Raw genomic sequence first — 144179 nt, forward strand, 5'->3', positions numbered from 1 at the left:
TAAAAACACAGATGGAAAAATTCTAAACAAAATATCAACAAATAAAATTCAGAAATATATGAAAGAGAAATAATAAAGTATGAGAAAACTTATTCAGGGAATATAAATCAATTTAATATTTTAAATCTATCAATACATCACATTAATAGGTAAAGGAGAAAAATCATATGATTACCTCAGTGGATACAGAAAAAAATCACTTGATAAAATTCAGCACACACAATTGTTAGCAGACTGAAAACAGAAGGGAACTTTCAGAAAGTATTTTAAAATTTACAATAAACATTATACTTAATGGAAAATTATTTAAAACTTTTCTTCAGTGATCAAGAATAAAACAAGAATGCCTGCTTATACTATTTCATTTCAGTGTTTTACTGCAGGTTCTAAGCAGTGGAATAAAGCAAGGAAAAAATGCACAGTAATTGGAAGGGATGAAATAAGAGGTCTTTTTAAAAAAATGACAATGGGGCTTCCCTGGTCGCTCAGTGTAAAGAATCCACCTGCCAGTGCAGGAGACACAGTTTTGATCCCTGATCTGGGAGGATCCCACATGCCTCAGAGTAACTAAGCCTGTGTGCCACAGCTATTGAGCCTGTGCTCTACAGCCAGGGAGTAGCTCAGCTACCTAAGCCAGACTGCCCTGGAGCCCATGCTCTGCAAGGAGAGAAGCCACCACAATAAGAAGCCCACTCTCTGCAATTAGAGAGTAGCCCCTGACTGAGGCAACTAGGGAAAGTCCTCGCAGCAATGAAGACCCAGAACAACTAAAACTAAATACATAAATATGATTATTTTTTTAAATGACATGATTGTATACATTAAAAGTCATAAAGAATCCACAGACTGTTAGGATTAATAAATGAAGTTAATAATGCCACTGGATATAAGGTCTACATGCAAATAATAATTGTATTCCTATATAGCAATAAAACCCAGAAAATGAAGAATTCCAAGTTATCACTTACAAGTTTCAGAAATATCAAACTTCTAGAAACAAACCTAACAGAATATCCATAAAACTTATACACTGAAAAATATAAAATATTACTGAGAAAAGTTAAGTACCTGAATAAACAGACGGATATATAATGTTCCAATACTGGAAGACTCAATGCTGGGAATATGTCAATTCTTCCCAGTCAACCTATAAATGCAATAAAATCCTAAACAAAACTTTAGCATGTTTCTTTGTGAAAGGTAACAAGATGAATCTAAAGTTTATATGGAGACTTCCCTGGTGGTCCAGTGGAGAAGGCACCATGCTCCCAATGCATGGGGCCTGAGTTCAATCCCTGGCCAGGGAACTATTAATAGACCCCACATGCTGCAACTAAAACCAGGCACAGCCAAATAAATAAAAATATTAAAAAGATAATAAAGTTTATGAAAGTGAAAGTGAAGTCACTCAGTCGTGTCCGACTCTTTGCAACCCCATGGACTGTAGCCTACCAGGCTCTTCTGTCCATGGGATTTTCCAGGCAAGAGTACTGGAGTGGATTGCCATTTCCTTCTCCAGGGGATCTTCCCGACCCAGGGATCAAACCCGGGTCTCCCGCATTGTAGACAGATGCTTAACCATCTGAGCCACCAGGGGAGTCAATAAAATTTATAGGGAAATACAAAGGGACAATAATAACTAAAACAATTTTAAAGCAAAGAGTAAAACTGGAAGACTTACCAATCAGATAATAAAACCTATTATGAAGTATAGTAATTAAGAAGACAATATGGTACACCCAGGACTGTACACCCAGGACTGTACACCCAAGACAATATGGTACACCCAAGTCCTGTACACCCAGGACTTCCCTGGGTGGTACAGTGGATAAGACTCCCATGCCAAATCAGGGGCCATGGGTTCGATCCCTGGTCAGGGAAGATTCTGCATGCTGTGGAGTAACTCGACTACCATAACTACTGACTCCATGCTCCAGAGCCCATAAGCCTCAACTACTGAGCCCACGTGCTGCAATTACTGAAGCCCATGCACCTAGAGCCTGTGCTCTGCAACAAGAGAAGCCACTGCAATCAGAAGCCCGTGCACAGCAACAAAGAGTAGCCCCCACTCCCCCCAACTTGAGAAAAGCCTGCATGCAGCGACAAAGACCCAGTGCAACCAGAAAGTAATTAATTAAAAAACTGGTATATCTGTATAATGAATTATTACTTAAAAAGCAATATGGTATTACAGGATAAACAAAGAGAATAATGGGGGAAAAAGACTTGTACAGAACTATGGACCCCTGATTTATGAAAAAATGGATACATCAGAAAATAATTGGAAATGCAGCTTCTTTTCAATAGGCAGTGTGGTCATTTGGATATTTATATGAAAAAAAGCAATTTGACTCTAACCTCATTAACATGAAAAAATTAATTTCAGGAGGATTACAGCTCTAAATGTGAAAAGTAAAGTGATTTTTCAGAAGCACCACACAACGATACTTTCATGACTTTGGCACATGCAAAGATTTAAAGAAAATACAAAAAGTTCAAACCATAAATTAAAAATATTGGAAAATTAGACTAAAAGTTAAGTTTTGTTTTTCAAAGATATCTCAAGAGAGTTGAAATGCTAGCCATAGAATGGGAGAGAATATTTGCAATACATACTTCTAAAAAAGTACTTATGCCAAGAATATATAAGGAACTTCTAAAGATCAATCAGAAAAAGGGCAAATACCTTAAATAGAAAAACAGACAAAAGACTTATGCAATTCACAAGGATATACCCTAATAAAAATAACCATGTGAAAAATGTGCTTATTTAAGGAATCATCAGGGAACACTAATTAAAATTACAGTGACATAAAATAAAAATAAAATTACAATATAACATCACATACTCATCAGAGTGTTTAAAATTAAAAGATAATATCAAATGTTGACAAGGATATGGAGCAACTGGAACTCTCACTCTTTGCTAGTTTTTGTAAAACCAGAGTTGAAAACTATTTTGCAATATCTATTAAAACTAAAACAAAAATATAAATATGTGTGCATATCTTAAGGCACAGCAGTCTAACTCCTAGGAATATTAAATATAAATGAACACACAGACACCAAAAGACAAGAATGTTTATAGCAAGACTACTCAATATATACACAAACTGAAAAACCCTAAGGTCCATCAACTGGAGAATAAATAAAAAATGGTGGTACAATAGAATAACAAAGCAATGAGAATAAAACAATATGTAACATGAATTTTACAAAGGTAAGATTGAGTGAAAGAAGGCAAACATAACACACTCTATAACTCCATTTGTGTAAGTTAAAAAAAAAAAAGACAGAAACCATGATACTATGACACACACATGATACTATAACTCAGAAGAGTGCTTACCTTTATCTAGCAGGGGAAGAGTAGTGACCAGACAATAACAAGAGGGGGCTTCTATAGTTTTTGTTAACATTTCAATTTTACTTTACATTTAGCATATGAATGTGTTCACTTCCTGAACTTTTTTGAGTTGTACACTCATGATTATGTCCTTTCCTAATATATTTTAAAATTTTATAATACTGTAAGATTCTAAACATCTATTATTACTTATTTCTTAATCAATTAAGGATCCAATAAGGGAAAAGTTTCTTTGTGTGCTCAAAATGCACTTTCTGAGGAATACTAGGGTTTTAGTTTGCTCTGAAAAGTATTCTTTCACTGAAGTTAACCCAGCACATGTTTTTTAAGAACGTCCAATAACTAAGAACTGGAGATACAATTGGGAACAATTCTGTGACTTCAAATATATTGACTGCATATATATGAAATGAAACAGCAAATACTATATGCAATAGTATTTAGAAGTATGAATGGAGAGATTAGTGACTGCCTGGGAAGCCATGAAATTAAAAGACGCTTACTCCTTGGAAGGAAAGTTATGACCTAGGTTGGTCATATTGCATTTCAATATTGCCATATTGAAAAGCAGAGACATTACTTTGCCAACAAAGGTCCATCTAGTCAAGGCATGGTTTTTCCAGTATTCATGTATGGATGTGAGAGTTGGACTGTGAAGAAAGCTGAGCACCGAAGAATTGATACTTTTAAACTGTGGTGTTGGGGAAGACTCTTGAGAGTCCCTTGGACTGCAAGGAGATTCAACCAGTCCATTCTGAAGGAGATCAGCCCTGGGTGTTCTTTGGAAGGAATGATGCTAAAGCTGAAACTCCAGTACTTTGGCCACCTGATGCGAAGAGTTGACTCATTGGAAAAGACTCTGATGTTGGGAGGGATTGGGGGCAGGAGAAGGGGACGACAGAGGATGAGATGGCTGGTTCGCATCACCGACTCGATGGACGTGAGTTTGAGTGAACTCCGGGAGTTGGTGATGGACAGGGAGGCCTGGCGTGCTGCGATTCATGGGGTCGCAAAGAGTTGGACACGACTGAGTGACTGAACTGAAATGAACTGAACTTAACTGGGAAGCCATTAAACTGGGAATTAGAGCTCCCAGTGCTTTCTAAAAGAAGGAAGCATTTTACGTAAGATCTAGGCGTAGAGGACTCCAAAAAAGGGCATTGGCCTAGTGCAAGGCAGTCAGAGAGATTTAACGCAAGCTTATTTAACCAGATCACCTGGGTTGATTGTATATCGGGAGTTGAAGAAACTGCACCTTCTTGAACTGGGTTTGGACTTACGGAGACCGCACCAGCAAAAACGCTTCAGAAAAGGCAACTTCTCTTTCTTGCTATATTGTTCCTCTTGTGGGAGGCTGGCTCTGAAGAAATTAGGTATTCCATGACAGAAGAAACAGAAAGTGGGTTTTTGTGGCCAACTTGGCAAAAGACCTGGGTCTCAGGGTGGGGGAACTAGCCACGCGGGGTGCCCGCATCGATTACAAACGAAACAAACAGCTCTTGCAGCTGGATTTAAAGACCGGGAATTTGCTGCTGCATAAAAAACCAGACCAGGAAGTGCTGTGCGGGGCGACAAATCCTTGTATACTGCATTTCCAACTATTACTGGAAAACCCGGTACAGATTATTCAAGCTGATCTTCATCGCACAGATATAAATGACCATTCCCCAGAGTTCCTAGAGAGAGAAATGCTCCTAAAAATCCCCGAGAGCGTCCAGACAGGGACTGTGTTTCCTTTGAATATAGCTCAGAACTTTGACATAGGTAGTAACACGGTTCAAAACTACACAATCAGCCCTAACTTCCATTTTCCTGTTGTCACTCATCATCGTGGAGATGGCAGAAAATACCCAGAGCTGGTGCTGGACAAAGCACTGGATCGGGAGAAACAGCCTGAGCTCAGTTTAACCCTCACCGCGCTGGATGGGGGGGCTCCGCCCAGGTCTGGGACCACTACAGTCCGCATCGAAGTCGTGGACATTAATGACAATGCCCCAGAATTTTTACAGTCCGTCTATGAGGTCCAGATTCCAGAGAACAGCCCCCTAAACTCCTTAGTTGTCGCTGTCTCTGCCTGAGATTTAGATGCAGGAACATATGGGAAAGTAGCCTATGCACTATTCCAAAGAGATGAAGTTACTCAACCATTTGTAATAGACGAAATAACAGGAGAAATTGGTCTGAAAAGGGCATTGGATTTCGAGGCAACTCGATTTTATAACGTGGGGATTGTAGCCAAAGATGGTGGGAGGCTTTCGGGGAAATGCACTGTAGCTATAGAGGTGGTGGATGGGAACGACGACGCCCGCAAGCTGACCATGTCGAGACTCATAAGCTCTATCCCAGAAAACTCCCCAGAGACTGTGGTAGCTGTTTTCAGTGTTTCTGATCCAGATTCCGGGGAAAACGGTAAGATGATTTCCTCCATTCAGAATGATCTCCCCTTTCTCTTGAAACCCACGTTCAAAAACTGTCACACTCTGGTGAGAGAGACCGCTAGACGGAGAGGAAAGAGCCAGGTACATCACCATCACAGTCAATGACACGGGAACCCCAAGACTGAAAACCGAGCACAACATAACCGTGCTGGTGTCCGACGTCAACGACAACGCCCCCAGCTTCACCCAGACCTCCTACACCCTGTGGGTCCGCGAGAACAACAGCCCCGTCCTGCACATCGGCAGCGTCAGCGCCACAGACACAGACGCGGACGCCAACGCCCAGGTCACCTACTCGCTGCTGCCGCCCCCCGACCCGCTCGTGCCCCTCGCCTCCCTCGTGTCCATCAACCCCGACAATGGCCACCTCTTCGCCCTCACGTCCCTGGACTACGAGGCCCTAAGAGCCTTCGAGTTCCACGTGGGCGCCACCGACCGCGGCTCGCCCGCGCTCAGCAGCCAGGCGCTGGTGCGCGTGCTCGTGGCGGACGCCAACGACAACGCGCCCTTCGTGCTCTACCCGCTGCAGAACGCCTCGGCGCCCTGCACCGAGCTGGTGCCCAGGGCGGCCGAGCCGGGCTACCTGGTGACCAAGGTGGTGGCGGTGGACGGCGACGCGGGCCAGAACGCCTGGCTGTCGTACCAGCTGCTCAAGGCCACGGAGCCCGGGCTGTTCGGCGTGTGGGCGCACAACGGCGAGGTGCGCACGGCGCGGCTGCTGAGCGAGCGCGACGCGCCCAAGCAGCGGCTGGTGGTGCTGGTCAAGGACAACGGCGAGCCGCCGCTGTCGGCCAGCGTCACGCTGCACGTGCTGCTGGTGGACGGCTTCTCGCAGCCCTACCTGCCGGCCCCGGAAGCGGAAGCGGCGGCCGCAGTGCCCGCCGACCCGCTCACCGTCTACCTGGTGGTGGCCTTGGCGTCGGTGTCGTCGCTCTTCCTCTTCTCGGTGCTGGTGTTCGTGGCGGTGCGGCTGTGCAGGAAGGGCGGGGCGCTGCCCGGTGGCCGAGGGCCACTTCCCGGGCCACCTGGTGGACGTCAGCGGCACAGGGACCCTGTCCCAGAGCTATCTGTAGGAGGTGTGCTTGACGTTATGCTCGGGATTAAATGAGTTTAAATTCTTAAAGCCGATTCTCCCCAACCTCCCGTTGAATAGAGGAAAATGCCAACTTTCGGAATAGCTCTGGATTCAATTAGGGATCTCATCATGATGCAAGGTATTTGTCATTTATCTGTAATTCCCCAGATGAAAAATTTGAGAACCTCATGGAGAAAAATCTCACATTCAGGTATAGCATTGATTTCCCTTTTACAATGAACTTGTCTAATTTTGGAAAACTCCATTCGATTCTTGCTGTTTTTGTTTTAGCGTGCCATTCCAAATCTTTGCATGCTGTTGATTTTCCTGAAATTTTTGCTTTCTTTTCGTAATTTTTACAACAATAAAATATTGTTTTCTCTACATTCATTCTGCTTCATCACACTCTAAAAGTTTATTTGATGCTAAATAACAAAAATTTAAAATGTTTACATAATATTTGGTTTTTAAAGGAATATATGCATAGAAATATGTAAGAAAGCATTATGAAAACCAACACTCTTCTGTTTACACTCCCTAGCTCTCATCCTACTGGAAAATAATTTTTAATGAATATTTTCATGGAATTATTACATACAGAAAAATGGACAAATCCTTAATACAGCTCACTGTATTTTCAGAAAATGAACATATGTGATATCAGCATCTTGAAGAAATGAGTTATTAGCATCCCAAGTGCCACACAAATTACCCTTTAAAATCCCTGCCAGTTCAAACATAACAGATAACTCAATAACCAATGCTACAGCTGTTTTGCCTGTTTTGAATTTATATAAATGAAATAGTAGAGTGTGAACTGTTTTGCATCTGGTGTCTTTAACTCAGCAATATGTTTATGACATTTATCCATAAATACTATTTTTAATTTTAGTTGTTCATTCTTGTTACTATATAGTATTCCACTGTGAATATTTCACAATTTATAACCCATTCTACTGTATATGGATATTTGGGTTCGTGTAAGGTTTGGCTGTTTGAATAATACTGCTATAAACATTCTCATACATATCCTTCAACAAACACGTATATGCATTTCTGTTCTGTGTGTACCTAGGGTTGATTTGTTGCTCGTTCAGTAAGTGCATGTCCACTTTTAGTAAATATTTCCAAATAGTTTTTCAAAGTGGTTGTACCCATTTACACTGACTGCTATCAGCAGCATATGGATGTACCAGTTCCTCAACATTCTTGCCAACATCTGATATTATCTGTTTTTTATTTTATCCCTCTGGAAGCACTTTTAAACCTTTATCTTCTAGCTTTTTAAATACTTTCTTCTCACTAAGAATATGCTTGTAACTTTTTCATAAACTTCAATTTCACTCTATTGTTGTTGGTATCCTATACACTTTAACTTTCCCTCATCCATATAGTTATCTCATTATTTTCTCTGCTCAAATGAAACCTCCACTTATTATTCCACTAACAACCATTTATTATTTTCTTGTATGAAAGAAACTAATAGAATTCTTATTTTTCCTTTTGTTTCTCCCTTACACTTTCAAACCTCTCAAAAATGAGTTTTTACTTCTATATAGTCAGCATTAATGGTACTTTTTACTCTTTGACTATAGTTAAGAGTTCCTTGTATTGTTTATAGATGTTTTAAAACCTAAAAAGCAGTATTAAAATTTTATCTTTAATGACCATATAAATTATGAATGCTCTTCAGCTAAAAATCACCAGGAACACATTATATCAGAACAAAGTTGGGTTTACTGACTTATAATGAGGGAGATCGGAGAAGGCAATGGCACCCCACTCCAGTACTCCTGCCTGGAAAATCCCATGGATGGGGGAGCCTGGTAGGCTGCAGTCCATGGAATCACTGAGGGTCGGACACGACTGAGCGACTTCGCTTTCACTTTTCACTTTCGTGCATTGGAGAAGGAAATGGCAACCCACTCCAGTATTCTTGCCTGGGGAATCCCAGGGACTGGGGAGCCTGGTGAGCTGCCGTCTATGGGGTCACACAGAGTCGGACACGACTGAAGTGACTGAGCAGCAGCAGCAATGAGGGAGACTGCACACCATGGAGAACCATTGATCCATGCACATAATAGCACCCTACCAAGGAGTTAGAGGATCTGGGCTTATGTTAGGTGATTTTGGGTAGGGTTCAAGGAAATCTCCTTTCCTTTTTTTTAAATTCCATCTCTTTGCTACAGTATATACCCTCAAGTGGCTTTTTAAGAGAAGGTACACAAATACAGACTTTTTGTATCTCTGCATGTCTGAAAATGCAGTTTTCGATTCTGCTTCATTGCATACATATATATTCAATACACTTTCTAACAATTCATGCCTTGTCATATCTGAAATTATTTCATCTCTAATATTATTTCCTTAATAGTTGTATTCCTAGCTTATTTTTTCTGAAGCTTGAGCTTGTTGGATATTGAACAATTTAAATCATTTCTCTGTTTCTTATATTTCTCCTATATATCTTTGGTTTTCCCTCTATATCCTCATTTAACATCTTTCAGTCACTTTGAGTATGTTTATTAAATTTTCAATTTTAATGGAGTATTTAAATCCCTAGATGTTTTCTTATTATCTGATGTGTCTTTTCCATAGTAGCACTTGGAATTTTCAAAGTTCATTTTATTTCCTAAATGATCTGTTTCCTGGAGTTCCCATTTCTTTTTTGTGTGTTTCTGTGTAATTTTGGTTTTCATGTCTGGTGAGAGATGTGTTCATATGTAAGAAAAAGAATTTGAGTATCTGGTATGTAGCAATTGCTGTTTTGCTAGGTCTTATCAGCTTTTATGTGATAAGGTCGTCTGCACCCAAGTTTCTGTCCTGAGTGGATTTTCTGACAAGGTGCTCCACATGAGGCAGTGCAGAGCCAGGTTTATAAAATATCAGACTTTAAGGAGCATTGTGATGAATGGGCAAAGAACTCTTTTCAGGATGTGGCCCTGCAAGTGTTAGGATACAAAACTTTTATGCTGGAATTCCTGTTCTTTACCAAAATGTTCTAGTGTTCTCCAAAAAAATTCCTTTTGATTTCTTAAGAAATGAGACTTTTTTTTTGAAAGAAGGTCTGGAGGAAGACTGCTGCTGCTGCTGCTGCGTCTCTTCAGTCGTGTCTGATTCTGTGCAGAGGAAGGCTAGTTATTAAAATTATATGTTACATATATTTTTCATATTACATACTATCTATGTACTTTACTGTTTTCTAAATTCTGTACACATATCTCATTTACTCGTTTAAATAATGGTACAACTGGTAAGCCAAGTTTAGAGATGAACAAACGGAACAGAGTTAAAGTAACTTGCCCAAGGCTACCTAGCTAATAAGTAGTGGAATCAGGATTTGACTCCAGGCAGCCTGACCCCAAAGATATCGCTTTTTTGTCTTTACTTTTTAAATTCTGAAATCCATTAAACATTCCAAAAAGTGTACACAATGTATATGTGCAATTTAAAAATAATAAAATGTTCATCATCTACTTAAGAATTAGAACAATGCCAAGACGTTGGAAATCCTTGTGTGCCTCCACCATAACATCTTCCACTTGCATTAAAATCAACCACTATCCTGAATTTTTATTAATTACTCGTTATTCTTTGTAGTTGTATTGGAAATACATATATTGCTAAATAATACATTGTTTGATCTTGTCTGTCTTTGCAATTTATATAAATGGATTGACATAGTATGGACATCTATGGGCTTGCTTTTCTCAGTCATTATGGTATTGAACTCATCAGTGTTAAATGCAGTTCATTCGATTACACCGCTCTGCAGTATCCCATTAAATAAATACACCCTCACCTTTAAATTCATTTTATTGTAGATTTTTGGGTTGCTCCAGGAATTTGGTTATCATAACAATACTGATATAAGCATTCTAGAATATATCTCCTCATGCACTTGGGCAAGAGTTCCTTTTGGGTACAGGCACATCTAGGAAGGTGCTACCCGGGTCATAGCAAGAACTGGAATGATATCAAACTAAGTAAAATAGACTATTAAAAGATGCCAACACTGAGATGAAAGAGATGTTGGAGATATCTGACAAAGATTTTTAAATTGACGATGAAAAACGCCTCAATAAGCAATATTAAACATGCTTGAAATAAAAGAAAAAATATTCTCAGAAAAGAAACATAAAATTGTAACAAGGAAATAAAAGATGTAAAGAACTACCAATGAAAATTTTAGAGATTAAAAATACAATTATTGAAGAACTTGGTGGACAAGCTTAACAACAGGAAGACAAAGAGTCAATGAACTAGAAGATAACAACAAAGCATTTACCCAATTTTAGCAAAAGAGAAAAAACAGACTAAAAATTTAACAGAGCCTCAGAGACCTGTTGGACAATAACAAGAGATCTAACATTTGTGTCATTGGAATCCCAGAAGGAGAGAAGACCTTCCAAATTTGGCAAAAGATAGAGATCCAGAGATTTAGAAAGCCAAACAAATCCAAAACAAGATAAACAAAAAAATATACTGAAAAGATATAGTCAAATTTCCGAAAACTGAACAGAAGGAAAAAGTCTGAAAAGCAGTGACAGATAAATGACACATTACACATAGAGCAATGACAATCTGAATAAGAGTTGATTTCTCATCAGAAACCATGGAAGTCAGAAGAAAATGGCACAGTATTTTCCAACTGATGAACAATTAACCCAGAATTCTACATGCAGTGAAAATACCCTCCTGGAAGAAAATTTGTTGCCATAAGGCCTACTCTTTTAAACATGGCTAAAGGGAGCTCTCCAAACAGAAAGGAATCAATAATAAAAGGAATCTTGGAACATCAGGAAAGAATGAACACAGTAAACAAAAATATGTGTAAACACCATAGATTTTCCTTCTCTTTAGAGTTTAGTTTTCTAAATTATGTTTGATGGTTGAATCCAAAATTATAACACTGTCTATGTTCAAAATTTCTATAGAGGAAATATTTAAGACAATTATAAATGGGGAAGGGTAAAGGTATGTAACGGTACTTAAGTTTTCCACCCTTGCATATGCAAAATGACAACCAGTAAACCCTGAAGGAAATGGCAACCCACTCCAGTATTCTTGCCTGGAAAATCGCATGGACAGAGGAGCATGGTAGGCTACAGTCCATGGGGTCGCAAAGAGTCGGACACAACTGAGCGACTTCATTTCACTTCAAACCCTAACAAGTTATGTGTGGGCCAACTACTATAAAAGCTATACAAAAGGACACACTAAAACCCACTATACATAAAGTAGAACTCTAAAAACTGTTCTAATAACCCACAGGAAGGCAGGAAAACTAAAATGGAGACAGAAAAGACAGACAAATAGAAAACAAAAAAAAAAACTATAGAATTAAGCTTTAATATATCAGTAATTACATTAAATGTAAATATTTTGAACACACCAATTAAAACAGATGACCAGAATGGGTTTTCAAAAATGGACCAACCATATGCTAGCTATAGGAAACTTCACTCCAGATATAATGACACAGGCAGATTGAAAGTAAAAAGAAAAATATGCAAGGAAAATGACCAGAGAAAGTAGAACATTATATAATGATAAAGACAATCCTAAATATATACATATCAAACAACAGAGATGAATAATATGTTAAGCAAAAACTGACAGAACTGCAAGGAGAAATAGATCCACAATTAAACTTGGAGATTTAAACACCCTCTTTGAACCCTATTTCAACTCATGGAACAACTAGACAGAAAATCAACAAGAGTACAGAAGAGTTCAGCCAACAACCAACATATTTATAGAACACCCAACAATTCCAGAATATACATTCTTTTCAAATGCTCAGAGATCATATACAACACGGACCACATAAATAAGCCTAATACAAACTCAACCAATTTTTAAAACTGAAATCATACAGCATGGGTTCTCCAACTACAATGGAATCAAACTAAAAATAACAGGAAAATCTTCAAACACTTGGAGACTAAACAATACACTTCTAATTAATCCATGGGTTGATGACAAAGTCACAAGGGAAATTTTTCAAATATATTGAAGTGAACTGGAAATGTAAAAACAATGTATCAAAATTTATAAGACATAGTTAAAGTGGTGCAGAGAGGGAATTTTATAGCACAAAATGCATATATTAGAACAGAGGAAAAGTCTCAATCCTCTAAGCTCCTACCTCAAGCATGCAGGAAAAGAAGGGGAAAATAAACCCACAGCAAGCAGGAGGTAGGAATATATATATATATTAAAAAATAAATGAAATTCAAAACAAAATTAGTGAAATGAGCTGTTTTTTAATAAAATTGATAAAATTGGCAAATATATAGCAATGCTGGCAAAAAACTTTTTTCAATGATTTCAGTTTTCAAATGCGTTTAGCATCAAATTGTTTATATTCTCAAACTTTTCTGCAGCAGGTATCCCATCCCATCAGATGAAAGGTTTCCCTAAGTTATTGGCTTATATATCATCTCTATATTTTCCCTGAATACTGTGTTTTCCTTACATGTAACTAAATTTAGAAATATTTCCAAGAGTTTCAATTCATCCTTGAAGCTTAGTCTTTAACTTTCATTTTTAATAAACTTGAAGACTTTTTAAATTTTATAACAGAATGAAAGAAAGACAAATGTGTGGCATATAAATGGAAATCAGCAATGCAATGGTTATAAGTTAACTAAATAAAATTAACATACTTGACAATGTTTCATCAGTTAAATTATTATTTCAATTCACTGGTAATAATCCAGCTAAATTAATCTTGAAAGGTAACTTCCAAGTAGCACGCATGAGCAAAAAGAGCATGGCACATGGTGATTTTTTACATTGTTTAGCTTCCCCTGTCCAGAGGAGACCAAGATTGTGCCATCTAGTTATTAAAATTAATCTGAAAAATACTGATATAATTAATACAGTTCCCAGTGGATCACAGAAATGTTCTTTATTTTGAGAGAGATGTGGGTTACACAGATGGATCCATTTGTTAAAAATGCTACAGTTAAGATTGGTGCCTTTCAATTTGTGTAAACATCACCGTAAGAAAAGAACTATGCAAAACTGAACATTGACTGGGAGGCATAAAATGGAGGAAAAGGTATAGATGAAACAAGACAGAATGTTGTGAAGTTGGGAGGTGTGTACATGGAAGTTTATGCTGTTTACTTTGCATATGTTGAACTTTGTCCATAATAAAAATTTTTTAAATGAATAGTCCTTGTGAGATGGGTTTATAAAAGCAAAGTCAATTCAACTCTACTTTAGCAAATCTGAGCAACTGAGAAGCATTTTCCTGAAGGAATCTAACGCAATCCACTTTCCAAAAAGGGAGTTTCTTCACATACCCAACTGACCTCTCTTTGGGTTACATTAAGACATTACTTTCTTTCTATAGCAACCAATGTTCTCACAGACACTTCAATGATCTAACTTGATTTTTATATATACTGTACTACTAATAAATGAAATGTTTTAAAATGAAAATAATTTAATAAGCTGTATTTGAGGATGCCTTCAGGCAAAGACAGTGAATAAAGAACTGTGGATGCCAGAGACGGCATTAAGTTGGAATCAGAACTCAGAATGTCCACTGAAAAGAGGAAGCATTTAGGACTGAGCTACAAATAATTTTGTTTCAGAGAAGAAGCTAAATCCATCCAAGATGTTTCTGATTGTTGGTTTTACTTTATCAGTGTATTTCATTATTCATATCCTCAGGGGAGTCTGTTTTCAGCAACATTTACCAAGTGAACAATGGAGGCTGGTGACAGTGATCTTAATTTTATCCTTCTGGGTATATAGAGTTGCTTTTCAACTATAAAATGATTTCGTCAGCTCAGAATTTAGATTTTATTTAGCTTTATTTTAGCTAGAGTTGAAGTATTTTGAAAAATATCCTCATTTTTAACCTTCCATCATTCACTCCTTACCTGAAGTGAATTTTGCTTGAATTCAAATCATTTCACCTCTCCACAAATACAAAATCATTCTGAAGTAAATTATGTTTGGTATTTTTGTATGCTTAGATATGCACTGACCCATTTATTGCATTCTCAGGAAATTTAGAGATATATTTCCCAGTTTATCTGAGCAGAAATTGGTGAGATAGGAATGAACATAGTCATAATGAACTATCACTGAATTTCAGGGTATCCACTCAAATATAATCCACCTTTCACACTACGTTATTTGGTCTGTATTTATAGGACCAAGTGTTATCCTTATTGTGAAAGAATGGCAGAGGTGATTCTTGAATGTTCGTTTTCTACATTGCATTATGCCCTTATAACAGGGTAATACATTTGGACTTTGATTAATTAATACACACAGCAGGGAAATTTGACCAAAAAGTTACAATAAAATGAACAACCCTAATAAAATCATGGCCATTTCTACCAATACAAAAATGAAATGGATTCCTAAAATGCTTACTTACGATACATACCAGATTATTCCTGGCCTCTCTTTTAAATAATTTGATTTGATACTTCTATAATACCTATTTCTTGGCCTCAATTTTCCTAATAGCCTAATTGTTCCCTTTATTGTGCAGGTGTGACCACAAAACAACGGTAAGTATGTTGTTCATTCCATTTTATTAGTCATAAAGTTTAGAGAAATAAGTGTTTAAGATTGATCTTGCTAACCAACTTTTACTTTTGTATAGAGTGTCCGTGGGACAATTAAATAGTATACTTCTCAGATTCAGAAATTACACTGCTCCTCAGAGATAAACTGCAAAGAGTGGGACACGACTGAGCAACTGAACTGAACTGAACCAATGAATGAAAGTTGGTTATAGGAAGTTTATATTACCTGAGGGAATGACTCTTAAATGTGTTAGTATGTATCAGAATTCTTCAAGAGAAAGACTGACTTACAGATTAGTTAGTACAGCCAGAAGGCTAGAAAATTCAAGTTCTGAAAAAGAAAAAAAAAAACACACAAGATTCCCAGATAAGTCTTTATGCATGTGGTTCACTCACTGCAGTCTGAGAAACTCAGCGTTTTCCTTAAAACGTTTATAATGTTTACATTTTGGATGTGGTGTTGACCTGCAGCACCCCCACGAAGTTACTCATTTCAACGCATGGTGGCAGTGCAGGCTAAGAGTGGATATAAGCTCTGCAGACTCGGTGGACTCCATTTCAGAGAAGCCCAAGAGAAAAATATAGAGCTCATTTACAGGTTAAGCTAAGACAGAAGTGTTCAGGGAGCAGTCGCTGCCAGACAAGTTATAGGAACGAATTTGAAATTCCGGAGCAGACATTTTGAAGGGTCAACAGTGGACGTAGTGATTGGGATTGGAAAAAGATTTTTCTTCTGGAACCAGACATAACAATGGAAATGGTGCAAAGGAAACTACATCAGAAGAAAAGGCAAGTGATGATCTTCATTACATTGATTCTTTCGTGGGAGGCAGGTTCAGAAACGATTCGGTACTCTGTACTGGAAGAGACAGAAAGTGGCACGTTTGTGGCCAACCTGACAAAAGACCTGGGACTCAGGATGGGAGAGCTGGCTGCCCGGGGCGCCCGAGTTGTTTTTAAGGGGAATAGACAGCATTTGCGGCTTGATCCAGGCACCTGTGATTTGCTGCTGAATGATAAACTGGACCGGGAGGAGCTGTGCGGCTCCACTGAGCCCTGCGTGCTACCCTTCCAAGTGTTACTGGAAAATCCCTTTCAGTTATTTCAGGCTGCCTTGGTAATTAGAGATGTAAATGACCACGCTCCAGAGTTCCCTGCTAGAGAAATGCAACTAAAAATATCAGAAATTACTATACCAGGTAAGGTATTTCCTTTGAAAATGGCACAAGATTTAGATGCTGGTAGCAACGGCCTTCAGAGCTACATAATCAGCTCCAACCCTCACTTCCACATTCTCACTAGAAACCGCAAGGACGGGAGGAAGTCCCCGGAGCTGGTACTGGACAAAGCGTTGGATCGTGAGGAGCAGCCCGAGCTCAGGCTAACCCTCACAGCGCTGGATGGCGGGTCTCCGCCTCTGTCTGGGACCACAGAGATTCAGATCCTGGTCTTGGATAGCAATGACAACGCCCCCGAGTTTGCTCAGGAGTTCTATGAGGCGCAAGTCCCTGAAAATAGCTCCCTGGGCTCTCTGGTTATCACTGTCTCAGCGAGAGATTTAGATGCAGGATCATTTGGAGAGGTATCTTACGCCCTATTTCAAGTCGATGACGTTAACGAACCTTTCGAAATTAACGCAAATACAGGAGAAATTCGACTAAAAAAGAAATTGGATTTTGAAGAATTTCAATCGTATCAGGTGGATATCGAGGCTACAGATGGTGGGGGACTATCAGGAAAATGCTCTGTAGTCATCAAGGTCCTGGATGTGAATGACAATGCTCCCCAATTGACTATGTCCTCACTGACTAGCCCCATCCCTGAAAACCTGCCAGAGATCCTAGTGGCAGTTTTCAGTGTATCAGATGCTGATTCTGGACATAACCAACAGGTTATCTGTTCTATACATGACAATCTCCCCTTTGTTTTAAGACCGTCCGTTGAGAATTTCTACACATTGGTAACAGAAGGGGCACTGGACCGAGAGGAAAGAGCCGAGTACAACATCACTATCACGGTCACTGACATGGGAACCCCCAGACTGAAAACCGAGCACAACATAACAGTGCTGGTGTCCGACGTCAACGACAACGCCCCCACCTTCACTCAGACCTCCTACACCCTGTGGGTCCGAGAGAACAACAGCCCCGTCCTGCACATCGGCAGCGTCAGCGCCACAGACACAGACGCGGGCGCCAACGCCCAGGTCACCTACTCGCTGCTGCCGCCCCCCGACCCGCTCGTGCCCCTCGCCTCCCTCGTGTCCATCAACCCCGACAACGGCCACCTCTTCGCCCTCACGTCCCTGGACTACGAGGCCCTAAGAGCCTTCGAGTTCCACGTGGGCGCCACCGACCGCGGCTCGCCCGCGCTCAGCAGCCAGGCGCTGGTGCGCGTGCTCGTGGCGGACGCCAACGACAACGCGCCCTTCGTGCTCTACCCGCTGCAGAACGCCTCGGCGCCCTGCACCGAGCTGGTGCCCAGGGCGGCCGAGCCGGGCTACCTGGTGACCAAGGTGGTGGCGGTGGACGGCGACGCGGGCCAGAACGCCTGGCTGTCGTACCAGCTGCTCAAGGCCACGGAGCCCGGGCTGTTCGGCGTGTGGGCGCACAACGGCGAGGTGCGCACGGCGCGGCTGCTGAGCGAGCGCGACGCACCCAAGCAGCGGCTGGTGGTGCTGGTCAAGGACAACGGCGAGCCGCCGCTGTCGGCCAGCGTCACGCTGCACGTGCTGCTGGTGGACGGCTTCTCGCAGCCCTACCTGCCGGCCCCGGAAGCGGAAGCGGCGGCCGCGGCGCCGGCCGACCCGCTCACCGTCTACCTGGTGGTGGCCTTGGCGTCGGTGTCGTCGCTCTTCCTCTTCTCGGTGCTGGTGTTCGTGGCGGTGCGGCTGTGCAGGAGGGGCGGGGCGGCCTCGGCGGGTCGCTGCCCGGTGGCCGAGGGCCACTTCCCGGGCCACCTGGTGGACGTCAGCGGCACGGGGACCCTGTCCCAGAGCTACCAGTACGAGGTGTGTCTGATGGGAGGTACTGGGTCCGGCGAATTCAAGTTTCTCAAACCTATTGTCCCCAGCCTCATGAGTGAAGGAGCTGGTATGGACACCGCGGAAAATGCTAACTTTATAAATCGTTTGGGGTTCAATTAGGAATCTCACTTGACAAGAGATGATCAATGATCATATTCACTAATATATTAATTTCCAACTCTTTCATTAACATGAGCTTACATATTCACACGTTCATTAAGTGTTGTCCTATTTATAGTTTGAAGTGTTTTACATTCCGAATCTCTAGGTGGTTTTTATTGTTGCTCTTTTGTCGATTTTTATAAGCCCTTAACATTTTGCATGGGAGATCAAACATTTAGCAGAGAAATGGTGTTTCTCAAGTTTTGGAGGATCAGATTTTTCTAAGTCATAAGTGTTTTCAGGTTCCTGATAGTTGAGCTTGTTCGTTGATAACTTGTTATAACTAAGAGAATTGTGTTTTACGATTATTATTGCATGTCTGACTTGTAAATGATGGCTTTTAGTTTTAAAATTTTTCACTTATGCAAAAAATTTTGTGACCTTGTAAACTGCTGGAGTTCTGTACTGTTGTTTCAAGAACACTATTGTCTTTCCTCAAATGAACTAATATTTTATCTGAATGCTTTCTGAGTATTTTCTTTCAAAATTGGTATCGTTTAATTAGACCATCTACTATAATTTAAAGGATATAATCCCAGTTAAGTAGAAAAAAGTTGGTAGAGTTATGGTTTCTTTTTCATAATAAATGGCTTTTAGTATGAAAATGATTCTTTTAAAATAACATATTTTAACATTTAATAAGAATAAAAAGGAAAGCATAACATTCTCCCACTCAAATAATTTTCAACATCATCCTAAAACATTTCCATGATGCTTATAGTAGATGAAAATAATATAAAATGGATCTGTAATAAATTCCTATCTTTATAATTAAAACTATCAGATTTTACTTGAATAAAAACAATATGAACCTACAGAACTTGCTTATGCTTAGATAAATAAGCCCTACAAGGTTAACAAACAAGAGTGTGATGCATATTAAAATATTAGCATCACTTAACTGCCCTCTTATGAGTGAGCAAATAGGGACTTCCCTGGTGACCCACTGGCTAAGTCTCCAGGCTCCCAAAGCGGGCACTCTGGGTTCAGTCCCTAGCCAGGGAACTAGATCCCTCATCCTGGCATCCCATCATTCCACATGCTGCAACTAAGACACAGGTAGGAGTCTGCATGTAGCTAAATAAGTGAGCAAATAAACTTAAGAAGATAGCAACTATATAGAGTTGTCAATGTTTATAACATTTACAATGTGTTTTTTTCCCCTTTGAGATTCTGATTTTGTTTCCTTTGGATATATAACCAGAAGTGGGATTGCTGGATCATATGGTTCTGTTTACTTTTATTTTTTAAAATTAGTGTTTTTTCCAAGTGCTGTGGACTCAGTTGTGTCTTCCCAAGATCATACATTGAAGCCCTAGCCCTCAAAGTAATGGAAATTGGAGCTGGGCCTTTGGGGTATAATTAGGTTTGGATACCGTCAGGAGGGCAGGGGTCTTCATGAGATTAATGCCTTCCTAAGAGACACCAGAGAATTTGCTCTTTCTCTCATGTGAGGGCACATTGAGGTGGGCATCTGCAAGCCAGGAAGAAAGATCTCATCAGAATCTAACCTGCTAACACCCAGAGCTCAGACTTCCAGCCTCCAGAACTGTAAGAAATAAGCTTCTGTTGCTTAATCCACACAGTCTATGGTATTTTTTATGGCAGGTTGAAAGCTGCCCAAGCCCTGTAAGGGACCTAAGTCAAGGAATTTGTTGTTGTTTTAGTTGCTAAGTCATGTCCCACTCTTTTGTGACCCCACTGGACTATAGCCCACCAGGTTCCTTTGTCCATGGCATGTCCAAGGCAAGAATACTGGAGTGAGTTGCCATTTCCTTCTCCATACAATGTGTTTTTAAAAGATGATGTTTATCATTGTTTAGACATTTTATGTTTTAAATATTTAATTTGTCATACAACGCTTCAATTTTTCCAAGTGTACTCATGTCTGAGTGCCCAGAGATGATAACTTCTGAGCCTTTTATCTGTTTTTTTCCCCATAGTATTTACTTCCATGTTTCTAAATAATATGCTGAAAAAATCCTTTTTCTTAATTTAAGTTTTAGATATTATCCATTTACTTCTAAGGAGCACACACACAAACTTGAACACTTCTACCCCATCCTCTCTGATAACAATGTCATAATCTGTTTAAGTAGTATTTAAATAATTACATAAATATCACTTATACCTGAACCTCATGTTGCTGATATTTTTCCTTTCTTAAGTTTATGATTGTCTCACTTTCCACTTTACTTTTCTAGGTATATACTTTTAAGTTATCCCCATACTTTGTAAAGTCTAAAGCACCTCATTATATTAAGTGCTTAAAAAAACCTCTCAGTTCCATTTTTTCCCATGGAGCCATCCTGGATCCACCCAGGCTTGTGCTCAGTTATACACTATTTGTTCTCTAGTCCTACTCCGTGGCTGGGCAGTTTGGGACTTGTGCTATACTTTTTGTCCTAGGAAATACTTTTCTGTCTCTCCTGAGTTTGATTTCATTTTCTGCATTTTTATGACTTCCTCTTTATTGGTTTATTTCCCTACATTCCTGAAAAACATTTGGTGATAAACTTACTGAGAACTTGAACATCTGAAAATTTTAGATGCAGTAAAATCAAATGATTTACTGATTTCAGTGAATGTGGAATTACAGGTTAGGAATTATTTGCTGCTAGCATTTTGAAGGCATTCCTTTGTTTTCTAATCTCCTGTGTTGAGGAATTCAACATCTTCATTACCTATTTTTTTCTAAGATCTATTTTTTCTAGATCCCTGGTTCTCAGCTGGGGCAATTTTGCCACCCAGCAACATTTGATAATATATGGAACCATTTTGATTGGCATAATTGGTGGAGATGGTGCTACTGGCATCTAGTTGGGCCAGGGATGTTGCTAAACATTCTGCAATGCATGGGACAGCCCCCTGCACATAAGGAATTATATGGCCCCCAAAGGCCAATCGTACTGAGGCTAAGAAAGCTTGTTAAAAATGAAATTAGGTCATTATATATTACCTCCATTTTTATAGAATTTAACTATGTAGTGTCATAGTGTAAGAATTTTGTCATTTATTGTGATAATTCTTCAGTGAGATCTGTCAATCTTGTGACATATATTCTTTAGACTAGGACAGGATTTGGGATGTGTGTGTGTGTGTAATTTAAAAAATTATTTACTCAGTGTCCTTGTTTACTGGTTCTCTAACTCCTTTTAGTTATATAGTGACCTCCTTGGCTGATATTCAATTTTTCTTAACGTTTCTCTATTTACTGCCTTTTATCTTCATTTCCCTGGATTCTAAGAATTGTCTCAACCTATATTTTTATTCAGTTTTTTAAAATTTATTTTAATTGAAAGCTAATTACTTTACAATATTGTGGTGGTTTTTTCCATACATTGACATGAATCAGCCACGGGTGTACATGTGTGCCCCATCCTGAACCCCCCTCCCACCTGCTTCCCCATCCCATCCCTCAGGGTTGTCCCAGTGCACTGGCTTTGAGTGCCCTGTTTCATGCATCCAGTGTGGACTGGTGATCTATATCACATATGGTAATATACATGTTTCAAAGCTATTCTCTCAAATCACCCCACCCTTGCCTTCTCCCACAGAGTCCAAAAGTCTGTTTTTTATATGTCTCTTTTGCTGTCTCACATATAGGGTCATTGTAACCATCTTTCTAAATTCCATATATATGTGTTAATATACTGTATTGATGTTTTTCTTTCTGACTTACTTTATTCTGTATAATAGGCTTCAGTTTCATCCACCTCATTAGAACTGATTCAAATGTGTTCTTTTTAATAGCTGAGTAATACTCCATTGTGTATATGTACCACAGCTTTCTTATCCATTCGTCTGCCGATGGACATTTACATTGCTTCTGTGTCCTGGCTATTGTAAACACTGCTGCAGTGAACACTGGGGTACATGTGTCTCTTTCAATTCTGATTTCCTCAGTGTGTATGCCCAGCAGTGGGATTGCTGGGTCATATGGCAGTTCTATTTCCAGTTTTTTAAGGAATCTCCACACTGTTTTCCATAGTGGCTATACTAGTTTCCGTTTCCACCAACAGTGTAAGAGGGTTCCCTTTTCTCCACCCCTTCTCCAGCATTTATTGTTTGTAGAGTTTTTGATACCAGCCATTCTGAGAAGCATCTCAACCTATTTTTTAAACCTTCAGATTGAGTTTTGTTGTTTTTGTTCAGTCACTCAGGACTGCCCGACTCTTTGCAATGCTAAGGACTGCAGCATTCAAGGCTTCCCTGTCCTTCACTATCTCCCAGAGCTTGCTCAAATTCATACCCATTGAGTTGGTAATGCCATCCAACAATCTCATCCTCTGTCACCCCTTCTCTTCTTGCCTTCAATTTTTCACAGCATCAGGGTCTTTTCCAGTGAGTCAGCTCTTTGCATAAGGTAGCCAGCCAAAGTATTGGAGCTTCAGCATTAGTCCTTCCAATGATTATTCAGGGTTGACTCCCTTTAGGATTGACAGGTTTGATCTCCTTGAAGTCCAAGGGACTCTCAAGAGTCTTCTCTGACACCACAGTTCAAAAGCATCAATTCTTTGGTGATCAGTCTTCTTTATGGTACAAATCTTACATCAATAGAGGAGTACTGGAAAAACCATAGCTTTGACTAGACGGATCTTTGGTGGCAAAGTAACGTCTCTGCTTTTTAAATATGCTGTCTAGGTTGGTTACTCATAGTTTTTCTTCCAAGGAGCAAGCATCTTATAATTTCATGGCTGCAGTCACCATCTTCAGTGATTTTGGAGCCCAATAAAATAAAATCTGTCACGGTTTCCATCATTTCCCCATCTATTTGCCATGAAATGATGGGACCAGATGCCATGATCTTTGTTTTTAGAATGCTGAGTTATAAGCCAGGTTTTTCACTCTCCTCTTTCACTTTTATCAAGAGGCTCTTTAGTTCCTCTTCACTTTCTGCCATATGGGTGATATCCTCTGCATGTCTGAGTTTATTGATATTTCTCCCAGCAATCTGGTATCCAGCTTGTGGTTCATCCAGCCTGGCATTTCACATGATGTACTCTGCATATAAGTTAAATAAGCAGGGTGATAATATACAGCCTTGACATACTCCTTTCCCAATTTGGAGCTAGTCTGTTGTTCCATGTCCCATTCTAACTGTTGTTTCTCAACCTGCACACAGATTTCTCAGGAGGCAGTAAAGGGGATCTGGTTTTCCCATCTCTTTAAGAATTTTCCAGAGTTTGCTGTGATCCACACAGTCAAAGGCTTTAGCATAGTCAATAAAGCAGAAATAGATGTTTTTCTGAAACTCTCTTGCTTTTCCTATGATCCAACGGATGTTGGCAATTTGATTTCTGGTCCATCTGCCTTCTCTAAATCCAGCTTGAACATCTGGAAGTTCTCGGTTCACATACTGTTGAAGCCTTGCTTGGAGAATTTTGAGCATTACTTTGCTAGTGTGTGAGTTGAGTGCAACTGTGCAGTAGTTGGAACATTTTTGGCACTGTCTTTCTTTGGGATTGGAATGAAAACTGACCTCTTCCAGTCCTGTAGCCACTGTGGAGTTTTCCAAATTTGCTGGCATATTCAGTGCAGCACTTTCACAGCATCCTTTTTCAGGATTTGAAATTTCTCAACTGGAATTCCATAACCTCCACTAGCTTTGTTTATAGTGATGCTTCCTAAGGCCCACTTGACTTCACACTCTAGGATGTCTGACTGTAGGTTAGTGATCACACCATCATTATCTGGGTCATTAAGATCTTTTTGTATAGCTCTTCTGTGTATTCTTGCCACCTCTTCTTAGTATCTTCTGCTTCTGTTAGGTCCATACCATTCCTTTATTGTGCCCATCTTTGCATGAAATGTTTCCTTGGTATCTCTTATTTTCTTGAAGAGATCTCTAGTCTTTCCCATTCTATTATTTTCCTCTATTTCTTTGCATTGATCACTTAGGAAGGCTGTCTTATCTCTCCTTGCTATTCTTTGGAACTCTGCATTCAGATGGGTATATCTTTCCATTTCTCCTTTGCCTTTCACTTCTCTTCTTTTCTAAGCTATTTGTAAGGCATCCTCAGACAACCATTTTGCCTTTTTGCATTTCTTTTTCTTGGGGAGGTCTTGATCACTGCCTCCTGTACTGTGTCACGAACCTCCGTCCATAGTTCTTCAGGTACTCTGTCTATGAGATCTAATCCCTTGAAGTTATTTGTCACTTCCACTGTATAATCATAAGGGATTTGATTTAGGTCATACTTGAATGGTCTAGTGGTTTTCCCTTCTTTATTCAATTTAAGTCTGAATTTGGCAATAAGGAGTTCATGATCTGAGCCACAGTCAGCTCTCAGTCTTGTTTTTGCTTACTGTATAGAGCTTCTCCATCTTCAGCTGCAAAGAATATAGTCAGTGTGATTTCAGTATTGACCATCTTGGTGATGTCCATGTGTAGAGTCATCTCTTGTGTTTTAGAAGAGGGTGTTTGCTATGATCAATGCATTCTCTTGGCAAAACTCTGTTAGCCTTTGCCCTGCTTCATTTTGTACTCCAAAGCCAAACTTCCCTGTTACTCCAGGTATCTCTGGACTTCCTACTTTTGCATTCCAGTCCCCAATGACGAAAAGGGCATCTTTTTCTTGGTGTTAGTTCTAGAAGGTCTTGTAGGTCTTATACAATCGTTCAGTTCAGTTCAGTTCAGTCACTCAGTCCTGTCCGACTCTTTGCGACGCCATGAACCACAGCACGCCAGGCCTCCCTGTCCATCACCATCTCCCGGAGTTCACTCAAACTCAAGTCCATTGAGTTGGTGATGCCATCCAGCCATCTCATCCCCTGTCATCCCCTTTTCCTCCTGCCCCCAATCCCTCCCAGCATCAGAGTCTTTTCCAATGAGTCAACTCTTCGCATGAGGTGTCCAAAGTACTGGAGTTTCAGCTTTAGCATCATTCCTTCCAAAGAACACCCAGGGCTGATCTCCTTCAGAATGGACTGGTTGGATCTCCTTGCAGTCCAAGGGACTCTCAAGAGTCTTCTTCAACACCACAGTTCAAAAGCGTAAATTCTTCTGTGCTCAGCTTTCTTTATAGTCCAACTCTCACATCCATACATTATCACTGGAAAAACCATAGCCTTGACTAGACAGACCTTTGTTGGCAAAGTAATGTCTCTGCTTTTCAATATGCTATCTAGGTTGGTCATAACTTTTCTTCCAAGCAGTAAGCGTCTTTTAATTTCACGGCTTCAGTCACCATCTTCAGTGATTTTGGAGCCCCCCAAAATAAAGTCTGACACTTTCCACTGTTTCCCCATCTATTTGCCATGAAGTGATGGGACCAGATGCCATGATCTTCGTTTTCTGAATGTTGACCTTTAAGCCAACTTTTTCCACTCTCCTCTTTCACTTTAATCAAGAGGCTTTTTCGTTCCTCTTCACTTTCTGCCATAAGGGTGGTGTCATCTGCATATCTGAGGTTATTGATATTTCTCTTGGCAATCTTGATTCCAGCTTGTGCTTCTTCCAGCCCAGCATTTCTCATGATGTACTCTGCATATAAGTTAAATAATCAGGGTGATAATATACAGCCTTGATGTACTCCTTGTCCTATTTGGAACCAGTCTGTCTAACTGCAGAACATTTTCACATTTTCATCACCCTGAAAAGAAGCCTGGTACCCATTAGCAGTACCCTCTTGCTCTTCAACTGCTAATCAACTTTTTGTCTCTATGGATTCTTCTATTCTAGATATTTCATATAAACTGAATCATATAATATGTAGCCATTTAGATCTGTCTTCCCTCAATTTGCATAATGTTTCCATGTTGTGGCATATATTGGTATTTCATTCCTTTTTATGGCCAAATAATCTATATTAACATTGTATTGATGTACCACATTTTACCAGCTTGTGGACAGTGGGGTTTGTTTCCACATTAGTGCTATTATGAATATCACTTCTATGAACATTCATGTTCAAGTTTTTTGTGGACATATGTTTTGATCCTCTTGAGTATATACCTTGGAGAAGGCAATGCACCACACTTCAGTACTCTTGCCTGGAAAATCCCATGGATGGAGGAGCCTGGTAGGCTACAGTCCATGGGGTCGCTAGGAGTCGGACACAACTGAGCGATTTCACTTTCACTTTTCACTTTCATGCACTGGAGAAGGAAATGGCAACCCACTCCAGTGTTCTCACCTAGAGAATCCCAAGGACGGGGGAGCCTGGTGGGCTGCTGTCTCTGGGGTCACACAGAGTTGGACACGACTTAAGTGACTTAGCAAAGTATATACCTAGAATTAGAATTGCTAGGTCATACATACAGCAACTGTTTAACTTTTTAAGGAATTGCCAAACTGCTTTCCAAGGTAGCTGTACCACTTTTCATTCCCAGTGATAGTGTAGGAGGATTCCAGTTTCTCCTCACCAACACTTGTTATTTTCTGTTTGATTATAGCCATCCTGGATGGTATGAAGTATATCTCATTGTGGTTTGATTTGCATGTCCCAGATAGCTAATTATGTTGAGCATCTTTTCATTTGATTATTTGACCATTTGAGTATCTTCCTGGAGAAATACCTACTCAAATTCTTTTTACATTTTTTTTCTTTTTATTATTTTTTTAAAATTATTTTATTTTATTTTTAAACTTTACAATATCGTATTAGTTTTGCCAAATATCGAAATGAATCCACCACAGGTATACATGTGTTCCCCATCCTGAACCCTCTTCCCTCCTCCCTCCCCATACCATCCCTCTGGGTCGTCCCAGTGCACCAGCCCCAAGCATCCAGTATCGTGCATCGAACCTGGACTGGCAACTCGTTTCATACATGATATTATACATGTTTCAATGCCATTCTCCCAAATCTTCCCACCTTTTCCCTCTCCAACAGAGTCCATAAGACTGTTCTATACATGGATTTTTATCTTTCTATTGTTGAGTTGGAATAGTTATTCTGGATACTACACCCTTATCAGACATATGATTTACAAATATTTTCTCCCATTATGTGATTTGTCTTTTAAACGTATTGACAGTGTACTTTGAAGTACAAGAGTTTTTAAAAAATTTTAATGAACCGAAATTTATTTATTTTTCCTTTGGTTGCTTATGTTTTTGGTATCATGCCTAAGAAATCATTGCCTAATCTAAGGTCATGAAGGTTTACACCTGTGTTTTCTTATAAGAGAATTATAGTTTTAGCCCTTACATTTAGGCCTTTATCCATCAATGGCAGCGACTTCATCTTTTTATTGTATCACACTGACTTGGTCTTTTTTTATATCTCTGAAGATATTAATTTTAGGTTTTAAAAATTTTATCTTCTGATCCTAGCATTTCATTTTTCTTTAGAATTATTAATACTTTTATCTTCTTTGTCTTTGGTCTCTAGCCTCATTTTAGAGACTCTCCTTTTTATGTGTTATGCTGTGCAGCTGTTTGTTTTTTTTTTCATGAGACACTAAAAAGCTGATTAAGCATGGCATGTTTGGGTGGGACTAATTGAGTGGTTGATCTCACCTTAGGATAATGAAATAGAAAACAACATTTGGCTTGGGGACCAAAAGTTAGTATTTGTAAATCTCTTTTCTTGGGCCTATGTTATTTTCCACAGAAAAATTCAACAAGAATGGGGGTAGTGGTGGAAGGTGTTATAAAGATAGCACTCAGCACTAAGAACTCCTTGGTTGGAACTGGGGTCCTAATCAGTATGTAGAATTTCTTTAATTCTCTTCTTAATAATGCCCTACCCTTAGTATGCTAGCATCCCTTGGTCCAGCCAAGCCTGTATAACATCTACAAATAGTATACCTCCCATTTTCTGCCACTAGAGAAAAAGGAAGGCACCTTTCTTCAGTGATTGGAGAAGGAATCTCAGATACAGGTAGTCTTATACAGATTTTCAGCCACTGTTGTTTTCAGCCTCTCCTTGGACCCTCAATATGAATCATTACATGGATTTGATTTTCTTCTTACAAATCCTACCCACCTGCAGCTGTACCCCCACTTTGTACTCTTATTTGGCAATAGTAAAAAAGTGAAATCTGTCCATAACCAATTGTCTGTATACTTGGCATCTTCCAAAAATTTTAGTGACTTTTCTCCCCTGCTCTTTACTCTTTTCCTATACTTTTTGTCTTCGTATGTTCATTTATGTTAAACCTTTGCTCTCTATTGCTTAAATGAAGTTTCAAGGGTGAATTGAGATAAACTGGTATGTTCAAACTGGAATGAAATGCAGTACTTACTGTCAGTTATTTTAGCCAGCTTCCTCAGTCCTGAATTATTTATGTTCAGCTCTTGCTGAACATATTTATGCATCAGATCTTGATTTGCTGGATTTCATCAGGTATAATCCTTTAAAGAAGAGTTTATAGGTGCTGTATTTCTTGAATTATCATATGCTTGAGAAGTATTATTTAGCTGGGTATAAAATTAAATCCCAAAGAAAGGCAATGCCAAACATGTTCAAACTACTGCATAATTGCACTCATCTCACACACTAGCAAAGTAATGCTCAAAGTTCTCCAAGTGAGGCTTCAACAGTATGTGAACTGAGAACTTCTAGATGTTGAAGCTGGATTTAGAGATGGCAGGGGAACCAGAGATCAAATTGCCAACATCCATGTGATCATAAGAAAAGCAAGAGAGTTCCAGGAAAACATCTATTTCTGCTTCATTGACAATGCCAAAGCCTTTGACTGTGTGGATCACAGCAAACTCTGGAAAGTTCTTAAAGAGATGGGAAAACCAGATCTCCTTTCCTGCCTCCTGAGAAATCTGTATGCAGGTCAAGAAACAACAGTTAAAACAGGACATGGAACAATGGACTGGTTCCAAATTGGGAAAGGAGTATGTCAAGGCTGTATATAATCACCCTGCTTATTTAATTTATATGCAGAGTACATCATGCAAAATGCCAGGTTGGATGAAGCACAAGCTGGAATCCAGATTGTTGGGAGAAATATCAATAACCTCAGACAGGCAGAGGATACCACCCTTATGGCAGAAAGTGAAGAGGAACTAAAGAGCCTCCTGATGAAAGTGAAAGAGGAGAGTGAAAAAGCTGGCCTAAAACTCAACATTCAGAAAACAAAGATCATGGCATCTGGTCCCATCATTTCATGGCAAATAGATGGGGGGAAACAATGGAAACAGTGAGAAACTTTATTTTCTTGGGCTCCAAAATCACTGGAGATGGTGACTGAAGCCATGCTCCTTGGAAGAAAAGCTATGACAACCAACCTAGACAGCATATTAAAAAGCAGAGACACTACTTTGCTGACAAAGGTCCATCTAATCAATGGTTTTTCCAGTAGTCATGTATGGATGTGAAAGTTGGACCATAAAGAAATCTGGGTGCTGAAGAATTGATGCTTTTGAACTGTAGTATTGTAGAAGACTCTTGGGAGTCCCTTGTATTACAAGGAGATCAAACCAGTCAATCCTAAAGGAAATCAGTCCTGAATATTCATTTGAAAAGACCCTGATGCTGGGTAAGATTAAAGGCAGGAGGAGAAGGGGATGACAGAGGATGGGATGGTTGGATGGCATCACCAACTCGATGGACAGGAGTTTGAGCAAGCTCTGGGAATTGGTGATGGACAGGAATGCCTGGCGTACTTGCAGTCCATGGGCTCACAAAGAGTCAGATATGACTGAGCAAGTGAAAACTGAACTGAGCTGAGTATTCTTCAGTCAACTTTCTTTTCTTCAGAGATTTCTCGATGCCAAATATTACATTAACCCTATCAAAGTTTCTCAGTCCATCTGTAAATTGACTGAATTTCATCTTTAAGTAGTTTTTTTTTGGTAAGTAGTCATGAATGTTAATGCAATCTTTTAGAAATTCTTTCCTGTTTTCCACATTGTTATCTTTGTACTAGAACAGCTTGGGTAGGTATAACATTCAGTTCAGTTCGGTCCCTCAGTCGTGTCTGACTCTTTGCGACCCCATGAATTGCAGCACGCCAGGCCTCCCTGTCCATCACCATCTCCCGGAGTTCACTCAAACTCACGTCCATCGAGTCGGTGATGCCAACCAGCCATCTCAACCTCTGTCGTCCCTTCTCCTCCTGCCCCCAATCCCTTCCAACATCAGAGTCTTTTCCAATAAGTCAACTCTTCGCATCAGGTGGCCAAAGTACTGGAGTTTCAGCTTTAGCATCATTCCTTCTAAAGAACAACCAGTACTGATCTCCTTCAGAATGGACTAATTGGATCTCCTTGCAGTCCAAGGGACTCTCAAGAGTCTTCTCCAACACCACAGTTCAAAAGTATCAATTCTTTGGCACTCAGCTTTCTTCACAGTCCAACTCTCACATCCATACATGACCACTGGAAAAACCATAGCCTTGACTAGACAGACCTTTGTTGGCAAAGTAATGTCTTTGCTTTCAATATGCTATCTAGGTTGGTCATAACTTTCCTTCCAAGGAGTAAGCATCTTTTAATTTCATGGCTGCAATCACCATCTGCAGTGATTTTGGAGCCACTGTTTCCACTGTTTCCCCATCTATTTCCCATAAAGTGATGGGACCAGATGCCATGATTTTAGTTTTCGGAATGTTGAACTTTAAGCCAACTTTTTCACTCTCCTCCTTCACTTTCATCAAGAGGCTTTTTAGTTCCTCTTCACTTTCTGCCATAAGGGTGGTGTCATCTGCATATCTGAGGTTATTGATATTTCTCTTGGCAATCTTGATTCCAGCTTGTGCTTCTTCCAGCCCAGCGTTTCTCATGATGTACTCTGTATATAAGTTAAATAAGCAGGGTGACAATATACAGCCTTGACGTACTCCTTGTCCTATTTGGAACCAGTCTGTTGTTCCATGTCCGGTTCTACATTATTGAGCCATAATTTATTTCTCTCGGAAGCCTCCAGACATTTCCATCATGTTCTGGTATAAATGTTGATGAGGAGTCTGAAGGCTATTGATAAGTTGCTTTCTATCCTTGAAATTAATTATATTGATCAGATTATATCCTAATTTGGATAATTTTTGTACTACCTTCCCTGAAACTCAGGGACCCTTTCAATCTGTTTCAAACTGTTCTGTGCAGGTTCTTCGTTTGTGTGAATTATATGGTTGGCTGCCACTGAAAATTTATTTGTAGGGTAGTCCTCAAAGTGTTGTTTGCATGTTCCATCTTTCAAAATTAATTTTCATTTGTTCTAGCCAGGATGCTGCTGCTGCTAAGTCGCTTCAGTCGTGTCCGACTCTGTGCGACCCCATAGATGGCAGCCCACCAGGCTCCCCGGTCCCTGGGATCCTCCAGGCAAGAACACTGGAGTAGGTTGCCACTTCCTTCTCCAATGCAAGAAAGTGAAAAGTGAAAGTGAAGTTGCTCAGTTGTCTCTGACTCTTAGCGACCCCATGGACTGCAGCACACCAGGCTCCTCCATCCATGGATTTTCCAGGCAAGAGTACTGGAGTGGGTTGCCATTGCCTTCTCTGCTAGCCAGGATAGAAACACTATAAATAAGGGACTATCACAAACCAAGTTATATCTTAATGTTTCTTGCAACTCAACCTACACAGATTTAAAATACAAATACAACGAGGCCCAATTTGTAGCTACAATTTCCAGGCATGTTTTCTTTTTTCTTCCACTCTACTTAACACCAGAGAGCCAACAGAGGAAGCAGGTTTAGATTTTTTTGGCATTTACACTGTGTTTATATTGTGGACCTGTGAGGTCACTTGAAATACAAAATATGCTGCACATTTGGCTGGCCCTGAGACTTGATTTATATTTCTTTGATATTACATTGCTTCAAATCAAAGCCCAAAGGAAAATGTTTTCAAATGCCCTGAGAGAATAATAAGTTTTGGTATATTGTTTACAGGTGCCTCTATTACATGTGTCCATCACAAATGACTGTTTTCACCTCTTTAATATTTTAAGTGAATTTTTAAAAAATTTTTTGGCCAGACTGTGTGGTTTGCAGGATCTTAGTTCCCTGACCAGGGATCCAACCTTAGGCCTTCAGCAGTGGATGCAGAGGGTCCTAACCACTGGACCACCAGGGCATTTCCTAAAGTACTTTTTTAAAAGTCTTGCCCATCACTTTTTATTGTTTTCCACAGGAGGGTCATCTGAATTATCTACACCATCAGTTTCAGGAATAAAAAGCTCTGCCTAATGTCTTTTCAATTTGAAGATTCAATTTTTCCATCATTTCAATGACATATTAGGCTATTTTTATTTTGATTCCATTGTATCCAGTGCTCTATTGATTGCATATTCTGCCCAGTCAAATCAATGATCTCCCTTCCCCACTAAATTATAATCTCCTCATGGAGAGAGCTCTTTTTCTATTGTGTTTAGAAAAATACATACTGAAGTAAATATGGATGAATAAGTATTGAATAAATTAGTGAATAAATTTCAATCTATTTTATCATCTGACTTTATAAATTTTAAAACTATAACAAAATATTATATTTCTTTTTATAAAATGCTTATTACTATTTGCACTATTTGATGCTTACATCATTCACCTAACTATATATCATTTAGAATATATGAGCTGGGGACTTCCCTGGCTACCTAGTATTTAAGACTTTGTCCTTCCACTACAGAGGGTGTGGGTTCCATCTGTGGTCAGGGAACTAAGATCCCATATGCCATGCAGGGCAGTCAAAAAAATGTGAGCCAATTATCTTTTTAAATGTATGTGATGTTGAGTCTTATTTATTCACAGATAATGAAACTTTAAAACTAATTTTTATCTGTTGTGTTGCATGTGAGGGAAGAAAGTGTTTTATAATTCACTTTTAGACCATGCTCTGTTTTGTAGAAATATAGACATTAAATATATTAAACACTTTCATCCCTAGTCTCTCAGGAGTGCACTCATACTTTTTAATTCTTCCCTATTAAACCAAGACGTATTAGGTTTAGAGAATAGTGCCATAACTGGTTAATGAGTTTATATTTTGCATCTTTTCCTTTACAAACTGATTAAGAAGCTCCTATCCCTTATAATTTGAGTGAAGGTATAAAACTGAATTATTCCAAGTTCAAAACAAAAACAAAACAAAAAATCAGAAACCACTCTATGTACATCTAACTAAAGTAAAAAAATATATTTGATATATGGATTAGTTGCTTACAAAATCCGAACTGGACAAGCAGAAGCGAAAGTCAGCACTGAATTCCTGGTTTTGAAGGCATACTACCATTACTGCCTAAGTGCTGCTATTGCTACTATTCAAACTGTTACTCCCACAAAGGCCTCTCCTCTCCCACCTCCAAAATTGGTGACTACACAGTGGAACATGTCTGGCTGCCACAGTGGCCTCCAGTTCCCCATGAAACTGATGGCTGGGCAAAGAAACACTGACTTGGCTGCAAGCACTCATATCTTTCTGATCTGTTGGCTAGCAGCAATGACTGGGAAGATGACTTTTGCCTGTCTTCAAAGCTCATGTGAAGGCATTTCACTGGTAAATCCTAGTATACATCCAGAATAATAATTCAAATGAGTCTGTGAAATGGAGGTTTAAGCTTTGCAGACCCTAAATTTTTGTTTACGTAAATAAAAGGAAGTAGGGATGGATGACAGGTGCCAATAACACAGGAGGGGAACATCATTGGTTCAAAGGATCTTCTCCCAGAAATTGAATTTATTACTTCATTGCTACAGGGGCTAAGCTTTCAGGGGAACAAGAACTTTTTTGGCTACAAAAACACACCACCAATATGGAGGATTACAATCAAATGCTCCTCCAAAAACCAAGCCAATCAGGCAATTTATTTGACTCTGTCTCCTCCTAGTGGGTAGTGGGGGCTACAGGTGTGGTCTGAGTGGGTGTGACAGACTACTAATTTCACCCAAATATGTGTTCTCCTATTATCAATAGATGTCTCATTTTTAGCTGCCCATGAGGACATGTGGGCTATACATTATACTTGCCAACTTCTGTTGTGACCGGGGATGGTCTTGTAACCAAGTTATGGCCAGTGAGACATGAGCACAAGTGCTATGGAATACTTCACAGAAGTAGTTTAAAAAAAAAAAAAGACACAGCTTTCCCTTTCTCCTATTGGCAAGTTTGAATAGCAGTGTAATAGCTGGATATCTATCTTGGACTGTGAGTTAAAGGTCATGTCCTAAAGATGGCAAAGCAACAAAATGGAATGGGCCAGGGTCCCAGATATCATGGAGTGCATTTAAGCCACTAGCCTTATTTCCTGAGAGAAAAATAAAATTCTGTTTTGTGTAAACAATTGTTATTATGGGTTTTTCTATTTTTTCAGGCAAAAATTATATGGAATACCTATATATAGAAATTATTTAGCACATAATTCTAGTTGGTACAGTAAGCTTTTAAAATAAAGTGATATTTAAGGTAAGAACCAAAGAATGAATAGAGAAAACTGTGAGGTATGCATTTCTTAGAAATCAAGGTTTATTGGGAAGAAATAGGCAAAGCAAACAACTCAGAATTCAAGAATAACAATTAAAAAATAAAGAAAATAAATGGTATTTATTAATATAAAAGCAAATTAAGTAGAATAAAAACCACATAAGATTTAATCAATTAAACACAAGTCTACGTCTCTGAAAAATTCAAGGGATTTTGAGATAAACTGGTAGATTGGATATGTACCTTTAATTTGGCTTTCTCTAAAAATCCAGCTGAGCTACTTAAAAATCCTATAAGATGACGTTTTCAAACTGTGGTGCTGGAAAAGACTCTTGAGAGTCCCTTAGACAGCAAGGAGATCAAACCAATCTATCTAAAGGAAATCAACCCTGAATATTCACTGGAAGGACGGATTTGGCCACCTGACGCAAAGAACCGACTCACTGGAAAAGACCCTGATGCTGGGGAAGATTGAGGGCAGGAGGAGAAGGGGGTGACAGAGAATGAGATGGCTGGATAGCATCACTGACTCAATGGACATGAGTTTGAGGAAACTCCAGGAGATGGTTAAGGATCGGCAAGCCTGGCATGCTACAGTCCATGGGGTCGCAGAGTCAAATACAACTTAGTGAATGACAAAAATGCACTAACACAAAAGTGAAGAGATATTTTCAAAAATATAAACCTACAGGTATGCAGCGAATAAGACAGAAGACAGCAGAAAAAAATCTTAGCTGGAAAGCAGATGGATAACTTAGTAGAAGTGATAAACCAACTACCAGTCTTGAAGTGGGAAAAGCTAAGAACCAATTGTGTTTATACTACAGGATTTTCAGAAGTATCAAAACTGTCAGCCCTAGATACTCTGGAAATGATGACAGGGTTCCAAATAAGGAGAAGTGTGTTAAAATTGCCTGAGGATTATTTAAATCTCTAGTGGTCAGATCACTTTCTCCTACTCTAGTCACTAAGTAACCTGCTTTCCTGTCCCTACCATAAGTCTGGAGTCTTGTTTCCCACTTTAGGAAAAGAGAGTCACTATATTAGAGGGTCCATGGTCAAAACTGAGAGCAGGGGTAATATGGATAGTGGAAATAGGTGACCATCTAAACAGTGATGATGATTGATAAAAATGCTATTTTAGTCACTGGGACCACTTATAAATTTTTCAGTTCTCCTCTCAGACACATGGTAGAATTTCAATTCTATTCTACATAGACATACATGTCTATGTAATTTCATTTGGCCAATAAATTGGGAGAAGTGACATACATTACTTTTGGGCTGGAGCTTTTGGAGACAGTCTAACGCATGGTCTAACACATTTATTTTGCCCACTATAGTGATCATGAAAGCCTTTGTAAAGACAGGAGTCTCCAGAAGCCTGGGTCCCTTACTGACAGCTGTGAGGAGGATCCCATGCTAAACTGTATGGGATGTGTAGTGTGAGAAAGAAATCAACCTTAATTGTGTTAAACCATTGAGATTTGCAGTAACTGTTTAGTACTGAAGCATAACTAACCTATCCTGAATAATGTAGACTTACATTCCTCTTTCCCATTCAATCTTTTACTTTTTCAATCCATACCTTTTTCTCCTGAGTAGGAGATTTTTAAAGATTTGGGGACTCTGACTAGTCCAAGTGGAAAGACCTAATTACACTGACTAAAGACCTAAAAACACTGTTGTGGATTTCTCCAACAATTCCTAATTCATCTTAGAGTAATAATCAAAATGCACAAGCCCTGGTAACATGTGCTCAAAGCTATTATTGAGCTCTTTAATCTCCCACACTAAATTAAGAACAGACACCTGAAGGAAACTCCCAAAGAAAGTTTCCTAAAAGAAATACAAAAATAAAAGCAGTATGGCATAAGGAACAGATCTTAATTTTATCTATTTCTAAATAGTTGTATACTTGATTAAAAAAAGACCTACCATTACTCCTTGGAAGAAAAGTTATGACCAACCTAGATAGCATATTGAAAAGCAGAGACATTACTTTGCCAACAAAGGTCTGTCTAGTCAAGGCTACGGTTTTTCCAGTGGTCATGTATGGATGCGAGAGTTGAACTGTGAAGAAGGCTGAGCGCCGAAGAATTGATGCTTTTGAACTGTGGTGTTGAAGAAGACTCTTGAGAGTCCCTTGGACTGCAAGGAGATCCAACCAGTCCATCCTAAAGGAGATCAGCCCTGGGTGTTCTTTGGAAGGAATGATGCTAAAGCTGAAACTCCAGTACTTTGGCCACCTCATGCGAAGAGTTGACTCATTGGAAAAGACTCTGATGCTGGGAGGGATTGGGGGCAGGAGGAAAAGGGGACAACAGAGGATGAGATGGCTGGATGGCATCACCAGCTCGAAGGACGTGAGTTTGAGTGAACTCTGGGAGTTGGTGATGGACAGGGAGGCCTGGCGTGCTGCAATTCATGGGGTCCAAAGAGTCAGACACGACATGAGCGACTGAAGTGAACTGAACTGAACCATATGTGAAACAGATGACCTGTCCCAAGTTTGATGCATGAAACAGGGTACTCAAAGCCAGTGCACTGGGACAACCCAGAGGGACGGGATGGTGGAGAGGGGGTTCAGGATGGGGTGGAGGGGTGTTTGTGGGTTGGGGGGGGGCATGTACACCTGTGGCTGATTCATGTCAATGTACGGCAAAAACCACCATATTGTAAAGTAATTAGCCTCCAATTAAAATAAATAGATTAATTTAAAAAAACCCTTTATTAAAACTTTTTTTCAATGGGAAACCAAAGCAAAGCAAAAAAAAAAAAAACATAAATTGGAGAAAATAGCAAGTTTCTAAAAGCTGGAGGAAATTAAGTTTCATCAACTGTCCTGTATAGTGGATAAAAATAAGCTCAAGCCAAGATACATCAGCATTTAATTTAAAAAGCTTGGGACAGCTCTTTAAGGAAGACGCGGTCGCCGCTGAAGCGGAGCTCCGTGCCGCCGGCTTCTGCTCCTGACTCACCGCTGTTCACTCTCGCCGAGGAACAGGCCGGTCAGGAAGCCGCGCCGCAGCCATGGCCTTTAAAGACACCGGCAAGACTCCGGTGGGGCCAGAGGTGGCCATTCACCGGATTAGGATCACCCTCATCAGACACAACGTGAAGTCTCTGGAGAAGGTGTGTGCTGACCTGATTAGAGGCGCGAAGGAAAAGAATCTCAAAGCCAAAGGACCAGTTCGGATGCCTACCAAGACTCTGAGAGTAACTACAAGGGAAACTCCTTGTGGTGAAGGTTCTAAGACTTGGGATCGATTCCAAATGAGGATCCACATGCGACTTATTGACCTGCACAGCCCTTCTGAAATTGTCAAGCAGATCACTTCCATCAGTATTGAGCCAGGAGTCGAGGTGGAAGTCACCATTGCCAATGCCTAAATCAACCTTTTTAATCTATAATCAGTTGTTACAAAAAATAAAAAGCTTGGGACAATGAAATAATGCTACATTAAGAACTAAAAATATAGGTCTCATATAGAAAATATAAAATTCACTTTAGACTTCTTAACAAACACATTGGGATAGGGAGCTCATGGACAAAATATTTCAAAATTCTGAATAAAAATTATTTTCAACCTAAAACTCTATAATCAGTCAATTTTACACTCAAGTTTGAGAGTAAAATAAAGATAATTTAATACATTCAAGGTCACAATAAAATTTAACTTTCATACACTGTTCTCTGGAAACTACTGGAAGGTAAATATTTTAGAGAGAGGAAGTCAGAAGAAAGAGAAAAGATATGATCCAAAGCAGAACAAGTGAAATGAGTCTCCATATAATGTTGAAGGATGATCCTAGGATGACTCTCGTCTCCAGTATAGTGAACAACTAGTCCAGTTTAGGGAGAAGGCAATGGCACCCCACTCCAGTACTCTTGCCTGGAAAATCCCATGGACGGAGGAGCCTGGTAGGCTGCAGTCCATGGGGTCGCTAAGAGTCGGACACGACTGACCAACTTCACTTTCACTTTCCACTTTCATGCATTGGAGAAGGAAATGGCAACCCACTCCAGTATTCTTGCCTGGAGAATCCCAGGATGGGGCAGCCTGGTGGGCTGCCGTCTATGGGGTCGCACAGAGTTGGACACGACTGAAGTGACTTAGCAGCAGCAGCAACAGTCCAGTTTAGAGCTCAAGAGGCAGACGTGTCACAGGATATCATCAGGAAGTCCCCTGACATACCTTCAATCAGATGAAACAATTGGAGGATATGATCTCTTAAAGCTAGAGAATAAACCAAAAAAGAGGAAGAATAAAATCCTTGAAATAGGAAACCCAATCAGAAAAAAAGGAAAACAAAATCCCAAGAATGACAGCAAAGGAAAGTTTCAGGATGAGAGCTGTGCAGCAAATGTAGAGAAAAATCACTCAATTTGAAGGAAAATTGATAGCTCAGGAGATAAGGCAATGACCACATGGAAAATTAAACTGAGAGGCAACCAGAAGTGTGAGAAGAATAGATGACATATCTAAAGAAAACCAAATAAATGAAAACACAAGGTAGTCTTTAACTTCAAGGAATAAAAAGTAAAATAAAAAGATACAATGAGTACACAATGCTCCCAATGATGCTGCAAATGAAAGAAAGCATGAAAGGGCCTCGGAGATGTACAAGAGATAAAATCTAATCCAACATAAAAAGGAGTCAACTGATAATGTCTAAAACCAATTCATCTAAGTATAGTAGAATATAAATTAAAGGCACAAGAGACAAAGAGTCGAAAATGGCTGCTTATTGCTATAGTAATCAAAACAGTATCTTATTGGCAGAAAAACAGACACACAGATCAATGGAAAAAATTGAGAGTCCAGAAATAAACTCACACATATATTAACAATTAATCTGAGACAAAGGGGCAAAGAACATACAGTGGAGAAAGGACAGTCTCGTCAATAAGTGGTGTTGGTAAAACTGGATAGCCAAATGCAAAATGATGAAACTAGACCACTATCTTATACCATATATAAATATCAACTCAAAATGGATTAAAGGCTTAAGTATAAGACCTGAAGCCATAAAAACTCTCACTAGAAAATATAGGCGATATGCTTTTCAATACTGTCTTACTAATTTCTTTCTGAATATGTCTCTTAAGGGAAACAAAAGCAAAAATAAACAAATGGTACTACTTCAAACTAAAACGCTTCTGCACAGCAAAGGAAACCACCAATAAAAGGACAATCTATAGAATGGGAGAAGATATTTGCAATCATATATCCAATAATGGTTTAACGCCAATATATATATAAAGAACTCATACAACTCAACAAAAACAAAGCAACTTAATTTAAAAATGAATGGAGGGGACCTACTGTATAGCCTGTGGAACTCTGCTCAGTATTATGCAGCAGTCTAGATGGGAGGGGAGTTTGGAGAATGGATACGTATGTATGGCTGAGTCCCTTCGCTAGTCACTGGCAACTATCACAACATTGTTAATTGGATATACCCCAATACAATTTTAAAAATATAAAGAAATGAACAGAGGGGGATTCCCTGGTGGTACAGTGGCTAAGACTCTGAACTCCCAATATAGGGGGCCCAGGTTTGATCCCTGGTCAGGAAACTAGATCCCACATGCTGTAATTGGGGGTTCACATGCCATAGTTAAGAGTCTGTATGCCACCACTGAAAGACCCCACATGCCACAACTAAAGATTCTGCATGCTACAACTAAGAGCTGATAAAGCCAAATAAATAAATAAAAGTAAAATGAACATAGCATCTGAACATTTTTCCAAAGACGACAAAAAGATGGTTAACAGCCATATGAAAAGATATTCAAGCATCACTAATTTTTAGAAAATGCAAATAAAAACCACAATGAGATATTACCTCACACCCATTAGAATGGCTATTATCAAAAAAGTCAAGAAATAACAAATTCTGGAGAGGATGTGGACAAAAGGGAATCATACACTGTTCATGGGAATGTAAATTCTGGAGCCACTATAGAAAATAATAGGAAGATTCCTCAAAAAAACTAAGAATAGAACTACCATATGATCCAGCTATTTCACTTCTGGATATTTACCTGAAGAAAATGAAAACAGCAATTTATAAAGATATATGTACCCTAAATTCATTGTAGCATTACTCAAAATAGCAAAGATACGGAAATTACCTAAATGCCCATCGACAAACAAATGGACAAAGAAGATATGATACACACACACACAATGGAATGCTACTCAGCATAAAAAGATGAAATCGTTCTATGTGCTACAACAGACCTTGAGGACATTACCCTAAGTGAAATAAGTCAGGGGTAGAAAGACAGATACTCTATGATTTCACTCATATGTGAAACATAAAAAAAAAAGACAAAATAAACAAACAAACACATAGCTATAGAGAACAGATGAGAAGAATGGTCTTTTCCTCTAATGGTCATCAGAGGAAAAGAAGTGTAGGGGCAGGGCATAATGTGTAAGAGGGGTCACCTGTGTAAGCGAAAACTAAACTTGTGGTGATCACACCATAGTGTACACAGAAGTCAAAATACAGTGTACACATGAAACATGAAACAATAAGGTTATAAACAAATATTAATTCAAAAAAAGTCTCCTTATTGGGAAATGAACTAGGAAAATGAGAGAAAGTACAGAAAACTACTGTGTTTTCGTCTAAACCTTTTAGTACTATTGATTTTGAATCAAGGTCATAGATTATTTTTAAAAGAGTGGATTTTAAAAGATAAGTAAAATAGAGTTCTTGCAAGTATCCTAAATAATAAAAAGGAAATAAAATACTAAATATAACTAATAAGAGCACATATATAACTAAACATAAATTATGCAATGAAAATATAATACTAAAATACTTGCAAATCCAGATAAAATAAATGGTTTTTAAAAATAAAATACAAATTACTTTAAACAGAAACAAAACTCATAGATTAATAACCAAAAGTAAAATGGAAAGATAGTCATAAATTTACCACCCAAATCCAAACCATTTAAAAGGCAAGTCATAATAAAGCATGTAGAAACAGATGATACTATCATTATAAAAACAATTCTGTTGCATAAAAATAGAAAGCTTCCTAATCCATACTACAAAGCCAGAAAAGTTTACTATCAAAGCCATATAAGCTAAACACACACATATATGCACACAAACAGAACAGCATCAGCCAGAAAAAATCCTAAAACGATGTTGGCTCATCAAATCTACCTGTGCATTAAAACAATATATAATGGTTAAATATCATTTATATCAAGAATTCAGTAATTAAAAAGCTAAAGGATAAAAGCACAATTTCACAAATGTCAAAAATTAAAATATGAAAGAATATGGAAAAATAAAACGTTTTTCATCCAAAAAATGGAGCATTTACCCCAAGTTGACATCAACCATCATAGTTAAAGATGAAATACTAGGAGCACTTCCACAGACAAGAGTGACACCTGAATGCTATTATTAATTTTAAGAGCATTCATCGCATACTCTTAGAATGCCTGTTACGTGAACACATACATAAATCAGGTGAAGGGTAGAGGATGGGGTGGTAGACAGTGTTCCGAAAAATATTGTGGGAAAAGAGCAAAGACCTTGAAACTGGAAGGGTTATTTAATTAACAAGAAACTGAAAAAAGGCGTTACTCTGCAGGGTGGACAGCATTATTGTTAAGCAGTTTGCAAATAAAAGGTCCTCAACCGATATTTGACTTTGGGATGGAGACTTCATTGTCTTATATATTCTTTACTATAAATCTTAAAAACAAGAGATTTTCTTAGGATTAACTCCTGTATGGGAACCATATGTATGGGTTCCCATACAGGAGTTATAATTTACGTACACAATAAATTATAGCCAGTGTAGATGGGAGGGGAGTTCGGTGCCATTTCAAATGCCATTGATGCCATTTCTGAGTTGCTTAAGAACGAGAGAAAGTGTTTTTGAAAGACTGGTTAAACGAAGAATGGACGCCACAGTGGAATTTTGTGTACATAAATTATAAGAAAACAGCTGATTTAATTTTGTGTACATAAATTATAAGAAAACAGCTGATTTATTTTTCTGCGAGTGCACTCACAGAGAGGGAAACGATGTAAGAACTTACTAGGCGTACGATGGCTAGTTGAGAAAAAAAAAAATGAAATAAAACAGCAAAGAAACTTGGGGGTAAAAAATCACTCCTACTTCAGTTCCTTTAATCCGCCATCTTTTTGCTCTATTCTTAAAATCGGGAATAACACCCACAAAACGCAAGGTGGCGCTGCAGGCTAAAAAGAGAAAAAAATATTCGCATCAAGGATGTTGCGGATGCCAGCGTTTAGAGGAAAGCTGGCCACACTATAACAATAGAGGAAAGGAAACCGTGGTAAGAAGAGTTGGGTAAAATGGGAATTCCTCCCTACAAGTATTGCTGTTATCCACTTCATTTCTAAGGATTCGATTGATGCCATTTCTGAGTTGCTTAAGAACGAGAGAAAGTGTTTTTGAAAGACTGGTTAAACGAAGAATGGACGCCAGAGTGGAATGTGCTGTGCAGCAAAGGCAAGTCCTCTTTCTTTGTGTATTTCTGGGAATGTCCTGGGCTGCTGAGGAACCGCTAGTGTATTTTGTGGAGGAGGAAGCTGAGAGAGGCACCCTTCTGGCGAACCTAGCACATGACCTGGGGTTGGGGATGGAGGAACTATCAGCCCGGGAGCCTAGAGTCATTTCAGACCAAAAAATAGGATTTTTACTACTCGATCCGCTTACTGGTGATGTATCTCTAAATGAGAAATTAGACCGAGAGGAACTGTGCGGCCCCAAAGAGCCTTGTGTGCTACCGTTCCAGTTGTTAATGGAAAAGCCTTTTGAGATTTTCCGTGCTAAATTATGGGTTAGAGATATCAATGATCATTCTCCAGTATTTCTGGATAGAGAGATTCTCTTGAAAATATTAGAAAGTACCACCCCAGGGGCGGCATTTCTTCTACAAAGTGCACAGGATTCAGATATTGGAACCAATAATGTGAGAAACTATACCATCAGCCCCAATGCCTATTTCCACATTAGTGTTCATAATGGTGCAGATGGGATTATCTATCCTGAATTGGTCCTGGATAGACCCCTGGATCGAGAAGAGGTGCCTGAACTCAGTTTAATCCTCACCGCCTTGGATGGTGGCTCTCCGCCCAGATCAGGGACTACCCTGGTGCGCATCCTGGTTTTGGACATAAATGACAACGCGCCTGAATTTGTACAGCCTCTCTACAAGGTGCAGTTGTGTGAGGACAGCCCTGTGGGCTCTCTGGTTGTCACTGTCTCAGCTAGAGATTTAGATACGGGAAGTAATGGGGAAATAGTTTATGCATTTTTTTATGCTACTGAAAGAATTCTCAACACATTTCAAATCAATCCAACATCCGGCAGTGTTTATCTCAAAGCTGAATTGAACTATGAGGTAATTCAAACTTACACATTAACTATTCAGGCCAAAGATGGCGGAGGACTATCTGGAAAATGTACGGTGGTGATTCAGGTAACAGATATAAACGACAATCCACCAGAACTGCTCATGTCATCACTTACTAGCCCAATTCAAGAAAATTCACTTGAAACAGTCGTAGCTGTTTTTAGGATTCGAGACAGAGATTCGGGGAACAATGCAAAGATGGTGTGTTCTATCCAAGACGATCTCCCCTTCGTCCTGAAGCCATCTGTAGAGAACTACTACACCTTGGTAACGGACAGTCCACTGGACAGAGAGGAAAGAGCCGAGTATAACATCACCATCACGGTCACTGACATGGGAACCCCAAGACTGAAAACCGAGCACAACATAACCGTGCTGGTGTCCGACGTCAACGACAACGCCCCCACCTTCACTCAGACCTCCTACACCCTGTGGGTCCGCGAGAACAACAGCCCCGCCCTGCACATCGGCAGCGTCAGCGCCACAGACACAGACGCGGGCGCCAACGCCCAGGTCACCTACTCGCTGCTGCCGCCCCCCGACCCGCTCGTGCCCCTCGCCTCCCTCGTGTCCATCAACACCGACAATGGCCACCTCTTCGCCCTCACGTCCCTGGACTACGAGGCCCTAAGAGCCTTCGAGTTCCACGTGGGCGCCACCGACCGCGGCTCGCCCGCGCTCAGCAGCCAGGCGCTGGTGCGCGTGCTCGTGGCGGACGCCAACGACAACGCGCCCTTCGTGCTCTACCCGCTGCAGAACGCCTCGGCGCCCTGCACCGAGCTGGTGCCCAGGGCGGCCGAGCCGGGCTACCTGGTGACCAAGGTGGTGGCGGTGGACGGCGACGCGGGCCAGAACGCCTGGCTGTCGTACCAGCTGCTCAAGGCCACGGAGCCCGGGCTGTTCGGCGTGTGGGCGCACAACGGCGAGGTGCGCACGGCGCGGCTGCTGAGCGAGCGCGACGCACCCAAGCAGCGGCTGGTGGTGCTGGTCAAGGACAACGGCGAGCCGCCGCTGTCGGCCAGCGTCACGCTGCACGTGCTGCTGGTGGACGGCTTCTCGCAGCCCTACCTGCCGGCCCCGGAAGCGGAAGCGGCGGCCGCGGCGCCGGCCGACCCGCTCACCGTCTACCTGGTGGTGGCCTTGGCGTCGGTGTCGTCGCTCTTTCTCTTCTCGGTGCTGGTGTTCGTGGCGGTGCGGCTGTGCAGGAGGGGCGGGGCGGCCTCGGCGGGTCGCTGCCCGGTGGCCGAGGGCCACTTCCCAGGCCACCTGGTGGACGTCAGCGGCACGGGGACCCTGTCCCAGAGCTACCAGTGCGAGGTGGGTCTGATGGGAGGCTCTGGTACTGGCGAGTTCAAATTCCTGAAGCCGATTCTCCCCAATCTCGCATTCCAGAGCATAGGCAGGGAAGTGGAAGAATATCCCTCATATCGGAATGATTTGGGTTTGTGGTAAAAATGAAAAATACCGTTACTATATCTGTGAATATATTCCTGTTAAGAAATTTATCTCAATTTACTTGTAGAGGAATGCTTTCACATCATTTCCGGTATTCCTAAGGTCAAAGAATGAATTTCTTCACGCAGAAAAGGATTCACCTTTGGCCCTAAGAACACAAAGCATGGATTGTGTATTGTCATCTTTTGCTTCAATTATGCTTTGTGTGCAGGCTATTACATGACAAATCTTGTTTGAGACGTTTTAAATTGGAATTCACTGTCTTCAAATATTATTGCTACTTTTATTTTCTTAGTGAATTAGAGTGCTGTGCAAGTACCTAAATTAAAAAAAAAAAACTATGCAATATATACTTAGACATTTTCAATTTTACAAACCTATGATGGGAGGTATTTTAAAAACGAGCAAACATATGTTCATAGAGCTTCTTTGAGTTCACGAAGGTCACCAAGTGAAAAATGGTAGAACTAAGCATCTCTTAAATCTGATTCTGGGGCCTTATTGTGATGCTATACTCTTTTCTCTTGTTAGATATCACCTGGCAAGTTTCTGCCTAATTAAAGAGAAATGTTTTTCTCATATCTCTGTACAGTCTTTTCTGTATTTGTAAAGAATAAGATGTGTATTGTGGTTTTATTTTCTTATAAACTAACAATACAGTTTTTGTGGATAATAATTCAAGTATTATTTTTAAAGCTCTGACCTAACCAAATCTCAAAAACAATTGAAAGATCTATCTGTGGCTTCTTGTTATCTAAACCCATGACCTGCATTTCATAGAAAAGATTAATGACCATGAATAGAAATATTATACAATTATTAATTTTAATCACTTATTATTTCCCTCCCATTGCAGTAATTTTCCTACATTAGCCCCTATCTGCTCTTTTTAACACATTTTTTCCTTTAAATTGAAAGTTTATTTTTAAAGTTATATTCAATAGACTTCAGTGCTGCATCAGGAAAAGGGGAGGAACAGAATTTTACACAATGATAGAAATTAAGACATACTATCTAAATATAATGGATGGTGGATCTTGTTTGAATTTTGATTCAATCAATACAACTTAGAAATAATTAGAAAAGTCTGACTATAAACTGATATTAAACAATATTAACAATTTCTTAGGTGTGGTAAGGTCACTGTAGTGTTTTTAAAAAACTGAAAGTTAGAGATGTATAATAAAATTTTTACCAGTGAAAATTTAGTTTGGGATGTGAAAATGTTGGGGATATAGGGTAAACAATTATGGCAAAATACTGATACCTGTTCTAACTCGCTATGAGTACCTGGGAGTTTGTCATACTACTCTCCTTCATTATGGGGTTTGAAATTTTTCAAAATAAAAGATTTTTTTAAATGGACACTGTAAGGATTTTTGGACACAGTAGGGGAAGTAAAGAGTGGGATGATTTGAGAGGAATAGCATTGAAACATATATATATTATCATATGTAAAATAGATAGCCAGTGGGAAATTCTCTATGTATGGCATAGAGAACAAGTCAGTGCTCTGTGACAACCCAGAGTGTTGCGAAGGGGAGGGAGGTAGGAGGGACATTCAAGAAAAAGGGCACATATGTATACCTAATGTTAATTCATGTTGATGGCAAAAAAAAAAAAAATCACAATATTGTAATTATCCCCTAACTTTAAAAAAGATGGAAAAAACTGACACTGTAAGAAGTGGAATGAAAACTAGAACACTTCTGAGATACAGACTCATCGATATGATCCGATTATACCTCTACTAAACAAACTCTCCAGCCTTTGTGTTTCATCATTTGATATGATAACATCTATCTGAAATAATGCTGCTCATGAATTCTTCTGCCATGTGAATCTTGTTTTTCTAGTCATGGCAATGGACTAATGCAAACTGAGCTACCTGATGGCATCAAAAAACATGCCTGGTGTATGTGTGTATAAGGTTAATTTCTTTCTGCCTCAGTTTCCTCATCTTTAAGTGGGGAACTCACAGCATCCCAATGGGTAAATACCTTTAATATTGTCACCTTAGACAGATGAGGAAACGGAGACACTGGTTAAATAATGTGTCCAAGGTTTATAGCTACTAATTATTCCCATAGTTCATGGCAGTAAAATTGTCCAATTCTCAAAGTTTTCTGTTACCATATACATTTAAATTTCTGCATAGTCTTTCTTATCAGACTGTCACATATTTTCTTTTGCTCCAAACTCAATTAGCATTATTGAAAGTAGTCAGTCTACTATCATTTCTCCTGTATGGCCCTCAGACAGTTGTCTGAACCTTAGGGTGGGAAATAGTAAAAACAGTATTCTAAGAGACGCCTGGCGTGCTGCAGTCCATTGGGTCGAAGAGTCGGACATGACTGAGTGACTGAACTGAACTGAACCTTAGATATGTCGGTGATACATAATACTGTCAAGAGTTGGGAACACTGGGGAGTTCCCTGGTGGTCTAGTAGTTACAATTCCTTGCTTTCACTGAAGTGACATGGGTTCAGTCCATGGTCAGGGAACGCAGATCCCAGAAGCAACGCAGCGCGGCCAAAATTAAAAAAAAAAAAAAAAAAGCTGGGAACACTGCATCCATTTCAACCCGGAAAATACAAGTTCCTCTGAGGACGCGTGGTGGCGCTGCAGGATAAGAAGGTACATACCTAAACCGCAGCTGCGGTTCTATTAAAGGCAGAACTTGTAAGCAGAGCCTGGAAGCCCACGGGAAGCTTGGGTGTCACAGTACGACTAGGTCTTCCGTCAAGGGCTACTCACGGAAATATTTCTGAGGTAAACCACAAGATATTGAGGCCTTTACAGCTCAGCGGAACCATCCTCGCCAGAGGCTATACCGGGCAAGAATAATGGAGGCCAGCAGGAAGCTTGTTTGCAGACAAAGGCAAGTCCTTTTCTTCTTTCTCTTCTTACACTTAGCTCTGGCGGGCTTTGAATCTAGGCGTTATTCTGTCGTGGAGGAAGCTGAGGGGAGCTCTTTTGTAACCAATTTAGCAAAAGACCTGGGTCTGGGGCAGGGGGAACTCTCCAGTCGGGGAGCAAGGGTCATTTCCAAAGGGAACAAACTGTATTTGCAGCTGGATCAGGAGTCTGGGGATTTACTGCTAAATAAGAAACTGGACCGCGAGGAACTGTGTGGTCAGACAGAGCCATGTGTGCTGCGTTTCCAGGTTTTACTAGAGAATCCCTTAGAGTTTTTTCAAGCTGAGCTACAGGTAACAGACATAAATGACCATACTCCAGTGTTCAGGGATGGAGATATGTTGTTAAAAATATCAGAGAACAGTCTTCCTGGCACTACATTTCCTCTAAAGAATGCTCAGGACATGGATGTAGGCCAAAATAATATTGAAAATTATATAATCAGTCCCAACTCCTATTTTCGGGTCCTCACTCGCAAACGCAGCGATGGCAGAAAATATCCAGAACTTGTGCTGGACAAAGTACTGGATCGCGAGGAGGAAGCTGAGTTCAGGTTAACCCTCACTGCTCAGGATGGTGGTTCTCCACCACGGTCTGGCACCGCTCACATCTACATAGAAGTCGTGGACATCAATGATAACGCCCCTGAATTTGAACAGCCTTTCTACAGAGTAAAGATCCCTGAGGACAGCCCCAAAGGCTTCCTTGTTGTCAAAGTCTCTGCTACCGATGTAGACACAGGAGTCAATGGAGAGATTTCCTATTCACTTTCCCAGGCTTCAGAAGACATTAGCAAAACCTTTGAGATCAATGCCATGACTGGAGAAATTCGGCTGAAAAAACAACTTGATTTCGAAACAACTCAGTCCTATGAGGTCAATATCGAGGCCATCGATACTGGAAGCCTTTCTGGAAAATGCACCGTTCTGATTCAAGTCGTGGATGTGAACGACAATGCCCCAGAAGTCACCATGTCTGCACTCACTGGACAGATCCCTGAGAACTCGCCTGAGACTGTGGTTGCAGTTTTCAGTGTTTCAGATCTTGACTCTGAAGAGAATGGGAAAGTAAGTTGCTCCGTTCAGTACGATCTACCGTTTTTGCTGAAATCTTCCATGGAAAATTTTTACACCCTAGTAACAGAGCGACCGCTAGACAGAGAGACCAGAGCCGAATACAACATCATCATCGCTGTCACGGACTTGGGGACACCCAGACTGAAAACCGAGCACAACATAACCGTGCTGGTGTCCGACGTCAACGACAACGCCCCCACCTTCACCCAGACCTCCTACACCCTGTGGGTCCGCGAGAACAACAGCCCCGCCCTGCACATCGGCAGCGTCAGCGCCACAGACACAGACGCGGGCGCCAACGCCCAGGTCACCTACTCGCTGCTGCCGCCGCCCGACCCGCTCGTGCCCCTCGCCTCCCTCGTGTCCATCAACCCCGACAATGGCCACCTCTTCGCCCTCACGTCCCTGGACTACGAGGCCCTAAGAGCCTTCGAGTTCCACGTGGGCGCCACCGACCGCGGCTCGCCCGCGCTCAGCAGCCAGGCGCTGGTGCGCGTGCTCGTGGCGGACGCCAACGACAACGCGCCCTTCGTGCTCTACCCGCTGCAGAACGCCTCGGCGCCCTGCACCGAGCTGGTGCCCAGGGCGGCCGAGCCGGGCTACCTGGTGACCAAGGTGGTGGCGGTGGACGGCGACGGGGGCCAGAACGCCTGGCTGTCGTACCAGCTGCTCAAGGCCACGGAGCCCGGGCTGTTCGGCGTGTGGGCGCACAACGGCGAAGTGCGCACGGCGCGGCTGCTGAGCGAGCGCGACACGCCCAAGCAGCGGCTGGTGGTGCTGGTCAAGGACAACGGCGAGCCGCCGCTGTCGGCCAGCGTCACGCTGCACGTGCTGCTGGTGGACGGCTTCTCGCAGCCCTACCTGCCGGCCCCGGAAGCGGAGGCGGCGGCCGCGGCGCCGGCCGACCCGCTCACCGTCTACCTGGTGGTGGCCTTGGCGTCGGTGTCGTCGCTCTTTCTCTTCTCGGTGCTGGTGTTCGTGGCGGTGCGGCTGTGCAGGAGGGGAGGGGCGGCCTCGGCGGGTCGCTGCCCGCTGGCCGAGGGCCACTTCCCGGGCCACCTGGTGGACGTCAGCGGCACGGGGACCCTGTCGCAGAGCTACCAGTACGAGGTGTGCCTGATGGGAGGTACCGGGACCGGCGAGTTCAAATTCCTAAAGCCAGTTGTACCCAAGTTTCAGAGCCATTTCCCGGGGCCAGAAATAAATCCCCAATTTTAGGGAAGACTTTAGTTTCAGTATTCAGTGACAATAGTTGTTTTTAATATAACAAATATTTTAAATTGATGACGGTTAAAGGTTTTTCTGGCAACTTACCATGAACCTTTAAAACACTAAACTTACTTGCAAAATTTGTTTTTAAAAATGGTATCTTTTTCTCATTACTATAACAAGATTAATGGTCCTAAATGTTGCCTGAAAACAATGATGAAGTCAATAGCTGTACAAACCCTTGTTCTGGCATAGCTTAGATCTATATGAGGAAAAAACAATGGGAAATTATTATCAGTTGTATTCGCTTAACTTTTTCTGCATAGTTTAACAAGTAAATATGTAAGAGCACTACCGTACTAACACACTGAGCCATGACTAATATGAAAGGAGAGAGAACTGATACAGTGAGAATCTGGTTCTTGCTTTATTCTGCTGTCATAGCACTTTGATCATATTTTCTCTTAAAATGTTATACTAATTGTGTTTCATTAATATACCAATGTTAGTTTTAATATAATTGTTTTAATTGCTTTTCATTTAGTTTCATTGGTGTTAAAAAGGGAGAAAAAGCTACACTGTTTATTTAGTGAGATGAAAGGGCATAGTAGGAAACTGGCTTTTCCCACTTGAGAAACATTGATCATCTATGACAGAGTATGCAGTAGCCACTTAAACTCCATTCATCTTTTCTTCTTTAGTAACAGATCCCCAAATTTCATTTAGAACATTAGTGTACTTAGTTAAAAGAAAACATTTTCCCAACCTTCTTGGCAGCTATAATAAAACATTTGACTAGGTTACTGTCAAAGAAATGTATATGAGAATGTTCTAAGAGAGTTTCAGAAAGGCCTTTAAAAGCAAGGTGATTCATCTAGGAAGTGGCTGGGGGGTCCCTTTTGTCTTTCTCTAACTGCCTTTGCTGCTTGGAATGTGTGAGTAACCTTTGGAATATAATGTCATATTGAGCCATAAAGCAAAACTAAAGATGGAAATAATGGTTCAAGACAGTCAGTGTAGCATAAACTCTAAAGATATGAGGATCCCTGATAATCGGAGTCATCATGTCATCCCTGAATTGCCTACTTCTGAACTTTTTTTACTTGGGAAATAAAGGGATTTCTATCTCATTTAAGCCTCTATTGTTTTAGTTTTGTGCTACCTCCAGCAGAATCCAATCCTAATGCTCTCACAGTAAGATAGTGTGTTAAAATATTATATAATACAGTAGAATGCACAACTCTTAAGTGTAAGAGAATTCGATGTAACTGATCTTTGTCATTTTTTCTTGATCACTAATTTAGAGTGAGGAGTGCTTTACGTTCATTATTTTTATAATCTTCTGCCAAACCCTAAGGAAGTTGACATATTATCTCCTCTTTTACTTGCACACAATTTGGAAGTAATAAATGGAAAAAAATGTGAAATATATTCTAAGTCTATTTGAATTGAGTACCCCAGTTCTTAACCCAGATGCTATGCCAGCAAGCACTAACTGGTAGCACTGTCTTCAAAACTGAGAAAGTGAAATTCTTTTTCACAAACTGAACTCACATGTAGAAATGTAACTTTTAGTCTATTCCTTGATTTTGGTTCTGTACCAAAGATCACACTGCTCTGAACCAATGAACCCAAAGTTCTTATAGCAGCATTGACCTAAGTAAGCTGGGTCAGATACCACAGTTGATCTTCATCATAATCCAATCAGTCTGATTATATTCCTGTACCTTCTCAACATATCACATTCATTACTGAAGAAATGAATGCTCTGAATAGAGAGTAGAATTAACCCTATGGTTGTATTTTTGTACTATTTCTTCAGTCTTTTTCTGTCAATCCTAATATACATATTCTTTTTTTTGAAAGTTTATTATACACAATTTGTAAGTTCCTTACTCAGATTAAAATACTATATTCACATTAGCCCACTATTTGTTTTGAAGCAGTAGCTATTCTAGTATTCTGAATGAAATAACTAATTTCAGAAAAGTATGAGCAATTATGTGGCAGAATTTTTATCACTAAACAATTTAGAGATTCTGGAATGTTAATAGAGCCAATAGGCTCCAGTAATTTTCTGTTAAAATTAACCATATGGCTTTGACAACATCTCTTTAAAAAATTATACTGAAAAAAGATTTAGAGAGTCATAAATGACTATTTTGAAAAAATGGATCACAAGAGCTGAATCAGACATTCTTAAGCATTTGCTCTGATAATGCTGTCCTTGTAGAGTGATGAATTTTTGCTGACTTGGATGCTGGGTGCATGAAAATTCATGTTTATGTGTATTAGTTTTGTATTGCTGCTATTAAAAATTACCACAAACATAGTTTCTCAAAACAATAAAAATGTGCTACTATATAGTTCTGTAGGTGTGATGTCTGACATGAGTCTGGGCTAAATTCAGGATGTTAGCAGGGATGCATTTCTTTCTGGTGGCTCTAGAGGAGAATTAATTTCTTGGTCTTTTCCAGCTTTTAGATGCTGCCTATATTACTTGACTCATGGTCTCTTTAATCTACATTCAAAGCCAGCAACACTCTGTCCCTTACTCCAGTTCTTCTGTAATCATATCTCCCTTGATCATAGCCAGGAAAGGTTCTGTCCCTCCCAGATAATCCAAGATAACCTCTCCTTCACAGGGTCCTCAATTTAATTACATTTATGAATTCTCTTTTGACATGTAAGAACATTATTACAGACTTTGGGAATTAGGGCATGAGTATCTTTGGGTAGGTGGCCATTATTCTGCTTACTGTTGGCTGCTTGAAAGAAAATTATCCAGTCTGGCAGTACCACCTATGGCCAAAGAAAGGCATACAAAGACCTTTGTGACAGGAGTTTAGACCTTATTGATTAGATGCTTTAACCCTAGACAAAGTATTAGACAAACTTCTAAATATAGTTAAACAAAAACACTGAGTTTATAAATATATTATGAATCTTTACCAAAATTCAATTTCAATTATAAAACTGGAAAATCTGAACTAAAGGGTATGGGTTTGAGGTAGAAAATGTTCTAAAATTGACTGTGGTTGTGGATGTGAATATACTAAAAGCCACTGAATTATACATTTTGAATGTATAATTTTATGGTATGTGAACTACATCTCATTAAAGCTGTTTTTTAAAAAAAAGGAATAAAACAAGTATACTAACGCATATATATGGAATTTAGAAAGATGGTAACGATAACCCTGTATACGAGACAGCAAAAGAGACACTGATGTATAGAACAGGCTTATGGACTCTGTGGGAGAGGGAGAGGGTGGGAAGATTTGGGAGAATGGCATTGAAACATGTGAAATGTCATGTATGAAACAAACAAACAAAAAAAAAGGCAGATCTAATCACTTAATTATTTTGTCATAGAAAGTATAAACCTGCTTTGAGCAAGCCCATTCATTCACTCTAACACTACCCACTGCATATGAATAGTGTAAACAGTGTTACATGACAGCTCTTCATACTCTTGAACTCTGGTACTTTGACGCCCTCTTTTCTTTATTTAAAATTCCTATGGATACACTCTGACTTATCAATGTACTTTAAATGTGATATCCCAAAATGAACACAATATCCCAATATTTCAGGCTAGGTTTTAGTAAATAAAATAAATTGTAAGCCTTTTTAATTCACATTTTACACCGTAGATAGTGTGGTGGTGGTTTAGTCGCTAAGTCATGTCCTCCTCTTGCCACCCATAGACTGTAGTCCACCAGGCTCCTCTGTCCATAGGATTTCCCAGGCAAGAAAACTGGATTGGGTTGCCATTTCCTTCTCAAGGGGATCTTTAAAAAAAAAAAAAGGAATAAAACAAATCATTCTCATGATTTTTTTTTTAAATCCAAAAACATGGCAGGCCTAATAACTATTAGACTCCCGTTTGGGGAAGTTTTGGAACATGAAACTTTTGGAAAGCCATGAAACATGAAAGTTTTGGAAACTCACTGTCCTCAGACTTAGGTGTTGGAATGAAGAAGTAATATTCTTTAATAAGGCATTGGTAAAATACTCTCTTTAGAAACATAATTGATTGCAATTTTGCAGTGTCTACTCATTTATAATTCTATAATATTTACCGTGAAAATGATATACTAAAGTGTATATTCTTTTTAACTTAAATGATAATTAAATTATTTTAATCATTAACTCTGAACATTAACATAAATGAAATTTTGCTCTTTGTACTTCTGTGCAACAACACAGCTCTTCCTGAACTCATAAAAGCCATATGGAAATAGAACTTAGTGTTTTAAATTAATGAACACAGTTGACAACCTATCTGGTACATTTAGGATAACTGCATTCAGTTTTGCATTCAGTGAAACCAGTAAAGATGAGACAGAACGCATGGTGGCGCTGCAGGTTAAGGTGATAAAAAAAAAGACTTGCCTTAAAAACAGTAGCTCCAGTATCCAGCTAGTTTCACACTGCCTGGAAACTGCCTGAAGAATAGCTTTCTCAGCCACAGCGAAAGTGAGTGTGAAACCTCTCTAAAACTTTATTTAGTGACAAAGCTTTGACCTGCTAGGGCTACCAGGATCTTGGGCATTTATGAAGCTCCTGTGAACCTAGTTGTCAGGAAACAGCAATGGAGACTGGACGGATGCACAATCACAGACAAAGGCAAGTCCTAGTTTTCTTTGTTTGCCTGAGCATGTCTTGGGGGAGCGCTGATTTGGGGCCCTATTCAGTAGTAGAAGAAACAGAGAGAGGCTCCTTTGTGGCAAATTTAGCAAAAGATCTGGAGTTGGGGTTGGCAGAGATGGCTACTCGAGCGGTCCGGATCATTTCCCAGGGGAACAAAGAGCATTTGCAGCTCAAGGTTCAGACGGGGGATTTGCTCCTAAATGAGAAGCTAGATCGAGAGGAGCTATGCGGTCCAACTGAGCCTTGCATACTACATTTCCAAGTATTAATGGAAAAACCTTTAGAGATATTCCAGGCAGAACTGAGGGTGAAGGACATCAATGACCATTCCCCCGTGTTCAATGAAAGAGAAATTATTCTAAAAATACCGGAAAACAGTCCTACAGGAACTGCATTCCCTCTGAGTAATGCTCTGGACTTGGATGTAGGCAGCAACAATATTCAGAACTATACAATTAGCCCCAACTTCCATTTCCGGGTTATAACCCACAAGCGCAGTGATGGCAGAAAATACCCTGAGCTGGTGTTGGACAAAGAGCTGGATCGGGAGGAGGAGCCCGAAATCTCATTAACGCTGACAGCGCTGGATGGCGGCTCTCCACCAAGGTATGGGACAGCCCAGGTTCGCATTGAAGTGGTGGACATCAACGATAACGCCCCTCAGTTTCAGCAGTTGCTCTACAAGGTGCATATTCCTGAAAACAGCCCCGTAGGCTCCCTGGTTGTCACTGTTTCTGCCAGCGATGTAGACAGTGGACTCTATGGGAAAATATCATACACATTCTTTCAGCCTTCTGAAGATATTAGTAAAACTTTGGAGGTAAATCCAAAAACAGGAGAAATTCGACTGAGAAAACAAGTAGATTTTGAAACAGTTCTCTCTTATGAAGTGGACGTCAAGGCCACCGATGGGGGCGGCCTCTCAGGAAAATGCACTCTTCTCCTGCAGGTAGTGGATGTGAATGACAATCCTCCGGAAGTGACAGTATCTGCACTTACCAGCCCCATCCCAGAGAACTCCCCTGAAATTGTAGTTGCTGTTTTCAGTGTTTCAGATCCTGACTCTGGGGATAATGGGAAAACAACTTGCTCCATCCAAGATGACCTTCCTTTTCTTCTAAAACCCTCAGTCAAGAACTTCTACACCTTAGTAACGGAGAGAACACTGGACAGAGAGGAAAGAGCAGAGTACAACATCACCATCACGGTCACTGACATGGGAACCCCAAGACTGAAAACCGAGCACAACATAACCGTGCTGGTGTCCGACGTCAACGACAACGCCCCCGCCTTCACCCAGACCTCCTACACCCTGTGGGTCCGCGAGAACAACAGCCCCGCCCTGCACATCGGCAGCGTCAGCGCCATAGACACAGACGCGGGAGCCAACGCCCAGGTCACCTACTCGCTGCTGCCGACCCCCGACCCGCTCGTGCCCCTCGCCTCCCTCGTGTCCATCAACCCCGACAACGGCCACCTCTTCGCCCTCACGTCCCTGGACTACGAGGCCCTAAGAGCCTTCGAGTTCCGCGTGGGCGCCACCGACCGCGGCTCGCCCGCGCTCAGCAGCCAGGCGCTGGTGCGCGTGCTCGTGGCGGACGCCAACGACAACGCGCCCTTCGTGCTCTACCCGCTGCAGAACGCCTCGGCGCCCTGCACCGAGCTGGTGCCCAGGGCGGCCGAGCCGGGCTACCTGGTGACCAAGGTGGTGGCGGTGGACGGCGACGCGGGCCAGAACGCCTGGCTGTCGTACCAGCTGCTCAAGGCCACGGAGCCCGGGCTGTTCGGCGTGTGGGCGCACAACGGCGAGGTGCGCACGGCGCGGCTGCTGAGCGAGCGCGACGCGCCCAAGCAGCGGCTGGTGGTGCTGGTCAAGGACAACGGCGAGCCGCCGCTGTCGGCCAGCGTCACGCTGCACGTGCTGCTGGTGGACGGCTTCTCGCAGCCCTACCTGCCGGCCCCGGAAGCGGAAGCGGCGGCCGCGGCGCCGGCCGACCCGCTCACCGTCTACCTGGTGGTGGCCTTGGCGTCGGTGTCGTCGCTCTTCCTCTTCTCGGTGCTGGTGTTCGTGGCGGTGCGACTGTGCAGGAGGGGCGGGGCGGCCTCGGCGGGTCGCTGCCCGGTGGCCGAGGGCCACTTCCCAGGCCACCTGGTGGACGTCAGCGGCACGGGGACCCTGTCCCAGAGCTACCAGTACGAGCTGTGTCTAACAAGAGAAACTGGGACGAATGAGTTCAAGGTCCTAAAGCCAATTCTCCCCAATCTTTCATCCAAGAGCATAGGCAGGGAAGTCGAAGAAAACCCCTCGTTTCAGGGTAGCGTTGGAATTTAATAATTGATAAGTGGAAGTGAAGTCGCTCAGTCGTGTCCGACTCTCTGCGACCCCATGGACTATAGCTTACCAGGCTGCTCTGTCCATGGGATTTTCCAGGCAATAGTACTGGAGTGGATTGCCATTTGCTTCTCCAGGGGATCTTCCCGACCCAGGGATCGAACCCGCGTCTCCCGCATTTTAGACAGACGCTTTACCGTCTGAGCCACCAGGGAAGTCCCCTAATAGGAACTTATTTAATAAAGACATTTTCTTCCTCTATTTTTTCTTTAAAATATTACGACCACCAATAAGGTAGTATTTAATTTTCTGTGTTTTGTTTATCCTCAATTTCCAACTTTGTTCAACTTCACAAGTTTCCTTAGATTCATAGTTCAGTTCAGTGAAGCATTTCTCACCAGAATCCCAACAAGTGAAATAGGCTTTATCGTCAAAGTTGGTATTACCACATTTTCTCCACTTATGTATCTTTACTGACTTTGTGTTTACATTTTAAATGTCAGTTCTTAATACTTATTCAGTTACTAAGATAATCTGCTGCATGCTATCTGTATGTGTACTATTTGATATTTCATTTTTTTTCAAAACCGGTATTTTGGGTGATTTGTCAGTCTAGATTTTCATTACAGCAATTTTCTTAAACTATGTTACTTTTTAAAACATTCTCTCTGTATTGGCATTTACTTATTTAAAATATAGTATTTCCATTGTGTGATGTCTCTTATCTGAAAATAAGAAACATGATTTTAGGATACCGAGGGTGCATATATATGTATGTTTGCAGACAAAAAAAGCAAAAGTATCATTATTCTATTTAAACATAGAAATGTTTAATAGTTTGTTGCTTTTAACTTTGTCAGAAAAAAATCAGATATTCCTGTTAAATTTTGGGGGGCTAACAATGCAGTCCCATTCAGTTGAAAAACAGAAGTCATCAAGCAGCGGTTTATACCCTATGGCTTTTATATTAAACAATTTGAGTGTTTTGAACAGTATCTATCCCTTTCCTTGTACCATAGTTCTCAGTTTAATCTGTATATCTTGCTTACTGTTGAGGAAAAGAGAGATTTCCCCCTAGATATTAGGGCCTTGGACAAAATTCTCTGTGAGGCAGAGTTTATAATGCTGTTCTTATTTTCAGTAGATAGGACAGGCATTAGTGTGGTCTACTTTTTATTTTGTGCATGAAATTAGATCCCACTTGAATTAAGAAGGACCTTAAAAAAGAGGTCAGTCCCTGCTTTAATTCTGCATATATTTTAAAACTGATGTAAGAAAAACAAAGACATGTGAAAGAAAGGGAACAAATTGCAAAGAATGAGTGAAAGAATACAATTTTTCAAATGGTAAGGCCCTAAAATATTTCATGTCCTACTCACTAGAGTTTATTTATGCATGCCTTAATACAGTAAGCATTTAGTGATTGTCTGATGTGGCAATCAATGATGATTAAGACATAGTTTCCATATTGAAGTTCCATTCGTTAACCAGGTCACATATTGAAGAAGGGACACATTATTGGAAACAATATTTACAAGGCAATTACACAGGTTTTTATTGGAGCACAGAGAAGATACAGCCTTAAATGCTTCTTTCTAGATTATACAATGATGATTCTATTTCGGCAATGTAATTAAGTTTGGAAGAAATTTGTTAAAGAAGGTGTGAAATTTTTCTTTTCTCAGTTTTTGGTGTTCCTATGCTCAAGTTTTGGAAAGGTAAAATCTGTTCCTTTGGTGATCTTTGAGGTCACTAGTTTTCCTTTGGATTCCTTGTATTGCTTGGGAGAAGTGTCAGCAGTGCAAGGCTTAGAACTAAAATCTAGCACAATGGACAGATTCAACTGCTAGACACATTATTTTTTCAACTGATGAATTTTTAACTTTCACCATAAGCAGTGAAAAATTTCAACAAAGTGAACAGTTCTCTATTTTAACATTATTTTTAATGATACAAACAAAAGAAAAACGAAATATTTAAATAACAAAGACATACAAGCGCACAAATTGGGTACAGCGATTTGAGTCTGTTGGAGGCCACGCGGTGGCGCTGCAGGCTAAAGAGACAGGGGTAAAAATCTGAACTGAGAGTGCTGCGGTAAGTCACTGACATAAGAAAGATAGCGGCAGGTAGACCAGGGAGAAAAGCTGTAGCAACCCAAGATTAGAAAAGGGGGTTATAAAACATAACCCATACCTTTGCTACTACACGGTGTAGATCTGCGGTTTGTGACTGCTGTTTATTTACACTGGGATCTGTGATTGTTACCAATATTAAAGACGTATTCAGAAGCAGCTATGGAGGCTAGACGATTTCCCTGCTCAAGACAAAGGCAAGTCCTGTTTCTTTTTCTGTTTGGGGGAGTATCCTTGGCAGGCTCTGGGTTTGGACGTTACTCGGTGACAGAGGAAACAGAGAGAGGATCCTTTGTAGTCAATATAGCTAAGGATCTGGGGCTGGGGGACAAGGAGTTGCTTGCAAGGGGAGCGCGGGTGGTCTCTGATGATAATAAACAACACTTGCTCCTGGACTCTCAAACTGGGGATTTGCTTACAAATGAAAAACTGGACCGGGAGAAGCTGTGTGGCTCCAGAGAACCCTGTATGCTGTATTTTCAAATTTTAATGGATAATCCCTTTCAGATTTACCGGATTGAGCTGAGGGTGAGGGACATAAATGATCATTCACCAGTTTTTCGAGACAAAGAGACAGTCTTAAAAATATTAGAAAATACAGCTGAAGGGACCTCATTTCAACTAGAAAGAGCACAAGATTCAGATGGAGGACTTAATGGTATCCAAAACTATACTATCAACCCCAACTCTTTTTTCCATATTAAAATTAGTGGCAGTGATGAAGGCATAATATATCCAGAGCTAGTACTGGACAGGACGCTGGATCGGGAGAAACAGCAAGAGTTCAGCTTAACACTCACAGCGCTGGATGGTGGGTTGCCACCCAGGTCTGGAGCCACTAATATACACATTGTGATCCTGGATGTCAATGACAATGCCCCTCAGTTTTCTCAGGCAATCTATGTGACCCAGACTCCGGAGAACAGCCCAGTAGGGTCCTTTATTGCTAAAGTCTCTGCAGAAGATGCAGACTCTGGAATCTATGCAGACATATCCTATTCATTTTTTGATGCTTCTGAAGATATTCTAACAACCTTTCATATCAATCCTTTTTCTGGAGAAATCATACTCAGACTGTTGCTTGATTATGAGCTAGTAAAGTCTTACAAAATAAATATACAGGCAATCGATGGTGGGGGCCTTTCTTCAAAATGCACAGTTTTGGTCGAGGTATTAGACACCAACGACAATGCCCCTGAACTGATCATATCATCACTTTCCAACCATGTTGTGGAGAACTCTCCTGAGACAGCATTGGCTGTTTTTAGGATTAAAGACAGAGACTCTGGAGAAAATGGAAAGACAGTGTGCTTCATCCCAGACCATCTGCCGTTTCTTCTGAAACCCTCTGTGGAGAATTTTTACATCCTAATGACAGAAGGGGCACTGGACAGAGAAAGCCAAGCGGAGTACAACATCACTATCACGGTCACTGACATGGGAACCCCAAGACTGAAAACCGAGCACAACATAACCGTGCTGGTGTCCGACGTCAACGACAACGCCCCCGCCTTCACCCAGACCTCCTACACCCTGTGGGTCCGCGAGAACAACAGCCCCGCCCTGCACATCGGCAGCGTCAGCGCCATAGACACAGACGCGGGAGCCAACGCCCAGGTCACCTACTCGCTGCTGCCGACCCCCGACCCGCTCGTGCCCCTCGCCTCCCTCGTGTCCATCAACCCCGACAACGGCCACCTCTTCGCCCTCACGTCCCTGGACTACGAGGCCCTAAGAGCCTTCGAGTTCCGCGTGGGCGCCACCGACCGCGGCTCGCCCGCGCTCAGCAGCCAGGCGCTGGTGCGCGTGCTCGTGGCGGACGCCAACGACAACGCGCCCTTCGTGCTCTACCCGCTGCAGAACGCCTCGGCGCCCTGCACCGAGCTGGTGCCCAGGGCGGCCGAGCCGGGCTACCTGGTGACCAAGGTGGTGGCGGTGGACGGCGACGGGGGCCAGAACGCCTGGCTGTCGTACCAGCTGCTCAAGGCCACGGAGCCCGGGCTGTTCGGCGTGTGGGCGCACAACGGCGAGGTGCGCACGGCGCGGCTGCTGAGCGAGCGCGACGCACCCAAGCAGCGGCTGGTGGTGCTGGTCAAGGACAACGGCGAGCCGCCGCTGTCGGCCAGCGTCACGCTGCACGTGCTGCTGGTGGACGGCTTCTCGCAGCCCTACCTGCCGGCCCCGGAAGCGGAAGCGGCGGCCGCGGCGCCGGCCGACCCGCTCACCGTCTACCTGGTGGTGGCCTTGGCGTCGGTGTCGTCGCTCTTCCTCTTCTCGGTGCTGGTGTTCGTGGCGGTGCGGCTGTGCAGGAGGGCTGGGGCGGCCTCGGCGGGTCGCTGCCCGGTGGCCGAGGGCCACTTCCCAGGCCACCTGGTGGACGTCAGCGGCACGGGGACCCTGTCCCAAAGCTACCAGTATGAGGTGTGCCTGACGGGAGGTACTGGGACGAATGAGTTCAAATTCTTGAAGCCGATTCTCCCCACTGTTCAGGCACAAGATCCTGGGAGAAATAGTGACGAAAATCCCACATTTCGAAATAGCCTTGGATTTAATTTTCAGTAAAATTCTTTCTATATGTTCACGTATTTTTGAAGTGTTATGAAACTATATCAATATTAGTTTAGTTTTATTACTCCAAGTTAAATTATTTTGCAACTTAAAGCCTTATTTTAAAGTACTATATGATTTTACAATGTTATTTCATCCTTTTTTTCCCATTAAACAGGTTAGTTGTAATCAGTACTCCATCTAAATATTAGTTTGTATGTTTAGGTCCTTCAAAATGTACAAGAGTTTAGTACCATTTTCATTCTGGAAAACAGGTTGATTTTTTTCCCTAGTACATTTCATAGACTGAATCTCATTATCTTATACACCTACAGTACTTCCTTTACCTAAGAAGATATACCTGCATGTCTTGACCTTACTAAAACATTTAATCATGATAAGAAACTATCATCTAGCTCTAAATGATATTTTAAAAGAAATATTTCTCTATTATTCTGCTCATGATAAAATGAAACATCATTGGTAGGATTCCCTCGTGGTCCAGTGGTAAGGACCTAGAGTTTTCACTGTCTCCACCTGGGTTCTTCACTGGTCAGGGAATTAAGATTTGGCAAGCTGCCTGTGTAGCCAAAAACATCCCAACCAACTTAAACAAACCAAAACCATGAAGCATCATTTTGTAAGCAACATTATAATATCCTTGTGTTCACATTAGAAGATTTAGCTTAGGGACCAGGGGACTCCCTGGTGGCTCAGACGGTAAAGAGTCTGCCTACAATGCAGGAGCCTCGGTCGGGAAGATCTCCTGGAGAAGAAAATGGCAACCCACTCCAGTATTCTTGCCTGGAAAATCCCATGTACGAAGGAGCCTAGTAGGCTACGTGGGGTCGCAAAGAGCAACTTCACTCACTCACTGTGTTCATATAATTTCATTTTCTTTAAATATGCTACTCTTTGTTAATATTTTCTAATGTTCATTTTTGCTGATATAGAAACCAGACTATGTCTTATAATTCAAAATATAACCTGCATGAAAATGAATATAAATAAAAACATTTTGAGGGTCTGTATAAAGCTATTAGTGGACTGTTGCAAAGCTTTTCACTTTTCATTTTGTAAATATATTTTAATTATCTATAATTTTTAAATAAAGATGAACTAAAAATCATAAGGAATGACAACAGATTCATCTCTAGCTCTCTTCTCTGTTTTCTGTAGATCTACATTTTCTGTTATGTGTTTATACTGCTTTGACATTCAATTTTATACTTTAATAACTTCTTCCTGTAATAAAGCACTTAACCTTCTTACCTTTTTATTTCTTAATTGCTTGGCCTCCTTTCTTTTCTTATTGAAATATAGTTGATTGCAATATTATGTTAGTTTCAGGTGTACCACGTAGTGATTTGACATTTGCATACATTGCAAAATGATTACCACAAGTCTAATAACCAACTGTACCCATACAAGTTATTATAATATATTCCTTATGCTGTATATTACATTTTCATGTTTTTTGTAATTTTATAATTGTTTAAGTCTGTGCCTTTTAATCCCCATCACCTATTTCGTGCCCTCCTTGCCTTCCAATTAACAAACACACAAACATTGCACATTCCCTTTCTTCTATTCTCCCTGTCTTAGGTTTTCTTCTTCTCCTGCTTCTGCTTCCTCTCTCCCTCTCCTCCTCCTTTTGGTTAAACTAATAGTTTTGGTTTATTTGCTAAGATTACTTCAAAGTACACATTCAGTTCAGTTCAGTTCAGTCCGACTCTTTACAACCCCATGAATAGCAGCACACCAGGCCTCCCTGTCCATCACCAACTCCCAGAGTTCACTCAGACTCACGTCCATTGAGTCAGTGATGCCATCCAGCCATTTCATCCTCTGTCATCCCCTTCTCCTCTTGCCCCTAATCCCTCCCAGCATCAGAGTCTTTTGCAATGAGTCAATTCTTCGAATGAGGTAGCCAAAGTACTGGAGTTTCACCATAGTATGATTACATTCCCTTTCTTGAAAATATCTTTCCTAGAGTTGATAATTATTTTTATTGGCACAACTTTCTATTTAATTCTATTGATTTTTCACATTATTTCTCCCTGAATATCATTATTTTCCCTTAAATTTTAAAAAAAATCTCAGAAGCCTATCAGTTATACTTATTTTCTGGAGATCTTTCACACAAATTCCCTCCTATCTCTCGCCTTCATTTATACTATTTGCTCTATAGTTAGGACTTTAACATTTTCCTATGTTGGTCCCCTTTGATAAGAAACAGTATATAGTGGATCCTTGAGCAACAGGGTTTTGAACTTTGTGTCCACATATATGAGGATTTTTCTAATACATATAGTGTATGCACTGACTGCACATCTGATGAGTCAACGCACTGCAGAATGCAAACTTAATACACCATCTTAGCTTGGCTGAATCCTCGGATGTGCAACCCTTGGATGGGGAGGGCCAACTATGGGATTTGGGCATCTGGGGAATTTGATATCTGTGGGTCTTAGAACCAACCCTTCACAAATTCTAAGAGGCCACTTATTTAGCTGACACAGATCTCTCAATATCTTCATAAAAATAGATGCAGAGGACATAAAATTTTTGAGAACTTGCCTTGTGAAGGTATCTTGCTTTCATTTGATTGATAGTTTGGATATAAAATTCTAGGCTGAAAATAATTTTCCCTCATATCTTAAAAACAGTATTCCTTTTAGTGATTGCATATAGAGTTGCTATTCAGAAGACTTTGCATTCTAATTCCTATCTCTTTTAACGTCACATTTTTGCATGGTGGAAACATTGGAAACTGTTTCTCCTATTCTGAAGATACATCAGTGTCAGCTATTTATCTAGTCACATGGGTGTACTCTGTTAACATTTAAACTCTCACTTTTAGCTCTAAGAAATTTCCTTGTTCTATTTTCATCGTAATTTCTCCTTTGAATTTTGTATCTTCTCACCATAATTTCATTAGTTAAATACTGGATATCCTGAATTGATAGATTGTCTCCCTCTAATTTTTTTCCACTTCTTATTTTCTTTTTGCCTCTTGTTCTACTTTTTGGACAAAATATTTTATCATCCAAGCTTTGTACTTTTAATATTTGGCTGACAAATATTTATTTTTTAAAAGCTCTTTTTAATTCTCTTGAATGTTTTTCATAGCATCTGTTTTAGATTTATAAATGTAGGATCTTTTGTCATTTAGATGACCAGTAGGCACATGAAAAGATGCTCAACATCACTAATTATTAGAGAACTGCAAATCAAAACTGAGGCACCACCTAACACTGGTCAAAATGGCCATCATTAAAAAGTCTACAAAAAACAAGTGCTGGAGAAGGTATGGAGAAAAGGGAACTCTCCTACACTGTTGGTAGGAAGGTAAGTGGGTACAAACAGTATGGAAGTTCCTCAGAAAACCAAAAATAGAATTACCACTTGATCCAGCAATCCCACTCCTGGGAATTTACCCAGACAAAACTAAAATTCAGAAAGATACATGCACCCCCATGTACACAGCAGCACTATTCACAATAGCCAAAACATGGAAGCAACCTAAATGTCCATCAACATATGAATGAATAAATAGGAACTTAGTACATATATACAATGGAGTACCACTCTGCCATAAAAATGAACAAAATAATGCCATTTGCAGCAACATGGATGGAACTAGAGAGTATCATACTAAGTGAAGTAAGTCAGAAAGTACAAATATCATATGAAATCACTTATATGTGGAATCTAAAATATGGCACAAATGAACCTACCAACAAAACAAACAGACTCATAAGACATAGAGAACAGACTTCTGGTTGCCAACAGGGAGAAGGGGAGAGGGAGAGGGATGGACTGGGAATTTGGGGTTGGTAGATGCAAAGTATTACTTTTAGAACGAATAAACAACAAGCTCCTAATGTATAGCAGAGGGAACTACATTCAATATCCTGTGATAGACCATAATGGAAAAGAACATTTTAAAAGTGTGTGTGTATATATATATGTGTGTGTGTGTTTGTATAACTGAATTACTTTGCTGTACACCAGAGACTGGCACAACATTGTAAATCAACTATAATAAAAAAAATTATTCTGTCATCTACAATTCTTTTAAATTATTAAATTCATTGCAAAAAGTATTATAACTACTTTTAAAATGAGAGTGAGTCATAGAGAAATTAAGAACTTGCCCAAGATTATGTATCTAGGAAGTAGCACTAAGCCCTAATCCATTCTTTATCTTACAAAAGAATACATACTTCATATGATTACTATTGCAATTAAATATGTAAACACATATGTGGCACTAGAATAATAGGCAGCACAGAATAAATACTCAATAAATATTAGCTCTTACTAGATTTTACTACTCTGAGGATATTAATCAGATTTTTTACATTGAAATATAGTTGATTTACATTGCTCTGTTAATTTCTGCTATCCAGCAAGTTAATCAAACATTTTAAAACACTTTCTTCTGTTTTCTCTATTTCTGTATCTGTTTCCTCCTGCGACCCTCTTTTTTGGTGGTGGTGGTGGTTTTGGCATTAATACTTCCTCATGTCTTGTGGTCCATGGCTATCTTCTCATATTTAAGAATGATGAGAGATCAAGGCGCTGACAGCTCTTTGTGTATGTGATAATGAGGTTATTGATGGCAGGACCTCACTCTAATGTAATCATTGTAAGATAAGAGTTATTAGCTTAGGAGATCCTCAAATACCAGTATGTTTAAGTTTCTGTTTGAGCCTTTCATATGCTCCAGGTTAGGATTCTGCAATATTGTTAAGAGATGCCCACCCTGCGTACTTCAACTGGAGACAACTGCGTGAAAAGGGACTAGAAATCTCACCACTCAGGATGCAAAGTTTTGTTTGATTTCCCTATTTTTGGCTTCACCCCTCACACTTGCACTTAGCTCTTCCCAGGGTCTCCAAAGTTAAAGATGTTGTTTGGTAGCTAAGTTGTGTCCGACTCCTTTCCAACCCCATGGACTGTAGCCCACCAGGATCCCCTGTCCATGGAACTTCCCAGGCAAGAATACTGGAGTGGGTTGCCATTTCCTTTTTGGCCCTCAATGAACTTCAGTCTTTTTTCTTTTGGACTTCAGTCTTATACACTTCGTTCCTCTAAATCCTGTATCCAAATGGGATTATGTTGGACAAACAGGAACTTTTCTTTAGACATTTCTTGGAACTGATAACTGCTCTTTGATCTGATTTCTGTCATCAAAATTATGTATATACATTCTTGGTCTCTGTAAGTTCATATAATTTTTATTAACTATCATTTATTGGGCATTTTAAAAGGAGTGAGCTGTGCAAAATCAAAGAATTACATGAAAGTACTGGATCACAATAAACTGTGAAAACCCTGTATACGAGACAGCAAAAGAGACACTGATGTATAGAACAGTCTTTTGGACTCTGGGAGAGGGAGAGGGTGGGATGATTTGGGAGAATGGCATTGAAATACATATAATATCATATATGGAACGAGTCGCCAGTCCAGGTTCGATGCAACAATACTGGATGCTTGGGGCTGGTGAACTGGGACGACCCAGAGGGACGGTATGGGGAGGGAGGAGGGAGGAGGGTTCAGGATGGGGAACACATGTATACCTGTGGCGGAGTCATTTCAATATTTGGCAAAACCAATACAATATTGTGAAGTTTAAAAATAAAATAAAAAAAAAGAAATTGTTATCCTTAAAAAAAAAAAAGAAATTTTTATCCTTAAAAAAAAAGAGAGATGGGAATACCAGACCACCTGACCTCTCTTGAGAAACCTGTATGCAGGTCAGGAAGCAACAGTTAGAACTGGACATGGAACAACAGACTGGTTCCAAATAGGAAAAGGAGTACGTCAAGGCTGTACATTGTCACCCTGCTTATTTAACTTATATGCAGAGTACATCATGAGAAATGCTGGGCTGGAAGAAGCACAAGCTGGAATCAAGATTGCCAGGAGAAATATCAATAACCTCAGATATGCAGATGACACCACCCTTATGGCAGAAAGTGAAGAGGAACGAAAAAGCCTCTTGATGAAAGTGAAGGAGGAGAATGAAAAAGTTGGCTTAAAGCTCAGCATTCAGAAAACTAAGATCATGGCATCTGGTCCCATCACTTTATGGGAAATAGATGGGGAAACAGTGGAAACAGTGTCAGACTTTATTTTGGGGGGCTCCAAAATCACTGCAGATGGTGATTGAAGCCATGAAATTAAAAGATGCTTTCCTTGGAAGGAAAGTTATGACCAACCTAGATAGCATATTTAAAAGCAGAGACATTACTTTGCCAACAAAAGTCTGTCTAGTCAAGGCTATGGTTTTTCCAGTAGTCATGTATGGATGTGAGAGTTGGACTATAAAGAAAGCTGAGTGCTGAAGAATTGATGCTTTTGAACAGTGGTGTTGGAGAAGACTCAAGGGAGTCCCCTGGACTGCAAGGAGATCCAACCAGTCCATCCTAAAGGAGATCAGTCCTGGGTGTTCATTGGAAGGACTGATGCTGAAGCTGAAGCTCCAATACTTTGGCCACCTCATGCGAAGAGTTGACTCACTGGAAAAAGACCCTGATGCTGGGAGGGATTGGGGGCAGGAGGAGAAGGGGACGACAGAGGATGAGATGGCTGGATGGCATCACTGACTCGATGCACATTAAGTTTGGGTGAACTCTGGGAGTTGGTGATGGACAGGGAGGCCTGGCGAGCTGCGATTCACGGGGTCGCAAAGAGTTGGACATGACTGAGCGACTGAACTGACTGTAATATTGCTCTTCGAAATTTGGAAGGAATCAAACATGAGGGTATTCTGTCTTCTCTGAACATAATAAATCTCACTCTAAATTCAAAAATAAAAGGAGTGAGGATAACTGTGTGTAGTAAATCCATCTACTTTTCAATTTCTGCCCTTTTGTAGTGATTTATTTTTCAACCATGTGTTTAGCTTACATTTTTAAGAATATAATTGAACTTAACATTTTAAAAATGAAAACTTCTTAGATCCCTCCTCCATCAATTTTTGAGGACACTCTTGAGACCTTCTATACTGGACATCACAGGTGAATTCTGTTCCAAACAATCTCGCTCACCATGTAGCAACCATGTACTCTGGCTAAAACTGAAACCATCAAAAGCTTAAGAGGTGACCCCAGAGAGGATTAAAGCAAAACAGAGGACAAAGATGAGTTCAGATTCTGAAACTAAAATCTCCACCTACAGTTCTATTGTGGGCTTCCCTGGTGGATCAGCTGGTAAGAATTCTGCCTGCAATGCGGGAGACCTGGGTTAGATCCCTGGGTTGGGAAGATCCCCTGGAGAAGGGAACGGCTAGCCACTCCAATTCTATTCTGGCCTGTATAGAATTTCATGATAGTCCATGGGGTCGCAGAGAGTTGGACATAACTGAGTGACTCACTTTCACTTTCTTAATTCTATACCCCTGAAACAATGATCGCCTCAGCAGCAGGTACATGATCTTGGTTAGTCTGATCAGAGTAAAACTAAGTTTTTGTCCTACAACTGGGAAAGAGAATCTCTTTCACTCTCTCTTCCTGTGCTGAAAAAGACAGCAGATGACCATAACTGTAGCTGGAATAAATCTTGGGAAACTGAGGGAAGCCAGTTTTAGGAGTAAGCCTGTGTTAAATGAAACTAACATGTTTGTGTATTTGTTCTTTTTTTTTTTTTTTGGTAAATTATGAGAAACTAGAATGGCAACCCACTCCAGTGTTCTTGCCTGGAGAATCCCAGGGACAGGGGAGCCTGGTGGGCTGCTGTCTATGGGGTCGCACAGAGTCGGACACGACTGATGCAACTTAGCAGCAGCAGCAGCAGCAGAACTAAATTACGGATTTCCACAATATGTTCCACCCCAGTATCTTACTTCATTTTTCTCTTAGTTCACAGTTCACTGCTATCAAGGAAATCTACAGACGGCCTTCTAGTGCTATAAGAACTATCTATATATAGTTCTCTTTGTTCTACCTCATGGTTAATTCAGTTTCATATTCTTTGAGAGGACTTCTGAAATGACTTGTGTACACTTTCCCTTTCCCTTACCACTTAAGGAAGGCCAAATAGTGCTGGAATTTTGTTCAGTGAAACAGTCACTTATACTCTCCTTGTTTCTGGTGCTCAGTTTTCTCAGAAAGATTACAAGCTCCTGGAGGCCAGGAATCACATATTTCTGTATTCACCACAATTGTGTGGAGAGTGGAGAAGGATGCTTAAATGCTTTTTAAAATACTAATAACATAAAAAACTATAAACAGTATAGAATACCTCTTATGGATGATAGACGATATCTGTAATCACTTGAACACAATATATAAAAGAATATTTGCTTCTGGAGGATATTTATGTGAATGGAATTTAGGTAGCTTTCATCAAACTCTGAAAATCTGTGGAAACGCATGGTGGCGCTGCAGGATAACATCGCTGGGGGAGAAAAAACATTCTATGCTGGATGATGTTCTGGACATTGTTACCCAGTGCAAAAAGAGCACTAGGAAGACAAAAAGAACAAGGCTTCAAGTGGCAAACTAGAAGTTATTCAACAAGGTTAAAATCCTTAAGCCTCGGAAGATTCGGTGGACATATCAGAGGCACCTTACCCAGAAGTGGGAAGGGTGAAGCGATTCTGCAGGAAGACTTTGGGAAAGGAGCTATGGAGATTGGAGGCGCAGGCGTTCTGCAGATAAGGCAAGTCCTGCTTTTCTTTGTTTTGCTGGGGATGTCTCAAGCGGGCTCTGACTTTGGGCGCTTCTCAGTGGCAGAGGAAATGCAGAGTGGGAGCATTGTAGGCAATCTGGCAAAAGACCTGGGGCTGGAAGTGGGTGAGCTATCCTTCAGAGGGGCTCGTGTGGTCTCTAATGATAACAAACAGCGATTGCAGCTGGACATAAATACAGGGGATTTGCTCTTAAGTGAAGCACTAGACCGGGAGGAGCTCTGTAGCTTCACCGAGCCTTGTGTGCTGCATTTCCAGATATTAATGAAAAGCCCCTTGCAGTTTTTAAGGATTGAGCTCCAGGTCAAGGATATAAATGATAACTCTCCTGCCTTCTTAGAAAAAGAAATGCTCTTAGAAATCCCAGAGAACAGTCCTGTCGGTGCTGTGTTCTTACTAGAAAGTGCAAAGGATTTGGATGTAGGAATCAACGCTCTAAAAAACTACACAATAAGCCCCAACTCGCATTTCCATATTAAAATGAGAGTCAATCCGGATAATAGGAAATACCCAGAGTTAGTTCTAGATAAGGCGCTGGATTATGAAGAGCAGTCTGAACTCAGTTTCATCCTCACCGCTCTGGATGGCGGGTCTCCGCCTAAGTCCGGGAGTGCCTTGGTCCGGGTGCTGGTCGTGGACATTAATGACAACTCCCCTGAGTTTGAGCAGCCATTTTATGAGGTGAAGATTTCAGAAGATAGCACACTAGGCTCACCAGTTGTCACCGTCTCAGCTTGGGATTTAGATTCCGGGAAAAACGGGGAAATATCATATATGTTTTCCCATGCCTCAGAAGATATTCGCAAGACATTTGAAATTAACCAAAAGTCTGGAGAAGTGAGTTTAACTTCACCCCTGGATTTTGAAACAACTGAATCATATTCCATAATCATTCAAGCCACAGATGGGGGAGGCCTTTTTGGAAAATCAACACTCAGAATTGAGGTGATGGATGTGAATGACAATGCTCCTGAAGTGACTGTGTCATCAATTACCAGCCCAATCCCAGAAAATTCTCCGGAGACTGTGGTTATGGTTTTTAGTATCCGAGATAGAGACTCTGGGGAGAATGGGAGGATGATTTGTTCTGTTTCAGAAAACCTCCCGTTCGTGCTAAAATCTTCAGTTGAGAATTACTACACGTTGCAAACGGAAAGAATGCTGGACAGAGAAAGCCAAGCTGAGTACAACATCACCATCACGGTCACTGACATGGGAACCCCAAGACTGAAAACCGAGCACAACATAACCGTGCTGGTGTCCGACGTCAACGACAACGCCCCCGCCTTCACCCAGACCTCCTACACCCTGTGGGTCCGCGAGAACAACAGCCCCGCCCTGCACATCGGCAGCGTCAGCGCCACAGACACAGACGCGGGAGCCAACGCCCAGGTCACCTACTCGCTGCTGCCGCCCCCCGACCCGCTCGTGCCCCTCGCCTCCCTCGTGTCCATCAACCCCGACAACGGCCACCTCTTCGCCCTCACGTCCCTGGACTACGAGGCCCTAAGAGCCTTCGAGTTCCGCGTGGGCGCCACCGACCGCGGCTCGCCCGCGCTCAGCAGCCAGGCGCTGGTGCGCGTGCTCGTGGCGGACGCCAACGACAACGCGCCCTTCGTGCTCTACCCGCTGCAGAACGCCTCGGCGCCCTGCACCGAGCTGGTGCCCAGGGCGGCCGAGCCGGGCTACCTGGTGACCAAGGTGGTGGCGGTGGACGGCGACGCGGGCCAGAACGCCTGGCTGTCGTACCAGCTGCTCAAGGCCACGGAGCCCGGGCTGTTCGGCGTGTGGGCGCACAACGGCGAGGTGCGCACGGCGCGGCTGCTGAGCGAGCGCGACGCGCCCAAGCAGCGGCTGGTGGTGCTGGTCAAGGACAACGGCGAGCCGCCGCTGTCGGCCAGCGTCACGCTGCACGTGCTGCTGGTGGACGGCTTCTCGCAGCCCTACCTGCCGGCCCCGGAAGCGGAAGCGGCGGCCGCGGCGCCGGCCGACCCGCTCACCGTCTACCTGGTGGTGGCCTTGGCGTCGGTGTCGTCGTTCTTCCTCTTCTCGGTGCTGGTGTTCGTGGCGGTGCGGCTGTGCAGGAGGGGCGGGGCGGCCTCGGCGGGTCGCTGCCCGGTGGCCGAGGGCCACTTCCCGGGCCACCTGGTGGACGTCAGCGGCACGGGGACCCTGTCCCAGAGCTACCAGTATGAGGTGTGTCTGATGGGAGGTACTGGGACGAATGAGTTCAAATTCTTGAAGCCGATTCTCCCCAATCTCCCGACCCAACGCACCGGGAAAGAAATAGAGGAAAATCATACTTCCTACAATAGCCTTGGGTTCAATATTCAGTGACCATAATTAAGTTTTATATCTAATATACATGTTGTTTTGTGCTGCTTCCACACCATCGTTGTGTTTGAAATTGCACTGTTACTTTTGAAATATATGTTTGAAATTGCACTGTTACTTTATATCTTTGCATGTTGTACCCATCTTCTTTTAAGTCAATGCTTATTTTTTGTGGTTGTAATTATTACAAATAGTAACTTATTCTCTAACCAAGGAGGTCTTAATTCATAATTAATTAACTTGCCTTACACCAAGTAACTTTTTTCACATGGCTCCTTCTTCAGTTGAACTTTCACTCACAATTATGCTTTTGATAAAATAAAGCAGACCACTTTCAAAGTATTTCAAGTGTTCAAGCATGTCTTCATTTTTTGCAGTTTTTCTTGTGGTTTAATATTGGTTGCTATTCAGAAATGTCATTTTTCTTTCTTTAAATTCACCACTCTTTAATTAACTTTTTAAAACGTTTAATTACTGCTGAAAATATACCTGAAAATAATGTCCTTTGATAAACATAATCACCTTGTTAGAAAGGGCTAGAAGGCAATTTTCCTAGTGTCTCTTCCTTATTGATCCTGGAGGGTTATTGTGAAGACATATTAATATTGTGACCACCCACATAATCTTGGAATTTAAAGTTTTTATTTTCCAGATATCTGACTAATGTTACAAAGGTATAATGCAATCTAGTAGAATGCAGGCTCCTGAACCATAATTTGTTTATTGTAGAGTGGACTTATGTGCTAAAGTGTATAATCTTTTGCCTCCTGTGCTCTCCCAGAATATATATACACTGGGCACTAATTTTCAAATTTTGAAATAGCCAATAGAAAAATTATATAACATATAAACATAATAGAAATGTTTTGTAAACTACTTAGCTTTTTGTGATGCAATTTGAAATTGCCTATATTATTCCATTCAATTTAATTTTCAATTTAATTTTCAAATGTCATGATCCACTAAATTGATTTCATGACTTACTAATGGGTAGCAATCCAAAGTTTCAAAACCACGTTTCTCAGATATTTGTAGAGTACTGAAAAGTAGGAAAAGATAGTCCTTTAACATTCTAATTTTAAAACTTTTTTCAAGCCATTGTAGGAGGAAGTTTTGTTTCATGCTGTACAAGCTCTAACCAACCACTTTTGCTTTGAATGACCTGACTATATCATAGAAGAGAAAGCCTTCATTGTTGGGGGAGGATATTTCCAAGAATTTCATCAAAAAGTCTTAAAGTCTATATGTCGTGGAAGGAAAGTATAGATGAGCAAAATGAGTAGGGGTATACAGGGAAAGGAAATATGTTCACAAGAGAGAGAGTAGGTATGAGAAAGAGGACATGCATGATGGTAAAATGATTGTTTTTATTCCTGAGGTGGGGCCACAGACTAGAGTCAATGCCAGGAACTGCCTCTTGAAGATATTCTAATCTTAACATTGTAGAGAGGCTGGGTATTAGTTAATAATGCCTGTAAGTACAATCTCTCGCTCTAGCATATCCAAAATAACCTAATGTTTACACTTCTTGAATGCTAAAATTTCACTGCCAGTTCTTTTGAACTGTATGAACTGATTGATTACTCTTTGAATTTAAGAAAAATGGAGGGAACAAAAGTTTCTCCATGCAGGCTAACTAAATTCTAATTTTCTGTTTTCAGAAGTGGAACTAGAAATAAATGAAAGCTTAAAATAAATGTAAGCTTCTTTACATAGAGAACAAAAACTCATATTAATAAATCAAAGTATTAAGGTTACCTCCTATCTTTACCGTACTTAGTGGGGAAAAGATGGATGACCACTAGCATAAAGAGATATATGATGGGATAGCTGTCAAAAATGAAGGTGGGAGTGTTCTAGTAGCTTGTTTTTCCCAGTAAGCTTGGCCTCTCACATTTATAATAGGGGAAGGGGAAAGAGCAGTTTAAACAACTCAGGCAGAAAATTTAACAGGTCCAACAGCAGAGAAAAGCCTGTTGCTTCAGGTTTTTCCACCTATCTGAACAGGAAGACTTGTCTATTTATGGAAAGAACTGTTTCCTGACTCTAATGGAGAATGGTGAGGCCTTTGGAGCTCAGATACAAGTAAACCAACCAATTCTCTTCAAATGTATTGTTAAAAACAAATTTTGCTCTTATGCATCAAATAATTTACAGTTAAATTTAAACCAGTGCATAGGAATTCAACTGTATCAGCCAATTTTATATTAAAGGACTATAGGTTGTCAATGGGAAGAGGTCACTTACAAAACGGAGATGTAAGAAACTGTTCAGCTTCCCAGAGTTGATTTTCTTGAAAACCCTTGCTAATAAGAACAAAACAACAGTTTAGGTTGGAATTTGCCAAGAGTATGGGAAAAAAAGGGGCTTCCCAGGTGGCTCAGTGGTGAAGAATCCACCTGCCAATGCAGGAGCTGCAGGAGCCCCAAGAGATGTGGGTTCCATCCCTGGGTCAGGAATATCCCCTGGAGAAGGTAATGGCAACCCACTCCATATTCTTGCTGGAATAATCCCATGGACAGAGAAGCCTGGTGGGCTACAGTCCATGAAGTTGAAGAGTTGGACGTGACTGAGCACGCATCCACTGGTTAATCTAGCATGGCCTCTCAGTACCTTGGCCGCATGCTGTACTTTCTCACTACCCAGGATTATTCTATGAAATATGATTTCAGATCTCTCCCTCTAAGAATACCTTCTATGAGAACCTTCTGTGCCTTTAGCCCTCTGATTCTATCACATCTTGTCTTTGACCTTGTCAAGACCTCCATCCCATGATGCTGCTATTACCTATCAACCCCCTCCTGTTTTAATTTCCTTCCCATCAGCTGACTCCGATTTTACCATTTCCAACCATGTTCATGCTCATATTCTCAATTCTCTGTTTCAATTTTCCTTCACTCTAGGATTTCCTTTACCTCCTGATGAAACACATTAGATAAATATTTTTATCTAGTTAAATTATTCAATAAAAATTATCTTTTCTCTTACACCTAGGATGCCACACTTTATAAAACAAAGCTTAGAAAATAATCAGTACTATCACCACTAAGGTTATCACATTCAAAATTAATTGGGCTTTCAAGATCAAGAAATCTTTTTATATTTTCCTAAGTAGCATTCTCTTTTACTCTTCAATAACAACTTCATACCTACTTATCTTAAACTTCTTACCCTACTACTTACATACCGCTTTTTGGCAGATGAACTTACTTAATATCTTAAAGAGAAAACAAAATCCATCAGATGGGAATTATCTTAATTTCCTATCCCCAAATTTATACTCTTGATAGCATATGTACTTGTAATTTCCTCTGCTGAGTTCCCTTCCACTTAAGTCCAACTCATTCATATTTGCTGAATCCTGTCTTTGACAACCTTCTAGGGGCTTAACACTGATAATATCCTTTCTTGTATATTTTAATTTTCTCCTTCTTTACTCAGTACTGCAAATCAGCATTTTAAAAACATTTCTCTAGGCTTAAAAAACCCTCTTGAGTCTAAATTCCTCTCCAGATACAAATCTACTTTTTTCTTTTGCAGCTAAATTTCTCAAAAGGATTTCCATTTTTACTTCCTTATCCCTCTTGCTTTTCAACCCAGTGCAGTCCATATTGAAAACTGCTATTGTAAAGCTGATCAAAGATTTCTGTGTAAGTTTTTAAGATTACACTGCTGAAATAGAGTAGTACAATTATGCAATGGCTTGTAAAATATGTCTCTTTCCTCTAACAGCCACAATGGGTAAATGATTGCATAGACAGGGCAGCTTTGCTCTTCATGGTCCTTCTGGAACCAAAATTTGTTCCAAGTAATTCCTCTTGCATCCCCTATTGCAATGTCATAATCTACATGACTGTAGCTGGGTCACTGCTACATCTGGGTTCTAGTTGACTAGGAGGGAAAAGAGAATCCAGATGTGGCAGACCCAGGAGTGGCAAATGAAAGTTCTATTCACAATGTGTGAGAACTTAGCCACACCTAACTACAGGCAAGATGGAGACACTATGTGCTTGGATACAGTTCTATCTCTATAAAGAAAAAGGGAACAGATTTTGGCAGACATCTAACAGAATCCTGCACAATGACCATCTCCTTAAATCCAATGGACCATTTTAATATTTATTTTTCTTGAGTTTTCTGAAGCATTTGCTACTGTCAATCTTCCTCATAGTTTTGAAATGCTATATGCTTTTGGTTTCATAATTCTGAACTCTGGGCCTTCCTCATCTTTTTAAAAAAATACTTTCTTACCTCATCTCTAAATGAAGATATTTCTCAGAATTCTATGCTAAACCTCTTCTATTCTCGTTTGACACATTTTTGCTTGGTTTACATGGAGATCTCATGGTTTCAAACACAGGCGTACCTCATTTTATTGCACTTTGCAGAGATTGTGTATTTTTACAAATATAAAGTTTGTGGCAACCCTGCAACAAGCATACCTATCGACACCATTTTTCCAACAGCATTTGCTCACTTTATATCTCTGTGTAACATTTTGGTAATTCACTATTTCAAACTTTTCATTTTAACTATATTTGTTATAATAAAACAAAATATAATGGTGATCTGTGATCAGTGATCTTTTTTTTTTTTTTGATCAGTGACCTTTGATGTTACTGTTGTAATCATTTGGGGGAGCACCATGAACTGTACCCATATAAGACAGTGAACTCAACAGATAAATGTTCTGACTGCTCTACCAACTGGCTGTTCCCCATCTTTCTCCCTCTCCTTGGACCTCCCTATTCCCTGAGACACAACAATACTGAAAATAGGCCAATTAATAATCCTACAATTTGCCTTAAGTGTTCAAATGAAAGCAAGAGTCACATATGTCATTTTAAATCAAAAGTTATAAATTATTAAACTTGGTGAAAAAGGCATGCTGCAAGACAAGAAAGGCTAAAAGGCCTCTTGCACCAAAGACCCAGGTGTGAATGCAAAGGCCAAGTTCTCTCTACTTATTTCTCTTTTTTAAAATTAACTTATTTGGCTGCTCCAGGTCTTAGTTGCAGCATGAGGGATCTTCCATCTTTGTTGCAGCAAGTGAACTCAGTTGTGGCATGTGGGATCTAGCTCCCTGACCAAGGATCAAACCCATGCCCCTGCATTGCGAGTACAGAGTCTTAGCCACTGTACCACCAGGGAAATCCTCCAGGGATAAGTTCTTGAAGGAAATTAAAAGTGCTAATCCAGAGAATACACAAATAATAAGAAAGTGATAGTCTCATTGCTGATGTGGAGAAAGTTTTAGTGGCCTGCACAGAAGATCAAACCAGATATATAACATTGCTTTAAGCCAAAGTTTAATACAGAATAAGGCTTCAACTCTTCAATTCTATAAAAGCTGAGAGAAATGAGTAAGTAACAGAAGAAAAATTTGAAGCTAGCAGAGGTTGGTTTGTGAGATTTAAGGAAAGAAGCTGTCTCTAGGACATGAAAGTGCAAGGTGAAGCAGAAAGTTCTGATGCAGAAGTTGCAGCAAGTTATCCAAAAGATCTAGCTAAGATAATTCATGAAGCTGACTACACCATCACAGCTTTTCAGTGTCGATGACATAGTCTTACATTGGAAGGAGAAGTCATATAGGATTTTCATAGCTAGAGAGAAGTAATGCCTCACTTCAAAGTTTTAAAGGACAGGCTGATTCTTTTGTAATGGTCTAACACAGCTGGTAACTTTTAAGTTGAAACCAATGTTTATTTACCATTCCAAAGACCCTAGGACTCTTAAGAATTATGCAAAACCTATTCTGCCTGTGCTCTTTAAATGGAACAACAAAGCCTGGATAACAGCACACCTGTTTACAGCATGTTTTACTGAGTATTTTAAACCCACTGGTGAGACCTAGTGCTGGAGATGTACAACCAGAATAGTGTTGTTTTTATGCCCGCACACAACATCTGTTCTGCACCCCATGAATCAAGGAGTCATTTTGACTTTCAAGTCTTAACTATTTAAGAAATACATTTCATAAATCTTTGGCTGCCACAGATGGTGATTTCTCTAATGGATCTGGGCAAAGGAAATTGAAAACCTTTTGAAAAAGATTCACCATTCTGGATGCCATCAGAAATACATTGATTCATGGGGAGCAATCAAAATATCAATATTAACAGGAGTTTGGAAGAAGTTTATTTCAACCCTTGTGACTCAGGGGTTCAAACTTCAGTGGAGGAAGAAACTTCAGATATGGTGGAAATAGCAAAAGAACTAGAATTAGAAATGGACCCTGAAGATGTGACTGAACTGCTGAAATCTCATGATGAAACTTTCTCATGGATGAGGAGTTGCTTCTTATGGATATGCAAAGAAAGTGATTTCTTGAGATGGAATCTACAGGTGAAAATGCTGTGAAGGTTACTGAAATGACAACAAAGGGTTTAGAATATGACATAAACTTAGTTGATAGAGTAGCAGCAGGGTTTAAGAGAATCAACTCCAATTTTCAAAGAAGTTCTGTTATGGGTAAAATGCTCTCAAACAGCATTGTGGGCTACAGAGAAACTTCATGAAACGAAGACTCCATTGATGCAGCAAACTTCATTGTTGCCTTAAGAAATTTCCACAGCTACTCCAACATGTAGCAATCATTCTGATCAGTCAGCAGCCATATAACTGGAGTGTAACTGCTTTACGGTGTTGTGTTAATTTTGCATGAATCAGCTATATGTATACACATATGCCCTCTCTCTTGAGCATCCCTGCTACCTCTCCCCCTCCCTCCTCTCTAGGTCATTACAGAGCACTGAGCCGAGCTTCCTGTGCTATACAGCACCTTCCCACTAGCTATGTATTTCACACGTGGTAGCATATATATGCTATCATAATTTCATGCAGCCATGAAATTAAAAGATGCTTACTCCTTGGAACAAAAGCTATTACCAACCTAGATAGCGTATTAAAAAGCCTAGACATTACTTTGCCAACAAAAGTCCGTCTAGTCAAAGCTATGGTTTTTCCAGTAGTCATGTATGGATGTGAGAGATGGACCATAAAGATAAGCACCAAAGAATTGATGCTTTTGAACTGTGGTGTTGGAGAAGACTCTTGAGAGTCCCTTGGACTGCAAGGAGATCAAACCAGTCAATCCTAAAGGAAATCAGTCCTGAATATTCATTGGAAGGATTGATGCTGAAGCTGAAGCTCCAATACTTTGGCCACCTGATGTGAAGAACTGACTCATTGGAAAAGACTCTGATGCTGGGAAAGATTGAAGGCAGGAGGAGAAGGGGATGACAGAGGATGAGGTGGTTGGATGGCATCACTGATTTGATAGACATGAGTTTGAGCAAGCTCTGGGAGTTGGTGATGGACAGGGAAGCCTGGTATGCTGCAGTCCATGGGGTTGCAAAGAGTCGGGCATGACTGAGCAACTGAACTGAACTGAACAAGCACTTACCAGCCACTTTGTAAATATTAAACCATTAGATTCCTATAATAATCATCCTAGAAGGTAAACATTAATATTACCCCTATTTTACAGGTAAGGAAGCAGAGGTACATAATTTGCCCATGACTGTAGACAGTGAGTAGCAGAACTAGGATTCTAACGTAGATACTGTGATTCCAGAATCCATGTTCATAACCACTATGCAGTGCTATCTCCTGGGTATAAGATGTCCCTTCTAGGTATTTACATATTACTATTTACCTATGCAAACATTTTGGCATATTTTGATTATTTATGCCAAATAATATGCCATTTGATTACTTTGGCATATTGTGATTACCAAATTTTCTAGCCTTTGAGCCCCATAAAGACAATGTCATGTCCTTAATATGTAGTTTTTAAAAATATACAAGTGAAAAAGTAATGACAATATTAACCATAACTGACTGAAATCTATAAGTGTTTACAAGACTGGAGAGGAGAATACATTTGCAATAACTCAAGAAATGGCCTGAATAAAACATAATTTTTTTCAGTTCAGGATATTTTAATGGTTCTTCTTGTCAAGCATTCAAAACAGTGATAATTCAATGAATTTCATGAATTTTGTTTAAATACTGATTTAAAAGAAAATGGGGAAATGCAAACACAGATCGAATATAAAATGTATTAAGGTTCTATCACTAAATTTGTGGTCCTTATCTGTTAGAGATACTTAGTGAAGTATTTAGATGTAAAAATACATGATGTCTGGGATTGCTTTAAAATACTCCAGATGAGTTTATGAGTTACTTGTTCAAAGAGAAAAATTTTTTTACTGAAAAAAAATCAGAGAGACACATGGTGGCGCTGCAGTATAAGACAAAAACAGTGCTTCTACAACACAGGGCTCCATTATTCATGAGAACAGAGAACATCCAACCCACTGAAAAGAGAGGTATTAAGGCGCTTCGCCTACAGACTTGGAGATTTATATAGCCTTCAGAAGTTTCCAACTTAAAAAAAAAGATCAGAGCCTCAGTTTGCAAAATTAGGGATGAACTAAGAAATTTCCACAAAAAAGGTTTCTTCAAAGAACCATGGAGATCAGAGGGGCACTCGTTCTGCGGAAAAGGCAAGTCCTGATTCTCTTTGTTTTACTGGGATTGTCTCAGGCGCGTCCCGAGTCTGTGCCCTATTCTGTGGCAGAGGAAACAGAAATCGGTTCTTCGGTGGCTAATCTGGCAAGGGATCTGGGGCTTGGTGTGGAGGAGCTCTCTTCACGGGAGGCTCGGGTAGTATGTGATGATAATGAAAAGCATTTGCACCTCGATTTGCTGACTGGGGATTTGCTGATAAACGATAAACTGGACCGGGAAGAGATGTGTGGCTCCACGGAGCCCTGTGTGATGCATTTTCAGATGGTATTGGAAAACCCTTTACAGTTTTTTCAGGCTGAGCTGCACATCAAAGATATAAATGATCACTCCCCTACATTTCTTGACAATGAAATAGTTATTAAAATATCAGAAAGTACCACTATTGGAACTACATTCCTAATGGAGAGTGCCCAAGATTTGGATGTAGGAAGCAACAGTCTTCAAAACTACACAGTTAGCCCCAATTCTCACTTCTACATTAAAATTCAAGACAGCGACGATGGAAAGATATACCCAGAACTGGTCCTGCACAGAGCGTTAGATCATGAGGAGGAGCCTGAGCTCAGATTAACACTTGTAGCACTGGATGGTGGAAATCCCCCCAGGTCTGGGACAACTTTGGTCCTCATCAAGGTCTTAGACATCAACGACAATGCCCCGCAATTTCCTCAGAGGCTCTATGAGGTGCAGGTCCTGGAAAACGCACCGGTTGGCTCTTGGATTATCACCGTCTCTGCTAAGGATCTGGATGCAGGAAATTATGGGAAAATACTTTATACGTTTTTTCATGCATCGGAAGATATTCGTAAAACATTTGAAATCAATCCAATATCTGGGGAAGTTCATTTGAGATCACAACTGGATTTTGAAGTAGTACAATCCTACACTATAAATATTCAGGCAACAGACGGTGGGGGTCTTTCCGAAGAATGCACTCTTTTGGTGAAAGTAATAGATACAAATGACAATCCGCCAGAAGTGATCATCTCATCAATTACAAAGATAATTCCAGAGAACGCCGCAGAGACGCTTGTGGCTCTTTTTAGTGTCCGAGACCAAGACTCTGGAGAAAATGGAAGGATTATTTGCTCTATCCAAGATGACCTCCCATTTTTTCTGAAACCGACCTTCAAGAACTTTTTCACCCTAGTTTCAGATAAAGCACTGGACAGAGAGGAAAGAGCAGAGTACAATATCACCATCACGGTCACTGACATGGGAACCCCAAGACTGAAAACCGAGCACAACATAACCGTGCTGGTTTCCGACGTCAACGACAACGCCCCCGCCTTCACCCAGACCTCCTACACCCTGTGGGTCCGCGAGAACAACAGCCCCGCCCTGCATATCGGCAGCGTCAGCGCCACAGACACAGACGCGGGCGCCAACGCCCAGGTCACCTACTCGCTGCTGCCGCCGCCCGACCCGCTCGTGCCCCTCGCCTCCCTCGTGTCCATCAACCCCGACAACGGCCACCTCTTCGCCCTCACGTCCCTGGACTACGAGGCCCTAAGAGCCTTCGAGTTCCGCGTGGGCGCCACCGACCGCGGCTCGCCCGCGCTCAGCAGCCAGGCGCTGGTGCGCGTGCTCGTGGCGGACGCCAACGACAACGCGCCCTTCGTGCTCTACCCGCTGCAGAACGCCTCGGCGCCCTGCACCGAGCTGGTGCCCAGGGCGGCCGAGCCGGGCTACCTGGTGACCAAGGTGGTGGCGGTGGACGGCGACGCGGGCCAGAACGCCTGGCTGTCGTACCAGCTGCTCAAGGCCACGGAGCCCGGGCTGTTCGGCGTGTGGGCGCACAACGGCGAGGTGCGCACGGCGCGGCTGCTGAGCGAGCGCGACGCGCCCAAGCAGCGGCTGGTGGTGCTGGTCAAGGACAACGGCGAGCCGCCGCTGTCGGCCAGCGTCACGCTGCACGTGCTGCTGGTGGACGGCTTCTCGCAGCCCTACCTGCCGGCCCCGGAAGCGGAAGCGGCGGCCGCGGCGCCGGCCGACCCGCTCACCGTCTACCTGGTGGTGGCCTTGGCGTCGGTGTCGTCGCTCTTCCTCTTCTCGGTGCTGGTGTTCGTGGCGGTGCGGCTGTGCAGGAGGGGCGGGGCGGCCTCGGCGGGTCGCTGCCCGGTGGCCGAGGGCCACTTCCCAGGCCACCTGGTGGACGTCAGCGGCACGGGAACCCTGTCCCAGAGCTACCAGTATGAGGTGTGTCTGATGGGAGGTCCTGGGACGAATGAATTTAAATTTCTGAAGCCGATTATCCCTAATCTTCCAGTCCAAGACACTGGTAGGCATATAGGGGAAAATGAGAACTTTAGAAATAGCTTTGGACTCAACCTTCAGTAAAATAATTTAAACTTCTGATGTTTTGTTATTCTTGGCAAACTGTAGACACCCCCTTTTTTTTGTAGGCCCCTTTTTGCCAATCTGTAATATATTTTATGTTGGATGGTAGTTGCATGTATTATCATTTCTTATGCTCTCCTCGCAGTTGCTTTAAAAAGCTTTAGTGGCTTTAAAATTAGTGGCTATAATGTCATGGAAAAATAGTTTTGATTTTTTTGTCATTTGGTCTAAATGTCATAGTAATGGAGTTATTGCTAATTTTTTGTTGTGATAATGGTGTTATGCAAGACGACATTATTATTTGAAGGTGTAAATTCTAAAGTATTAGGGAATGTCACTATATATGTAATTTACTTCTAGATATTTCATCAAAGCATAGATAGATACTTCAAAAATTAAAAGTCCTGTTGACTGGGTGGAAAGTATATTGGATCTTACTGCACTCTTCCCTTTGAAATTTTTCATCATAAAGGGTAAAAGTGCTACCTGTCCATATTCAATAGTAGGGTACCTTATTTGTTTTGGTTATTGTTATATCGAGTTTTTCATGAATTTATGACAAAACTGACCACATTGAAAATTAGTGATTTCTTAAGTAATTTTCCTCTTTTCTCATTGTCGTTGATGCTGTTTTGAGGGGAGTTCTGCTATTTTACATTGCTTTGTTTTCTCTCAATATGCCACATTTGCCAGTTTAAATTTGTATTATAGTGTTCATTACATAGCTCGATTGTTTATGGTGTCATCTTAAGTAAAATACTCTTCCACTAGAAGAATAAAGATAAAAACTTCTTAAGAATTAAGATGAAAATTCAAACTGTTAAAGAAATGAACTCAGTTCACTTTTCTCTTAATTTTTAAAAGTAAATATTAAAAATCCTTAATATTTATGCTCTTTCTCAGATGTTCACAAAGGATGGGTCTATATTAATGGCTTATAGATGCCTCATGGTGTTCCAAATCATAATGTCTCCAATCTGTAAGTGTACAGTTCAGTGGAGATTTTGGTAACTAGAATGTAGTGTGGCTAATAAAGCTACTATGCATATACATTTCTGTGATTTCTCTTATAAAATTAAATATTATAGACTAGATGATGTAGTAAAATGCAATTTTGCTTGACGTTGTGAAATGGGTAAAACAAATTCCAATTTTCTTAGGAAATTTTTCTTTGCTTCATGAAGCTTTTACTGGTCTTATTTTGCATTGCAACAGATACTTACCAGTTGTGAGAATTTTATTAACTAGACATTTAAGCAGTACTGCTGCTGCTAAGTCACTTCAGTTGTGTCCGACTCTGCGACCCCATAGATGACAGTCCACCAGGCTCCCCCGTCCCTGGGATTCTCCAGGCAAGAACACTGGACTGGGTTGCCATTTCCTTTTCCAGTGCGTGAAAAGTGAAAGTGAAGTTGCTCAGTCATGTCTGACTCTTAGCAACCCCATGGACTGCAGCCTACCAGGCTCTTCTGTACACGGGATTTTCCAGGCGAGAGTACTGGAGTCGGGTGCCATTATACAGTCCTGAAAAAAAAAATGTTTGGACCCTCTTTACCTCTCAGAGGCATAAGAAGCAAATCTTACTTTTCTTATGCATAAGAGTAAGAATAGACAAGAACAAAATACTCTACTTGAATAATTCATAAACAAGCTTGTACACTGCCAGATAGAATGAAATTCAAGGTCAGATCCTTTTATATAGGAAAATTTAGTCATGACCGAAGAGATGTCAAAATTACCGGGGGGAGGGAGAGACTGATTACTTTTCCAGTAAAATTGGCTGGAAAATTCACTATATAAAGAAAATATCTAAGTAAAAATCTCTTTACAACCTTACTGTTGGTTTCACTTTCTTAAACAAGGTTTTTAAAGTGCAAACAGGAGGTGGAAGGAGGTTCAGGAGGGAAAATGTGTATACCTATGGCTGATTCATGTTGATGTACGGTAGAAACTAACACAATATTGTAAAGCAATTATCCTTCAATTTAAAAGTAATAAATTTTGAAAAGCGCAAACAATAAAGATAAAAATTGACAAACATTACTACCTTAAAACTAGAGGATAGCTCAGATAAACTAGCAGATGGGATGCAGGGAGAAGCTACTTGCAACATTTTAACTCAGAAGGATTAATATTTAGGTTATTCAGATAACTCCTGTAGATCAGCAAAAGTCAGAAAATCAAGGGAGCCAATAGAATGTTTTTTAAAGGACGAAAGAGAAAAGTAATTCAAAAGAGGGGAAAACAAAGTCTGAAAAGAACACGAAGTTACACACAACCTCATTAGTTGATGATATACATGATAAAATAATTTTACACCCATAGATGAGAAATTTGGGTAACATCATATGGAACCATAGATGTATATGCATAGAAAATTGCATATACCCCCATTTTGAGGGAATTTCAATAGTATTTAATGAAATTTAGTATGTATGTAAATTTAGTATTACTAAAAATATAAAAATATACACAGTTTATGATCTAGCATTTCTACTTTGGGGCATATAGCCAGAAAATTCTAACACAGCTTTACAAAGTGATGTGCATAAGAATGTTTATCTTGGGAAAGCAAATAATGGGAGTCTGTCTACATATTCATCAGTAAAGAAGTTGATAAATGTGAAACATATTTGTGAAGGAGCACTATGCATTATTCAAAAGGAGTGAACTTACTCTGCCTACAATCCTACAATCTGCAGGAAACCTGGGTTGGATTCCTGGGTCAGGAAGATCCCCTGGAGAAGGGAATGGCAACCCACTCCTGTATGTTTGCCTGAAGAATTCCATGGACAGAGGAGCCTGGTGAGCTATAGTCCCCCGGGTGGCAAAGAGTTGGACATGACTGAGCGACTAACATTTCCCTTCACTTTACTATGCAGTGTTGAAAAGGAATGAACTAGGTGTACAATCACATGGATAAATTCCAAATGTTTTAAAAGGAAGGAAAAAGGAAAAAAGAGACTGAGATTTATAGTACAGTACCAATATATCCATATAATACATAATATCTTATACTTGTAAAAATATACAAATATATAAACATATTGGAAGAAAAGAAGAAGGAACAGATGTAGGAAAGAAGATGTGTATTTTACATATAGGGTGAAGATGGAAGTGTGAGCTATACCAATATCAATGACAAAAAAAAAAACTATTTCTTCAAAGACATTGCTTAAATTGATTGCAGCATCATAGTTGATTTAGTATTGATCAGATCAAGTTGGTTAAAATATATATACTATTTCTCTATCCTCTCAATAAGATCAATTCTCCACACTCCATGAGAACAAAGTATTTGCTTCTCATTTTGAGATATAACAATATCCTTGAGATTTTATATTTTTAGTAAGGGTGGTATAGATTATGTATACCAACACTCCTACTGGAAAAAAATAGTTTAATAAAACACTAATACATTGTCAGGTCACAGTTAATGTTAAAAGGTAATTCAGAAAGATAAAGCAACACCCAATCAATTTTTTTCCCTGGGATTTGGAATTCTGGGAAATGTGAACCTCTATTTTGATGGTGTATATGGGGGAGAAAATCAAAGCCTAACATACTGAGAAGCTGATAGAAGACCTTCACTTCAATAAATTCAGATTCCTAAGAACTACCACCTTTATGATAATAAACTGGAAATTGATGAGCCCTTGTGTACAATTTTAGCCTTGAACTTTATTTTTAACGTTGCACTTAATTTAAGGTGGTAGTTGACAAGTAGTCATCCCAGATCTTGATAGAACCAAATGGAGACCTTCTATGAAAGAAGGTTTATTCATCTTATGCCTAGAATTATTTATATAAATAATTTTTATGTTAACTTGAATATAAAGAAAACTGGATGCACAAGGAAATATGACACCATGAGTGAAACCCAACAAAACATGAAACAAAAAAATAAACTTGCAAATGGGCTTCCCTGGTGGCTCAGACAGTAAAGAATCGGCCTGCAATGCAGGAGACCAGGGAATCCTTGGGTGGGGAAGATCCCCTAAAGGAGAAAATGGCTACCTACTCCAGTATTCTTGCCTGGAGAATTCCATAGACAGAGGAAGTCTGGTGGGCTATGGTGCATGGGGCCGCAAAGAGCTGAGCGCCTAACAGTTTCACTTTTCAAATTTGCAAACACTTCAGATGTTTCAGTTTATCAGACACACTCTATAATAAACTAACAACTTCAATTGAAATAAAATATATAAAATGAACAGGGAACAAGAAACAATAAAATGTGAAAGATTAGGAAAGAATCAAATAGAACTCCTATAATTGAAAAATGTGATACAATTTTAAACTGCATAAAAGGTTTAATAGAAAACTAAATGCAAAAAATAATGTGTGGAGCGAAGATAGAGCAGAAAATAACTTATCCCACATGCAGCTCATAGGGTTAATAAGATAGAAAATATGGGGGAGATGGTTAGAAAAGGATAATAGAGTAAACAAGTTTAACATATTTATCCAGAATTCTAGGAGAGATGAGAAAGACTGATCAGAGGCAATATTTGGAAAACTAATGACTGGGGGACTTCCCTGGTGGTCCAGTGGTTAAGAATCCACCTTGCAAAGCAGGAGACATAGGTTGGATCCCTGATCTAAGAACTAGGATCTTACATGCTGCTAGAGGGAACTACTGAAGCCCCTGCGCCCTAGAGCTGGTGCTCAACAGGAGAAGCCACCAAAATGGGAAGTCCAAGCACCACAACTAGAGAGTAGCCCCTGCTTGCTGCAATTAGAGAAAGCCTGCATGCAGCAATGAAGACCCTGGTGCAGCCAACAAATCAATCTTAAAAAAAAAAAAAATGGCTGGGAATTCTTCAGAATTAATGAAAACATAAGTGCACAGATTCAAGAGACCCAAATAAGCCTAACAGGATAACAAAAGATAACCATACCTGGAAACATCATAGTGAAATTTGAAAAAAGCAGAATTTTTTTAAAAGAAAAGTCATAGGCAAAAGACTTTTCGTATTTAAACACATGATAGACTGAAAGCTGTGTTCCATGTTGACAATTTCTCAACAGTAGCAATGGAAATTTTTAAAAAGTAAACTACCTTCAAAGTGCTAAAAGAAATTAGCAAACCTTCCTGCCTAAATAGTCTTTGCTTGTCATCAAATAAGGGAATCAAGTTAACTGGATGTCAGTTGATTTAAAATTAATCAAGATCATGGGAGAGAAGTGGGGTAAAGCTAGTTTTCAAATACACTTTCTTATACTTTTCCTCTGTCCCTCCCTTACTACAGTCCTAAGTCCAGGAATTTGACTTACTGTCTATCTTCATCTCAAGTGACATCCAATTCTTCCCTAGTCTAGTAGATCTATATGACCATGACCACTTCTAAATAGAGTAGTCTTTTAGAGCTGCATCTCTAAAATCACAAATTCAAACATACTTCTCTTAATTTACAACTTACATTATTTCTCTAAGGGCTTCAGTCACCATTCAGATCAGTAAGTCCCAAATTTTCTCTGCAGCCCAAACCTCCTTCCTCACTTTATATAATGTAAGATTATTTATGTAATAATTTATATGGATGCTCTATGGACACCTCAAACTCAACATGTTTTACATCAAAATTTTCCCTTCATCAAAACTAAATGTTTTCTCTAGCTCTATACGTATGCCTTCTGGTCTTCCTGTGTTCACTCTATCAGTTAACAGAACTAACACTCACCCAGTTCCCTAAGCCTGAAAAAAAAAAAAGTACATTTACTCATTCTTATCCTACTCTGTTTAATCACCACATACTGCATATTTTATCTTTATTATCCTAATACAACTCTACAACTGCATTTGTAGATGAGAGCAGTATCACCTAACTGTATTAATGCAACAACTACTAATCTGTCCCTTGCCTTTAGTCTTACTCCTCTGTGATTTATCATCAACCCTGAAACAAGATGATCTTTTAAAAAATAAAACTGGGTCATGTCACTTTTCTACTTACAACCTTTCAATAATCTCACATTTCTATTTATGTAGAGTCCAAATACCTTGGCATGTGTTACAAAATTATTTGTTGATCTTTCCAATCTCACCATTTCTCTCTTCTTGCTCTATGGCTCAGCCACACTGATCCTATTTCAGTTCTTCCAAAACACTTCTTTCATTTTGGATCTGTACGACCATGTTTTTAGTTTGTTGGAAATTTTAGCCCATGTCCAATTTTTATTTGGATTACTCATACTCATTTTTCATGTATCAAACCAGAATTTACTTTTTCCAGAAAAGTCTTTCCTGTATTCCAAATTTTGGTTAGGTGACCCTCATCTATGCTCTTATACAAGCATGAACTTTTGCTTATCATGGCATTCATTATGCTCTATTTTAAATGTGTGATCACTTTTCTGCCTCCATCTTTCAGGACAGAAACTATGTCTGTCTGTTTCCCATTCTACCCCAACACTAATCACCATGCCTAGCACAAAGTATATGCTCAATAAATATTTGCCAAACAAATTAATGAATGGAGGAATAAAATATGTAGAATTATGTCTCTGAAAGGCTTGGGTGTACAAAACAGAATTAAGTTCCACAACTAAACTGGGCTCCAGTTCGTTCAACTTTTTAAAAATGTTGACAGAAACTGGACATATCTTATGTTATTCAATACTGATGAGCATTTACTTTCTACTAATGCCAGGTAGGTCACTTATGGAGTATTCCTAAATAAACAGTACCATTTACCCAGCCAGTATTGTTCAGCTTCCCCTGAACAACTGTTTTCATATAGCAGGTTCAGTTTCCAGTGCATGCCTTTATCCTTATCATTTTTTGAAGTGTATTTGCCGATACCTAGAGAAGACTAAGTTCTCTGGTCCCATTTCCAATTTTCCTTGGAAGCTCTTGCTCACTAAGTCAATTACATAAAAGAGTCCTCTTAACTATTTTTAGTTGTTTTATATATTGTCTTCAGAGGGAGCATAACTTAGCTTGGGATGATACCTTAAATACGCTTTTTATATCCACCACAGCTCTAGAGATTGTAGTCTATTGTGTTAAAGACGTAAAAGTAACAGCATCACATACCACAAAGAAGAAACTCAGAAAAGAAATATAGGAGAAATATAGGAAAACAGGAGAAAATACCTTTTGCATCATCAACAAATAGGATAAATTAATATTTTGTCTCAAACTTACTTAACTATATTTAAAACCTGAGAATCTGCAGAGTCGCGTGGTGGCGCTGCAGGATAACATTGGGAAATATTTGTACCATCAGACGCTCTGGTTTCCGTGAACCTTTAGAACTGGGAGTGCCGGAGAACCAGTGATTAAAAGAGGCTTTCAAGAGAAAGCTAGGGAGCCAGAAACTCCTTTGCCACAAAACTGCAAGTCTTCAGGCTCCCAAAGGTTCATGCTGATAGATGAGAGAAGCTGTTTGAGATTGCATTGAAATGTTTCCGCAGAAAGGCATTTGACTAGGGAGCCATGGAGCTAGGAAAAGGAAACCCTCAGCAGATAAGGCAAGTGCTGCTTTTCTTTGTTTTCCTGGGAGGGTCTTTGGTGTGTTCAGAGACCTGGCGGTATTCTGTAGCAGAGGAAACGGAGATCGGCTCCTTTATAGGCAATGTGGTGAAAGACATAGGTTTGGGTGTGGAAGACCTGGCTGCACGAGGGGCCAGAGTCATCTTTGACGATTATAAACCACACTTGCGGTTGGATCTGCAGACTGGCAACTTGCTCTTAAATGAGCAACCGGACCGGGAGGCACTTTGCGATCTTACCGAGCCATGTATATTGCATTTCCAGGTATTACTTGAAAATCCTTTGCAATTTTTTCGGGCTGAGCTTTGGGTTGAAGACATAAATGATCACACTCCCACGTTCACAAACAAACATATACTTCTGAAAATCTCAGAAAGCACTGCTCCAGGAACCTCGTTCCAAATGGATAGCGCTCAGGACTTAGATGTAGGAAAGAATGGTGTCCAAAACTACACGTTAAATCCCAATCTTCATTTCCACCTTAAACTGCAAGACAGTGAGGACGGTAGAAAATACCCAGAGCTGTTACTGGACCAACCTCTGGATCGAGAAAAGGAGCCTGAGCTTAGATTAACGCTTACAGCCCTGGATGGAGGGTCTCCAGCGAGGTCTGGAACTGCACTGGTGCGTGTGTTGGTCTTAGATATCAATGACAATGCCCCACAGTTTGAGAGGTCCGTCTATGAGGTTCCGATACCAGAAAACAGCCCTCTGGACTTCTTGGTCGTCAGGGTGTCTGCTACAGATTTAGATGCAGGAATAAATGGAGAACTATCTTACTCATTTTCCCACGTTTCCAGAGACATACAGAAGACATTTGAAATCCATCCAATTTTTGGTGAAGTCCGTTTAAAAGCGTTTCTGGATTTCGAATTACTTCAGTCTTACACAATAAATATTCAGGCCACTGACGGTGGGGGCCTTTCAGGAAAATCAGTAATTTTAGTTAGTGTTGTAGATGTAAATGACAACCCGCCAGAAGTAGTCGTAACATCTCTTACCAGCCCCATACCAGAAAATTCATCGCCGGAAATGGTGGTCGCGGTTTTTAGCCTCAGAGACCAAGACTCTGGAGACAACGGGAGGATGGTTTGCTCAATTCAGGACAACCTTCCATTTCTCTTGAAGCCTAATTTCAAGAATTTCTACACCTTGGAAACAGAGAGCCCACTGGACAGAGAGAGTAAAGCTGAGTACATCATAACCATCACGGTCACTGACATGGGAACCCCAAGACTGAAAACCGAGCACAACATAACCGTGCTGGTGTCCGACGTCAACGACAACGCCCCCACCTTCACCCAGACCTCCTACACCCTGTGGGTCCGCGAGAACAACAGCCCCGCCCTGCACATCGGCAGCGTCAGCGCCACAGACACAGACGCGGGCGCCAACGCCCAGGTCACCTACTCGCTGCTGCCGCCGCCCGACCCGCTCGTGCCCCTCGCCTCCCTCGTGTCCATCAACCCCGACAACGGCCACCTCTTCGCCCTCACGTCCCTGGACTACGAGGCCCTAAGAGCCTTCGAGTTCCACGTGGGCGCCACCGACCGCGGCTCGCCCGCGCTCAGCAGCCAGGCGCTGGTGCGCGTGCTCGTGGCGGACGCCAACGACAACGCGCCCTTCGTGCTCTACCCGCTGCAGAACGCCTCGGCGCCCTGCACCGAGCTGGTGCCCAGGGCGGCCGAGCCGGGCTACCTGGTGACCAAGGTGGTGGCGGTGGACGGCGACGCGGGCCAGAACGCCTGGCTGTCGTACCAGCTGCTCAAGGCCACGGAGCCCGGGCTGTTCGGCGTGTGGGCGCACAACGGCGAGGTGCGCACGGCGCGGCTGCTGAGCGAGCGCGACGCGCCCAAGCAGCGGCTGGTGGTGCTGGTCAAGGACAACGGCGAGCCGCCGCTGTCGGCCAGCGTCACGCTGCACGTGCTGCTGGTGGACGGCTTCTCGCAGCCCTACCTGCCGGCCCCGGAAGCGGAAGCGGCGGCCGCGGCGCCGGCCGACCCGCTCACCGTCTACCTGGTGGTGGCCTTGGCGTCGGTGTCGTCGCTCTTCCTCTTCTCGGTGCTGGTGTTCGTGGCGGTGCGGCTGTGCAGGAGGGCTGGGGCGACCTCGGCGGGTCGCTGCCCGGTGCTCGAGGGCCACTTCCCTGGCCATCTGGTGGACGTCAGCGGCACGGGGACCCTGTCCCAGAGCTACCAGTACGAAGTGTGTCTGACCGGAGGAACTGGGACCAGAGAGTTCAAGGTTCTAAAGTCTGTTGCCTCCAATCACCGGGGGTCCATGATTAATGTAGAAGAAAACTCAGACTTTCTGAATGGTTTTGGATTCAATTAGGAATTTATTAGTTTATTGGAGTTGGAAATTCTTTCAAAATACAGTTTCCATTTGCTTTTAGATTCATATAGAATTTTTTTTGCTGACTTCATTTTCCTAGTTAAGGTTAGCAATTTTTCTTGAGTATATAGTCATATATATGCTCTTTATTCTATTTTGATGGAAAGATCATTCAACTTCATTATTGCAGTCACAAACATTTAATTTTTCAACTTTTTGTCATCAAACACTATTGATATGAAGATGACCCAAGACGCATTCTGTTTGATTGTTGTTCAGAAACCGCTTCCTAATTTTTTGATACTGTGGTTACTTGGGAGATGAGCATCATAAAATATAATGAATTATTATTATATCTTCTATTGAATCATATTATGCCTACCTGTCTTAAATTTTTTAATGGAGAAATGTCTGCAAAATGCATGTTTTTGTTTCACAATTGTATTAAATGGAAAAGACTACAATTTCTCCTATACTTAGACTTTTGCTCTCTTTACATCAACCTTCTGTATATAATATATATGAATGTTACTGAAATATTATTTCAAAATATTTAAATAATAGGTCCCTTTTGTAGTGTCTATCTATCCCACCCTACCTTTTTCAGAAAACTTCTCTCTTCAGTAATAGTATATTGTTGCAACCATGTTTATTTTTATGACTTATCTCCCTCTGTGATTTCAGATAATCAGACAAAGTGGTAGACATTACTGATACAAGCTTGACCAATCTCATTTTCTCTGCTTTAAAAAATGGCTTTATAAACTAGTATAAAATAGCCCATTACTTAACAAGAAAACTATATCATGATGGCTAAATACATGAAAAAAGCACCGAAATTCAATCTACTTAGATAAGTGAAAAGTGAAAGTGAAGTCACTTAGTCGTGTCCAACTCTTTGTGACCCCATGGACTGTAGCCTACCAGGTTCCTCCATTCATGGGATTTTCCAGGCAAGAATACTGGAGTGGGTTGCCATTAAAGGAGATGCCTAAAGAGTAACCTTGTTGTGGATTTTCTGATCTCTTTCAAGTAAGATTTCTCTATTGAGTTTTTGGAAACAAATATGCTATATTTTAATAAATTTCCCTCTAAATAAGATAGGCAAATTGTTTTTTCCCCTTGTCAAAAGCACTTTTAGGTAGTCTTGCATGGTTTGGACCTTACTATTGGTTTGAGATGTTAAAAAATAATGGTTTTCATATTAATGTACTATGTAGGATCAAAGATTGTAGAATATTAGTAGTCTTTGAGGGTCTATAAAGAATTGATGGATATTTCCAAACTGAATGGTATTTGGAGTGTTAAACAGAAGTTAGAAATTCCTAGAAAAATTCTTTCTTACCTAGTAGAATAATAGGTCCCACAGTAGAATTTTCTGCAACCCTATGGACTGTAGCCCACCAGGTTCCTCTGTCTATCGGATTTTCCAGGCAAGAATACTAGAGTGGGTTGCCATGCCCTTCTCCAGGGGATCTTCCCAATCCAGGGATCGAACCTGCATCTCTTCTGTCTCCTGCATTGGCAAGCAGGTTCTTTACCACTAGTGCCACCTGGGAAGAAGCCCATTATGACATTAATTATATTCAAAAACACTGACAATGTAAAATATGTTCTTAAAAGATGTATGACTTATTTGTAGATTCACTAGAGCTTTGCTATTATGTTCTTTATTATAATATATTCCTTTACTTATAGGAACCAGGGCATTTTGCTATTTAATGAAAAAACATTTTATGCCATTCTGAATTATTTCAAATTACTATTCATAAGAGCATAGAAAAAAAGCCATTTGAGAACATGCTGCCTTGTTTATACAGCTCCTATAATGAAGTAGGATGTCAGCAAAGCTGGCAGCTTCTATATTAGGAGGAGAATCCATCCACCAGAATTTTAAAATTAATTGTGACTTATTCATTGATCTAGTCAACAAATACTCATTGAGCATCTACAGGAATGCTCTGCCAGTAACTGTTCTCAATGTTAGTGGGTGTAAAGGTGAACAAAACAAAGTTCTCAAACTCAATGATGTCACAAAAAAGAAACAAATATGTACATACCTGCTTTATAAGACAATGACCAATGCTAAGGAAAAGAGAAGGGTAAGAGAGATGGGAAGTGCCCTCATATGCATTTTCGCATACTTTGTAAAGTTTCATAAAATCCTAATGCTCTGACCTTATGTATAATAGGTATTATAAACTGGACTTAAATGGTAGCTTTTTCCTCTATGCGATTCCAACAACGGAAACCACAATTCTGGCACATAGGGTACATAGAATTTAAAAGCATATGTAGAGGAATTCCTTCTGTTTCATGGAGAGACTTTTAATAAATCACATGGGCTTTTATTGTTATTTTTAAAAGACGAACATGACTGATCATCATTAAGTGTCCTTTCACTTCTAAGTTCTCCTCAAAGCACCTCACCTAGACAGCAGGTTCTAGAAGGTAGGGACAATGTCTGGATTGTTTATTGATGTATTTCAGAAACTAGTACATATATATCAATCATATTTCCTTGAATGGTGTATGAATAATTATGATTGCCTGGTTTTCTGATTATATACTCTTCCCCCAAACATTTTCAAGCTTCTAATAGCCTTTTAGATTATTATATAGAGAGAATACAATTGTAGCAATTATTTTCGAAGACAACGCATGGTGGCGCTCCAGGCTAAGGCGTCGAAAAAATATGCCCAGGAAATGCTACCAATTTTACATCAGATCTCCAGCGGAAGCGAAAAGACTGTAATGTAAGCAAAGCTCACAAGTCTCCAGAAAATGCTACTCACAGACATTTCCGGACAGGTTACCAACTGGGAGAACCATCACGTTCTCAGTCACATCGCTCCCTAAAATAGAGCTGGCCCTTGATCCTGGAAAGGCATTTGTGGAAGTAAAGATGGAGGCTGGAGGGGAGCGTTTTCATCAACAAAGGCAAGTCCTGATTCTCTTTCTTTTGCTGGGAGTGACTTTTGCCGGCTGGGAATCCCGTCGCTATTCCGTGATGGAGGAAATAGAGAGCGGCTCGTTTGTGGCCAACCTTGTCAAGGACTTGGGGCTCGGAGTGGGGGAGCTAGCTGCGCGGGAAGCCCGGGTGGTCTCTGAGGATAACGAAGCCGGGTTGCAGCTCGATCTGCAGACTGGGAAGTTGACATTAAATGAGAAACTGGACCGGGAGGAGATGTGCGGCCCTACAGATCCATGTGTAATGCATTTTCAAGTATTACTGAAAAAACCATTGGGAGTATTTCGAGCTGAGCTACTGGTGAGAGACATAAACGATCATGCTCCTGAGTTTCCTGAAAGAGAAATGACTTTGAAAATCCCAGAGAACAGCCCTCCTGGGACAGTGTTTCCTCTGAAAAAAGCTCAGGATTTGGACGTGGGCAACAACAACATCCAAAACTACAGTATCAGTCCCAATTCTTATTTCCATGTTTCCACCCGCAATCGGGGGGATGGTAGGAAATACCCAGAGCTGGTGCTGGACCGAGAGCTTGATCGGGAGAAGCAGGCCTTGCTCAGATTAACCCTCACAGCGCTGGATGGCGGCTCTCCGCCTCGATCTGGTACCACCCAGGTCAGAATCTTGGTCTTGGATATCAATGACAACGCCCCTGAGTTTGCCCAGGCCCACTACCAGGTGCAGGTCCTGGAGAACAGCCCCGTAGGTGCCCTCGTTGTCAAAGTTTCTGCTAGAGATTTAGACACTGGGACAAATGGAGAGGTATCATATTCTCTTTTTTATAGTTCTCAGGAGATGAGCCCAACTTTTGAGCTAAACAGCCTTTCGGGAGAAGTTCGCCTAATTAAAAAACTCGATTTTGAGACAGTATCCTCATATGATCTAGATATAGATGCATTTGATGGCGGGGGACTTTCTGGAAAATGCTCTGTTTCCATTGAGGTGGTAGATGTTAACGATAATGCCCCAGAACTAACTATTTCATCACTTACCAGCCCCATTCCTGAAAACTCCCCCGAAACAGAAGTGGCCCTGTTTAGGATTCGAGACCGAGACTCAGGGGAGAACGGAAAGATGACTTGCTCCATCCAGGATGATCTCCCCTTTATTCTGAAACCATCTGAAGAGAATTTCTACACGCTGGTAACAAATGGGCCGCTAGACAGAGAAAGCAAAGCTGAGTATAATGTCACCATTACTGTCACCGACTTGGGGACACCGAGGTTGAAAACGGAGCACAACATAACCGTGCTGGTGTCCGACGTCAACGACAACGCCCCCACCTTCACCCAGACCTCCTACACCCTGTGGGTCCGCGAGAACAACAGCCCCGCCCTGCACATCGGCAGCGTCAGCGCCACAGACACAGACGCGGGCGCCAACGCCCAGGTCACCTACTCGCTGCTGCCGCCGCCCGACCCGCTCGTGCCCCTCGCCTCCCTCGTGTCCATCAACCCCGACAACGGCCACCTCTTCGCCCTCACGTCCCTGGACTACGAGGCCCTAAGAGCCTTCGAGTTCCACGTGGGCGCCACCGACCGCGGCTCGCCCGCGCTCAGCAGCCAGGCGCTGGTGCGCGTGCTCGTGGCGGACGCCAACGACAACGCGCCCTTCGTGCTCTACCCGCTGCAGAACGCCTCGGCGCCCTGCACCGAGCTGGTGCCCAGGGCGGCCGAGCCGGGCTACCTGGTGACCAAGGTGGTGGCGGTGGACGGCGACGCGGGCCAGAACGCCTGGCTGTCGTACCAGCTGCTCAAGGCCACGGAGCCCGGGCTGTTCGGCGTGTGGGCGCACAACGGCGAGGTGCGCACGGCGCGGCTGCTGAGCGAGCGCGACGCGCCCAAGCAGCGGCTGGTGGTGCTGGTCAAGGACAACGGCGAGCCGCCGCTGTCGGCCAGCGTCACGCTGCACGTGCTGCTGGTGGACGGCTTCTCGCAGCCCTACCTGCCGGCCCCGGAAGCGGAAGCGGCGGCCGCGGCGCCGGCCGACCCGCTCACCGTCTACCTGGTGGTGGCCTTGGCGTCGGTGTCGTCGCTCTTCCTCTTCTCGGTGCTGGTGTTCGTGGCGGTGCGGCTGTGCAGGAGGGGCGGGGCGGCCTCGGCGGGTCGCTGCCCGGTGGCCGAGGGCCACTTCCCAGGCCACCTGGTGGACGTCAGCGGCACGGGGACCCTGTCCCAGAGCTACCAGTATGAGGTGTGTCTGACTGGAGGTACTGGGACGAATGAGTTCAAATTCTCGAAGCCTGTCTTACCCAGTATTCTAGAATCAAACTTTGAAAGGAAATCAGAAGGAAGTCCAACCCTCCAGAATCGTTTAGGCATCTGAAACTTCTCCAACTTCGTACGTTAGTTTTATCTCCTACACTTTTCCCTTTTTTAAAAGTGAAAGTGAAGTCGCTCAGTCGTCTCCGACTCTTTGCGACCCCATGGACTGTAACCTACCAGGCTCCTCTGTCCATGGGATTCTCCAGGCAAGAGTACTGGCGTGGGTTGCCATTTCCTTTCTTTGCGACCCCATGGACTGTAACCTACCAGGCTCCTCCGTCCATGGGATTCTCCAGGCAAGAGTACTGGCGTGGGTTGCCATTTCCTTCTCCAAGGGATCTTCGCGACATAGGGATCGAACCCCGGTCTCCCGCATTCCAGGCAGACGCTTTAACCGCTGAGCCACCAGGGAAGCCCCATCCCTTTTTTAACCTGGTAGTAATAATTCTATTTGTCTTTCTTCTTTTCAAAGTTTTTCATAGTAATGCTAATCTTCGTTTTGTTGGCCTGTTTGCTCTATAATTAGTTTTCCAATTATTGTTAGTAAAATTTTGTATCAGGAAAGTTCATACTACTGGTTAAATTTTTAGTATTTATTTCTAAATGATAATATGAAAGCCTGTCAGAATAAAAGTAATTCTAACTTTATAAAAAATTCTTTTCTCACTGTATATAACACTATGTAAAAATGTCTGACTCATTTTATATTTCATTTATTACTGGAAGGTTTTAAGTTTTTGTTATTTACACAACTATGACTTTTCTATAACGCCTCTTCTGTTTGGAATGGAATCAATTTATATTTGTGTGCTGTGCTGTGTGCTGTACTAAGTCGCTTCAGTCATGTTCCACTCGTCGTGACCCTATGGACTATACCTTCCAGGTTCTTCTGTTACTTGTCTCCAATTTTTTCCAAGCTCTGTTTGGATTTTTGTTTTATCAGTAGATAGCCACATGTATAACTTCCTATTTATTTCAAAATCACTCTTGTAATCATTGGACTTTCACTTTAAAATACATGTTATCTCATGAACGTTTATCTTTTTCATCTATTCTGTTCTAATTTAATGTTGAAGACTTTTAAGTTCTTCCTTATATCTAACTGAAGTCATGATCCTGTTAAGAGTTTAATGATACCCACAATGACTAATGAGTTCTCTTTTTTTAAAAAAATTATTCTTAACTAGAGGATAATTGGAGAAGGCAATGGCACCCCACTCCAGTACTCTTGCCTGGAAAATCCCATGGAGAGAGGAGCCTGGTAGCCTGCAGTCCATGAGGTCACTAAGAGTCGGACACTACTGAGCGACTTCACTTTGACTTTTCACTTTCATGCACTGGAGAAGGAGATGGCAACCCACTCCAGTGTTCTTGCCTAGAGAACCCCAGGGATGGGGGAGCCTGGTGGGCTGCCGTCTATGGGGTCGCACAGAGTTGGACACAACTGAAGCGACTTAGCAGTAGCAGCAGCAGACATGACCAAGCAATACATTGTCTGCCGCTGTCCCGTACTATTACAAACAAATTCTCAAGTGAGCTCTAAATTCTGCCCCTAGAGGAGCTATTGACACAGCGTTCCAGTATCTGTTTGCCTTTGGATGATGACATTGTTCTGGTCAATAGGTAATTTGAAAGGAAATACATTGTAGAATTAACATTACTTAAGCAAAGAAAACTTAGTAAAGATATGTTGGTGAGGGAATTGAATGATTTGAAGAAATAATCAACTCTGTTGTCAGGATGACTCTTATCTCCAGGAACCTGGTGTGGTTGGCAGAGTAATGGCCCCCTAAAGACATCCACATCCTAATCCCTGGAACCCGTAAATATCCTGTGTTGTATTGCAATAGGAAATTAAGGTTCAGAGGTATTAAGGTTGGTAATCATTCTTAAAATACGGAGAATATCCTAGACGATTTGGAGGGCCTGATTTAATCAGTTGAAAGGCCTTAAGAGCAGTTTTGAGTCTTCCTTGAGATGAAGAAATTCCAACTGTGGGCAGCAGCTTCAGTTGATGCCCCAGATTTCCAGCCTTTCCTTTCTAATTGCCTCCTCTACAGATTTTGGATATTGCTTAGCCAGCTCACCCAATCAAATAAGTCACTTCCTTACAATAAATCTCTTAACATGTATCTCCTGCTGCTTGTTTCTCTGATTGAACCCTGACTGATACAGATTTCGGTTCCTGGAAGTAGAGTGCTGCTGTAACAAATAACTAAAAACATGGAAACTGGCTTGGAATTGAGTAACAAGCATAGGCTGGAAGAATTGTGAAGAGCATGATGGAAAAGTCTTAGATTGCTTTGGACAGACTGTTAGTTGAAATACAAATGTTAATAACTCTGCTAGCAAAGATTCAGAAGGAAGTAAGTTGAGAAAGGAAGTAAGTTGAGGAAGTATGGTTGAGAAAACATATACTGCCATGTAGAATACCTAAATCAAAACCTTAGGAGACTTGGTAGTAATATGGATGTTAAAGTCACTAATGATGAGGACTCAGAAAGAAATGAGGAAAATGTTTTTGGAAACTGGAGGAAAGGGAATCCTTGCTACATAGGGGCTGAAAACAGGTGCATTGTGTCCTGCAGTGGAAATGTGAGAGAAAAAGGACTTGTAAGCAATGAACTTGGATATTTAGCTGAGATTTCCAGGCATAGGTTGAAAGTGCAGCCTCGTTTCTTCTTGCTGCTTATAGTAAAATGTGAGAAGGATAAAATAGATTGAGGGAAGGACTGTTAAGCAAAAAGGAACCAGAATTTGATGATTTGAGAAATTCTCAGCCTATTCAGATTGTAAAAGATGCTAAAATTAGGAAAGAAAGCCAAGGATATCACAGGTGTACACTATTTGTATTGGGCATACACACTGAGACAATACTATAATGAGATGAGATCTTTGAGAACCCTACATATATTTCTTATATGGGATGTCTATAAATCTTTGGGGACCAGAGAGTGGACTATGATAGGGAGAATAATGGCCTCACAAAGTATCTATGTCCTAATCTCTGGATATCTTGTTATGTGGCAAAGGGGAATTTAAATTGCAGATGGAATTAAGGTTGATAATCAGCTGACCTTATAATAAGATTACTCTAAATTATCCAAGTGGGCTTAGAACCACAAGAACCTTTAATAAGTGCAAGTGGGAAGCAGAAAAGTATCAGAGTGATATTATGTGAAAAACTCTGAACCAGCTATTACTGAATTTGAAGATAGAAAGGAGCCACCAGTGAGAGAATGCAGATAGCCTCTAGAAGCTAGAAAGACAAGAAAATGTATTCTCCCTTGCTTCCAGAAAGGAATATAATTCTACCTTAACTTTAGCCCAGTTTAACTTCAGACTTCCAGAACAGTAAGATAATAAATTTGTGTCATAATTTGTTAATAGTAGCTATAGAACATGAATACAATGGCTATCAACAGAGCTATTTCCAAGCCTATTTTTCTTTGCCTTCCCCTACTTCAGGCCAGAATATTCATATTCCCATAATCTCTTGCAGATAGGAATGTCATATCACTCCATTATTGCTAATGATATAGAAGTGTAATTGGGAATTGGGCTTAAGGGAAATATTTTTGAAAGGGATAATCTCCTGTGGCATATTCCTTAGGATTTTGCCCATTTTCATTTTTCTTAATTGGCATTGGTATTAAGTAAACTTTGAGTTGAAGCAGCCAACTTGCAACCATGAGATGAATACCATAGAACAAAGGTTATATATACCAAGTATGGTAAGATGGAAAGCCCCTGAATTTCTTACAGCATTGTCAAGTTACCACATCTCTATACTACCTCCTCCAGGCTTTATGTTGCACTTTATAAATAAACTCTTATGTGATTAAACAATTGTAGTCAGGTTTTCTGTTGATTATAGACAAATGCATTCCAAGCTGACATATCTCTTCTCTCCTTCTTGTGAGTAAGGTTGACTCACACAGTTGTCTGATTAGGTCCTAGGTTGTCTGTTTAAGATATATGACATGCTTGTCAAAAAAAATACTTTATCTTCCCTTAGGTGCTAATCAAGGGATAGTACTCTTGAGTTTCCATGGCTGACTTTATATCTTTATTCAGTCATCTCTCAATCTGACTAATAAAAACATACACAAATAATTGAACTTCCAAAGGAATTTTCCTGGCTGGTAGCAACCCTAAAAATTGAGTTTTGGAAAACAGAATGAGAAAGTGACCTGATAAATGCCAGCTATACTTTTAAATCTGCATCAGTGGTGTCTTCACAAGATGACTAGAAGTTTATTTATGAAACAAACCAGATTTGTTTAAGGTTTGTTTATTTATGAAACAAACCATTTGTTTCCCTCTCAGGCATGGAAGTGGCACAGCCAAAAATTTTATTTAGTAAAATAAATTGACTACATATGAGTCCTGAAAATCTTCATAAGCATATCAGCAAGCTATATGTCCTGGTAGAATATGCTTGATGAAAGGATCAGAAATTCCTGACCACCTTTTCAATATACAGAGATGTGTGTTTTCAGGCTTGAAGGTGTCAGTAGGCACTACTCTTTTCCTATCTTACTTTACAAGTACTTTATTGGTAAAGTGTAGAATTTAAAGGCATCTCCAAAGGCTTCCTACTTACATCTCTTTTGACTGATCTGGAATACCTTGAAAAGAGTGTTACTTCCAGTTTATCAGCATAATCATGAAAATCAATAAAAATATATCATTATACATGATGGAATTACCTCACAAAGTTTTAGAATTCCTTAGCTTCACCCAGCGGAGAAGGCAATGGCACCCTACTCCAGTACTCTTGCCTGGAAAATCCCATGGACAGAGGAGCCTGGTAGGCTGCAGTCCATGGGGTCGCTAAGAGTCGGACACGACTGAGCGACTTCACTTTCAGTTTTCACTTTCATGCATTGGAGAAGGAAATGGCAACCCACTCCAGTGTTCTTGCCTGGAGAATCCCAGGGATGGGGGAGCCTGGTGGGCTGCCATCTATAGGGTCGCACAGAGTCGGACATGACTGAAGCGACTTAGCAGCAGCAGCAGCTTCACCCAGAGTGTTTGTATATTTGTCTATGCTTGTATATGTGTGCATTTGTGTGTATATGTGTGTGGCAGGGCTGAAGGGGAGTAGCTTTAGCAGATGGTAGAGATGTTCTGCATGCAGAGATAATGTATCAGAGTAACAATGCTTTTCCATAGCTTTTTGATAGCTTTTCCACACTGTAAAGATGGTTTTTTTTTTTCCTTAATGCATAAACGTATGTAATAGAATTGCCATTGGGGAGGGAAATGTAAACCAGACTTGGTCATTTTTTCTCCAGTGAGCTCAGGAAAAAGTAAATTGTTGAATCAAATTGTTCATGTGTAGGGTTGGATCCTGTCTTTATTTAAAATATTGATATTTTGTTTCATCATGAATTATTAAGTTTGACTTTTTAGAATATTGAATTAAGTAGTATCTATCTTTACTTTTTAAGTATTTTGTTGACCCATTAATTTTGCTTTTGAGATGCTTACCTTTCCCTAGCCCTGGTCCTGTTGGTAGTTTCTATCTTGCAAGTTCAAATATCATCACAGCAGTAGTGATGGTGGTCACAGCTGAAATCTGAGTGGTGAGATCTGAATCAAGTCTATCTCCATTCTGAACTTGAGGTAGTAGCAGCAACAGTAGAAGAATACAATAAGATCCTAGGAGATCCAACAAACAAGTCCTGCAGACTGGGAACGGAAGAGCACCTGTATGGCTGTGATTCATCAGGCAAATTATCTGTTTTTCTTCCAGGTGGCATGCGGCAGTGTGAAAATGTTATCTATTGGCTGGTTTCAATTTGCACTGTTGAGAATTTTTGCATCTGTGTTCATAAGGGATATTTGTCTCTCTATATATTTTTTCATGTTATCCTCTTGTCAGTTTTAGTTTCAGGGTTATACTGATCTCATAAAATGAGCTGACAATTCTTATTCCACCTCTGTTGTATGAATGAGGTTTATAAGATATTTATTGTTTCTTCGTTATGTATTTGACAGAATTTACCACAGAAGCCATGTGTGGCTAGCATTCTCTTTGTGGGGAAATTCTGAATTGCAAATTCAACTTCTTAAATAAATACGCTGCAGTTCCAATTTTCTATTTCCACTTGTGTCAGTTGGTAACTTATGTTTTTTAAACAATTTGTCCATTTTATCTAAGATGGTAATACATGAAGTTATTGATAATATTGTTATTATATTTTCAATATATTTAGGATCTGTAGTGTTGCCCCTCTTTCATTTTTGGATATTGGTAAATATGTTTTCTCTCCTTTTGCCTTTATCAGTATTGCAGTTAGTATAATGATTTTATTAGTCATTTTTTAAAACCAACCTTGTCATTGTTATTTTACTATTTCTGTTTCACTGATTTCTACTCATATGTTTTTCTTTTCTTATACCTACTTTGGGTTTAATTTTCTATTCTTTTTGTAGTTTCTCTGAAAGCTCAGATCATTGACTCTTTCCTAATACATATTAAAATGTAAAAAAATAAAAATTAAAGCTATAAATTTCTTACTATGCATTAAACTGCATTTCATGAATTTTGATACATCGTGATTTTATTAATATTAAGTTTGATTTTATCATTTCCCTGTTGATTTCTTCTTTGATCTGTTGCTTAACTAGAAGTATGACTTAATTTCCAAATATCTGGGGATATTATTTTGGATGTCCCAAATAGGTCTGTTTTAGTCTGAGAAGATACTCTGTACAATTTCACTCCTTTAAAATTGAGTTTTGCTGTTTTGTTGTTGTTATCTAACATATGGGTTATCTTGCTATGTTTTATATGTATGCTTGAAAGAAATGTGTATTCTATAGTCGTGGTGTGTAGTATTCTGTAAATATCAAACCAAATTGCTTTCATAATGTTTAAATATTCTTTATTCTTACCACATTTTCCTATATGTTCTATCAGTTACTGGGAGAAAAATGTTAATTCTTCAATTGTTAATTGTGGATTTGTCTATTCTCTCAGTTCTAGCATTTTTGTAACCTTATGTATTGGCAAGCTTTGTTGTTAGATATGCACATCATTAGAATTATTTTATTTTCAATAAATTGACACGAATCATCATGAAATATCTCTTTTAGTTTCTAGTAATACTTTAAATCTGATATTAGTAGAGTTACCCATATTTCTTATGCTTGGGGTTTGTATAAGATATCAATTTTCATCCTTTTGCTTCTATTCTGTCTTTATATTTTAAGTTCATCTTTGGTAAACTACCATGCATAGAGTTGCATCTTGCTTTTTTATCCAGTCTTATCATTTCTGCCTTTTAATAAGATAGTGCATTCTATTTACATTTAATATAATTATTTCTATAATTGTGTCTATTCTCCTTTTTTTGTTTTCTTTTGGCTCAATTCTGTAATTTTTGGTATTCCACTTTATATCCTAAATTGACTTTTTACTTATAACATTTTGGGATAGTGTTTACTCTAAAAATAGGAATACACAAACTTTACTTATCACAGCCTACCTTAACTTAATATACTACTTCATCTATCATGTGAAAGCTGCCTATTATGTAATTACCATCATTTTTGCCATAGCACAGATCAGTGCAAGACACAGGAGAGATATTTAAGAATTCATTTAGTGGAGGATCTCTGTAAATATGGTCAAATTGGAAAATACTTCAGAAAGACCTTGAAATCTACTATGTGGAAGGTATTTCAGACTGAAGAGATATATAATGAGAGTAATCAATATGGAAAAGTCTTCAGCCTGATTCCAAATTTAAATGTGTACAACAGAACTCATACTAAAGATAAATCCTGTGAATTCACTAGATCTGTGACAGCCTTCATTAATCATTCACTTGTTAAGACACACTGGACAGACTCCTAACAATATAAGGAATGTAGAAAACTTTTCAGCTTTTCTTTGTATCTTAGGACTCATGTGAAAATTCACATTGGAGAAGAGTACTATGAATATACAAAATGTAGGAAAGCTCTCATTCATTCTTCATGCACTGCTGTACATGTAAGAACTCACAGTGGAGACAGGCTTTATATTTACAGAATGTGAAAATGCCTTCCATTTCTTTCATCTCTAAGAAAATGTGAAAACTCTCAGTGGAGAAAAATTCTGTGAAGGCAAAAAATGTGGAAAAATCTTCAACTGGCCCTCATTTTTTAGTTACACATGTGAGAATTCATATTGAAAATATACCCAATGAATGTAAAAGAGTATGAGAAAGTTTTATTTCTTCTATATCCCTTAAAGTACCTATAAGAACTCAAATTGGAAAGAAGTATTATGAATATAAGGAATGTGGGAAAACCTTCACTTATTCTTTTTTTTAAAACCGCTTAGACAAAAGCACTTTAGTTGACAGAATATAAATTTCAAAAATACATTTTTTGTAAGAAAAGAGCAATAATTACGTATAGCCTTTACAAACAAGTTTCTCAGTAAATTCCAGGGTGCTTTAGATCCCTGTTTACTAAGACACATTTTCTATCATTCTCCTGGGCAAACTGTTTAACATTCACTAATTTTTAAAAAGACCCAGAGCAGATAGTAATCCCCTCCTTTCACTCCATGTTGGATTTTCACTAAACCTGAGTGAATCACCTAATGAAAATGATAAAAGACATTGCTTTACTCTCATTCCCTCTGCCTTCCCATCTTGTTCCCTTTTATCTTTAGTCCTACTAATAGAAGATCTGTATGTAAAAGCTCATTCAAAACTATTTATTGGCAGAAAAGAATTGTTCATTTAAGTCATAAATCTAAATAACTCAGAAGATATAAAGAAGACCAGTAGAGTTTGTATTTTTATCTTCATGCTCTCCCTAGCCTTGCTGCAGTTTGAGAAGGGAATTCTGTCCTTTGTGTCATTCAGATGCCCCCCCTTAATTAGAAATCCTTCATTTGTTGATTCTTCCTGAGGCACACAGCACTGGACAGTTTTCCAACTCAGACCTTCACTTATTCTTCAAAGATTATTTGACAAGTGAGAAAACACTAGAAATGAAATGAGTTCTATACATGTAAGGAATGCACAGCTCCCTTCCTCTTTTAATTAACCATAAAAGGACCAATATTGGAGAGAGGCCCTATAATTGTAGACATTTACTGTACATGGGATAACATAAATTGGAGTGAAACTGTGCATATATGAAATGCAGGAGTGTCTTCATCTGTTCTCATCATTTAGGAAATTTGTGAGAACTCATACTGAAGAGAACTCTTATTGGTATTTGAAGCACAGGAAAATCTTAATTTGTATCTAATTCTTGCAAAACCATGTGAATCCTAACACTTTAGTGCATATATAAGAACACATAAGAGAAACCATACCAGTGTGAAGAGTGTGGGAAAACCTTCAGGTCTTTCTCATTCTTTAGTCATCAAGTGAGAACTCATACTGGGAGACAGGAATTTGAAGAATGTGGAAATTCTTTCATTTTCCCTAATACTCCAAAAATATGTGAAAACTCACACTGGAGAGAAAACCCTATGAATGTGGGAAAACCTTCAGGTGCATCTCTTCTTTGTTATGCATAAAGAAATTAATACCTGAAGAGAAATCTTTAAAATGCTGCAAATAGGGAATTGCTTTATCAGTGTCTTTCTCATCTTTGAAGTGGTACCCTAGCTTGTAACTTATAGTTTCCATTTGCTAATATAAACCTCTGTTAATAACACTCCTAGTACCCTTTCAGCTATTTCATATAACTTTCAATGTGTATTACTTTCATTGTGATTCGCATATGTGCACTGTGTCATTTCCACTGTGACATCTCAGACTGAAGTAAAATGTATGTTTTAATATGCAAGTAAGTGTACTTGGAATTAGTTTTGTTATTGTTTCTACTTAATTTCCACTATATGCAATGCATGTGGTCCTTGTGATACTGACTTTGGTACTATTGGAATTTTCTTTCTGCCCTACTATGACAGACCCTGTGATTTGCCTACTGATACCTATTCTACCCTTCTTCCTTACTATGAAAACAGAAATTTTCAGGTTGTTGACCTTTACTGTAGAGAGATGTATCTTTAGCATTTTTGTGGCCAGTATAGTAGGTAGCATTTGTTTTGGTTAATAAGTAGTTGACGTAAATAAAAAATGGTCAAAGTTATCAAAAAAGGATGGTTTCATCAGACTTGGTAATTTAACCTTTTGTACTTTGCTCCTCTTTTAAGGTGGACACAACAATTCACGTTGAAAAGAGAGAACTTGGAACCGTGAGAATAAAAGCTAGGGGATTTGATTGTGCTGGATTATGTTATATGAGGGTTAGAACTACTTTTTCTAGAATACTCTTTGCTGAATGGTTAGAATTGGATAAAAGAGGAACCTCCTGAGATTTGAAATGCAAAAATGAAGAAGCCATTAATCTCAAAATGATGTGGATGTAACAGATTGACAGATCCAAAACTGTTCAGAAGTTCCAAACTTCAAGCTTATCTTCCTGACTACTGTCTTTGTTGAATAACATCAACTCTGAGCCAATCACAAGCACTTCAGTCCCCTCAGAGGTGGCGGTGTCCACAGACATCTCCATGAGTCACCTTTTATGGTCCTACTTTGGCAGACAGACATGCACAGCTGTTTGAATTTCCTTGCAAACTCAAATCTGTCATTCATACCACTGTTTAAGGATATTGTGTTTAAAGATTCTCCAGTCCTCTGATTACCTCTTCTCCACATTTGTGAAAGGTCTAATTTCTCTAATGAGCACACAGTTCTAATACTTCCAGTGGGTCTGTTTTCCTGAGTCATAAAATGTTACAGCAAAAGCAAGCAAATAAATAAGTAACTTCGTTCCCCTATTGCGACTGGTGAGTGGCTATCCTTGTTACCTATTTCTGGACTCTTCTAGGAGAGAAATAAGCACCTTGCTGATTTGTGAAGCATGTTGTGGGAATTTTGTCTAAATCAAAACTGAATGAAAGGGCTTCCCTGGGGGCTCAGTGGTAAAGAATATGCCTGCCCATTCAGGAGACACAGGTTTGATCCCTGGTCTGGGAGGATCCCACATGCCACAGAGCAACTAAGCCCATGTGCCAAAACTACTGAGTCTGTGCTCTAGAGTCTGGGAGCCACAACTACTGAGCCCATGTGCCACAGCTTCTGAAGTCTGAACACCCAAGAGCCTGTAGTCCACAACAAGAGAAGCCATCTCAATGAGAAGCCTACACACGGCAATGAAGAGTAACCCCTTCTTACAACCAGAGAAAAGTCTGTACAGCAACAAAGACCCTGCACAGCCATAAATAAATTTGTAAAAAAAAAAAAACTTCAAAACTGAATGAAACTCCTGAATGACACAGTATCATTAAATTAAAACTATTAACATAATTCACCATACTAACAAAATAAAAAACATATATATGATTATCTCAGTAAGTGCATAGAAAGTCCTTGAAGAATACAAAATGCATTTTATGAAAACTTTCAAGACACTAGAGGATGGGAACACCCTTACTATTGTTAAAAAATAAAACTACAAAAATCCTAAAATTAACATCATACTTATTGGTAAGATATTGAATGTTTCCCCGTAATAGTAAGAGACAAAGCCAGAAAGTTCTCGCTCTTTCTGTTCAATGTTATTTTGTTTAAATTTTTATTTATTTATTTGTTTGTACCAGGTCTTAGTTTTAGCTCTCCAGATCTTTGATCTTCGTTGTAGCATATGGGATCTTTAGTTGTGGCATGCAGGCTCTTAGTTATGGCATGTGGGATCTAGCTCCCTGACCAGGGATCCAACCTGGACCCCTTGCATTGGGAGTGCAGAGTCTCAGCCACAGGACCACCAGGGAAATACCCTGTGGGACGTCTGTATGAGAAACAACAGGTAGATAATTTTATGGCAGGAGCAGAGAGGAGCTAAACTGTGTTAGGAGATCAAGAGGTCATACATTTCCCATCCTTGGGGCAAGGGAGACACTACACATACACAAAAGGCTTCACAGGGTCAAAAAGGCAGGGGATGTAGACTATACTAAGTCTTGCTACCCCCCTCCCATATGCCTTTGCCATGAAATCCATCTGGACTGAGGGATGTGTGTGTACCTAGAGGAAGGTCCTGAGATAGATTAACCAGGGGGGTCAAAACAAGACGACTGGCCAAGAAGGGGACAAAGCCCCAGAAGACTGCCCCATAATAAAGGATTTAAACTTCCCAAAGGCACGACTCTAGCACTCTCTCGCTGGGCTTGCCCATGTGTCTTTATACATCTATTCTGGTTTTCTAGTAAATACTCTTTCCTCTATATCTTCTGTCTCTGTCTGATTCTTCCTTTCAAGACAAGGGCTGGGGACTTAGATTCTACCTGCTGGCCCCTGTGGTCTAGCAGTGAAGATTCCTGGTTTCCACCCAGGTGACCAGGGTTCAATTCTGGCTGGAAATTAAGTTCTCTCTCTTCCAACTGCTGCTTATTGCAAGCTAATGCTCACTGCTGTGTGTGTGTGTCCAAAATCATTCTGAGTATTTGCATCTACCACCAGGTTAAGTGAAGTCCAGGCCAGAACCAGTATCAACTCCTATCAGGATCCATTTGTATCACCACAGGGGTATCAGTATCAGTCAGCTGTGTCCAAGAGTCTTGCCACCAGTAAGCTGGCCACACAGCTATCTGCAATGTCAGTGTATTTTGGTGGCAGATAGAACAGTTCTTGTGGTTTCCCAGGTGGCACTAATAGTAAAGAACCTGCCTGCCAATGCAGGAGACACAAGAGACTTGGGTTCAATCCCTGGTCAGGAAGATCCCCTGGAGAAGGGAATGGCAACCCACTACAGTATTCTTGCCTGGAGAATTGCATGGACAGAAGAGCCAGGTGGGCTACAGTCCTTGGGGTCACAAAGAGTTGGACACAACTGAGCGACTTTCACTTTCACTTGTTTGACAATACTAGGTAGGGGAAATGCTCCCCAGTCAGATTCAGTATCCATCTCCCACATAGAAGCTGGTTTAAAAAAAAAGCCTATTCACATAAAGCCTATTCAAACATACTGATTCTCCTACAAGTTTTACAGTAATTCCAACAACTCATATGTTCCTAACTGTAGCCTCGATTAGGACTTCATCCACAGGTTTTGATTTTACAGTAGTAGGTGGGGGAAGTGTTCCCCCTGCCAAACATAACATGCACTCCCATAAAACATTCAGGTAAAACTGACACACTTCTTTACATAATTCTAACTTTCATAATCCTATCAATGATTATTAGGTAATCTTAATCTAATTGTAGCCTGGGTTAAGGGCTTCACCAATGGGCTTTGGTACCACAGCTGAGTCCTGAAAACATCTCTTTTCTGGCCCCTGACCATTTTACCCTCTCCAGTGCAAAGTCTTTGGGTCCCCAGTGAGGGGTTGAGACAAGGGACCCTGGCCCTTTTGTTAATCTTCATCTTGTAAATCTGCCTGCCTGCCCACTGCCTCCTGAAATTGCCAGTCAGGTTTCTCATTTTAATTTCTACCTTTTGACTTTTAAATTTTTTCCAAACAGGTAGAGTGGACTCCTTTGGGGCCCTTTAATTTGGGAGGGCATCCAACATTAAAAGGGATCCAAATGGTGGATCCCTTCGGCCCACCCACCCCTAGGTTGTGCTATGTTAAAGCTTTTGTTTTAACCCCATTAGTGTCCATTTTATTCACTCATTTTTAAATAACCATCTAAAGATTTCTATTCTACTGTAATGAGTCCCGTGGCTCTCCTCTGTTTCCTCTTTGTTTTGCTCCTGTCAATATTCACTTTATTCACCTTACTACTTCAGTTCAGTTCAGTTCAGTTCAATCACTCAGTCGTGTCCAACTCTTTGCAACCCCATGAACCGCAGCACACCAGGCCTCCCTGTCCATCACCAACTCCTGGAGTCCATCCAAGCCCATGTCCATTGAGTCGGTGATGCCATCCAACCATCTCATCCTCTGTCATCCCCTTCTCCTCCTGCCCCCAATCTTTCCCAGCACCAGGGTCTTTTCCAATGAGTCAGCTCTTCGCATCAGGTGGCCAAAGTATTGGAGTTTCAGCTTTAACATCAGTCCTTCCAATGAATATTCAGGACTGATCTCCTTTTGGATGGACTGGTTGGATCTCCTTGCAGTCCAAGGGACTCTCAAGAGTCTTCTCCAACACCACAGTTCAAAAGCATCAATTCTTCAGCGCTCAGCTTTCTTTATAGTCCAACTCTCACATCCATACATGACCATTGGAAAAACCATAGCCTTGACTAGACGGACCTCTGTTGACAAAATAATGTCTCTGCTTTTCAATATGCTGTCTAAGTTGGTCATAACCTTCCTTACTACTTAGTAACTATTTAAAATGTTCTACCTTGTTGGGAAGAGTCATGTGACTGCCCCCCTTGGCCTCTTACATTCTCTTGTTAATTAACAATTTTTTATTAGCATCTGTAAGATCCAGTGAGGGGAAGATGAAACAGCAAATTTTATAAGGTTTCCTGAACGGTTTTTTGCAACAACAGGATTGTTGGGCCCTAAAGAAGGCTGGGCCTCAAAGAATTGATGTTTTCAAATTATGGTGCTAGAGAAGCCTCTTGAGAGTCCCTTCCAGACAGCAAGGAGATTAAACTAGTCAATTTAGGAAATGAACCCTCAATATTCATTGGAAGGACAGATGCTGAAGCTCCAATACTTTGGCCACCTGATGCCAAGTGCCAACTCATTGGCAAAGACCCTGAGGCTGGGAAAGATTGAAGGCAGGAGGAGAAGAGGTGACAGAGGATGAGATGGTTGGATGGCATCACCGATTCAATGGACAAGAATGTGGGCAAACTCCAGGCGATGGTGAGGGACAGGGAGGCCTGGCGTGCTGCAGTTCATGGGGTGGCAAAGAGTTAGACATGACTTGGTGACAGAACAACCACCACCACCACCACCATGAAGACATAATAACTCTGAATGTGTAATGCACTTTCCGACTGAACAAAAATAGGATTATAGGGGATGTCCATGTGAAGGGGTCCCTTTAACCACAGAATTTACCATGACCTGGGTAATGGGCATATTCAGTGGATGTATATCCTACTCATTAAAAGGCTAGTCCCACACAGCTTGCATATGAAGCATATCAGCTGCCTCATGTGAAGTTTTCCATTTGGCATTCACAGAGGGAGACAAACCATCCCCATCTCAGGATAAACAGACGTTAGAGTGGCTTTTATCTAGTCCATCAGGCTGGCTATTCCCCCAGGAATAACCTCCTGTGTCTGGATCACATATAATCATCTGTGATTGTTCCATAGTGATATGTGGGCCCTGTTTCAATACAAACATGCTCTCCCATTTTGCAGCACTCAAAACCAAAGACACAGCCCCAAACTAGTTACTCCGCAATTTATTTCAGTGAAGATTCTTCAGGAACTTGATGGTCTACAGAATAAAACAGTTCCTTCACACTATAATCCTGGTGTCAGGAGCTTCTTGGTTTAGTCCTTTTCCCCATGTTTACTTGGGGACTCATCTTTCAGTGTCATATCTTTTTGTTCTTTGATACAGTTCACAAGGTTATCATGGCAAGTATACTGGGGTAGTTTGCCATTCCCTCCTCCAGTGAATCATGTTTTGTCAGAATTCTCCATTATAACCCTACACGGCATGGCTCGTAACTTCATTGAGTTTCACAAGCCCCTTTGCCAGGACAGTGCAGTGATCCATGAAGGCAGAACACCAAAGAATTGATGGCTTCAAACTGTGGTGTTGGAGAAGACTCCTGAAAGTTCCTTAGATAGCAAGGAGATCAAACCAGTCAATCTTAAGGGAAATCAACCCTGAATACTCGTTGGAAGGACTGAAGCTGAAACTGAAGCTCCAGTATTTTGGTCATCTGATGCGAACAGCCAACTCATTGGAAAAGTCCCTGATGCTGGGGAAGACTGAGGTCAGAAGGAGAAGAGGGCAGAGGAGGATGACATGGCTGAATGGCATGACCAATGCAAAGGACATGAACTTGGGCAAACTTTGGAGATGGTGAGGGACAGGGAAGCCTGGTGTGCTGCAGTCCATGGAGTTGCAAAGAGTCAGACACGACTGGGTGACTAAACAAGAACATGTTTACTATCTTCTTGGTAACTAGAGGTCTTAGAGGACATTCTATTGTCCCTGAACAATTTTTTACCTTGGGGGCAGCTTTGAGGCTAGTGGTCCAAGCTCAAACTTGCTGAAATCTGAGTTTGGACCAGCATCAAGGTCTAACCCAGCATTATCTTTTAGTTTGCTATTACAGATAACAATAACCAAGGAATTATATGTCTAGTATGCCTCTTGTTATTATGTACTTCCTTATATACCCAGTGATTCCACTTCTCAGGATTTGGATCCATCTCTAAATACCTTTGGTAACTTTTACCTTTCTGACTGACTACAGCAAACTGCCACTCATACCATGGGTGACCAAGTGACTTGGGAATCAAAGGGTCTTCATCCTCTGCCCTTCATGCTTTCTCTTCCCAAACCACATGTTTCCATGAGCCAGGGCTAACCTAGCAAATCCCACTTCATTGACACCAACTGTTTTGTGTTCTGAGCACCCAATTTCAATGTGGGAAGACGGAGTTTTTCTCCACATCTCCAACAAGCAATATTCCAACACCAGCTAGGTATTCTACAAATCAAGTCGTTTCTGACACTAACTCCCCTGATAACAGCATTAGATTCCACAGATTGAGAGTTCTTACCCTCTAATCACATGGTTGATTTACCTGGCAACCAGTACCCAATCCATAGGTGCTGGTTAAAAGTTTTGCCAAAAGAACACAGTGCTCATAGGAAAAACCCTCTTCCAACATATAAGATGACTCTACATATGGACATCACCAGATGGTCAACACCAAAATAAGATTTATTATATTCTTTGCAGCTGAAGATGGAGAAGCTATATACAGTCAGCAAAAACAAGACCGGGTGCTGATTGTGGTTCAGATCATGAGCTCCTTATTGCAAAATTCAGACTCAAACTGAAGAACACAGGGAAAACCACTGGGCTTCCCTGGTAGCTCAGCTGGTAAAAAATATGCCTGCAATGCAAGAGACTCTGGTTCAATTCCTGGGTTAGGAAGATCCCCTGGAGAATAAATAGGCTACCCACTCCAGTATTCATGGGCTTCCCTGGGGCTCAGACAGTAAAGAATCCACCTGCAATACAGAAGTCCTGGGTTCGATCCTTAGGTTGGGAAGATTCCCTGGAGGAGGGCATGGCAAACGATTCCAGTATTCTAGACTGGAGAATCCCCATGGACAGAGGAGCTTGGCAGGCTACAATCCATGAGGTCACAAAGTCAGACACGACTGAGTGACTAAGCACAGTACAGACAAGGGAAACCACTAGGCCATTCAGGTATGACCTAGTCAAATCCCTTATGATTATACAGTAGAAGTGACAAATAGATTCAAGGGATTAGATCTCATAGATAGAGTGCCTGAAGAACTATGGACAGAGGTTCATAACATTGTACAGGAAGTGGTGATCAAAACCATCCTCAAGAAAAAGAAATGCAAAAAGGCAAAACGGTTGTTTGAGGAGACCTTACAAATAGCTGAGAAAAGATGAGAAACGAAAGGCAAAGGAGAAAAGGAAACATTCCCATCTGAATGCAGAATGCCAGAGAATAGCAAGGAGAGATAACAAAACCTTTTTGAGTGAATAATGCAAAGAAATAGAGGGAAACAATAGAATGGGAAGGACTAGAGATCTTGTCAAGAAAATTAGAGATACCAAGGGAACATTTCATGCAAAGATGGGTACAATAAAGGACAGAAACGGTATGGACCTAACAGAAGCAAAAGATATTAAGAAGAGATGGCAAGAATACACAGAAGAACTATATAAAAAAGATCTTCATGATCCAGATAACCACAATGGTATGATTACTCACCTAGAGCCAGACATCCTGGAGTGTGAAGTGGGCCTTAGAAAGCATCACTACAAAGTTAGTGGAGCTGACAGAATTCCAGCTGAGCTATTTCAAATCCTAAAAAAATGATGCTGTTAAACTGCAGCACTCAGTATGCCAGCAAACTTGGAAAACTCAGCAGGACTGGAAAAGGTCAGTTTTCATTTCAATCCCAAAGAACGGCAATGTCAAAGAACGTTCATACTACTGCACAACTGCAATCATTTCACACACTAGCAAAGTAATGCTCAAAATCCTTCAAGGTAGACTTCAACAGTATATGAACAAGAACTTCCAGATGTACAAGTTGGATTTAGAAAAGGCAGAGGTATCAGAGATAAAATTGCCAACATCCACTGGATCATAGAAAAAGTTAGAGAATTCCAGAAAAACATCTGCTTCATTGACTATGCCAAAGCCTTTGACTATGTGGATCACAACAAACTCTGGAAAACTCTTAAAGAGATGGGAATATCAGACCATCTGACCTGCCTCCTGCGAAACCTGTATGCAGGTCAAGAAGCAACAGTTAGAACCAGATGTGGAAAAACAGACTGGTTCCAAATTGGAAAAGGAGTGATCCAGGCTCTATTTTGTCACCCTGCTTATATAACTTATATGCAGAATACATCATGCGAAATGCTAGGCTGGATGAAGCACAAGCTGGAATCAAGATTGCCGGGAGAAATATTAACCTCAGCCATGCATATGACACCACCCTTATGGCAGAAAGCAAAGAGGAATTAAAGAGCCTCTTGATGAAGGTGAAAGAGGAAAGTGAAAAAAGCTGGCTTAAAACTCAACATTCAAAATACCAAGATCATGGCATCCAGTCCCATCATTTCATAGCAAAAAGATGGGGAAACAATGGAAACAGTGACAGACTTTATTTTCTTGGGCTCCAAAATCACTGCAGATGGTGACTGCAGCCATGAAATTAAAAGACGCTTGCTCTTTGGAAGAAAAGCAATGACAAACCTAGACAGCATATTAAAAAGCAGAGACATTACTTTGCCAACAAATGTCCGTCTAGTCAAAGCTATGGTTTTTCCAGTAGTCATGTACGGATGTGAGAGCTGGACAGTAAAAAAGGCTGAGCACTGAAGAACTGATGCCTTTGAACTGTGGTGCTGGAAAAGACTTTTGAGAGTCCCTTGGACAGCAAGGAAAGCAAACCAGTCAATCCTAAAAGAAATGAACCCTGAATATTCATTGGAAGGACTGATGCTGAAGCTGAAGCTCCAGTAATTTGGCCACCTGATCCAAAGAGCTGACTCACTGGAAAAGACCCTGATGCTGAGAAGGACTGAAGGTAGGAGGAGAAGTGGGTGACAGAGAATGAGACAGTTAGATGGCATCACCAACTCAATGGACATGAGCAAACTCCTGGAGATGGTGAAGGACAGGGAAGGTTGGTGTGCTGCAGTCAATAGGGTCGCAAAGAGTCAGACAAGGGACAGAACTCAGTGACTGAATAACAAAAAAAAGACACCTCACTGACATAACAAAAGACACCTTTATTGCTCTCTTAGGAAATTTCAAGGGTGTAAGGGGCTGTATCAGAAACCAAGAAGAAAGACCAAATATGTATTTCCTATTATCAACCACAATGTCCAGCTTTCCCGGTGGTTCAATGGTAAGAATCTGCCTGCCAATGTAAGTTACTCGGGTTCGATCCCTGGTCCCAGAATATCCCTGTTCTGGTGGAGCAACTAAGCCCATGCACCACAACTACTGAGCCCAAGTGCTGCAACTACTGAAGCCTGAGTGCCTAGAACCGTGCTCCAGGACAAGAAAAGCCACTGCAGTGAGCAGCCTGGGTACTGCAAGGAAAGGTAGCCCCCGCGTGCCACAATTAGAGAAAAGCCATTGTAGCAACAAAGATCCAGTGCAACCAAAAACAGAATAAATAAATGAAAATTATTTTTAAAAAATCACAATGTCACACTGGATGAGAGACATGTTTATGAAACTGTCTCAGAATGGGACACAGAATATGTAGATATATGTGCCTCAAATGAATGCTCACTAATGTTCAACACTGCAGTTGTGAATTTTAGTACTGAAATTGAAAAGAAGGTCAATTATGTGGCTTTTTACTTCAAAAAAACACATATGCTTACTGTATGCCAGGCATAGATCTACCCAGAAGATATCAAATAGCCCTTTCTCCAACTGTACCAATATTTGGTGGTAAATGAACCTAAAATCTTAAAGCCCTTGACTCTTCTAAATCCTCTGGCCAACATAAGACTTTTAAACTACTTGCCAGAGGAAAGCAGTATCCCCTTTCCTGGAAACCATACAACAAATTTACAAGGCAGGTGCTTTACAAAATGACACTCGTTCTTAACATCTCTCCTTTTTTTTTTTTTAAAGAAACTGTTTATTTTCTGTCAGCCTGTTTCCATTTTAAGAGTTTGTGGGGGCTTCCCCAGTGGCTCAACGGTAAAAAATACACCTGCCCAATGCAGGAGACGCGGGTTCCATCCCTGGTCTGGGAATATCCCACATGCTGTGAAGCAACTAAGCCCATGAGCCACAACTATTGAGCTTGTGCTCTAGAGCCCTGGAACCACAACTCCTGAAGCCCGAATTCCCTAGAGCCTGTGTTCCACAAGTGAAGCCACTGCAATGAGAAGCCCAAGCATTGCAACTAGAGATTAGTGCCTGCTCCCTGCAGCTAAAGGAAAAGCCCACACAGCAACAAAGACCAAGCACAGCCAAAATTAATAAATGAATAAATAAAATTACTTTTTAAAAAGTTTGTGGAAGAACAACTTAAGACCACTCAGTGGTTGCTTCTACCCATTCAGCAGCTTGACATGTGGGAGCTACAGACCAGTGTGCAGTGGCAGGCTGAGCACTCCAGTCTTCAGTGGGGAACCACTGAACTGAGTTCCTGCATGCCTTTGGACCAGTTCAGCCCCCAGTTTGAGTAGCAGTGAACTCAGTGAGCAAATGAACTGGTGAGTGAACCGAGCAGTCCATTCACTCTGAAATTCCTCCTTGATCACAGCCTTCTCAGCTGCCACCTATTCTTCCTTTTCAAACTCTTCAGGACCTCTGTAGAAGCAGAAATCAGGCATGACCTCCCATGGGTGTTCCCAGGGGATGATGCTACACATGCACAGAACTTCCCAGGTCTGCAACCACCACCACATCAGGCCCACTGAGCAAGCTCCCTTGTTGTTGTTGTTGTTCATTCAGTCATGCCCAACTCTTTGCAATACCATGGAGGACAGCACACCAGGCTTCCCTTTCCCTCCATATCTTCCAGAGTTCGCTCAAACTCATGTCCATTGAGTCAATGATGCCATCCAACCATTTCATCCTCTGCCGCCCATTCTCCTCTTGCAGGATGGCAATGTCCGCATAACACAGAGGAGAGTCTGTGTTACACAGAGCAATGGTAGGCAGGTTAATGTAGGAGACATCTGTGAGAGGCTGGTGGTCAGCCCTGGGATCAGTAACTAACAGAAATCTTGGCTCCCAGAAGGCTGCCTGGATCTGGTTAGTGAAAGTTCCAGGACTAAAGTGGGCTATAATAGGAATAGCTCCAGTGGCAGCAACAAACTTCAGCACAGCTCAGTGGCTAGTATTCCTGGAGGATGTGACACTGACATCAGCTGGGTTTTCCAAGGCAACAATGGCACAAGCTGCCAACAGAAGCTTCTCCCAAGTTCTCTTCAGATTTATGATGTAGACACCATAACTGTTCCTTCTGTAGGTGTACTGTTCCATTTGGAAGTCAAGGTTGGTGCCACCTAAGTGGGTTCCCGCTGCAAGGAATTTGAGGACACCACCCTCCTCCATTTGCAGGACATCACGGACAGCAGACATTGTGAAAGTTTCCCTTTGCATTATAGTGGGAATCCAAAACGCCATATGGATCCCTGTCTTAGTAGTGTGAAAAAGTCAACATCTCTCCTTCTAACCCACATTCCTTAGGCTATGACCTATGGAAAAGCACACTTTCATTCTAGAGGAGATCACTTTCACAGAAGCAATTTCAAGACCTGACCAAATGTACAAGAGGATCCAGGGAAACATGAGAGAGTGGATTTTGAGAGTATTTGACTAGGGCACATAATACAAAGCTGGATATGACAGAATTAAATGACATGGAGAACTTGTCCATGACTTGGGATTTAAGCTTCTGGCAAGGATACTTGAACCAGATCCTAATACTTTGGCCAGAAAGATCAATGGTTCTTTGAAGATTAGACAGAATGAATAGCTAATAAATGTAGTAGATATGAAATATCCTCGGACATAGTATGGAAGAGAATATAAGAAGGCTCAAAGAGGTGAGAATGTTAGAATAGATTGACTGTATAAAACCTGAGAACCCCAAAATTATGTTCTCTAAGATGGCCCAGGAGTGAGGCTTCTAATGAGAAAAATATTGACATCTTTGTGAAGCTCAGTGGGTAGCTATCCCTTATAGACAAGGGTTTGTGGTACTGATGCTAGCAAAGAACTGAGCTCTCTGGCATGAGTAAGGATAATGAGATTTCAGAATAACAGAGGCCAAATAGCTCCACATAACTATTAGTGGCAAAGCAGATTTAACTACTGTGGTATCAGCAAGACCATCATGGCAATCAAGGTGTTTTTACACATAGGGATTGTGGCTATGCCTAATAAATCAATGTGTTTCTGGGAGCAAGAAAGACGAGAAAATAAAATGTAGCTTGTCTTGTTTTATAAATATATTTGAGAGTTGGTGTACAGCTACTGCAGCTTTCCAGGTGGCACTAGTGGTAAAGAACCTGCCTGCCAATGCAGGAGACTTAAGAGACAAGAGTTGGATCCCTGGATCAGGAAGATCCCCTGGAGGAGAGCACGGCAACCCACTCCAGTATTCTTGCCTGGAGAATCTCATGGACAGAGGAGCCTGACGGGCTACGGTCCATGGGATCGCAAAGAGTCAGACACGACTGAATCGACTTAGCAGGCATGCATGTACAGCTATTACAATGGAACACTGTAGTTCCTCACCCTGTTTTTAGACATATCAGGTCAATATCAGAGCCTGTTAGAAGGAGAAGATAACACTCCTTAAAGAAGGGCAATGCCACTACAACTAAAGACTCTAAGTGTTCCTTCTGTTGTTGTTTGGTTGCTAAGTCGTGTCTGACTCTTTGGCAACCCCAGTGAACTGAAGACCACCAGGCTCCTCTGTCCATGGGATTTCCCAGGCATACTGGGATGAGTTGCCATTTCCTTCTCCAGAGCATCTTCCTGACCCAGAGATTGAAGCTGGGTCTCTTGCATTGGCAGGCTCCTTCTTTACTGATGAGCTACCAGGGAAGCTCAAGTGTTACTTCTATCCTTTCCTACAGAGACCTGCAGCTATTTGCCTAGGTAACTGCACTTGGGCAAGTGGACTGTTCAGAATTCTCAAAGGAGGTGAAATATAGTTCCTGAGCAGTCTCTGAAAGAGGTGACCTAAAACACTACAATGGTCCTTCAGCTATAATGAAGGCTTATAGAGATCAAGAGATGAATGAAATGTAGGCCCAAATCCACCTCAAAGTGGAGCCAAAGCATCCACAGACCATGTGATTATCATTACCATGTGATTATTTCCCAGGTCCCTGAGTGTATAATTGGGATAGATATACTTATCAGCTGGAAGAACCCTGTGCAGAAAAGAGCTAATGCAGCAAATCCTTAGAAAGCCCTGCTTGCAAGGCTGGCCTTTGGCTGTTATCTGGGAACTTGGATTTGGGGAGTATTTCCACTGTCCCTTACCACTGGCTTTCTTGGAATTATGAATTCACAGATCCAAATCACCTAGGTCTGACTCTAAGTGAAAATCTGATACTATCTTCTAAGGGCCATTTCAGTTAGAGCATGAGCTGTGCCAAATTGAAAGCAGCCATAGGCTCAATAAAGGGAACACAGAAATTTCCCTGGTGGTCCAGTGGCTAAGACTCTGAGCTCCCAATGCAGGGAGCCCTGGTTCGATCCCTGGTCAGGGAACTAGATCCCACATGTCACAACTAAGAGTTCACATACTGCAACTAAAGACCCGGCAAGCCACGACAAAGATCGAAGATTCCCCGTGCTACAACTAAGACCCGGCACAGTCAAATAAATTTTTTTTAATAAATAAAGGGAACATAGATTCTGTGATTGTGTAGGTTTAGGAAACCCATTTGTGGAGCCCTAAACAGTGCAATGGCAACCCACTCTAGTGTTCTTGCCTGGAGAATCCCGGGGACGGGGGAGCCTGGTGGGCTGCCGTCTATGGGGTCGCACAGAGTCGGACACGACTGAAGCGACTTAGCAGCAGCAGCAGCAAACAGTGCAAACATGGATGCTGGCTGGACAATCTGGGCCACTTACAGATGCCCACAGGAAAGGGCTTATTTTCTGATAGGGCTATTTGCAATTGAGGCGCTGACTGTCTCTATATTTCTGATAGATACATACAGAGACTGGTTGCATTTCTAACTTGTGAGTACTGTGGAAAGCTGCCAAGTTGGGGGAAGGCACATTACAGTGACTATGACCCCTCCACCCACTCCAGACAGATCAGACTCTGGACCCTAATGTGATATGTTGCACTGCTATTGATTTGCTGTATTCAGATTTCTAGTTTGGTTGCAATCTGCATCAATGAACTAATAGTGTGAACTTTATTTCCCTCACCTTTTTCCTAGTAGACACATCTTATTAAGGCAATTTGACTGTTAAATACAACTATCCTCAGAAATAGATTGATCTCTATAAATCATTTTGAAAACCTTTGAAAATTCAGAATATCTTCATGACCAACTCCTTAACATGATATGACTTTGTGGTTAAATTACATCAAAAATCTTTTCTGTGAAACTGCTTTTGTCTCTTGCACACAGCCTTTCCAAACAAGAGCTCTGGGTTGGAGTAGGGGATAACTAAAAAATAAAAAGTTATAGTTGCTAAATGGGATACACTTGATTTTTTGACAATGAAGAAAACACATTCTGGAGAGGCACAGAGAGTGGGGAGTACATTAATGGTTTTTGTTTTTCAGAACTGTTCCTGGAAGCTTCCCTCTCTTCTTGAAGGAAAACTCCCCATGCTGCCTACCAAGCTGCTGTGAACACATATAATTCAGCTGGACTGCTGAGCCCTCAATCACACCTGACAGTGCCGACTATGAAGCAGCAGAGAATGGCTCCAGCTCCTGCACTTTCGATGCAGAACACTTCCAGATGCTGTCCACACACATGAGGTGGATAAACTGATATAGTGTCCAAGCAAATCTGTTTGGAAATGACTGCCTTGGGAAGCCCCTTTGAAACCAAAAACTGAACTGAATTATTGGACTGAACTGAGAATCCCAGAGTAGGAGGTACCATGGTTGGAGGCCATCTTGGAGGCTGTCAACCGGTACTACCTAGCTGATATATGTTCTGCTTGGGGTGCCCTAACAATGTAAACTCTGTCTCCAGAGGTACTACATGTAACCTCTGGAATTGTAATTTTGACATGTGTACCCTGACACTGCCTCAGCCCTAAAAGGCATTGTGTCAGCTTCAACTTACTAGCTAGAGTTGTGTTGTGCCTGACTTGAAGCCTTGGGCTAGGTAAAAAGATCATAACAAAAACTTAAGCAGGAAGATCCCTGGCTTTCTTAGGAAGGCCTTTATGGTTAGTGGGATTTGTTTAACTGGCCAAAGCTAGGACACATAAAGGTCATGCGTACGTGTGTTAGTCACTCAGTTGTGTCCAACTGTTTGCAACCTCATGGACTGTAACCCACCAGGCTCCTTTGTCCATGGAATTCTCCAGGCAAGAATACTAGAGTGGGTTGCCATTCCCTTCTCCAAGGGATCTTCCTGATCCAGGGGTCAAACCTGGGTCTCCTGCATTGCAGGCAGATTCCTTACCGACTGGCCACCAGGGAAGCCCATGAAGGGCATCAGTTCACTTCAGTTCAGTTCAGTCACTCAGTTGTGTCCGACTCTTTGCGACCCCATGAATCACAGCATGCCAGGCCTCCCTGTCCATCACCAACTCCTGGAGTTCTCCCAAACTTTTGTGCATCAAGTCGGTGATGCCATCCAACCATCTCATCCTCTGTCGTCCCCTTCTCCTCCTGCCCTCAATCCCTCCCAGCATCAGGGTCTTTTCCAATGAGTCAACTCTTCGCATGAGGTGGCCAAAGTATTGGAGTTCCCGCCTCAGCATCAGTCCTTCCAATGAACACCCAGGACTGATCTCCTTTAGGATGTACTAGTTGGATCTCCTTGCAGTCCAAGGGACTCTCAAGAGTCTTCTCCAACACCACAGTTTAAAAGTATCAATTCTTCTGCTCTCAGCTTTCTTCATAGTACAACTCTCACATCCACACATGACCACTGGAAAAACCATACCCTTGACTAGACGGACCTTTGTTGGGAAAGTAATGTCTCTGCTTTTTAATATGCTGTCTAGGTTGGTCATAACTTTCTTTCCAAGGAGTAAGTGTCTTTTAATTTCATGGCTGCAGTCACCATCTGCAGTGATTTTGGAGCCCCCAGAAATAAAGTCAGCCACTGTTTCCACTGTTTCCCCATCTATTTGCCATGAAGTGATGGGACCGGATGCTATGATCTTAGTTTTCTGAATGTTGAGCTTTAAGCCAACTTTTTCACTCTCCTCTTTCACTTTCACCAAAAGGCTCTTTAGTTCTTCACTTTCTGCCATAGGGATGGTGTCATCTGCATATCTGAGGTTATTGATATTTCTCCCGGCAATCTTGATTCCAGCTTGTGCTTCCTCCAGCCCAGAGTTTCTCATGATGTACTCTGCATATAAGTTAAAGAAGCAGGATGACAATACACAGCCTTGACATACTCCTTTTCCTATTTGGAACCAGTCTATTGTTCCATGTCCAGTTCTAACTGTTGCTTCCTGACCTGCATAAAGATTTCTCAAGAGGCAGATCAGGTGGTCTGGTATCCCCATCTCCTTTAGAATTGTCCACAGTTTATTGTGATCTACACAAAGACTTTGGCATAGTCAATAAAACAGAAATAGATGTTTTTCTGGAACTCTCTTGTTTTTTCGATGATCCAGCGGACATTGGCAATTTGATCTCTGGTTCCTCTGCCTTTTCTAAAACCAGCTTGGACATCTGGAAGTTCATGGTTCACGTATTGCTGAAGCCTGGCTTGGAGAATTTTGAGCATTATTTTACTAGCTATATTTTTATTTATATGAGTAAATTATATTTACTCACTATACTACTAGCACTAGTGAGATAAGTGCAATTGTGTGGTAGTTTGAGTATTCTTTGGCATTGTCTTTCTTTGGGATTGGAATGAAAACTGACCTTTTCCAGTCCTGTGGCCACTGCCGCGTTTTCCAAATTTGCTGGCATACTGAGTGCAACACTTTCATAGCATCATCTTTCAGGATTTGGAATAGCTCAACTGGAATTCCATCACCTCCACTAGCTTTGTTCGTAGTGATGCTTTCTAAGGCCCACTTGACTTCATATTCCAGGATGTCTGGCTCTTGGTGAGTGATCACACCATCGTGATTATCTTGGTCATGAAGATCTTTTTTGTACAGTTCTTCTGTGCATTCTTGCCACCTCTTCTTAATATCTTCTGCTTCTGTTAGGTCCATACCATTTCTGCCCTTTATCGAGCCCATCTTTGCATGAAATGTTCCCTTGGTATCTCTAATTTTCTTGAAAAGATCTCTAGTCTTTCCCATTCTGTTGTTTTCCTCTATTTCTTTGCACTGATCACTGAGGAAGGCTTTCGTATCTCTCCTTGCTATTCTTTGGAACTCTGCATTCAAATGGGAATATCTTTCCTTTTCTCCTTTGCTTTTCTCTTCTCTTCTTTTCACAGCTATTTGTAAGGCCTCCTCAGACAGCCATTTTGCTTTTTTGCATTTCTTTTCCATGGGGATGGTCTTGATCCCTGTCTCCTATACAATGTCACGAACCTCCATCCATAATTCATCAGGCACTCTGTCTATCAGATCTAGTCCCTTAAATCTATTTCTCACTTCTACTGTATAATCGTAAGGGATTTGATTTAGGTCATACCTGAATGATCTAGTGGTTTTCCCTACTTTCTTCAATTTAAGTCTGAATTTGGCAATAAGGAGTTCACGATCTGAGCCACAGTCGGCTCCTGGTCTTGTTTTTGCTGACTGTATAGAGCTTCTCCATCTTTGGCTGCAAAGAATATAATCAGTCTGATTTTGGTGTTGACTATCTGGTGATGTCTATGTGTAGAGTCTTCTCTTGTGTTGTTGGAAGAAGGTGTTTGCTATGAACGGCATAACTGAGGCCAATATTGCATGTGGTGAGAGAATCAATTCCTAGGCAGGTTGATAAAAAAAAAGTCTAGGTCCCCGAGGAGAAGAAAAGGGGTCTGGGGCTCTTGAGAAGAAGAAAGGAGTCCAAGGCTCTCAAGGAGGAGAAAAGGACAAGACAAAAAGGAGAAACTTTTTTTCTACATTGCTTTGTCTTAGTCAATATAACAATGTATCTTACTCAAGGACATGTTTCTCCTTAACAAGAAGTGAAGTGAAGTGAAAGTCTCTTAGTCATGTCCAACTCTTTGCAACCACACGGACTATACAGTCCATGGAATTCTCTAGGCCAGAATACTGCAGTGGGTAGCCTTTCCCTTCTCCAGGGGATCTTCCCAACCCAGGGATCAAACCCAGGTCTCCCACATTGCAGGCAGATTCTTTACCAACTGAGCTATCAGGGAAGCCCCCCTTAACAAGAAACTTCTAACTAATCTTTTATCTAAAGATGTATGTTGTGGGAGTGGGTCTGTTAAGATCTTTCTATTGTTAGTTCTAATCCTGTTATTGTATATTGTGGGAGTGGGTCTGGTAAGACCCTTTACTGTAATAAGGTATATAACTCTCTTGCCAAAACTAATGAGGGGGGCACTGTCCGCCCCCCTTCTGATGTCTATGTCAGAAGCTTTCTCTGTCCCTTTTTCACATTAATAAAACTCTGCTACACAAAAGCTCTTGAGTGATCAAGCCTGGTCCCTGGTCCCAAAGCTAAATCCTTGGAGATCACAAGTCCAACATCGTTCACCGTAAGCTATCAGTGGGGAGATCATGAATCTGACATAGTCACCATAAGCTATCAGTGAGTCTCATCCTGTTACACGGAGCCCCACTGATAATAATCTTGTCATAAAGACACCTTGGCCAAGGGCCAAGGGGCTGGACTGTGCAGGCAAGAGTTACCATAGCAGGCCTGAGACTGCTATCCTTAGAAAGGCCTGTTTGCAAGGCTGGCCCTTTGGTGATGTCTGGGACTTGAATTTTGGGAGTGTCCCCAACATTTAATAACTGATAAAAGTGGTTTACTGTGCCTAACTGTATACACAATGTAGTTTATGCTAGGCTCATGTGTGTCCAGCACCCAATAAAACCCCTGGATTTCAGGTAAGCTTCCCTGGTAGACAACACTTCATACATGTTGTTTCAGTTTGATCTACAAGAATTAAGCACTTTCTGTGTGAACCCAAGGGAAAAGGACTCTTAGAAACTTCTACATACTTTCCTGCAGATTTTGTCTGATGCACCTTTTCCCTTTGCTGGTTTTTCTTTGTATTTTTTTTACTATATAATTTTACATACTCAGCCATGAGTATGACTATATGCTGAGTCTGATGAGTCTTTCTAGCAAATCACCAAACTTGGGGATGGTCTTAGAAACTTTCAGCATCCAAAGTGCTAACCATTACACCATGGAACCTCTTGGTCTTAGAAACCTTCAATGTCAAACCCTTTCATTTGTTCCCTGACTGGCAGGGTAAGAAACACTAGAGTGGAAAACCTGAAATTTCCCTTTCCCTAAGCAAGATAGTAAATCTTAAGTAACTGCACCCTAATTTCAGAGATTAGCACTACATTCTCAAACTCACAGTTTGCAGAGATGATAATCTCCACCATATCCACAGTTACTTCACTTGTTCACCCCCTGCAAAAACTGGATGGATCATAGTGATTTGATGACAATGGACTGCAATTTACTTAACCAGCTGGCAGGTCCAATTATAGCTGCCATACCAGTGGTTATCTTTACTGGAGTAGATCAGTATAGCCTTCAGCACTTGGGAGGTGGCTATTTTTCTGCTGAATGCATTCATCTTAAACTCCATCACAGAATAAAATCAAAAGTAGGTCATCTTCTCACAACAGGGCAGCAGAATACATTCACTGTTTTGCCCCAGAGCTATGTTAACCCTTTCTTTTGTAACATACTCCACAAAAACCTCAACATAGAACATTCTGTGGAGCATAATGTTAGACTGCCATATTGATGACATCATGCTAACTGGGTCTAATGGGCAGCAAATGAAAAGGACCCTAGATGGCCTAGCAGGACACATGCATGTCAAAGAGTAAGGGGTTAGCCCCATGAAGATTTAGGGGCCTGCCCCATCAATAAGGATTCTAGGGGTCTGGGGCATCCAGAAAATTCCCCCTGAGGAATTACAAATACAAATTATCTCTTGAATCTCTTGCCACTGAAAAAGAGGCACTGTCTTTAGGGACCTCTTTGGATTTTAGAGGCAGCATATACCATTTTGGAACTCAAAATGCTACCAGGTTTGAGCAGGGTGGGAGTAAGAAAAAGACACATATTAGGTTGAAACTATAATACTAGCCAATATGATGTGATACAGTCAATCTGATGTTGCATATGCCAATGCCAATAATGCATAAGGATGCCAATAGTGAAATGCCAATAGTGCATGAGGATGCTGTGCAGAGCTTCCAGCAACCCACAGCAGGAGGATTATAGTATAAATCTTATAGTGCAGATCCATGCCTTCTATTTATATAATAGATAGCTTCTGTGTGTTTATAATAGATGGTGTCATGTTTCTGAGCCCTAGTAGAGACTGAGTGGCTGACTATGTGACACCAAATGATCATCATGCCATGAGAGCTGCTCATTATGGGCTAGATACCATCAGAGCCACTAAATCGTAAGATTAGAGAGGTATAGGAGCTGAGCTTTGGCAAATGAATTTGCTGGTTGGCTCAGCACCTAGAAGGAATGCAATTATATTAGAAACAAGAAAACTGACTTACTGGACATATATAAAGTATGGAGTTCAGCAAGTACAGAATGCATATTATTTTCTTCATAATTTACAAAAATTGACTATGTTGTATATAAAAAATTTTCAATAAATAGCTAAAGATGAAATTTATATGAGCATATTATCTGATCACAAGGAAATTAAGCTAGAAATCAATAACAGAAAGATGTTTAGAATATCCCATGTGTTTGAAAATTCTAAAATTCAGTTTGAAATAACCTGTGGGTCAAAGTAAGCATCACACTAGAATTAGAAAATATTTTGAACTGAATTATTTTGATATATCATAACAAAACATGATGATGCAATTAAGGAGTATTTAGAGAAAAGCCAAGAGCCTTGAATAAACATATTAGAAAAAAGAAAAGGGTAAAGATTAATGAATTAAATATCTTTCTCGAGAATGAGAAAAACAGAAGAAAATAAATCCCAAAGAAGACAAGAAAATAATTAAGAAGAAACTAATAAGATAGTAAACAAATATCTAAGAGAGGGAATCAAAATACCTAAAAGTTGATTCTTTGAAACAGTAATAAAATTGGCAAGCCTCTGGCAATACACAAGAAAACTAAACGGAATGCACCAACAGCCAATATCAGGAATTTAAACAGGAATAGCAACTCAAATTTTGTAGACATAGACAACAAAAAGGTAATAAAGAAATATTATGCACAAAGCTATGCCAACAAGCTAAAATTTTAGTTGGAATAAACAAATTTCTAGAAATAATAGATTAACCAAACTATTCACCAAGATTAGAAAACACAGAAAAGTAAGATAATTCTTTAGGTTTAAATTCAGGACCAGTTGACTGTACTACCAAAAATTGAAGGAAGAAATAATTCCAATCTTATACAAACATTACCATGGAAAAGAAAAAAAAAAGAGGGGGAGAACATTCCCTTAAAAGTTGTAGCATAACCCTGAGACGAGGAAAGGAAAATTAAAAGCCAATGTCACTCATTGACATAAAGTAAAAGAGAAAAAAAATCCCATGAAAAAATTTTACAGACACAGAAAAAGGATTTGATAAAATTCTGCTTATAATGGGGGGGGGGGGAGATTCTCAAACTAGAAATAGAAGACTTCCTTAATCTTTAAATGATATGAAAACATTTACAACAAAACACATTAATTGTGAAATGTTAAAAGCTTTCTTCCAAGATCAGAAACAAGACACAAATGTCCACTATTACATCTATTTGATACTGTACACAGGTTTAGTGAGCACAAGGCAAAGAAATACAAGTTACGAAGAATGCAGAGGAAGAAGAAAAGTTGTTATCATTTGTAGATGATATTAAGGAATACAAAGAAAATCCAAAAGTACCTACAGATAAAATATTATCATTAAAAGGAGTTTATTAAGATTGCTGAATTTGAAAAGTTAATAACATTGATTTGTTTTATAAAATATCAAAGAGAAATTGACATTTAAATAAAAATAGAATTTATAACCAAAAAGAAAAAATCAAGTAGTTAGGAATAAGCCTCACAAAGTATAAGACTTCTATGGAATAATCATATGACTTTGTGAAGAGACACTAAGATGACTTATATAAATGGAGAAATATTGGGTTGGCCATAAAGTATGTTCTCGTTTTCCCAGAAGATGCTGCAGAAAAATCCAAACAAAGTTTTTGGCCAACTCAATATATAGTGTTCCTAATTGGAAGATTCAGTATTATAAATTGAGGCTTAATTCAGACTTAAATTGAAGAAAGTAGGGAAAACCACTACACCACTCATTCAGGTATGATCTAAATCAAATCCCTTACGATTATACAGTGGAAGTGAGAAATAGATTTAAGGGACTAGATCTGATAGACAGAGTGCCTGATGAACTATTGACAGAGGTTCGTGACGTTGTTCAGGAGACAGGGATCAAGACCATCCCCATGGAAAAGAAATGCAAAAAAGCAAAATGGCTGTCTGAGGAGGCCTTACAAATAGCTATGAAAAGAATAGAAGCGAAAAGCAAAGGAGAAAAGGAAAGATATTCCCATTTGAATGCAGAGTTCCAAAGAATAGCAAGGAGAGATAAGAAAGCCTTCCTCAGTGATCAGTGCAAAGAAATAGAGGAAAACAACAGAATGGGAAAGACTAGAGATCTCTTCAAGAAAATTAGAGATACCAAGGGAACATTTCATGCAAAGATGGGCTCGATAAAGGGCAGAAATGGTATGGACCTAACAGAAGCAGAAGATATTAAGAAGAGGTGGCAAGAATGCACAGAAGAACTGTACAAAAAAGATCTTCACGACCCAGATAATCACGATAGTGTAATCACTGACCTAGAGCCAGACATCCTGGAATGTGAAGTCAAGTGGGCCTTAGGAAGCATCACTATGAGCAAAGCTAGTGGAGGTGATGGAATTCTAGTTGAGCTATTTCAAATCCTAAAAGATGATGCTGTGAAAGTGTTGCACTCAATATGCCAACAAATTTGGAAAACTCGGCAGTGGCCACAGGACTGGAAAAGGTCAGTTTTCATTCCAATGCCAAAGAAAGACAATGCCAAAGAATGCTCAAACTACCGCACAACTGCACTCATCTCACATGCGAGTAAAATAATGATCAAAATTCTCCAAGCCAGGCTTCAGCAATACATGAATCGTGAACTTCCAGATGTTCAAGCTGGTTTTTGAAAAGGCAAAGGAACCAGAAATCAAATTGCCAACATCCGCTGGATCATCGAAAAAGCAAGAGAGTTCCAGAAAAACATCTATTTCTGCTTTATTGACTATGCCAAAGCCTTTGACTGTGTGGATCACAATAAACTGTGGAAAATTCTGAAGGAGATGGGAATACCAGACCACCTGACCTGCCTCTTGAGAAACCTATATGTAGGTCAGGAAGCCACAGTTAGAACTGGACATGGAACAACAGACTGGTTCTAAATAGGAAAAGGAGTACATCAAGGCTGTATATTGTCACCCTGCTTATTTAACTTATATGCAGAGTACATCATGAGAAACGCTGGGCTGGAGGAAGCACAAGCTGGAATCAAGATTGCCAGGAGAAATATCAATCACCTCAGATATGCAGATGACACCAGCTTTATGGCAGAAAGTGAAGAAGAACTAAAGAGCCTCTTGATGAAAGTGAAAGAGGAGAGTGAAAAAGTTGGCTTAAAACTCAACATTCAGAAAACTAAGATCATGGCATCCACTCCCATCACTTCATGGTAAATAGATGGGGAAACAGTGGCTGACTTTATTTTGGGGGGCTCCAAAATCACTGCAGATGGTGGTTGAAGCCATGAAATTAAAAGATGCTTACTCCTTGGAAGGAAAGTTATGACCAACCTAGATAGCATATTCAAAAGCAGAGACATTACTTTCCCAACAAAGGTCCATCTAGTCAAGGCTATGGTTTTTCCAGTGGTCGTGTATGGATGTAAGAGTTGGACTATATAGAAAGCTGAGTGCCGAAGAATTGATGCTTTTGAACAGTGGTGTTGGAGAAGACTCTTGAGAGTCCCTTGGACTATAAGGAGATCCAACCAGTCCATCCTAAAGGAGATCAGTCCTGGGTGTTCATTGGAAGGACTGATGTTCAAGCTGAAACTCCAATACTTTGATCACCTGATGTGAAGAACTGGCTCACTGAAAAAGACCCTGATGCTGGGCAAAGAGTCGGACATGACTGAGCGACTCAACTGAACTGAACTGAACTGAACTGAATATTTTAATGTTATCAATTCTCTTCTCTCCCAGGACATTACTTTAAACATTACAACATTACTTTAAAATTCATATGAAAGAATAAAATAAGAGCTAGGAAACTTCTTAAAAAAAACAGTAGGATAAAAAATTTGACTTCCTTATACTTGACTTGTTATAAAGCTGTCTTAATCAAGATAGTCTGCTTTGGTGCACAGGCAGAAATTTTGACAAGTGTAATAGATTAGGGAGCTCAAAAACAGATATATATATATATATATATATATATATATGGAATGTTTGAATATTACAGAGATGGCAATCCAGAATGTCTTAGTCTACTCAATAGCTAAATACCATAGACTGGTGGCTTAAACAACAGGTATCTATTTCTCATCATTCTGGAGGCTGGTAAGTCAAAGATCAAGGTGCCATCAGTTGGTTTCTTGATGATGGCCTTCTTCCTGGCTTGTAGGCTACAACCTTCTCTCTTTATGTACATATGGTAGAAAGAAGCAGCTCTGGTGTTTCTTCCTGTTCTTATACAGGCACGAATCTCCTGCTTCCCTAATGGTACTGTGGATAAGAATCTGCCTGCCAGTGCAAGGGACAGGGGTTCCATCCCCGGTCAAGGAAGATTCCACATGTCTCAGATCAACTAAGCCCATGTGCCACAACTACTGAGCCTCCACTCAAGAGCCCTGGAGCCACAACTGTTGAGTCCACTGCAACTACTGAAGCCCACAAGCCTAGAGCCTGTGCTCTACAATATGAGAAGCACTACGATGAGAAGCCAGAGCACCAAAACAAAGAACAGCTGCCACTCAGAGCAGTTAGAGAAAGCAGCAATGAAGACCATTGAAACCGTAGGTAAATAAACAAACAAACAAAACGTGAGGTAGCTCAAAATTACTTGTAAAGACATCCACAGTTTAAAAAAAAAAAAAAGGGCACTAATCACATCATGGACTCCATCCTCATGACTTTACATAAATCTAATTACTGCCCAAAGACCTCATCTCCTAATACCATCACAGTTGGGGCCAGGGCTCAATATATGAATTCGGCAGGTGGAGCACAAACATTAAGTCTACAACACAGATCTATGGGAAAGATGAAATGTTCAATTAAAAGTGATTATCCATACAAAGATTAAATTGAGTCTTAATTTAAAAATCAACTTCAAATGGATCTAAGACTCAAATGTCAAAACAAAGACAAAACCCAAAACAACTTTTAAGCTCTTAGTGGAAAATACATGTATTTTAGACCTTGGAGTAGAAATAATTTCTTTAAAAAGACACTGATGATAGAATAAAAGATTTGTTGTTGTTCAATTGCTAAGTCATGTCCAACTTTGTGAACCATGGACTGTGGCATGCTAGGCTCCTCTATTCTCCACTATCTCCTAGAGTTTACTCAAATTCATGTCCATTTAGTTAGTGATGCTATCTAACCATCTCTATTTGTAATAAAATCAAGAAATTTTATTAATCAATAGACATCTTTAAAGGTGTGAAAAGGTACAAACCAGAAGAGGATAATCACCATATACACACTGACAATTAATATCAAGAATATATCAATATAAAGAAATTCTACAAACTAACATAAATAAAAATAACAATAGAAAAATGGTAAAAGACATGAACAGACATTTCACAGAAGAAACATATAACCATTAGACACATGAAGAGAGATGTTCTTTCACTGTAATCAGAAAAATACAGATTAAACCAAGATAAGGTAGATTTATTTTTTTCTTTTACTCACAGTTATTTGACAAAAATTTAAAAGCGTAACAATGCCAAGTGTTGGAAAGCACGTGGATACAAGAGATTCAGGCCTATATAGTGCAAGTACATGTAAAAACCAGTACAACTACTTTGAGTTGAGTATTATCTATTAAATGTAACAATTCAGTTCAGTTCAGTCGCTCAGTTGTGTCCGACTCTGCGACCCCATAAGTTGGAGCACGCCAGGCCTTCCTATCCATCACCAACTGCCGGAGTTCACCCAAATTCATGTGCATCGAGTCGGTGATGCCATCCAACCATCTCATCCTCTGTCGTCCCCTTCTCCTCCTGCCCCCAATCCCTCCCAGCATCAGGGTCTTTTCTAATGAGTCAGTTGTTCGCATGAGGTGACCAAAGTATTAGAGTTTCAGCTTCAGTATCAGTCCTTCCAATGAACACCCAGGACTGATCTCCTTTAGGATGGACTGGTTGGATCTCCTTGCAGTCCAAGGGACTCTCAAGAGTCTTCTCCAACACCACTGTTCAAAAGCATCAATTCTTCAGTGCTCAGCTGTCTTCACAGTCCAACTCTCACATCCATGCATGACCACTGGAAAAACCATAGCCTTGACTAGATGGACCTTTGTTGGGAAAGTAATATCTCTGATTTTGACTATGCTATCTAGGTTGGTCATAACTTTCCTTCCAAGGAGTAAGCGTCTTTTAATTTCATGGCTTCAATCACCATCTGCAGTGATTTTGGAGCCCCCCAAAATAAAGTCAGCCACTCTTTCCACTGTTTCCCCATCTACTTGCCATGAAGTGATGGGACAGGATGCCATGATCTTAGTTTTCTGAATGTTGAGCTTTAAGCCAACTTTTTCACTCTCCTCTTTCACTTTCATCAAGAGGCTCTTTAGTTCTTCACTTTCTGCCATAGGGGTGGTGTCATCTGCATATCTAAGGTTATTGATATTTCTCCCGGCAATCTTGATTCCAGCTTGTGCTTCTTCCAGCCCAGCGTTTCTCATGATGTACTCTGCATATAAGTTAAATAAGCAGGGTAACAATATACAGCCTTGACATACTCCTTTTCCTATTTAGAACCAATCTGTTGTTCCATGTCCAGTTCTAACTGTTGCTTCCTGACCTGCATATAGGTTTCTCAAGAGGCAGGTCAGGTAGTCTGGTATTCCCATCTCTTTCAGAATTTTCCACAGTTTATTGTGATCCACACAGTCAAAGACTTTGACATAGTCAATAAAACAATGTAACAATTACTCCTAGATAAATACTTGAGAGCCCCAGAATTTCTATTCCTAGTTACATAGCCCTCAAAATTCTTCCACATTTACATCAGGAAGTATATATAAGAATATTTACCTTTACATTACATTTTGCTCCTGGGCAACAGGAGCAAAAATCAGAATGCAATCTGTATGTCTATCAGCTGAATAAATAAATCATGGCATATTCACAAAATGAAATGTTTCACAGTAGTCTAAATAAATGAATTACAGTAACACAAGATTATTGGATTTTAACAATATTAAGAGAAAAACAGTACCAAAGTATCACATACAGCGTTTTACTCTTATTATAAAACAACTTATTTGTTAAAAAAAAACCTTTATTTAAAACAACTAGAAAAATATATTTGTGGGAGTAACATAATACCAAAAAAAAAAAAATCAAAGGAACAAGAATGATGCACCTAAAATTCAGGATGATAACCATCTTCATTTGGTGGGGACCAGGTAGGTCCTCTCAGTAGGAAGGGCTATTTGTACGATTAGATATATACTACTACCAAGGTCCTGGCATTTAGTGGGGAGGTGCCGTGTTCACAAATTCTTCTTATTATTTTGATAGATAACCACATATATAGATATACAGTTAAATGATATTGGACAGGTAAGTAAATAAACAATGCACTTCAGGTATGGACTACTGATGACAGTTTATCATAATCCAATTCTGTGAATTTGAGGTCCAACCGGATAAAATTGGAAAAAAATAGCACATGTGATAGAATATAAAGCACATACAATAATTTTTCTTGCCAAAAATGTTTAAGTTCAACCAAGCCTTTAGAACAACCTCCCAAGGAGACACAATCTTGAAACCCAGGGGCCTCCCTGCCTAGCTCTTCACAGTAACAGAACAGAATCAATTTGGGGGGAAAACACTTGGAAATAGTGCAAGGTTATTATCGACACGGATCAGCTTTGACTCCAGATGGCAAAAAGAAGTGGAAAGGCAAGCATAAAAACAGAATCAGAGAATAGAAAAATAAAGAGCAGTGTGTGCTAAAATCCTTGAGCCATTACAAAAGACAGCAATGGCATCGCAGCAGCCTCTGAACTCAAAACCAAAGACAAACCCTGCTTCAGGACCACTCCATGACCAAGTGGGCACCTGAGTCCTAGAATATTCCCATGTCTGGGTGCTAAAGACACAGAGAAGGCTTTTTGTGGGCAACACCTCCAAGAACCTAAATCAGAGCCCAGAGCGTGGGATGATGAGTCTGCCCTTAACCGAAAGGCAAAAAGAACTCTTTGTTCCAAATGCACAAAAAAATTTGTAAATCAATGATCAAACAAGTTAAGTGAAAGGATGCTTCAATTAAAGTCTGCTCAGAGTCCAGGTTTCTGGGGAGGGCCCAGTGAAACTACTTTAGGCTGGAATAGAAACTCTGACTATATACACAATTATCCGGCTTCCCTATAACTGAAATAATACTCTTTCTGAGGATAATTTTTTCCCCACGGAATGTGCATAATTATTAACAGACATCAATTTTCTACAAAACTACTTACCTACCTGTGAAATTTTTTGTCTCAAGGTTCAGACTAAAGCCAGTAATACCAAATTTTCTGAAGGTATTTTGAAAAAAGCCTTTATTACCTGTTGCCATAAACAAAAGCATCAGAATAGATGACCTCAATCAACCTTTAAGAGAGAGGGATACAAAAGGGCCTAAGTCTGCTTTTTAAACATTATTTACATCACTCACAAGGAGCATGTATTTAAAAGTGCTGGCATTAGGACAGAACTGAAAACACAGTGGAACATGGAGCTCAAAAGGCAGATCACAGACATGAATGATAGTTTCACACTGAAATAATTTACTTTCTAAAAGGACTCTTAGAGAAGCTTTCTGGGCCATGACACATGAAGCTGGAGAGATCAGAGAGACCAGAGAGTGACAGACTTTGAAAATAGGGATTTCAGAGTTCAGAGGGTGCTTGAGTTGGAAATGCAAGCTCTGAACAGAGGGTACTTTCTGACTTGAGCAAAAAAAACCTGTGACTGTTTTATGTAACAACTTCCTGATAATAATTATCACTCCTTCTTAGAGATCTGGGCCAGAAGAAAAAGAACTTGCGTTTCTTCAAAATTGAACAACTTGGGGACATTTTCTTGTTTAATTCAAGAAAATGCTCAGGTTTGATCCACATAGAGTACAGGGAACTGAACTCCACAGCCAGATATGATCCTTCTGATACTTAACTGTTATAGCTTGGTATTTGATATCCCATGAAAGTTGGAACAGAGAATGAATTTCTAGCTAGAGTATCACTGTACCATTGCAAGATGCAGACCATCTGGCCGTGACAGTAGACCAAAGGGTATAATAAATATACCAAAGGGATAAGATATTTCAAAGTTGAGGAGTACCAGGTAATTCCCTGGCCCATGACCAGTGGTTAGGACTCAGCACTTTCACTGTTGTGGCCCAGGTTCAATCCCTGGTAGGGAACTAAGATCCCACAAGCCAGAAAACATGGATAAAAAAAAAAAAAAAATATGAGGGATACCAGAGAAAACTCTAATTTGAAATTATATATATGCACCCCAGTAATCATAGCAACACTATTTACAATAGCCAAGACACAAAAACAATCTAAATGCCCATTAAAAAAATGAAATAATGCCTTTTGCAGCAACATGGAGAGGTTTAGAGTTTATCACATTTAGTGAAGTAAGTCAGACAAAGACATATCACGTGATATCATTTATTTGTGGAATCTAAAAAAAATGATACAAGTGAACTTATTTACAAAACAGATTCACACAGACTTACAGCCATCAAAAAGCAATGGCAGAGGGATACACTAGAAGTTTTGGATTAACATATACACACTACTATATATAAAACTGGTAAACAACAAGGGCCTACTGCATAGCACAGAAAACTATACTTAGTGCTTGAAATAACCTGTAACAGAAAAGAATCTTGAAAAGTACATATATGTACACACACATATATGTGTAACTAAATCACTTTGCCATACACTTGAAATCAACACAACATTGTAAGTTAACTGTACTTCAATGAAAGAAATTTAAAAAGTTGAGGGATACATTTATATCTTGTGAAAGCGACATTTAAAATAAGGCTAGGCGTCAGACATATGGATTTGACCAATTTAAATCTTAGACATAAACACCATCTCAGGACTTTCCTAGTGGCGCAGTGGATAAGAATCCATCTGCCAAGGCAGGGGCCACAGGTTTCAATCCCTGGTCTGGAAAGATTCCACATGCCAAGGAGCAGCTGCACCACATGCACCACAACTACTGAAGCTCTAGAGCCTCAAGCTGCAACTACTGAAGCCTGAACGCTGCCAGGCCAGTGTTCACAACTAACAAGCCCCTGTGCCACAACTAGTGAAGCCTGTGCGCCTAGAGCCTGTGCTCGGCAACAAGAGAAGCCGCTGTACTGAGAAGCCTGCACACCACAGCTACAGAGTAGCCTCTGTTCTTGGAAACTAGAGAAAGCTGAGTATAGCAATGAAGACCCAGTGCAGCCAAAAATAAGTAAATAAATTAAGCAGCGTGTACCTGTAAAAAAATATACCATTTTACCTCAAATAATAGTAATGAATAAATAGTAATCTGTGAGGTAATAGACATTACTACTACTCAATATGTCAGGAAATTTGGAAAACTCAGCAGTGGCCACAAGACTGGAAATGGTTAGTTTTCATTTCAATCCCAAAGAAAGGCAATGCCAAAGAATGCTCAAACTACCACACAATTGCACTCATCTCACACACTAGTAAAATAATGCTCAAAATTGTCAAGCCAGGCTTCAAAAATACATGAACCGTGAACTTCCAGATGTTCAAGCTGGTTTTAGAAAAGGCAGAAGAACCAGAGATCAAATTGCCAACATCCGCTGGATCATCAAAAAAGCAAGAGAGTTCCAGAAAAACATCTATTTCTGCTTTATTGACTATGCCAAAGCCTTTGACTGTGTGGATCACAGTCAAATTCTGAAGGAGATGGGAATACCAGACCACCTGACCTGCCTCTTGAGAGACCTATATGCAGGTCAGGAAGCCACAGTTAGAACTGGACATGGAACAACAGACTGGTTCCAAATAGGAAAAGGAGTATGTCAAGGCTGTATATTGTCACCCTGCTTATTTAACTTATATGCAGAGTACATCATGAGAAACGCTGGGCTGGAGGAAGCACAAGCTGGAATCAAGATTGCCGGGAGAAATATCAATAACCTTAGATATGCAGATGACACCACCCCTATGGCAGAAAGTGAAGAACTAAAGAGCCTCTTGATGAAAGTGAAAGAGGAGAGTGAAAAAGTTGGCTTAAAGGTCAACATTCAGAAAACTAAGATCATGGCATCCTGTCCCATCACTTCATAGCAAATAGATGGGGAAACAGTGGAAAGAGTGGCTGACTTTATTTCTGGGGGCTCCAAAATCACTGCAGATGGTGATTGAAGCCATGAAATTAAAAGACGCTTACTCCTTGGAAGGAAAGTTATAACCAACCTAGACAGTATATTAAAAAGCAGAGACATTACTTTCCCAACAAAGGTCCATCTAGTCAAGGCTATGGTTTTTCCAGTGGTCGTGTATGGATGTGAGAGCTGTACTATAAAGAAAGCTGAGCGCCGAAGAATTGATGCTTTTGAACTATGGTGTTGGAGAAGACTCCTGAGAGTCACTTGGACTTTAAGGAGATCCAACTAGTCCATCCTAAAGGAGATCAGTCCTGGGTGTTCATTGGAAGGACTGATGTAGAAGCTGAAACTCCAATACTTTGGCCAGCGAAGAGCTGACTCACTTGAAAAGACCCTGATGCTGGGAAAGATCGAGGGCAGGAGGAGACGGGGACGACAGACAATGAGACGGTTGGATGGCATCACCGACTCAGTGGACATGGGTTTGGGTGGACTCTGGGAGTTGGTGATGGACAGGGAGGCCTGGCATGCTGCGGTTCAGGTTCATGGGGTCGCAAAGAGTGACGCAAAGACACAACTGAGAGACTGAACTGAATAAACATTAGTAATAGACATTACTAATAATTACACAGTAATGTCATTATGACATTATTAACCTTATTGTCATAATCATTTCACAATAAACACATATATCAAAGCATCACATTGTATACCTTAAACAAGCACAATGTTATCTGTCATTTATATCTCAATAAAGCTGGGGTTCTGAGAAGAGAAAGAAATACCATGGAAGTAATTTAAATGACAGAAAGAAACCACAATATAAAAACAAAAACACAATTAAAGAAAATATTTTGCACACATACACATCACTCATTTTACACACATACACACATATAATTTGGATGCTAATCTTTTGTTCTAAACTGTATTCTAGAAAATCACTCTTTTGACTGTAAAACATCTAGACCATCAGATCCTTAAGAACAGAAACCAGACCATTAATATCTGAATCCCCAGAGCTCAAATAGTATACTGTAAATAGTGTACATTCAATAAATACTTCAATTTAGGTAAATAATTTAATGACCAAACACTCAAATTTCTTTAAGCACAATATTTCAAGTTACTATATTTTTCTCTGAGAACAGGTCTGAAGTGCTACAAGCTGTACCTCAATATTGAACCATGAATTAAGCAAGAGTAGAAAACAATTCTGACTTAGGTTTCAATTCCTTACTCCCAAGCACTCTTGCTTGTCTCAAATTATTTCTATTGAAGCTATTTAGTTAAACCTTTAATGGACAACATGTGAAAAGGTCCACTGACAACAGGGCTAATCGAGACCAGCCCATGGATGCTGGGCAAGGGCCTGGAGCCTCTGAAAGGTCCACTTCCTGCGGAAGTCATTCCTGTTCTCTTTCCTGCTTTAATGAAGACCTGCTTGAATATAGCCTCACTAAGTAGCTATTGATCACTTATGTATGTAACATATAACTTAAATGTATAAATAACTCAGAAATAGAAAAATGGTTTTCTTTTAAGGAAAAAGCAAATGGAAGACCAGCCATTGCTCTGGGGCACACCAGACATGACACTGAGCATCCCTTCCCCAAATGTCTGCCACAGCCCCTGTTTGTCAACATCCATCACCCTGACCCTTTTGCCTATGGCAATATGGCTAGTTACTATGCAAACTTGATAGACAGCAAAAAACTGAAGGAAATTGGGGGTTCCACACCAGATGTACATTTCACCAGCAGTGATTTACACACATGCTATGGACGATCATTAAAACGGGAACCTGCCAGTTTTTAGCTTTACAAACTGCTTAAAAACACTTCTTAAGGAGAGTGACTCTGCTGCTCTTGAATCAGCAAGGAAATGTGAGGCTTACTTTAGTAAGAATGACCCTCTTACACCATAGGGCCAAAGAACAGATGCACGAGCGTGTAGGGGTCAGATAGACTATGTCGTTTTAATTTTTGTCAGTGCCTATATACATGCATATGGTATAGTTTAATAAAGTTGTTTTTAATGTTTCATTGTTTTGTAAGGTCTTATGTATAATCACCAGTAAAATTCACAGATAACCAGTACAAAATTTAGAAGGTTCCAACACTGTAAAAAACAAAAACGACTAGGAGTTATGGATCCTCAGGTAAGCTTCAGAATGGGTCCGCTCTAACATTAATCACTGTGAATTGCAAACACTTAAGTTCTGTCCAGTTCTGTTTGAGAGGAGAGGACTTCATTCATCCACTGGTAATATCACTTGATCACCATTAGGGAACAAAAAGTTCTCATGGCTTTTGCACTCGCTGTTCCCTGGAAAGGTTTCTCACTGGTGGAGGCAGAATGAATGATCCAAGGGGGATCCTCTGTCCATGGAAT

The 144179-nt window shown here is 40.7% G+C and overlaps 10 protein-coding genes, 1 long non-coding RNA gene and 2 pseudogenes across 15 annotated transcripts; 11 read left to right on the forward strand and 2 right to left on the reverse strand.

Annotated features, from left to right (window-relative positions):
- Positions 1–4636: 4636 nt before the first annotated feature.
- LOC147369531 (protocadherin beta-5-like) lies at positions 4637–7145 on the forward strand (the record flags this gene model as incomplete). The annotated part of the gene is given in 4 exon segments (XM_086413825.1): positions 4637–4769; positions 4772–5852; positions 5854–6786; positions 6788–7145. Coding segments are annotated over 4 exon segments (2343 nt in total), but the record flags the coding sequence as incomplete, so codon positions are not given.
- A 2832-nt stretch (positions 7146–9977) lies between these two features.
- LOC147369532 (protocadherin beta-6-like) lies at positions 9978–34412 on the forward strand. Of its 2 annotated transcripts, XM_086412059.1 has the most exons (2): positions 9978–18451; positions 31754–34412. In XM_086412059.1, exons 1-2 carry the CDS (start codon positions 16193–16195, stop codon positions 31772–31774), a joined length of 2280 nt encoding a protein of 759 aa, XP_086268185.1. In that variant the 5' UTR covers positions 9978–16192; the 3' UTR covers positions 31775–34412. The 2 variants fall into 2 exon arrangements, with proteins under 2 accessions (XP_086268185.1, XP_086268184.1); XM_086412058.1 differs by lacking the exon at positions 31754–34412 and having other exon boundaries at positions 9978–19089.
- Positions 34413–37678: 3266 nt separating this feature from the next.
- On the forward strand, positions 37679–38430 carry LOC147369533 (small ribosomal subunit protein uS10 pseudogene; annotated as a pseudogene). The gene has a single exon (XR_015167532.1). The product of XR_015167532.1 is annotated as a small ribosomal subunit protein uS10 pseudogene (transcript).
- Positions 38431–43250: 4820 nt separating this feature from the next.
- LOC147369534 (protocadherin beta-7-like) lies at positions 43251–46510 on the forward strand. The gene has a single exon (XM_086412054.1). The coding sequence runs from the start codon at positions 43375–43377 to the stop codon at positions 45829–45831; it is 2457 nt and encodes an 818-aa protein (XP_086268180.1). The 5' UTR covers positions 43251–43374; the 3' UTR covers positions 45832–46510.
- Positions 46511–47422: 912 nt separating this feature from the next.
- Positions 47423–53404, forward strand: PCDHB8 (protocadherin beta 8). 2 transcript variants are annotated; one of them, XM_086412064.1, is made up of 2 exons: positions 48533–48715; positions 49238–53404. In XM_086412064.1, the coding sequence occupies exons 1-2, from the start codon at positions 48681–48683 to the stop codon at positions 51045–51047; spliced, it is 1845 nt and encodes a 614-aa protein (XP_086268190.1). In that variant the 5' UTR covers positions 48533–48680; the 3' UTR covers positions 51048–53404. The 2 variants fall into 2 exon arrangements, with proteins under 2 accessions (XP_086268189.1, XP_086268190.1); XM_086412063.1 differs by having other exon boundaries at positions 47423–53404.
- Positions 53405–54533: 1129 nt separating this feature from the next.
- On the forward strand, positions 54534–58736 carry LOC147369536 (protocadherin beta-16-like). Its single transcript, XM_086412060.1, has one exon. The coding sequence runs from the start codon at positions 55636–55638 to the stop codon at positions 58024–58026; it is 2391 nt and encodes a 796-aa protein (XP_086268186.1). The 5' UTR covers positions 54534–55635; the 3' UTR covers positions 58027–58736.
- A 1429-nt stretch (positions 58737–60165) lies between these two features.
- LOC147369537 (protocadherin beta-10-like) lies at positions 60166–63995 on the forward strand. The gene has a single exon (XM_086412056.1). The coding sequence runs from the start codon at positions 60324–60326 to the stop codon at positions 62721–62723; it is 2400 nt and encodes a 799-aa protein (XP_086268182.1). The 5' UTR covers positions 60166–60323; the 3' UTR covers positions 62724–63995.
- Positions 63996–71172: 7177 nt separating this feature from the next.
- On the forward strand, positions 71173–74088 carry LOC147369538 (protocadherin beta-12-like). The gene has a single exon (XM_086412049.1). It carries the CDS (start codon positions 71350–71352, stop codon positions 73747–73749), a length of 2400 nt encoding a protein of 799 aa, XP_086268175.1. The 5' UTR covers positions 71173–71349; the 3' UTR covers positions 73750–74088.
- A 4812-nt stretch (positions 74089–78900) lies between these two features.
- LOC147369539 (protocadherin beta-14) lies at positions 78901–85671 on the forward strand. Its single transcript, XM_086412057.1, has one exon. It carries the CDS (start codon positions 82222–82224, stop codon positions 84619–84621), a length of 2400 nt encoding a protein of 799 aa, XP_086268183.1. The 5' UTR covers positions 78901–82221; the 3' UTR covers positions 84622–85671.
- Positions 85672–85806: 135 nt separating this feature from the next.
- LOC147369540 (protocadherin beta-18-like) lies at positions 85807–94925 on the forward strand. Its single transcript, XM_086412062.1, has one exon. The coding sequence runs from the start codon at positions 92060–92062 to the stop codon at positions 94448–94450; it is 2391 nt and encodes a 796-aa protein (XP_086268188.1). The 5' UTR covers positions 85807–92059; the 3' UTR covers positions 94451–94925.
- Positions 94926–96776: 1851 nt separating this feature from the next.
- LOC147369541 (uncharacterized) lies at positions 96777–99337 on the reverse strand. The gene is made up of 3 exons (XR_015167538.1): positions 99168–99337; positions 98414–98579; positions 96777–97596 (listed from the first exon to the last, which is right to left on the reverse strand). It is a non-coding gene; the product is annotated as an uncharacterized LOC147369541 (long non-coding RNA).
- LOC147369542 (protocadherin beta-15-like) lies at positions 97356–110495 on the forward strand. Its single transcript, XM_086412055.1, has 2 exons — positions 97356–99614; positions 109866–110495. Exons 1-2 carry the CDS (start codon positions 97356–97358, stop codon positions 110025–110027), a joined length of 2421 nt encoding a protein of 806 aa, XP_086268181.1. The 3' UTR covers positions 110028–110495.
- Positions 110496–117028: 6533 nt separating this feature from the next.
- LOC147369543 (small ribosomal subunit protein uS2B pseudogene) lies at positions 117029–121426 on the reverse strand (annotated as a pseudogene). The gene has a single exon (XR_015167539.1). The product of XR_015167539.1 is annotated as a small ribosomal subunit protein uS2B pseudogene (transcript).
- Between the last annotated feature and the right edge of the window lie 22753 nt (positions 121427–144179).

Source organism: Bos grunniens, chromosome 7 (genome assembly GCF_055505025.1).
Source record: "Bos grunniens cultivar Pamir isolate PY7600 chromosome 7, Bosgru_T2T1.0, whole genome shotgun sequence".
Classification (NCBI taxonomy): domain Eukaryota; kingdom Metazoa; phylum Chordata; class Mammalia; order Artiodactyla; family Bovidae; genus Bos; species Bos grunniens.

Bases quoted from the DNA above. Each gene is read 5' to 3' on its own strand.
- LOC147369536 (XM_086412060.1), top strand. From the start codon at position 55,636: ATGGAGACTGGACGGATGCACAATCACAGACAAAGGCAAGTCCTAGTT.
- LOC147369532 (XM_086412058.1), top strand. From the start codon at position 16,193: ATGGAAATGGTGCAAAGGAAACTACATCAGAAGAAAAGGCAAGTGATG.
- LOC147369542 (XM_086412055.1), top strand. From the start codon at position 97,356: ATGGAGGCTGGAGGGGAGCGTTTTCATCAACAAAGGCAAGTCCTGATT. The intron at 99,615-109,865 runs GTGTGTCTGACT...TCCTCTTTTAAG, and splicing joins CCCAGAGCTACCAGTATGAG to GTGGACACAACAATTCACGT.
- LOC147369540 (XM_086412062.1), top strand. From the start codon at position 92,060: ATGGAGCTAGGAAAAGGAAACCCTCAGCAGATAAGGCAAGTGCTGCTT.
- LOC147369537 (XM_086412056.1), top strand. From the start codon at position 60,324: ATGGAGGCTAGACGATTTCCCTGCTCAAGACAAAGGCAAGTCCTGTTT.
- LOC147369538 (XM_086412049.1), top strand. From the start codon at position 71,350: ATGGAGATTGGAGGCGCAGGCGTTCTGCAGATAAGGCAAGTCCTGCTT.
- PCDHB8 (XM_086412063.1), top strand. From the start codon at position 48,681: ATGGAGGCCAGCAGGAAGCTTGTTTGCAGACAAAGGCAAGTCCTTTTC.
- LOC147369534 (XM_086412054.1), top strand. From the start codon at position 43,375: ATGCCATTTCTGAGTTGCTTAAGAACGAGAGAAAGTGTTTTTGAAAGA.
- LOC147369539 (XM_086412057.1), top strand. From the start codon at position 82,222: ATGGAGATCAGAGGGGCACTCGTTCTGCGGAAAAGGCAAGTCCTGATT.